The sequence below is a fragment of the Hirundo rustica genome, chromosome Z, assembly GCF_015227805.2.
Source record: "Hirundo rustica isolate bHirRus1 chromosome Z, bHirRus1.pri.v3, whole genome shotgun sequence".
NCBI lineage: Eukaryota > Metazoa > Chordata > Aves > Passeriformes > Hirundinidae > Hirundo > Hirundo rustica.
Window position 1 is genome coordinate 15,601,719 of NC_053488.1, and position 144,179 is coordinate 15,745,897.

Here is a 144,179-nt window from a genome sequence, read left to right on the forward strand (position 1 = left end):
GAAAGAATGTGCTGCACAGATGAAGTAATACATTTAGGTTCTGGAGATTTTGCTCTTGCTTCTGTTACGGGCCTTCTGAGTTGCCTCAGTAAGCACAGCTTGCAGGTCAACCTAATATATTTCATATATTTCCTCTGAGAAGCACTTAGTGATAATTTGGTAATCTGTCATAAATTGCATTTTTAAAATCTTTTACTGTGGTCTTACCCTTTGTAAAGACAAAATATAGTTTGGGCAAGTGAGGACAATTTATCCCCTCCATGCTACCCTTGGGTAAATAAAGTTAAGCCAGGGTTATTTGCAGAATCCAAAGTGGGATTCAAGGCAGACTTAGGCAGACTTGAAAGCCTTTCCTCAAAAATTGTTTAATGCTCCTAGGAGTATCAGGCTTCAACAAAGGTGCATTGGCACTTATAAATTAACTTCTACTGTGTTAAAATGCACCTGAGCACCTAAAACTGGACAAGACTAAGGAACTCTGCACACTAGTACATACATATCATACGTACATACATATCATCGTGTCAGCTCATATCCTGCTGGAGTTCTGAAATTAAATCTCCTTATTTCCATGAGGGATTCAATCCACTAAGTGTTAACAATAAAACAGTCTGATTGAAAATGGACACAGACTTGATTATCAATGCCTATTTGAAGTGCAACTGATTAATTTTTCATTAGGTAGTCATAAAATAGCTAAACATACCATGGAACTATCTCTGGAACCCAGATCTAGAAGAAGGGTTTAGCCTTACGCCACAGCTGGTGTTTTTCTGGATAAAAAGTAGAAAATTACATTAGAATTGATTAAGAAGATAAAGAGAGATTTCACCTAACATGGTTTAAGCCCTTTATTGTACTGTAGATAAGACTGAAATCAGCTTCAGGAAGAAGGATTTAAAACGAGAGGTCCTATCACATTAGGAAGAACTGTGGATGAAATGTGATCACCACTTCTTTCAGATCTGTTTCAAATTATTGGTTCCTACTTCATTTGAACAAAGATTTACCTGAAGTTCTTCTCATTCAAATGAGAAGAAAGTATCTTCCCCATGTATTAAAAGATAGAAGGTTTTCTCTTCGCTATGCAGACAACAAATTAGATGCATCAAGCTGTAGCTTCTTCTAGGAGAACCAAGCATCATACTTAGGGACTGTGATGATGAACATCACAAGTGCTGAAACCCTTTATTGTGAACAGATTCTCATAGCAGATGTGTTGCAGAGAAGTAGAGCTCACTCTTGACGTGAAAATGCTTCCAGATACCCAGTAATTTTTGACAGTTCTTGCAGTTCCAACTTTGTAATTCATATACATTTTCTCATAAAAATGAATGTTTAGGTATCTTACTTTTACCAGTAAGAAGTTACATTCTCCCAGTCAAGTTATAATCCACAACAAATCTGAGTCAAATACTGTATGTGTGTGGTTCAGGTCCTTAGTATCTCAATGTGCTGTCACATTTATTGCAGCAAATTCCTAGAAAATTGTGAAAAGCTACTGGTAGTAGGGGTCAGGAGTGAGGGTGTGTGTATGCACAAACTCTTCTGAAACGTTTGATTTTGTATAAATTACAGCTTCCTGAGTTTTTATTATTGCATTATTTGCTTAAATGCTGGGTATCTGGTGATGTGATTATTGCTGCAATTCCCTGCTTCTCATATCCATTATCTTTAGAGAAAATAGCACAAAATCTGGCTCAATACAATTCACACAATTACATTTTTGATGCAATTCGAAACAGCAGAAGTTATATGAGTAAACTGGCTTCAGAACTGGTCTGGGAACTTACAGAATCTGGATTGGTAACACAGCCTTCAGTAAGAGTGAGCAAATAAACAGCATCATGGTGGAAGAAGCTGCTCTGAGTAAGATAGCATCTTGCGACTAACTAACCCCTTTCTATGAAGGCTGATAATATCACCAGCAAAAGATTCATCCTCTAGCTCAGTACTAGAGGAGTAAAAGGAACCTAGATTACCTGTTATTATCTGTTACCAACATCCCCAACTAAATTCCTTGGTGCATCACACATAGCTCCTACTTATGCTGTCATAGCAGACCCATGCCCAAGACAGCAGAACAAGGGTCTGATGAGGTCCTCTTTTTCTCAGCTCTCAAGATGCATTCTTCAGGCTAATTGGTTACAAATGTTCACTTAACAAGAAAAGTTATTCATATGATACAGTAATGCAATAGTGAGTCTTGAAGACTCTAAATGTTGTTCACTTGTCTTTCTAAATCAAAATCAGACAGAAATTATTATGGAAAAAGAAAATCAGTACTTAAAGAAAATGTCATTTTTAATCTAAGGGAAATTCATATCCCAGAATTTAATGGATTGTTAGCATTCTTCTTTTCTTTTCTTTTCTTTTCTTTTCTTTTCTTTTCTTTTCTTTTCTTTTCTTTTCTTTTCTTTTCTTTTCTTTTCTTTTCTTTTCTTTTCTTTTCTTTTCTTTTCTCTTTTCTTTTCTTTTCTTTTCTTTTCTTTTCTTTTCTTTTCTTTTCTTTTCTTTTCTTTTCTTTTCTTTTCTTTTCTTTTCTTTTCCAAAAAGCCCTTACTTAGCTAGAAAAGAACTCCAAGGATTAGAAATAAAAGTAGAAGCTTTTTCTTGTTGCAGTATTGATCTTTTTCACTAAGATGTGATCAAACACTTCTACTGTCTCACAGGTGTTCAGTGCACTGTGTAAAACAAAATGCTCAATCAAATTCTTAGTGGATGTGCACACATGACACAATTATAAACACTGCCAAAAATATAAATCCAATGAAAAAAAAAATCAGCATACATTGATTGAGCAATAATTGCTGTCTTCCTTAGTTAACACTGGGAATTTCCAGGGAATTTCTAGAATTGCCACACACTGATGTATCTTCTGGAGTTTGGTCAGTGTGGGAAAACCACACAGACTCTGTTGCGGTCATCTGCCCAGAATCAACTGAAATATGAGTCCTGTTTATTCTCCGAGTTTAGCAGAATTAGAATTTTAGAGAGATGATCCCTAAAAGAAGAAATGGAAAATAAATTATTGTAAAAAGATGAGAGCTTGCTCTGTTCTTGCTTGGGTTGTAGTTTTGCAGAAGCTGTCACTTAGTAATGCAAGCGGTTTTTAAAGCTTTTAATTAAAACCTATTTGTTTTCTTCAAAATGAGAAAAACTATAGATAAAGAATCAAGCAATCATTTAAACAGGTCCACACGAGATAAGATCAACTTAGAGCAACCCAACAAATTCCTTTCTAACAGCCTTTTGAAACTTGCTATGAAAATTATCAAACAACTTACTGGTTCTTTGCAATGCTCACCAAAAGAACTGAGCACTCAGTCCACAATAATTAATTTCTCCTGAGAGGAGAGGATGCATAATGGCTACTTTGGTACCATTCATTCCAGTTATGAGAATGTTAGTATTTTTCAGATTTGAAAAAGTGCCTTTTAAAAAAGAATTTTCTGAGTCTTATATTTTGGATAATTTTTACTATCTTAGAAGTCTTTATCATCTCACTCTCGATACACAGACTTCTACAAAAAGGATTCAACATCCAAGAAAGTTTTTACAGGCTACCTGAAAGTATGACTATGAAATGATGAATAAATCTGCCCTAAGAGTACTTAACTGCACCTGTAGCTTTGAACATAGGTGTTGTCATGTGGAAATTTATTGGAATATGCAGCTGCTTAAGCACAGGCATAAGAACCACAAAGAATCACAGAATGAGCGAGGTTGGAAGGGACTGCAGTGGGTCACCTGGTCCAGCCTCCCTCCTGCACCTAGAATATGCTACTCAGAATTTTGTCCAGAGGGTTTTTAAATATCCCCAGTGAGGGAGACTCCAGAACCTGTCTGGGCAACCTGTTCCGGTGCATGGTCACCTGTACAGTAAAGAATTTCTTCTTCATGTTCAGGTGGAACAGTGCATCAGTTTCTGCCCCTTGTCCCTTGTACCCTTGGAAACTGTCAAGCAGGGCCTGGTCCTTCTGACCCCTCCCTGCCGACACAGATAAACATTGATGAGGTCCCCTCTCAGTCACCTTGAAGCTGAACAGGCCAGGTTCCCTCAGCCTTTCCTTGTAAAAGAGATGTTCCAGACCCTTAATTGCCTTTGCAGGTCTCCCCTGGACTCGCTCCAGGAGTTACATGTCTCTCTTGTCCTGAGGAGCCCAGAGTTGGACACAGCACTCCTGACATGGCCTCCTAAGGGCTGACGTGAGGAGCAGGATCGTATTTCTTGAGCGGCTGGCACTGTTCTCCCTAATGCAGCCCAGGCTACCATTGGCCTATTTGGCCACAAGGGCACGCTGCTGGCTCAGGCACTGCTTGTTGTCCGCTAGGACCCCCAAGCCCTTCTCTGCAGACCTTTCCAGAAGGGCAGCTCCTAGCTTGGTGCATGGGGTTATTCTTTGCCCAGGAACAGGACTCTGGATTTGCCTCTGTTGGACTTCAGACTGTTCTCTATCCCTTTCTCCAACTTGTTGAGGTCCCTGTGAAGGGCTGTACAGCTGTCCTGGGCATCAGCCACTCCTCCCAGTTTTGTATTGTCTAAGAAATTTCCTAGAAGGCTGACAAAGGGCTCAAAGTTCTGCAGAGCCATGCCCAGTTTTGCCTGAAGATTTCTAAAAGATTAGAGGAAATTATTTATGGATAGTGTTTTCTATGTCATGATTTCATGAGCTGACTTGCATTTTACTTCTCTGCCATCAGTCAACTTATATAATTACTCCTATTGTAGAGGATAATACATTTTACACATTAGCTGATATTGTCTGGTTTGCTTTTGTCAGAAGTCCGGTCTGGATGTAGTCATTCCTGGTGCTAGGCCACTCCCTACTCCCAGTTCTATTCAGTATTCAGAAATGATGTCTATATGTGTCACACATCAATCAAAATACTGGGAGACAACATCCTAACCTCTATTTCTCTGCCAGCATTTTATGTCAGGAATAGGTTAGGCTGTTTTCAGGTTCCACAGTACTGTGAGCTTCTGAACAGGTTTTCAAGGACGAGTTTATATTTTGTGGGATTTATGGCTACTCCCTATCTGCCATCTGATGATACTAAACAATTGCAAGACATTTCTTCTGAAGGCCACCAGAGAACAACTTTTCCACTGCAGCTGTGCACAAGCTACCTGGCTTAGACTTCTGGAGGAGCACAATTTCTGCAAACCATAGAGAAACTAAGAGCTTTAGTTCCCTCTTTTTCCTCTCCTCAGAAACCTGACTTCTGGTGGTTTATCTGATGACACGATTTCTTAAAAATATATATATATATGACCATAGAAAAATTGTTCGGTAATCAAATTGTATAGTTTGAATCAATACATCTTCTGTAAATGCTTTGAAAAATTCTTTTAACTGTCATTCAGTAATCATGAATCTAGCTAGCTCTCTGTCCAGTAACCATGAATCTAGCTAGCCCTCTTTCATGCTTAGAGTATTTTGGAGGAAACATTAACTTGCCACTTTACTAGCTAACTAACTAACTAAGTAAATAATAGAAATTTTAATTTGTTGAAATGTTTTCTGCTTTTTGATGTATATCTGACAAAAGCATCAACAAGCAAGCCCAACCTGGGACAGTCTGAAGCAAAGGTCACCACTGTTTTGTTAAATTGTTAGTACAACAGACTCACAGAAGTTCAGAAGACATTGAAAGCCCTGATCTTAGATGCCTCAGAAACTAAGCAAATCTTTTTACCCATATTTAATATGTGGGGTTTGTAGGCTAGCCTACCTATTCTGCCCTTCCTTATGCTCTCCTCTGTTTAGACAGCATTTTGAATGTAAGTAGCATTTTTTGCAGTCAACGGACATTTGCCTCAACTAAATAACTTGCCCTTTCCTTTTTATATCATTTAGATAGATATAAATGGCTCTAAGATGACATTCTCTTCACAATAATTGCATGAATAGAAGAACTTAATGACTCAAAGCCAGAAGGAATAACAGAGGCAGGCAGGATCACAAACAGGGCCAAAGAGAAAGAATGGATGCAATCCCTCCTTCTTTGGCCTTCTCAATTTTCTGGTGCATGAAGTTCTTGCACACTTTTGAAAGCTACTCAGAATGACCTTATACCACATATACAGGGTTCTATTGCTTGTTATGGTCATTAATGTCTCTTGGTATCACAAATCCAAGTCCGCTTTAGGGGGTACATAGGTCTGAGCTCAACAACAACAACAACTACAACAAAGTGACCAAAAAAAAAACCCACCATAAAACACCCCAAACCAAACTAAACCACCAAAACCAAATCAGCCAAAACCAAAAACAAACAAACAAACAAACAAAAAACCCCACAACCAAAAAAACCACCACACAGAAGACAAAAAAAACCCCAAAGAACCAAACGAAAGCACACCAGAAAACAAGACCTGCAGCAGTATTGTTCATATTTAGAAATATCCAGGGAAGGTATTTTAGCAATTATTGGATGGGGGGGGGGGGAGGTGGGGGGAGAGGGGTAAAATGTGTCACTTTCAAAGTGCCTTGCTTTGAACTACATGTGAGATGCATGAAATGTGACATCAATTATAACCAAATCTGGCATTTAGGAGCTAATAATTATCATCAGTAACTAGCAATATGGTAAGGTCTGCAATGATTTGGATCTGTGTGGCCAGTTGTTTCCCACATACCATAAAGAAAAATAATCTCCTTAAGCCTTGCAGAATGGATGACTGCCCTTCAGAGAGTTGCTTAAATCTTTAACATGCTGCAAACATTTTAAATAATGCTGGAAAGAAGATACCATATTGTTATCCTTTTTCTCTGTGTTTGATCTTAATAAAAAGCTAAACAGTCTGCTAATAAACATAGAACTAATTAAACTGCATTTTCAAAACCATAATCCACAGCTGGAGAGTACCCTACAACAGACGAAAATCATCTTTTAGAAGATTGCAACTCAGCAATAAGCTGACTTTGGGGGACCCATTCTTTGACACAGAAATTAGAAAACCGCAGAGTTTGGTTATTCTTTTTGAAATCCAAGACTAAATAACAAGAGTGTATCTATCTGGGCAGTTATATTTGAGTCATCTTGTTCTTATGTATGGTATTAAGTGTACTAGCATGTTCTAAGTGCAAAGCACTTAGGAATAAATCCTCTATGTTAGAGCTAACTCCACTTTTGGTTCTTGCATACATGCCTATCTTCATGCCTATCTTTGATGGTGGATGGAGGAAGGGCTGTGGATGTTGACTGTCTGGACTTGAGCAAGGCCTTTGACACTGTCTCCCACAGCATACACCTGGAAAAGCTGGCAGCCCATGGCTTGGACAGGAACACTTTTTGCTGGGTTAAGAACTGGCTGGATGGCCGGGCCCAGAGAGTGGTGAGGAATGCTGCTGCATCCAGCTGGCGACCAGTCACCAGTGGTGTCCCTCAGGGGTCTGTAGTATGGCTCTGTAGAGAGATCTGGACTAGTTGGATGGATGGGCAGAGTCTAAGATGATGAAGTTTAATAAATGTTGAGTCCTGCACTTTGGCCACAATAACCCCCTGTTATGGCATGGGTTGGACCCGATGAACTTGAAGGTCTCTTCCAATGTACACATTCTGTGATTTGGTGAGACATGTTTGTCATATATATGTGAAATAGTATAGTCTTCGAAAAGGTGGTGTCCAACCCTGTGCAGCAGTTACGTGGCAATGCAGGTGGAATGAACCTTATGAGAGACACCGTGCTGCACATCTCCTGGGTGATGCCACGCTAGGGAAGACTGACACCTGCCCAGTCTGGCTTAGCAAGCAGCTCCAGCCCTGCCTGCGCAGCAGGAGACGTGGGGAGCTGTCCCCTACTTCTTGCCCATGCCACAGGCTTCCCTGCTAGCCAAGGGCTCACTTCCATCTCCCTTCTTCACTCTGAGAGGTACTTACTCACAGAAGTCATCCCAGTGACTGCTACAAATTAACTGACAAAGAAGAGGCAATATGTGAGCTCCCCCTGCAATGTGTGAGCTATTAACCAACTCAGAGGGAGCCCAGCTGGCTACCCTGGTCGCCTGTGGTGAGGCAAGCGTGTTCAGCTGTTGGGCCAATGTTCCTAGCTGTCAGCTCTGTTTCAAATAGTTCTACGATTAAAGCCTGGAAGTGACTTATTCACTCCCTTTCAGTAGCACTCAAGAAGGATGGAGCTGTGGAGTTTTAGTAAGGCTTTGTTGCCTTTCTAAAAGGGATTGTGATTGGATCCAGGTAGAGTACTGGATAATTAGCACCTTTCAGGGTATGTACCCCTGTGAAAAAGTACCTATAATTTTTTGTTTTATCTGTTATATCCTCCACAAAATAAAACCCTTTTCTAGCATACAGACACCATATAAAGACCCAAAGATGATATTTGAGTACCGTATTATCTCCAGTTCAGGAAAGTTTCTTCCAGGGAATGAAAGCTTCAGTGTCACCAATAAGGCTGCACCTTGTTCCAGCTGAAGGTTTGGATCCTGGACTAGGGAAAATATTTACAGTGTATCTTGAGAAAAAGGTTGTTCGAATAGTTAGATAAAACAGTAGCAGGGAAGGGGAGGAGGGGAAGCATTACTGTCGCCAATACACATTACATAGACTATTCACAGGTGTATAGGCTCATGTGGAACTTTTGTCAGAATGCCTGAAGTATTTCCTCAAAGCTTTAGTAGGATTCTCCATGGAAAATGTAGGCTTAGATGACATTGAGTGGGAGGAGAAAATAATTTACAAAGGCCTAATGGACATTTATCTCTTCTTGGCTTTTTCTTATGGGTTTGTTTCGCAATTGCTCTTATTTATAGGAAAATCTAAGTGGTCTTCATTCATGGTAGTATGAAAAAAAGCAAAACAAATCCTCTAAGATTAAGGTACCTCCTTGAAAATACTGCCTTTCTGATTATATTTGTGCCACAGAGTAGGGGAAACTAGCTGCTAACAGACCATTACTAAACACAGTCACTGTCCAACCCACACACATAGCTACATATGGCACTGCAACTCAGTGTCTGGGAGTCTATGTAGTCTCCTCTTGCTGACCTTTACAGAATGCATTTTTTTACCTATTTCTTATTCTTCTCTTAATAGCTGTATTTACCAAGCTAAATTAATATTCAAATATTTTCAAATGTCATACATCTCTTGGTATTTTTTTTTTATTATTTTAATAGACACAACATAACTATAAATGTATTTTGAGGAAATTATTATAATTAACACTAGAATAAACCACTTTCTTTATTGTTTGCTTGAAGCGTAGAATTTGGACAGTTTTGCTAATGCATCCATGAGAGAGACACGCATACTATTAATCTATGTAATGCAGCAAATCCCTCCTGGTCCCACAATTTATATGTCTATTCACAAGATGATGACCTGTGCAGTCCTAAGGGCTGCTACCTTTTGTTTGTGTTTCTCAAAAGAAAAACATTAAACAGCATATATTTGCGTTAATCATTACTTATCACCTGTGGTAGTGCTAGCCCAACCCAATCACTCATCTGGTTCTTCCACCAGATCTCAGAGAGTGAGTGGTATCTCACTCCTCTGGGCGGCTCAGCCTCAGCCTGGGCAGGGCCTTTGGCCATTTTCACCCCTGACTCTCTGCTGGTGGAACCAGCTCTGGCTGAACTCCATTCTGGTTATCTCAGACTCATTTCCATGTCCTGTTAGGTCTGACCTAGAAATTCAAGTGGTTTTGAAATAAAAAAGAAATGATAAAACATGCATTTTATTAACCTTTGCTAAACTCTGCTTCAGTTCTCCAGTTTTGGATACTTGGTTGGAAAGGAGTGTTCGTAGAGGAGCCAAGGAGTATACTCTCACTACTAAGTCCTGCTATAGGCAGCTAAAATAGTGTTCTGATTTTATACGTCTTATTCCAGCTACAAACACACAGATGAGTTACGCCACCTGCAGTCTTGATCTTGGGCAACCTAAGAGTTTATATGATACCTTGTTCTGTACATAATATTGGAATTTTATTAGTATTTTGACACTTTTTAAATGTCATGGAAGTACAAGAAATGGTAACAAATAGAGATTAAATTGTGATTTTGCAGACTTTTCAGAAGAAAAAACTGTTTGGTTTTTTTTTTCCTCAAGCTTTAAGACATATTTTGTTAAATAAAATGCAAAGGCCTTCAGTCGCTGTTTGTTGTTAAGGGGCATGAGTTACACAGTGTAAATATTTCAGCAAGCAACACTGTATCTCAGATCAACTTGTCTCATTGATGGCTGCTGCTGTGCACCACTGCCTTTTCTTTGTAATTCCAAGATTCAGTGCCACAGGCTGGGGCAGAGTGGCTGGAAAGGACCTGGGGGTGCTGGTGCCAGCAGCTGAACGTGATCCAGGGTGTGCCCAGGGGCCAAGAAGGGCAATGGCACCCTGGCCTGGATCAGCAATGGTGTGGCCAGCAGGAGCAGGGCAGGGATTGTCCCCTGTGCTGGGCACTGGTGAGGCCACACCTCGAGCGCTGTGTCCAGGTCTGGGCCCTCAGTGCAAGAAAGACACTGAGGTGCTGGAGCAAGGCCAGAGAAGGACAAGGGAGCTGGGGAAGCTGACACAAGTCGTGTGGGGAGCAGCTGAGGAAGCTGGGGAAGCTGACACAAGTCGTGTGGGGAGCAGCTGAGGAAGCTGGGGGTGTTTATCCTGGAGAAAAGGAGGCTCAGGGGAGACCTTATCACTCTTCACCGCTGCCTGAAAGGACATCGTGGCCAGGTGGGGGTCAGCTTCTTCTCCAGGCAATCAGCAATGGGAAGAGAATACAGGGCCTCAATATGCACCAGGGGAGCTTTGGCTTGGACATGAGGAAGAATTCCTTCACAGAAAGGGTGATTAAACATTGGAATGAGCTCCAGGGATGTGGTGGAGTCACCTGGAAGTGTTTAAGAAAAGACGGGAAGTGGCATGCAGTGCCATGGCCTGGTTGACAAGGCCGTGCTCAGTCACAGGTTGGACTTGATGATCTCAGAGTTCTTTTCCAACTTACTTGAACCTGCAATTCTGTGATTCGGTGTTTTACAATAATACTAAGTTCTGCAGTTTGGAATTGACATACAGAGGGAGGCATCTGAGCCATTGATGGCATTTGGCACTCTACACCTCGTTCCTGGCAGAGTTGTCTCTCTGGCAGTGACAATCTTGGCCGAAATTTCTCTCAATGAAATCACTGGCAAATTTCCCAACACCTTGAATGAGAACAGAATTGAGTCTCATGACCAGAACATGCATGTCCACCTCTCATCATACTGTAAGCAGCGAAGGTTCATGATCAAAATCTAGCAATCCAAACTGAGGAGCTAGTGACATCTGGAAGTAAGTTGATTATATTAACACCCAAAGACATGAACAGAACTTATTCACATCACAAAAAAACAAAACAAAACAAAACAAAACAAAAAAACCCAACCACCTTGACTAAGGGAAATCATTCAAGGCAAAATTTATTCCAACTACGCTAAAATAATTCTTGTCTGATCTAAGTCACCTACTTAGCCAGGGAAAAAAACCAAACAAAACCCAAACCAAAAAGCCCCAAATATCCCTCCTTGCTGATCAAAAGACAAAGACGTAGCATAAGCTATTGCTATAAGTAATTTTAAAAATGTTAGCCTATTTTTCAGTAAAATTCACCTGTGCAACTCATTTCCCTGAACATTCTTTAGAGAGAAAACATCTGAAAAATAAAATTCTTAAAATATATTTTCTACCTTTTACAATTTATTTTTTTTTAAGTGTTTGCTTTATTTCTTTCTGGGTGGGTCAATGCAATTCATCATTTATAGAACAGCAGTGCAGGAGATACTTCACAGAATTTTACAGTGGCAAAATGAAAAACAGGAGCACTGTTTTTGAGTAGCGGGTACCATTTCTAGTCTAGGACTTGTACTGAAGGTAGCTGCTTTTCAAGCTTAGCAATGGAACAATTAATAAAGAAACCCATTAAGGTCTGATTGTTGCTGCTAAAAAGGAAGGTTGAATTTCAGGCCTTTGAAGTAACTGAGAATGATTCAGGCCTCATTACAGAGATATAATCTACATTCATACATTTATGTTAGTGATTCAAATCTATTGGGACAGATTGAATTCCGTTAAATAGTGCATCTTTCCTGTGGAACTTTTCTCAGGCTTTCTCAGGCTAACCTAAGAGGTGACCTGACAATACAAAGTAGTGGGGTATTTAGGAATTCAACTGTGATATAAAAGAAAGGCTATACAGAAAGTAGAAAAAAGAATGAGATATAATCTAAAAAGCTATGTCAGCTTTTCATTTGGACTCTGTTTTGTAAATGCCCTCCTTGTCATCACACAGGATAGAAAAGGACTCTATGCGTTGCAGTAGTTTAAAGTACTGCCCTGAATACTGCACCTGCCAGAAGTAGATCTTATGAGAAATTCTGCACATGTTGAATTTTCTGTTCTTACGCACAAAATCTTACACCAAATACATAGATAGTCATGAGCTAAAAATAGGTTTAAGCAGAACTCTTCTTAAGTAAATCCAACACATTACCTATTTTTCAGAGTTAATTATAGCTGTTTAACCCCCAAATTATTTCTAACTCCCTCCAGAGATCCTAAAATGCCAATTCACTTTATTTTCCAGCATTTGACAGGAAAAAGAGAAAAACAAAAAAAGAAGGATATCTTCAAATCTAAAATTGTAAGATATTGTAGAAATAGTTCATAATTTAAGCTGTTGGATTCAGAATAACTTTGATTTTAGAAATAATGTGTTGTATCCTTTATGACCCAGGCAGCATCAAACATTTACATAAGCTTTGTAGACACACATGTAACCTGTCAGGCATTCACAGAAAGGAGGGGGTTGCTTTACATTTGGGGTTTGTTTCTTTACTTTTTAAAAATTAATTACCAAAAGGAAAAGCCTTTGGCAAAAAGAAAGCCTAAATCAGATTTGCAAAAAGAAAATTTTCTGAAATGCTTTGCACTAAGTGCAAATACATGCAGGAGTAATACTATGAAGTACCATAAACAACATCGTAAAACATATTGATTCTAACATTAAATGGTTTCATTTTTAAGGCTGTTTAAATGTCACCCCCAGCAGCTGAACACATAAATTTAGGAACCAACTCTCTCCAGAATAAACACCATAATTGGAGAAAATAATTTCTAATTTTCTGTTGTGAAGTTAACAATATATTTAACATCCTAATCTAATGAATCTGTCTAATTTTAGAACTGTTTGTTCTTTCTGCATTTTCTGTTGTTTAAACTAAGATTTACTCCAAATGTCAAATGGAATCACATAGGAGGATTTCCATTGCATTCCACTGATCTGCATTATTTAACTGCTTTTATTTAAAAGAGGTTTTGGGTTTACTTATTGAGATACTCACTGTGTTTCTGTACCTATTTCCCTGATATTCCACCCACTTGTGTTCCAAAGCAGATATTTAACAACACTAAATACTGATTAATATATAATAGCTTGCACGCTGCCCATACCCTGTCAGTTTCTGATGCTTTATTCTGGTGTTTAAAAATAGTACATCATATGGAAGATGCTTATTAATTACTGGGAAAGGTGACAGTTCAGAGATGGGCTAGAAATACTACTCTGTCATAACATTCAGTATGTGAAATGATAAATCCACTAGAAGACATGGAATCATAGGAAAAACCAACAACATATGCCCCTCCAGGAAAATAATAGCTTGAAAAATCTCTTAAAATAGCTTTGAAAATGGAAAAATTGTTTCTTCCTGGCAAGGGAAACTGCATTAGTTTAAAAAAAAAATTAAAAAGACAGCAAAGTATTCAGACAGATTTTATGGGGAAACCTTTGCAGTGCCAATAAAATCCCTTTCGCTTTGAAGTCAGACGCGTGATTCAGTAAACGACTCATGTTAGCAATTAGAAAATGGTCATTTAGGGCCCTGATTTCTTTTGAGACAAGGAGAGTGAGGGTGGGGAAAGGGACACAATAAATCTTGAGAGGCTTAAAAGGAAGAGCAGGCTAAAGTGTGAACTTTTTATTTCAGCAACGGAAGCGAGAAATCAGTGATTCATTGAAGGAGGGAGAAAGACCTCCATGGATGCTGGCAAAGAAGGAAAAGGAGCTAATTATGTCTCTTCCCTTTTTACTCTCTCCGACCAGCATATAGTCTGCTTTTCCAGGGTCTGCCTGTAGTATATACTCCTTTCCAATCTCTCCACCCAACCCCTCCTCCAGCGGGGGGGAGGGGGAGATCTAGCAGGCAACAAGCTCCAGGTGGCTTTCTCAATCACTTCACTGCCAAAAAAAATAAAATAAAACCCTCCACTAGAAAACAAGTTGGGGTTTGGGGGATTGGTTTTTGTTAGTTTGGGGGGACTTCTAGGGGAGGAGGTTGGTTGGGTGAGGTTTTTTTGGTTGGTTTTTTTTGGTTGGTTGGTTGGTCTGGGTTTTTTTGGGTTGTTTTTTTTTGGGGGGGGGGGGGAGGGAGAGTGGGGGAAGAATGAAGGGGGAGGGAAGCCTCCCTGGAGGGGGTTGGTTCAGCTTGGAAGACAGGGAAATTAGTAAAGCATGAGTCTCTAAGCCTTGCTGGTGGCCGGCGCTCCACGGAGAAGGACGCTTTAGGAGCAATTAGCAGCGAGTCGAAGGCGGCGGCTGCCGCGGCTGCCGCAGCCCGGGAGGAAGCGAGGGCAGCTCCTGGGGCTGCCTCCGCAGCAGGCACCGCTTGCTCCAGCTGCAAAAAGGTTTCAGATGTCCCACCACTGCCTGACCCCCTGCAAATAAGGGCTGACCATCAGAGGCACATCCCACCTCTGACTTGTAATCGCTGACATTTAGGCTACAGCTTCCAACCTGTTTACAACCAAAGGGGGAGGGAAAGGAAAAGAAGGGCGGGGGGACAAGTTGGGATTTCTCCCTCTCTTTCTCTCGTTGTTTTTGGGTTTGGTTTTTTTTGTTTGTGTTTTTTTGTTTGGTTGGTTGGTTTTTGTTTTTTGGTGGGTTTTTTTGTTTGTTTGTTTGTTTTTAAATACTGTTCTGGAGAATTCAAAGCAAAACAAAGAAACTTCCTCCTCTAGAGCTGTCACTGAGAAAAGGACGAGTTGTGCAACTGGTTTGGGATTTGCAAAAAGGCAAGAGGGTGGGGATCAGAAGAAGGTGCAAAGACACAAAGTGTGAGTGCGCGTGTGTGTGTAAAGGTGTACGTGTGAAAAATCCATTCCGGCACCCCTCTCTTCTGGCTATTATTTATCTTAGTCTTTGTTTTTGTTGTTGTCATTGACTTTGCTGTCATCTATTTTTCAGACCTTTCTGCATCTAAGATGGTGAAGAAAGGAGTGAGGAAGAGAACAAAATAACTACTGGAAAGTCTCAAACAAGGTTGGGGAGTGTGTGTGCATGTGGGGGGGTGGGGAAGGGAAAAAGGAAAGAGGATTAACCACAGCAAACCCCCCCACCCCCAAAAAAAAAACCAAACAAAAACAAAAAAACAACAAAAACAAACCCAACCAAAACCAAAAAACAAAACCAACAACCAACAGCTCTTTTTTTCTGAGGGAGGACTCGAAGGATTAAAAGGCAGCAACTTCTGAGGCGATTTGTCCCCTGAGTTATGGATGTTGGTGCACTTACTTCAGGCCAGATCAGAGCTCAGAGGAATCTAACCAGAAGCAGCAACCACCGTCTCTCCACTTGCCTTTTACCAGGTTTTACCCTTCCAGTATGTTTCATTTGATAAGACATTTTCCAGCGCCCAGAGTTTCAGTACAATGTGCAAATGGATACTGACAAATGGTGCCTCAGCCTTTTCCCACCTGCCTTGTTGCTGCTTGCTGCTGCTCTTCTTGGTGTCTTCTGTGCCTGTCACCTGCCATGACCTCGGCCAGGACATGCTGTCCCCGGAGGCCACCAACTCCTCTTCTTCATCATCCTCCTCCTTCCCCTCGTCCTTCTCCTCTCCTTCCAGTGCGGGGAGACACGTGCGGAGCTACAATCACCTCCAAGGAGACGTGCGCAAGAGGAAGCTCTATTCTTACAACAAGTACTTTCTCAAGATCGAGAAGAACGGCAAGGTCAGCGGCACCAAGAAGGAGAACTGCCCGTTCAGTAAGTACGGCTCTGCCGCCGCGCTGCCGGGCGGGGGCCGCTGCGCCCCCGGGCCCGAGCGCCCGAGCCCCCGGCCGGGGAGGGAAGGGAAGGGAGAGGAGGCGCCGCGGAGGGGAGGGGGCGCCGGGCAGGGTTGGGTGGGCTCGGCTCGGCTCCTCAGGGACGCCGCTCCCCGCCAGCCCGTATCCGAGAATCTCTCCGGTTGCATTTGTTTCGCAAATGGCCTCGCTGAGCACCGTTTGTTTCTTCGCATGGCAGAAGAGCAAATTAGAAAGATTTGCAAGGATGTGGCGGGGAGTGTGTGGGGGACATTGTCTCCTGAATCTGAAAATCATTATCCCCTGTCATTAGAGGGCCTTGACGAGAGCGCTGCATTGGAACAATTAATCGATTGCCCGCACGCTCCTCTCTCCGAACCGCCAGCCCCGCGCTCCCTCCTCCCCGCTTCTGGAGCAGGGGTGTTTATTCCTGGGGGCCGAGGTCTTGCCCGGGTGCGCTCTCCGCAGCGGGGGTGCCCGGCGGCGCTGGGAGCCGGTGCGCGGTCGCGCTGCCGCCCGCGGTGCGGCGGAGGCGGTGCCGTGCTGCGCCCCGCCGGTCCCGGGCTGCAGAGCCGCTATACCGCTACTCGCTCCATTGTAAACATCTGGGGCTGCCTTCCCACAGACCTCACACGCGTTTCATTGTCCTTTTCTTTCTTTCGCTCTTTCTTTCTTTCTTTCTTTTTCTTATTAAATATATATATATTCAGAGCAAAAGTCATATAGCAGTCTCCATCCATAGCTGAAGTTTCGAGCTTTTCTCTAGAACTCATTAGATCCTTAGTGATAGCATGCTTCTGGTAATGTATTTTTTGGCTGTTAGTGCGAGAAATGTACCCTTTACTTGGCTTCCCTGCCTGCATAATCTCAAATTGAACTGTACTAAATCACAATTACTGCTTTCTCTTGCAAATATTAAGTGACTATGCCCCACTATAGGAACATGCTGAGAAAATAAGCTCTGTTATGCAACCCGAGGAAACTCTAAGACTTTCTTCACTGGTAAAGAACCATAGTTTGGATCTTGTGTTGTTTTACATAAATCCAGATAAACCCAGGAATAAATCTGCTGTTAAATTAAAACAACTGAAAGTGAATTAAGTAGATCCCTTGTTAGCTAATGCGTAAAATATGGAGTACTTCAGCAGGTTGCCATGATGTATGATAGACACTGCTGTTAATTCAGCTGTATTTCTGGTAAATACCCATAATATAACCTTACAAAGAGCAAGAAAAAAGCTGGAGTATCATGTGTTGCTGCTTCACTTGCTCTACCTTGCAACTTCATGCTTTATCATGCACTCTAAGGTTTGTAAATGCTTTAAATCTCAAAGAAGCTGAATCTTACCACCTCCCTTTCTGTATTTCAAGAAAAGGCAAATTCTTAAAAAACAGAGCTGTGAGGGAGGCTTAACTTTGATGAATTTGTGTGGAATGAGGTCCTAGAATGGTGTTTCTTAGATTACCTTTGGATTTGGAGGAGAACACCACCCCTGAAATAGGATTCTGAAAGCTTTGCATGCATCTCTGGGAACATCAAACTGTTCTCTATAGCACATTGCTGCCAAAAAGGGCTGTAAGGTGCCCACACTGACAGCAGTGTACTCAAGGAAGTAACTACACGTCTGAGCAGTCCCACTTAGCCAGCAGAATTGCTCAATGAGTAGACTTATCTGCATGCCAAGTAGAGGTAGACTACACCGAAATGCGGATATACATCTTCCTACCTTTTCAGGTTACATGTAAGAACAGCCCCCTACAACTATGGGAGGTGATGTGCGTGGTGTGTCCTGGTTTTCCAGTCAGTGCATCAGAAAGAGAATTGGCCTTCTCAGTGATGTCACTGTTACTGTCACATCTGCAGAGTATCTGCTGAAAGAGAGGAGAATGAAATTTGTTTCATATAAAAGCAAAACAGTGCCTTTATTATATATAATTGCATCCTATCACTGAAGATTATGTGCAGTGAAGAAAGGACTGCTGTCATCTTAGAACTTGTAGCTTCCCCACTGTACTTAAATCACAAAGGCAGACCTAGTGTACATCCTTCATTTCAAAACTATTACCACCCAGTTGACAGAAGTCAGAGTTCTATGTTGTTGATTAATAGTCATTATAATATGCAGTGTGAAATTTTGTTTTCTGTAAAAACATAGTCTGAGACCATTTAAAAATATATTTATTATGTCTTTATTCAAGGTTGTTTGTGTAGCAAAATGCTGCAAGTGAATTCACTAAATCTGCGTCTTTCCCAGCATCATGTGTAGCAGTGCTATCATAATACTGCTAAAATCCCCAGCTGGACTGATTCCATGCAAAGATATGGTATCTTTCATATGGTCTGAAAGAAGTAATTACATGTGAATGGATTTCTGCCATGCATAGAGTTAGCCAGAGAGGCCACTGATTGTAGCCTGTTGAACATTGCAGGCTACAATTACTATTGACATTACTATTTAATCTCTAAAACTAGTTTCTCCCTCTGAAACCACGTTTTCCTTAACAAATAAGAGTGACTTGACACACAAGACTGAAATATTCTAATTTGGAGGCTAAGTTTCTCACATGCTAATGTTTAAAATCCATTTATGCTGCAGTAAAGCCTTATCAGTAGGTCTGTAAGATTGTGATGAGCTGCATAATTAGACAACAGCTTTCATGGCTCACTGCCAATTAAGCACTGTCAAGTAAGAGGAACGGTTGGAGAATGTCAGAATAAACATTCAGAAAACAGAATTTAGACTCCAGCCTTTAAACGGCTCAAGCAGCATTCATGGCTTTGCTCTATAAATATTGTGTTGAGTGCACTAAATTAAAGTTTACTCTGGCAGCTGTATTCCAACTTGATTGCTTGGAACTATTCCATCATTCTTTCTCTACCTGTGGGGTACCAGGTGGTTCCTGACTGTTCTGTCACAAGACTGACAGAACTGGCAGCACTTGGCGTGGTTGGAGGTGTCTGTCACTAGATAGATGTAGGACAATTTATTTTATTGTTCCTTACAACTGGAAGTTGGTCTTAAAAATACAACTGTTACCTTCTGCGGCAGCACAGCTGTGAAGTCCCTGGCCCCTGTTCTTGATGGAGCCCTTCACAAGCATAGATAAAGAGAGCTGTAGTGTTTTCTGGAGGTTTACACACTAGATGAGAGACAAACAAATCCAAAAATCCTTCAAAAAGCAATTACAAAAGATTTCACTATAGCTTGAGCTTTGGGATCACCAAGAGAAGCTTAAGACATATATTAAAATTGAGGGAACTCCATGTGTGCAGATTCCGACTTTACTCTCACATGGACAGTTCTCTTGATTAAGATAGTGAAACTCTGGGACTAATGGTTGGCATGCGTGAAAGCTACATGATATGTGATAAGTTGGTTCAAGAACACTTGAATGGATGTCTCAGTGATACGCAATTTTCAACTGACTTCTAAGCTTGCTGTTCACAGTACTATAACAGCACACAAACTTGAAATTTCCAGGACAGACTTTATTACTTGAAGAACAATAACAAAACACACAATAGTTTGTTAGCAGCAGCTGACCTGCTGTCTGTGGAGGAAGTTCTGCCTGAGAAAAGACTGCAGGATCAGGCTCTTACTTAGGTACATATTCAGGGAGTGCAGCCTGCGTCACTAAGCCTGGAGATGAGTGGGAAGAATTGCTGGAGGGATTCCTGCAGGCTTTGGACCAAGCAGTGCTATGCAAAACCTACAGTAGATGGCGGCACAGCCACTGCCTGGTGTGTCACCTCTGCTCGAAGAGAAGGGTCTGCAACCTCAACTCTGTGCAGTAATTTAGTTCAAGCAAAGCCCAAAGGGCTTGCACCAGCAGATATTCTATTAATTTGCCTTCTGACCACGCCAAGTGGACTATTTCAAGAAACAGGCCTTGTGTGGCAGAATGAAAGTGCATGTCAGGGGAGCTAGCAAGAAATAATTAGCCACTTCCCACAAGCTAACCTATTCTGGGTTTTTCTCCTGAGTATCCAATTATCTTTTATACTAAGCTTTAGGAATTCTTGAAGTCCCTGATAGTCTTTGGTTTTGCTTTGGTTAGCGTGGAATAAGCTTAATAACATTGTGAGTGAAAGCAAGAAAGTTTTGAGCCTCATTCTTTAGCCCAAAAGATTGTAAACAACCACTCAACTACTAGAAGTGCTGAACACTACTAATGAGGATTTCAATTGTGTGCATATATACATGACATATAAATAGGTATTTGTATTATAGATTGGCTTCTATGCAGAAAAATAGCATTAAATATGTTCTGATTAAGTATACTTCATTTGGTACTCATTTTTTTCACCATACCTCTAGTGCAGAAAAATAATAAAGTGCCATAGGTACCTTAACATAAGTTATGAAGCTCCAAGCAGATTAGAATCATTGGTAAAATACACCCTTTTTCTATTGAACCTTTTGTAAACTTACAGTTTGGGATTGTTGACGTCTTATCATATGTGTTTGTAAATTAATGTGAGAACTTTTCACTGTTTTTCTAAAGACTGATTTGTGTTTAGCTGGTTTACTCTCCAAATAGTTCTGTTTTATGGCTTTACCAGTTAAAATAGGAAATAATAATGAGTGAAGAGATTTGAAACATAGGCTCCTTACTGTGAAATGTGTATGTTCTTAAGGACACGATTTCTCACTTTCAGTTTTTTGTTGTTGTGGGTTTGTTTTGGGGGATTTTTTTGTTGGTTTGTTTTTGTCTGTAGAACTCAATTATATAATTTATAACCAGCAGTACAAAACCGTAGGCACTTAGGATTTATGAATGTGGAAAGAATTGTACTATTTAATGCCTACATGACACTCTCCTGTTGCCCTTACTGCATTCCTGTCTTGTGGACCCTCCATGCTGATACTGTAGCCTTGCCATAAATCTTTTCAAAATACACAGTTGTAAGAAGTCTTTTTGTCTTCATAAATCTAACTTATAGGCACTTGGGAAAAAAAAAGTCCCAAGAGTTAGGAGCAAATGGAAGTTTGTTCCTAAAATCCCGGAAGAAAGAAAGCAAGGGACATACAGGTTTATATATGACATGTTTCTGTTTTAATGGGAGGGTTCACAGGTAGTAGCTCATTCAAAACTTCCCTTGGAGATGGCATTAGCTGAGTGAGCAGTATAGAATGTGCTTACACTTCTGAAACATCTTGGATGCATTCACTCATAGGATAAAATCCTCTGTTTTGAAATAAGGCATTTTAAGATGACTTTCAGATGCCTTTGAACTGTGTGTGTAAATAGGGGCCTTTTCACTTCAAATGAAAGTCAGATCAGATCCTGCAGTAGGGGAGTTCTCATTTATTGCAGAGATCTTTTCATGTAAAAAAAAAAAGAAAAAAAAAAAAAAAAAACCAAAAAAAACAAACAAAAAACCCCACACCCACAACCTTTCTATGGGTAAATCTTGTTAACCTGTGTCTTAAGTTAAAAATTGCAGGTACCTGTATGAACATGAGCAACAACCCATGTGATGTAGATTGCTGACTTTTCCTCTGAGAAAGTAGTATGATTGTACAAGAAAGATTCTAAAGAGGAAAAAGTGTGAATGTAAATAATGTATTTCTATTTTTAGGCTTAGCATTTGGGTTGATAGCGTCAAGTAGAGAAATTACTTGGTCAGCTTGGGATTTCTTATATACTCCCTTCTTGACAATGATATGCAATGAAAAAACATTGTTTTTTTACTTTGTGGAGAGCTTTTTGAATCAAGCTCTTACAGTCTCCTTTCCCCCAAAGCAGCACCAGGTTGAAGTTTCAGCTCGCTCATTTCAACACTTGCTACTGCTTCTTGCAGTTGTATACATTACTGAACTACTTTATCCTAAAATTCTGGGGTATATCATCTAATGACCTCTTTGTCACTTGGAACAGCACAAATATTTTGTTTATCAGCATTGCCAACTAGTGTCAGCTTGATGAGGCTGCATGGAAAAGTAAGCCTTGTTCGCTTTGGGCTGTGAGTACCAAACTAAGATAAAAAATGGAGGACAGATTTAGTTAATCTTAGCACATTTGTTTCTCAGTTCTTTGTGTAGCTATCAAGTTTTCTTTCTTTTGCTTTGACAATGTATTTTTATGTGATATTTGGCTATCTTGCATCCTTTCATTGCTGAGATGCTTTAACACGGAAAATAGTCTAGGGTGCTTGCAACATTAGCTGTTAACTGGAGGGATCCTTCCCTAGCTCCCCTAATTGCTTGGTTCTTGTGCCTATTTGTTGTAAAACATCTCTGTTGGTTACAACATAGTAAAAAGGAGAGAGGAAACAGTGTTTCATGAAGTTTTGAAAAGTCAGCCTGGGAAAGCTCTCTGTGTTTATGAAGAGGATTAAAATCTTCTAGGGTAGGAGTCAGGAGGAAGTGTCTAAATCCTTAATCACTGAATTGATATTAAAACTAAATTCATTAATTGTGCAGTTTATTAAAATTGATTTTGGTGCTTCATGAGTACAGTGCAACAAATGGAAGTTTCAGGGGAAAGAAATGGTTACGACTAACCCAAGTCTCATACTAAATAGTGGCTTTAGAGGCACTGTTTTTAAATTAGGTCACTTGTGTTCTTTCTTTGAACATTCAGTTCTAATTGCAACAGTAAATCAAAGAATATGCTCAAAGTAGATTCCCATGTAAGGTGGACAACTGGACAGTGCCTTTTTACTGCTACTAACACGTGCATCCAATTATTGGGTTGATATATTCACAATGTCAGCTGTAAAGCATTCCCCTATTTTATAGTTAGCCTAAAGAATTATTAGCCTGTCCCCTTTCACATTTACCTCTAAATAATCTGTCAGTAATGTATATCTTCTCCAGTTAAAGAGGAATTTTCACACACATTGAAGCAGACTTTCAGGAAAAAATGAAATGTTGAGGCTACACTGAATAGTTTTACTCCTTTTCTCTTTCCCCTCTTCCATAATTTTTGGTGGTGTCAAAGAGAGGAAAAGGTTACAGAGAGTAGGAACATAATAATTGTGAATGTTTTATAAAAATAAAGATCAGATCTTTCATAAACCTTGATTTAAGAAAGCAATATGATGCCTGCTCCTTTCATGGTGGGAAACATATGTGAAGGACAATTAGTTGGGTTTTGCCCTTCCTGACTTTTCTTCCTATGTGGGGAGCAGAAGTGAAAATGAGGGTGTTGCAGGGGGGGGCAGAATTGTGAGGAGTATCTGCTCTTCTTTCTTCTGCCCCTGATATTAGAGGTTCAAACATCGCATAGAAATAAATGAAATGGAAGTTTTCTTTTAGGTTCCTGACACAGAGTTGTGCAGCTGTAGTCAGCATGTGTGGGAGTAGGGGAGGGAATGCTGAAGCATTTTGGAATCATTCAGGATGTTATTTAATTGGAATTAAGGCACAGTGCTAAGTGGAGACTGGGTATAAATCAAAGATATTGTGCCCGCATTAGAGGAAGTGGGTGGGATGTGTGACAAGTACCAGATCAGTACTAGAAAGGATGACAAGAAAGAAATAGGGGCAGCATGTGTCATGAGTGGGAGAGAAATGGGGAGAGGGGGAGCATAGCTTACCCCTTTTGGCAGCTGTGAACTGCCAGTGATGTTGAGTTGTCCTGTCTGATCACACTATAACATCTGTTTGCTCACAGACTGAAACTATGAAGACATTTTGAATTTGTATAAAAGTATGTCCTTGGTGTTGGGGTACAAATTTTCCACTCCAAATTTAATTGTGTCTTCTCAGACCCTATTCTGTAGATATTAGACACTATTTGGTACCTGCTCTAGGGTTTTCTTCTTCATTTTATCTCCTCCAAGGGTATTAATAACCTGCTTTATTCCTGATATCAAATTCAGTATAGGCTACTTGCAAGAAGAAAGATTCAGTATAGACTACTTGCAAGAAGAAAGGCAGGTGAATTGGCCCTTGAAAGTAATAAACCATTTGAAAGAGCTACAAGCTCTCTATTAATGGGGGAAAAAAATAAAATAAAAACACCACAACCTGGGGTTTTATTTGGTCATTTGTTCTTAAAATTTTCAGTATACTGATACTATGCACTATATTTGTTAAGAGAAACATATACCTGAAAGACATCAAGGTACTCTAGAATTCCAAGTGGTTTGACTTTTGGAGCATGGAGTAGCGTGGAATAGAGCATTTTGGTTGCTGGCATGTTTTGAGTTATCAAATATGTCATATTTTGCAATCTTATAATTATAATTTGAAATAGATACATAGTTGCAAGTTTGTTGCTACAGTGAGTAAGGGAAAATATGTGCTCTAGAATGGAAGAGGAGATGACTGCATTTAACAATTCATGTTTTATAAGACTACAATTTTATTGTCTTCTTTTCACAATTTTATTACATTTTAGGAGATGCTAAAGCTTCCAATGTTCTCTGAAGCAGTCTTTTAACCTCAACAGGACAAAATTTTTTCTCATTTATTTCCAGACACTTATTTTTTCTCTATGGTTTTTCCTGAATATAAACACCTAAAGCATAAACCATGTCATAAAGCCATAGAACTGTATATCCCAAGTAAGAAGGGTCTCACAATGACTATTGTGTCCAACTTCTGATCTTACACAGGGAAATCTGGAAGTTGATCTGGAATTACCTCTCTTATCCTCATGAATTATCTTAGTACCTGTGGCATGTTTCCCTTGGAGACAAGCTAATGAAAACCTTCCCCTGAACTGTAACCTGGGCTCATGACTCGGCCCCTCTGCCCTGTCTCAGTGGAAGAACAGTGGTGTATGTGGTTCACATTCTGATGACAGGACACCTTTCCCTTGTCAAAACACTAGTGCTAATAACTGCAACACAGAAATTCTGTGCTCACTGAGGATCTGTAAGTGCAGAACTAATGGTAACACGAAAAGATGAAGAAGAGTCTAGTGCTAACCTCATCATTCAAGGTGGGGTTACTTTCTGTTAGTCTGCTTCTGTGTCTAGGCCTGGTTACTCTGTCTCTTCAGATGATGAAAATATAACCTCCCATACAAGATACATGCATGGTTTTGGTGCTACCATTAAGAGTAGCTGGGCCAACAGTTCACACTCTGGCTGAAGAGCTGAGTTAAGGCACCACCATGTGTAAACCTGAGCAAAAAATTATTACAAACTAAGTTTCACCAGGCATTCCGACATGCAAACAATTGCAAGCTCTTTAAATTTTCCCTTCATGTAGTTCTGACAGAAATAGCTTGGAAAGTGGGTAGAATGTAGGAAATGGAAGGAAATTGTGATTGTTTCAGCTTCTTAGAGGTGAAGATGCTGGTGAAAGCACATGTGCAAGTCCAATTCTTATGAACAGTGACATTTAATGTCATGTTTGATAGCTTTTATTCATAAAGCAGCATGACTTCTTCTTCTAGATACCCATGAGTACACATAAGCTTCTTAGTCCAGTGAGTACAATTAGACCACTTAAGCAGCTAATAGAAAATTCCGTGAGGTACAAGTTATGCCTTTTCTGAGGCTTAAAGATAGATTCAACATAAACAAACAGTTTTGCTGCTTTTCTTGGATTTTGCTTTGTTGGCAACCCTACTCCTAGGCCAAGAATGATGGGGGGAGATGCTGAGATCATGAAGACTGGTAATTCCATCCACACCAGGAATGATGATGTTTCCTATTCCCACCACACAGTAGGAAATACTGCAGGACAAGGAAAAGGGGACAAAGCTAAAAAGAAATTTGTGCTCCAGGTGCTATGAACAGACCATTTAATTCACAGCTTTCTGTGCCTGGGTAACCTGAGGAGTGGCAGTTGAAACCCAGCCTGTACATGCCATTTCATATAAACTATGTAACAACTCTACATTAGTTATTCCTTGGTACTTCCTTTTCTCATATGACATAAACCAGTCAAGAACAGTGGCTGCTGATTTCTTAAATAGTGGTGATTATTGTATATTAAGGAACTACAAGACTGAATGCACCGATATACTAAAAACGTATTAAGAAGATTTTCTATGGAAGACAGAAAGATTGCTGGCAGTAAATGCAACATATAAAATGCCTTGCTATAGGGCTTTGGATGAGAAAATACTTTTCATCTGAATGAAATACCTCACAGAGCAGTTATTCAGTTGAGTTTGTCCGGGAAAGAAAATATCCAACACCAGCTTTCTTTATAGAAGACATTGCGGGGTATTTGAGCTTTAGAAAGACTCTTAATGAGTATGGTAGATTTTTGTCTCAAAACTAGACTGAAACAGATACAAACTGGAGTAGGTTTGCAGGAATTATTGTCCTTCACCATGTGCTGTGAGAATGCTGAGGGGGATAAAGGAAGCTGAGGGAATCCTCAGAGTTACTCATGGTCCTCATGGTGATTGTCAAGTAGCACAAAGTAGGAATCTGCTTTAAGGGAGAGTGTAGAAGACTGGACAATTTGGCACAAGGATAATCTGCAGGAATTAAACTTTGAGTATAAGGACTTTGATAAAGTATTAGGAAATAATAGGTCTTATATGTTGGTTATCCATTCTGCCTCAAAATTTCTGAGAGTATTTGAGTCTAATTTCTCCTTATCTCTTTGCTGCTTATAAAATGAAGTTAGCAATACTTCCTACATAAACAAGGGTGTTATGAAAGGTAATTATTTCTGAAACACAACATGATGAGTGCCAGGAAAAAAAAAAAAAAAACAACAAAACAAAACAATCATCCTCTTCACTGAAAGGTTTGGATATAAGGAATAGTTAGGGCAGTTTTGTCTTCCTATAGAGCTGGGAAAAATAGGCTACTTAATTCTGTCAGACTAAGGTATTTTTGTCTTTGAACAGGAAAAACTCTTTAAGTTTCAAAATATATATATTACATTATTACCACTCTTGCAAGCATTTTGCCAAAATTACCCAACAGATTTTTTTTGTGTAGCATAAAACAAAAAATTAATGTCAAAATAACTCTTAACCAAATAGCATGAGTGAAGGCACATATTTAACATGTACTGTAAAACTGGATCAAGTTCTGCTATAATGAACATTATAATCACAAGCAATGTTAAAATTTCTTTTGCTTTGAAGGTATGAACCTTAACGTGTTTCAGCTCAAGAATCTGTATAATTTCCATGACTAAACAGTTAAAATATCATTGTTATTTTACTGTCTTTACTGCCAGACCTATCAGTAAAAGAAATTTGAGCATGAGATCTCCTAATATTTATTGTATTAAAGTAATATGTAGTTTTGGAAATGCCTTTATTTCCCTGAAATGTTTTCAAGCTATTGGAGTTAACCTACTGAAATTATTTGTTTGGGGTTTATTTATTTTCTACCATTTTTAAAATTATTGATACTTCCCCTTTAGTGTCACAGACATTATTCTTTCAGTCTAATTTATTACAATTACTTCTACATGTCACAACTTTGCTTTGAAATGACAGCCATCCAAGTTAAAGTCTTTTCAGCTTTAGTGAAAACACTTATAATGAGGCTGACACTTGGCTCATGTGGAATTAATCTGGTCTCTTGGTCATTTCTTCAGTTTCTCCTGCTGCAGTCAGCTCTCAAAAAGACATATCTGCAGCTGGGGAGTACATAAGATTAACTTCCGCCTCTTTGTGGCTTCTTGCCTCAGACCACACACCAAATAATTCCTCAAAGCATTATCCAGATTTGCTCAAAATTCACCATGCTTGCTTTATTCCTTTAGTTCTGCCACACATGCATTTGCGGACTCTGCTTACAGCTGAATCTTCTTATGAAACAGGAAATATTTTGCAATGATGAGTATTTAGAGACAAACACTCTTGTAAAATAGCTATATTAATTTTTCTGTATCTCTCTTCTTTTTCCTGGTTTTGTTAATTTTATACATGTACACAGTAGGCCATAAAGGTCACCAAGACATAACCTTTTCTTTTCCAACTATTCTAAGTGCATAATAAAAACTGATACAGCTTTTCTATACTAACTGAATTACAGTAACTCCTTCACACAAAATTAATTTTTCAAATAAAAATAAAAACCCAGTGCTTATATTAATGAAGAGCTTTAGTTCTGTCTGAACTATTAAGTTCAATAATGCTATTAAAAAATTGCCACTGGAGGAAGTGGAGTCAGGTCTCTTATCCAGGGACCTCTAAACATTAATCACAGTTCAAAATCTTTTAAACAGGAATCACAGATGTGAGGTACACATACATGTGCTTACTCTGCAATGCAGACTCAAAAAGTATCTAATGATTAGCAAAAAAACCAAGTAGATAAAAACATTAATTCTTTCTATTACCTTGTACTTTATGCAAGAAGTTATAGATGAGATTTCATTAAAGCCATAATGGAGAATTTAACATAATTTTGGTGTTTGAGTCAACTGCAGACTGGCATTTTCTGATACTCTTAATGCTGGGTTTTCAACTAAACTTTTTTTCATGGAGGTTTCGGAATGTTTCTTCTTTCCAAAGAGCCAATATGTGTATATATAAGCTCTTCATTTATAGATGTATTTTGTGCTAAGTTATCAAAATTCTATGTGCAAAACTCCCTTTTCACATGTACTGACAATGAAAGGGTAGATTGCAGGACAGTGCAGCTAATGTAGGAGTTAAAATTAAGTTTCCAAAGAATGTGTAGAGGCCTAACTGAAAAGCACACTTACATTTTCCCCCAGCACAAGAAAAATATTTAGTTCTTTGAATGAGTCCAGAGGACAACCTCTAAGCTGATCCCAGGCCCAAAACATCTCCTGAGAATAAGTGGAAATATGTGCAATTGTTGCAATATTTGAACACATGAATACTTTCAGAAGGACTGTAACATATTTTTTACCTAGAAAAAGATGACAAATGTTGAGACTTCTAGACACCCAAAAGCAATTTCAGAGTTTAGTTAACTTATCTGTTCTCCAGCTCTCTTGTTCCACTGGTAATGAGTTCTAGTAAGCACGACCTTGTAGCAGGATTTGTTGCTGTTGTGGGTGGTTTTTTTGTTTGTTTTTCATGGGGTTTTGTTTTGTTTTGTTTGGGGGTTTGTTTGTTTGTTTGTGTTTTGGGGAGCTTTTTTTTGTTTGGGTTTTTTGGTTTGGTTTTTTTGTTGTTGTTGTTGTTTTGTTTTTGTTTGTTTGGGGGGTTTTTTTGTTTTGTTTTTGTTTTGTTTTGTTGGGGTTTTTTTTCCTTTTTGCATTCCTTATCCAAATGGTAGATTTGTTTTCTGATTCTGAAGGAAAGCTAATACTCACTAGTCATTTGTCACAAGCCACTAAAAGTGTCAAAGTCTTACAGCAGGTCCTTGGTGGCTTGTTAATCTCTCCTCTCTACCCCCCTTCTTTTTTTTAAAGGAAACAGACTAATTCACTTAAGCATAATGAGAGCCATGCTTGCTGTAGCCTAATATGTCCTACCAGCCCAAGGAAAATCTGTCTTGTTTCTTCACCTCCTTTTCTTGGCTCCAACAATTAAACACAAAGCTGAAAAACACAGGCTTTTATTGCACAGCTATTTCATATGTCAAATGAAAAATGGAGGCTGCTGTTTTCATAACAGAAAAATAAACAAATGTTCTTTTCCTCTGTGCCCCCCTCCCTTCTAAATTATCATCAGCAACATGCAAAAGACAAACCTCTATGTTAAATAGGGAGACCAGATGTATGTTTAACCTCTCACCCCCATTTTTCTAACTGGCTTCCATTAGGAACAAAAAGTTAATATATTCTAAACAAAAATAACTGATATGGTAAGGTGAACTTTTCAACTGGGTAAAAGTTCTTTAGAAAGAGACAGTATTACTGAGTCCAGTGTTAGGCTAACAGACGGTTTTACTGTAGTAATACTCAGAACAATAACTCCTGGGTGACTTTTGATAAGTAGTAGCTGAAAGTTTGTTGAGTTGCAGCATAACCAATTGTAACAAGTATTTAAATTCTCTTGTGTTAGAGAAAACCTAGTAATGCGTAGTAGATCCCAGATTCACTATCCATTGTTAGAATTTTTCATCTCCACAGTCATCCCCTAATCCAAACTTGAAATACGGCTGTGTTATTTTCGTCTTCTTTGGAGACAGGCACAGAGGCAGAGTTTAAAGACCAGGACCTTCCCTATCCTGATCTAGAGTAAAGATCCCTTATCTTTACTCAGACTTATTCCACTGTAAAGCCATAGACTGATGATTCTACTCTGTTCATTATTTTGTGTTCACAATACAATGATGATGTTCTCATTCTTAATAGATAGGCAAATTGAAGGATAAAGGGTCTTGTTCTATATCGTTTAATTTTTATAGCAGAATATTTCTCCAACCTAGATGTATATGTATGACAGACTTGATGACAAATTTAACAATAATTAAAGTTATAGAAAAGAGAAGAGAAGTCTACAAAAGTGATTAAATAGAGGCAATAGACAATTCTATCTAAATACAGTTGTATTGTGTCTTGGTAAAAATGCCCATCAGACAGTAAAGAAAGTTGGCAATGTTTGATAATGAGGTATTCTTAATGAGCAAAGTTGGGGGCTGCATGTAACCCATAAGGTTTTTTTATCAGGGAAGATAAATGTTTAAAGCACTAATGTATCCACTACAGATATCATCTACAGAGAGACTTTCTTTCTGAAATTACACAGTTGGAAAACCAGCAGATTTCGTATACAGAACCTAAATTAATATTTTTAATTGCTTCTTTTTCGTACTGTTAAGCTTGTATGGATAAGTTAATGTTTAGGAGAGATTTAATAGAAGAGAAGATACTCACCCAGGAATCAAGGAGAATTGCTTACTGAACAACAGGAGAAACAAGCCCGAAAAGAAACTACTGCAATCAGGGAATCATTACCAGAAGTGAGTAGAGGAAATGTCCTCTAGGAACTTGCTCTGGTTCCTCTGCTGGTTGTTACTAAATCTCACCAGCTCATGTTAGCATTTCAAATCTTCCCACAAGCAAAATCACAGAACTTATCTCTACTGGCATAAATACAAGATTTTGAATTATTTTACCTAAGTCAAGAATGCATTTGAGTGTTTGGAGAACAGCTAAGCTCCATCTGGGGAAATAGCATAGAGTCGCTGGTATAGATTTTTTTTTTTCCTTTAGGTATGATTCATAAAGGAGATGCATGATGTTTTAAAAGGGGGGAGGGGGGGAAGTAAAGGGAGTGTTAAAAATTAGGTGCCATTTGAAATAAAATTATCAAAATCATTTACACTCTGAACAGAGAGAATGGTATTTTGACTCAGTCTAGAATCTCAGGATTTCACTTATAAATTTCTAGTATTTCTCTGAAGTTGGCAATGTAAAGTAGTCAATTTATTCCCACTGTGATTTCAATTTCGATTGAGTGTAATTTCAAGACCTTATAATACCACCTTAGAACCTAGTCCAGGAGTAAATACCAGTTGATTTCATAAGTTGTGCCAGTCCTGTATAAAGTACAGATGACAGCTTTAGAGAAGGCTGAAATAGACAAAGGAAAAGGTCAGCTGTGGGATAAAAAGGAAAAGGAAATTAAAAAATAATTCTTTGTGCTGCAAGGGGCAGGAGGTAGGAACACTCTGAATTCCTACAATAAACTCCTCATTTTTTTTTCCTTCCAACTACTGTACAAACTCTGTCTTCCCATTATCTGCATCAGTTTCAAAGGTAAAACCATATTGGAACCATTCTTACTGGAGAGTTCCAGCAAGCAGTTTCTGTGGAACAGCAGCCTATACACAGCAGTAATGATATCTACCACATCTCCAGAACATGTCATCCACAAGATGGGCAGCCCCAGATGGCGTCTACCACTGACAAACCACTTTCTGTGGCAGTCTAGGAGCTGTGGGTAGGTGGGAAGTGGTTTGTGGCTCTTGGTCTAGAATATGGAAGTTCTGTAGAGCTATGCAATAGGTAACTAGTGAACTTACCGTGTGAAAAACCAATAAACGTGACTTCAGCCTTTGGTGGATCACTTCAAAGTAGTCAGGCAGGCCTTGTGGCCCAGGATCAGGAAGGAAACAACATTGATCTGTGATTTATTATGACTGGGGAGCTCTGTTGCAGGAACAGCCTTGACATAGGCACTTGTTATACTCAATAAGTGTGTTTCTGTTAATTAAAGATGTGTCAAATCACAGAACAGGAGGACCAAAAAAAACCTCCTGGAAACCCTAATAACAACTCCTGTTACCACCAGGTAACAGGAGTTGTTGTTCAGAATTAACAAATTCAGTCAACACCGGATAGGTTTGCTCACCATACTCCTCGGCTATAACCACAATAGAAGTGCTACAAATAATTCTAACTTTCAACCAAAATACTGTCAACAGGACAAGAGGAAATGGCCTCAAGCCGCACTGGGGAAGGGTGGTTCAGGCAGGACATCAGGAGGAATTTCTTCTCTGAAATGTTGATTAAACATTGAAATGGGCCGCCCGAGGAGGTGGTGGATTCACCATCCCTGAAGCACGCAAGAAATTACTGGACACAGCTCTTTGTACTACAGCTTGGTTGACAAGATGTTCAGCCAAATGTTGACCTTGGAGGTCTTTCCCAACCTTAATGATTCTATGATAATGTGATAATCAAAGCTGCTCTTTCAGTTATTTCGCCCAAGTAGTAGAAGATTTTATTCTGTACCATTTACTACGCAGTGTACATGTAGGAGGCAGTTGTATTCTCTCCTTTTTCTTTTCCTCTGCTAAATTTAATATGCTTGGTTCAATGCTAAACAGAGAACAGTGTGCAAAGACACAGCCCGCTATCTTGACCGTTAGATTAAGTCAGTGGTCAGAGCGTGGTGTTAATAACACTCAGGTCATGGGTTCAATCCTTGTATGGGCCACTTATTTAAGTTAGACTTGATGATTCTTGTGGATCCCTTCCAACTCACAATATTCTATTATTCTGTGATCATACTGTTAGTTCTGAATGCAAAGCAAACTAGCTACATTCACATAGGTTAAGGAGCTATGCGTCTTTTTGGAGATTTTAATTATAACTATGTCACACCCTGAAAACAGATTTCTTGTTTTCTAGTCCCAGGTTTAATACCTTTTCTGGGGCAGTTTAATTTGGAGTATTTCTTGGTGATCTTCTGGTTGGATCTGTCTGGACATGTTCTTTTCTTGTGAGGTAATGCTTTCATTTCCTGTCTTTCAAAAACTGCTTCTATGTGCCTAGCCTTAAACCAGAACTGTGCACCATGTCCAAGACCTAAAAAAAGAATACCAAGACTGCCGAAACTAGCAAGCCTTGAAACAGACCTCATTTCTGCCACCTGGCAACAGATACTTTGTCCCCTATTAGTAAATTGGTATGATCTAGGCCTGGTTTAGAGTGTATTTGACGGGGCAAAGTGTTGAAAGGGTTGAAGAACTCTGTCAAGCATGATGGTCAGAATGCAGTGGTGCAGACAAATGAGTGATGTAGACAAAAGTGAATCTAAGAAGTTGTGTCATGTCAAAAATGTAAATCACATTGATTTGCATATAAGACCACTTGAAATTTGAAAAGATAATGTTAGTTCTGGGGAAAGAACTTATTTTCCCTACTTTCTTAAATATGTCGAAATGCCAAAGCATTTTCCAAATAAAGTGAAAAATAAATATTGAGAAAGATTTTCTTACAAAATCAAAGTCCAAAATAATGTCAGTTTAGATGAAGCATGACATTTTCTGGGAATTAGTTAGAAACAGATCATGAAAACTGTCCAATTTAATTTTCTTTTTCACTATCATAAGTTTGACAAGATGTTTCTCTGTTTCTTTTAGAAATACAAAAATTAATTTTATCATAATATTTAGAAAGTTGAATGGCAAATTAATTTGAAGCCCATTATTTCTTTGGGGAAATGAAATTAATATAGTGATATTTTCAAAATAAATAATATTTGGTTATAAAAGTTCCATGTATAGCTTGCTAATTCAAAAAAGGAAAAGGATTGAAAGAAAAAATAAATGCTCAGAAGACAGTTGTAGTATTCTTTGCCAAAATAATCAAGTTCTTCGCTGACATGATGCTAAAGACAGAGAATGACTATGTTGTGTTTTGCACAGGCCTGTGTCCAAGTTCTTGGTTCAGGCAAAAAGTTTCACAGTTTACAAAATGTCTGTCAGTACTTGAGGTTCAAGTTCATATTTTGATGCCTGTATTACTGAAGAAGAAGGCATTTCCAGCCAGTGCTTAGGTAGCTTCTGTCACTAGGGCTTATTGAATTAGAAATACTAGAGAATTGCAGCTCACACCCATTATGGCTCAACACTGTACATAGAACTGTTGATTTTCTTGCAGAAATCTCCCCATGGGTCATTCTCTCTCTGTTCCACATGTAGAAGGGAACAAGCAGGGCTCCACCTTTACTTCCTTGGCTTCATTCCTCCTACTAAGTGAATAGAATAGTATCAACATTAGGAAATACGCTTACTTTCTCCTCCCCAAGCAAAGCATTGCTTTCCTTTACATTTATTCAGGAGAAGCAAGACAACTGCCTTTTGTTCTAGATATAGTGCAAGCTGAGCAACCAGGATGATTTTTCTTTTTTTTTTTTTAATTGTAAAAACACATTTGTATTTATGACAGTACAAATAAGAACATAATACAGGTCTCTTGCTTGTGTTTTGATGAGGAGAAAGAAGAAAACATTGACTATTGTGTTTTTATCCATATTGTGATAAAAAATAGTATTTCCTGAAGTCTTCAGGCATAATTTCACCTGTTACTGTCATTCTAAGATGGATATATCAGCCAAAGCTATTCCTATCTGTCCCCCGATGCATTGGGATGTCACAGAAGAAGTGTGGACTGTTGCAATTGATACATGGAGATAATGCGCACCACATGACTTTTTTTTCCTTTTTTTCTTTTACTGTCCGTATGTCTGGCTTTAATCAGTCACTTCTCTGTGAAATGTTTCAATTGGGCCTGAACAAACTCTTTGCTCTTCTCTGATATGGACCTGTGGATTATAGGTGAAACTACATTAAGAGGCTGCAGAGGTTAATTACGCCTGAAAGTTTCCAGTACTCTCCACATCAGTTGACAGTCTCAGCACCCTATGTAAACAATATGGGAGAAGCTATCATTAGTAAAGCATGAGTGCTGCACTTGCCCAGTCCCTGCACTTGCATTTTGAAGCTTTCATGCATGCTTCTGCATTTTGCATGACCCATTTATGTATAGAAATAAATTGTTAGGTCAGTTGCATAGCCTCTGCATGGTATTTCCTTCATATATATAAGCAAAAAGATTTCTGCCTGTCCTACAAACATTCAACAGCCAAACAGTCCTTTTCAAACCTTCACTTTTATTTTGAAGTACTCAATCTTTTTAATAAAAATTCATAGTAAAATTGGTAGAACACCTTGTATATGTACTTGTCAGAAATTTTTGAGGTTCTGTAGGCACGTTTTTCAAGTTCAAGAAGGTGGTTTTTTTTTTTTCTCTGTTTACCTGAATGCTGTTTTTTTGGAGAAATATTAAAACTGTTTAAACAGAAGTGTTATCAAGAGTGCGGTGTAAACATCCTGATAAATCATTCCTCTCTTTTTAATTAATTCCTGTAGATGTTAAGTTAAAAAAAACAGAAAGCATAAGGTTTTCAAACAAATGCAGTCCTCAGGACAATCGTGTCTCATTTAAGATTATATCAGACCAAACTCCACTTTAAATCTGTTATCTCCTATACAAAACAAAGAAATGAAAGGGCAAGTAGCCGCTTCCCTTTATCTCTTGTTATAATGTTTTCTTACATTCCAACACCATTTTCTTTACTGTTTTTGAAGAGAGGAGGCAGTTTTATGTTTTGGAGTGTGCAGGAACAAGTTGAGGAAAGGCTGGAAGGTCAGCCAGTGAGCTCAAAGTGTGGCAATTCACTTCTGTCTCACCTCATTCCTGCTTCTTCAGAGCAGCAGCACAATAATCTTTTAAATCTGTTTGATATGGCTCGTATGCTTGAAGCAACTTGGACACTGCTTACATAGGAGCTGTCTTGAATTTGCCTATATGAGATCACAGAAAAAATCCTGGGACACTCAAGGAATTCTTCAGGTTGCTATATTTAATTACCAGAATTTCTAAGGCATTCTTTTGTACCAAAAATAATTGGATCATCATTTTTTAAAGTGGATTAGATACAAAAATATAATGTAAAACAGCCATTATGGTGAGGTATGATGTGGGACATTTTTAGCTGTCAAAATGTGCTTAGAAATGTATAACAAATGCCAACATGATTCTGTGAATTGTGAAAAGAAAAAGACGTGAGTTCTGCTGTTTGCTGTTGCCAGTAAATATCTACTTTTGTTTGGATACTATTACTACAAAAGCCAAGATAAGATTGTGATTTGCCAATTGTTGCATTGTGCTGTCCAACTATGGTTTTGAATTAAAATATACATATGCCAAAAAATATGTTTATATAATATAGTATGTTGTGTAATAAAAGAGTGTTAGGTCCAGCTAATGAAATTGTTAAATTTTGGCAGAGTATTGTTAAATTAAGTTTGTATTTAATGTCTTTTAGAACACTGGGTGGAAAGACAGTTGAATTCTATTTCATATTAATTGAAACAGACTAAGTTGTTGATATAATAATGCCTGTAAATAGCAATTAACTGCATTGTGACAGTAGTTGTTTCTAAGAGGACAACTCAGAAAGTGTTTGCTTTGAAATAAAACAGTCTAAAGTGGAGTTTTCATTCCCCCTAAGCAAGAGCGTGTGTAGCCATCGTCCCCTTTGGAAGTGTTACATGTTGATAGTCCCAGGGGAACCACATACCGAGGAAAATGTCTTATAACTCATAGTGCAAGCCAAAATAGGAGAATTAAATTTTCAGTGCTAGAAGCCGGCCCATGGGATGCTTCACACCTTATTATTTTATGTCAGAGGTCTTGATTCTCAAAGTGAGTGAGGCCTTTTCCATTTTTTTGAGTACGTGTACAATTTTAAGGATGTCATTCTTTATATCAAAACCCTAATGCAGTCACTTGGATAGTTTTCTTGAGTTTAAATATCACTTGGATGGAGGAGTTTGCTGGATCAGCTTTGGTTCCTTTGTGAGCTGCCCAAGCACTTTCAGTTGAACAAAATCTGCACACCACAACTTTCTGAGCTGTTTGTTGTTTATTTTTCCATTATCACGATGACCAGTTATATGTTTCATAAGTAGGTTTAAGAGTGTGGCAAACAGGCTCTGGTCATCCCTTGTTTGGTTTGACACACTTCATGGACACTAACACTTAATTAGTCACTGTCTAAGCCAAAGAATTTTAGTCGCTTGTTGGTTTTATTTGTTTATTCCATTCCACCCCATCAGCAAGTAGAGAAGTGTAAAACATATCTGGAAACAAAATTATGTGAAATGTCCATGTTGAAAAATTTCTCATCATAGGTAACAAGTTTTACCGTTGCACCATTTTTAAATTCATGTTCATTTCACAATGAGAGATGACACTCTTGTAAAATACATATCAGAAAAGGCTAGGAAAAGTTTGAAATTTTAGTTAGGAATATAACAGAAAACTGAAAGTGAATTTAGACACTTTCTGAGGCAAGATAAAAGTCAGTCAAAATTTGAAAATATAATCTACTTAAGCTCAATTGTAATAATGTTGTCTGGAAATCAATATTAGCACTTTTAGTTTGTGCTTTTAGTCAAGACATATACTACTCTTTCCTCTTAGCATTTCTTTTCTACTTTGGGTTTTACTGAATAAAAATGTTAAAAAGATTTCCATGCAGACAGAAATACCAGCCCCATTCCTTTTTGAATGACTTATATAAACACTTGTAACAGCTCAGTCCCAGGATGTTCACTAAAGTCAACGTCTGCTAAGCCTCAAAATTTCTGGCTTTGCTGTGAATATTTCCAGTTGTTGCAAACGAGGTAATTAGGTTTTTTGCCTTTTACACAGCATGTTTTGCTGCAGCAATAATCAAAGAGGCTGGTAAAAAAATTCTAAAGTATCAATTTTTTGGTCCATCCAAGCCAAAACTTGACAGTTTGTATTAAACCCTTCCCTTCATATTTATTTTAAATTGAAAGAAATTTAAAATGTTTGATGCTAGAAACTAACCCTTTGGATAGCTATGTATTATCTTTGATAATGCCATGACCAAATGTGCATACCTTAATACCTTAAACAAAATATTATCACTGACAAACAGATCGTGAACATTTGCTTAGCAGAAGTATTTGTGTAGGTGACTAGGTCTTACTGCCCAGCTGTAGGAGGACATTAGGTGCCTTGTAGTGTTACCAGTGTACAGAAACCAAAAGAATTTGAAAGAGTAGAGTGGGGTGTAAGATATCTTACACAAGGTGGTTGCTGCGAAATAAGGAGGTTTTTTTGATTTTTCTGGGTTGGGTGAAGGGGTTTTTTGGTTGGTTTGATTTTCATTTCAGTTTGGTGGGTTTTTGTTTGGTTTTCTTTAAGTCATTTGGGCTGTTATCTAGCAGCCTGGTTTTGTTCTCCTGGCTGCAGTTGTTTTGCCCAGATACACTCATGCACAAACATATATTGCAGGAAATTTGGAGGAAGGATTTACTATAATTTAGAGAAGTTAGCCACATAAAATAAAAGCAGGGGCATTTCTGTTAGAAATCTGGCTTCAGCTAGTGTCTACCTAGCCAGTGTTGAGTCTAATGAATAGCAATGGAGCCTGGTATTACGAAGTGCAGGGAATCATCAAAGGTAATAAAACTAAGATCAGACCAAAGCAGCATCTGGGAGTGAAGTTTAAAGTAGCAGACAGGAATGTGTACTAATTATTGCATTGTTAATAAGTTGCATGTGTTGGTTGAATAGAGATGGTGTGACTAAGGGCAGTCAGTAGCACAGCCAGTAGCCCTGGATTTTATCCATCACAGATTCTGTATTAAATCTCCAGCTGCTTTATAACTTTCCTAATGTGACATATTCCCATGCCAAACCTGTCTATCCAACTGAGCACACCAGTTTTTTCAGATGTCACCAAATTTATGTAGCAGCCTAGGACCACTTGGCTTCCTGCTAAAATGGATTGAAAGCTTAGAAGAGACAGCTGGACAGTGTTTCACTGCTACTAAAATATTTGCATTGTGTGCATCAGACACTCAAGTTCATCAAAGTGCTTCGATGGCTCTTTTCCTATATATACAGGAGGAATATTTAGTCGAGATGATGCTGCAGCACTGCATTCAAACAAGCATTCCGAAATGTCTTTTATTCTTAGAGAAGACTGTTCTTTCTCTATTCAAATCATTAGGCTTTTCACCAGGGGAAAACATTGTTTTTTCCTGGTATAAAATGAGCAAGAAAAGTACAAAACAGGCACACTACACCAGTCAAAAACCCTCTTTATCCTGAATTTACATGTCTATTATTTGAAATATCAAAACTGTGAAATTGAATTTAATATTCATCAACCTGTTGAAGAGAGTAATATATATCAATTGTACTTCAAATTTTCAAAACCACAGCAGCATAACCTAATTAATGTTCTGGACACACAGGAAGCAATAAAAATCCTGTAGTGCTTTGAATTTGATGTCACAGGATAACATAATCAGCTTTCTCATGTCTGCATGAGAAATAGTCTTGAATACCAGCTGAAGTAATAGTGGTAAGTGTGCTCATCATTTACCTCCATTTAGTCTTCCAAATTTCAGGCTTTTACCATTTTGCTGTTTAAAATGCAGAAAATTCACCTGTTTATAAATAATATGAAATGGAGTTTGTTTATCAAGGGCCTTTGTAAAACAAAGTGTTGAATACTTCACTGACACCCTACCGATCTAATTGGCAATCTGTGATGAAAACTTTTGGCTAGTGAAAAGTAGAGAGGCACTGAAGGTACAGTGATAGTGAGTGTACTCAGTGTTCTGAGCTACATCAGAACAGTTATTTTTTGTTGTGGCTCCAGTCACAGAGCCATCAGAAAATAAGGCAAGGGCAGGAGCCTCTGGCTTGATTATGGTGCTCTGGACTTGTTCAGTGATGTTCAGTCTCAAACAATCCAGTGACCAGATCCTGAAGACACTAAAGAACTTATATTTGCAAAGAGAAAGGGGGTGTTGTAGTTCTTCTGGGCTTTGTTCATTCTCTTGTATGCTATTTTTGCCAGTCAAGACTGCAATAAGGTGTTCCCTATTCAAGTTTTGTTCTCTGACTCTAGGAATGAAAAAGTCTGATAATTAATTCTTTTTAACCCAACTCTCTAGATTTTGAAACCTATCTTCTTAGTGTGTGTTTTGCTCTATAACATATTTTTCTTTGGACAAAAATGCCCACTTATCTGATTTCAGTGCTAGTAGTAGCTTGGTGAGCCTCCGTGGTGCAGAATGGGAACATTTTTGAAATCTGGAAATGTTTCCTGGGCTAGAGAGATGGTTTCCCACCCAGCTCTAACTAGCAGTCACATATTTATCCATGGAATCCCCATATGGCTTTGTGGGTGGTAATGTGCAGAGGGCAGATTTCCCACCACAGCAGTTTCCCTCAATACAGATTTATTTCTTTTTTGCTCTGCAGAGTTTTCAGTCTTAATCACTGCTAAACTTAGGCCTGATGTTTGTATTAACTGTATGATGAAATAGTCTATATTGAACCTTACAGCTCTTTGGATACCCATTTGTTACTTTTGTCTTTAAAACTGGATAATTATTTTGAAAGTTTCCTCATCCTGACTAGAGGCAGAATAGAATGTACAAAATCCTGGCACCAAGACTTTAATTACAAGGTCCAGCCTGGAGGCAAATTGGTGACTCTGAGGGATGAAAACTTCAGCCATGCAGAAAGCAAAGAACCAACAAAACCAGAGTCCTCTGGCTGACTCCTGCAGATGAGAGTGCTGAACTGCTCTGTGTACATAGTGGGGGGCAGAGAGCAGTCAGCTTTTGGCATCTTTGTCAGCTCTGAAGTCAGCACTCCTCAGAAATTCATGGCACAGAAATATTAGAGCAAAGGGGTCATCCTGAAATTGATAAATACCAGCTTGAAAGTGTCTTGCATTGTATAATGATTGGCCAGAGCCAGTCTGAGTGAGACATATTTTGCAGTGTTAACTTGTGAGCTGAATCCAGGAATTTTAAATGTGTACCTGACTTTTGCTATTAATATGCTCCATGGGCTGAGATGTTTTTTGGCTCTAGTCCAGTACAAACAGATCTTAGCTCAGTTAGAAGATAACTTTCTGGCAAATGTTGCTCATTCTCTTATTTTGAGGAAATACTGTTTTTATATCATGGTGGAAAAGCAAAAGAATAAGGAAGGTATGGTTCAGTTGAGACCTGGGATGCAAGAAGTCCTTTAATACACACTGTGACCTTCAACTGTGGCTTCGTGCAAAGGCAGATGCCCTGGCTGGAGACAGTAGGTCTAGGACCTCCTCTTCCCTATCAGGGTGCATGGTGGACTACTGTTATTCCAGTCCTACCACACTCATGGGGCCCAAGTAAACTATTAGTGTGGCTTTGCTAAGAGGTTTTCTTTATTTCATGGAGGTTTCATTGGAGGTTTCATTTCAAACCTCCATTTCATTGAAGGTTTCACACCCACAGGACAAAATGTTTCTTAAACCAGTAGCTTTTGACAACATTGCATGATGATTTAATATAAAATATAGAAGGTGTCTGTGCAGTATTGGTGTCTGTGCAGAAACCTCACAATGGTACAACAATGTTTATCATCTGGCTCAAGTCTGAGTTTCTGTTTTTAACACTGTTTTCAAAGTATTCTTCTCCCCTAAATGCTTAAAATTTCATGAACGTCATCATCATCTCATAGTGTTCTATTACTTCACAAGTGCTACTACAGGTCAAAAAACTTGTTGAGTATCTCAGCCTTCTCTTCATCCATTCTTATCAGTTTTCCAGCATTGTTTATCAGAGGGGGTTACACCTTCTTTCACTTTCCTTTAATGAGTCACATATCTGTATTCTGTTATTCCTTGCTGGATAAGCCCTGTTATTCCTTGCATCTCTTGTTGGGTTCAGTTCCAGCTAGTTCTTGGCTTTCCTTACTCCATCCTTATGTAACCAAATTTTGTTTCTATATCCTCCCTGCATCCCTATCCTGGTTTCAGCTGCCTATGCATTCACTTCTTTTTTCTAGTCTGACTACCAGTTCTCTACTCAGTCATGTCAATCTCCTGTCTTCCTTGGCCAATTCCTTGTCCATGGGGTTGTTAGTTCTTGCACTCTATAGAAGGTATTTTCACTTGAGACATGGCAGAGGAGACCAATCCTCCTCTGGCCGCAACCTCTTTTTAGGCAGCTGTAGAGAGAGAGAGATTAGGTCCTCTGAGAACATCCACTTTTCCAAAGTAAACTGCCTCAATTCCATCAGCTGCTCCTCAGAGGACGTGTTTTCTAGACTCTTCACCAAGTCTGTTGGCCTCTTTGGACATTCTGCAGCACCTGAGTGCCCTTCACTGTAATGAAGGCCCCAGACCTGGACACAGCACTCGAGGTGCGCTCTCACTAGTGCCCAGCACAGGGGGACAATCCCTGCCCTGCTCCTGCTGGCCACACCACGGCTGATCCAGGCCAGGGTGCCATTGACCTTCTTGGTAACCTGGGTTTACCCCTAAGTCCCTTTCTGCTGGGTAAACAGACTCACCACTCTTCCCCAAGCCTGTGGCACTGCCTGGGGTTGTTGTGAACCAAGTACAGGACTCAGCACTTCACCTTGTTGAACCTCACACCGCTGGCCTTGGTCCATCAACGCAACCTGTCCAGATCCCTTTGCAGAGCCTTCCTGTCCTCCCACCTAATATGTAATTAAGCACCTAAGGCCTGCAACTTCCTTCTTCCTAAGAAAAACAACTTGTAAAAGAATCTGATTTTCTGCTTCTGCAATTAAAGGAAAGATCGCCCTGAATTTTGTATGGTGTGTAATTTAAAGACATGGGGTATGTTCTCCTCTATAGTAGCATTTTCCTGATTCAGTCTTCTCATTAAAAGAAATACTGAATATCCTTGAATGTACATTTAAAAGAGAACAGATGGCTTTTACATGGTTTCTAGTTTTTAATGATTTGAGTCAATTTTCTTCATATGAAGAAGCTGGATTTCTGGGACCCCAAGGGCTGGGTTTTGAGGTGCTTTACAAGCACTAAGAAAGCACATTTTCAGTACAAGTGAAGTCTTTCACCTGTGTCTTTAGAAGCAGCAAGGACAACAAGAGCAGGAGGAGGACATAGCATGAACTCTAACCAGACTGGGGATTTCAGGATTTGTCATCATAATTGTAGGACCTAAACCTTACAAAATGAGGCATTTGCTTCTCCTTTAGGAACAAAAGCTTTCCTTCCCTAGTTGCAAGTTTAGTGTAAGAGAAGATTGAGTAGAACAACTGCAACAGGCTCTGGAATAAGCTGAGCCCCAAACACATTTGCCAGGTTGTTTTAAAGGTATAAGATGAGGCTGGTTCTTGATAAATACTCAGAGAATTAGATCGAACAAAGGGAGCTGAGCACTGAAAAGCCACAGAAAGAGCCCTTGACCATCTGTTTGCTTGAGTAACTTAATGGCAGTATATTAAATACTGCAAATGACTGCAAGGGAAGCAAAAAGTTCAGCAGCTCACGCATTTTAATGCCTCTTATTTAGAAAAAAAAAAATCAGAATAAACCTTAAAAGAGAAAGCAATAGCATAATTCTGAGTGTTTCTTTGGTGGAAAGCACTAGAGAACTCTTTCTTAAATCCAAGACAAAGTTTTCTTTGTAATGTAATTCAAAGGTATCTTTCCCTGAGACTGTGATGCAATGTCTTATCAGTGACAGAGTACCAAAATATACTCTTTTCATTTTCTTTCCTAAGTTGGCAGAAGTTAGTTTTTTGACAGAGATAAAGTCAATATCATGTCCTCAGCAAATTTTATGCATCTGTTGCTGTATTACACCACAGTAAGAAAGTAGCAGCTGGAATTGCAGGACCCGATAATGTTCTCTGTCAAACAAGCTGTAGTTTTGCCATTGACTTCATTGGGATTGAGACCAGTTTATGTTACATTAGCGTAAACTGCTGATTTCTGAAGAAGAATGACACTTCTAAAGCAACACGAACTACCGTTCACAACCTTCAAGTCTTAAGAGTGTCATGCTTATTTTATCTCATACAAAATAATCAGTTGAGAAAATAGTGCTCTTAGTAGTCACTGACAGAGGCATTCCCAAGGGTGGTCTGTGTGCATAGCAGATCTCAGTAGAGATTACTTCATTAGCAGCAAGGAAAACCTTCACTTTTTCATCTTAGAATGATATTTTATTTTAAGCAGCTACCTAATGTAGTAATGCTCCAATAATGTAGCAATGTGCAAACTGACAAATCTAAGACTGGTTAGTGCATGCCTTAGTTTCAGTCTTATTTACCTCTGTTGAATTTGGTGAGGCCGTTTGTGTATGTGTGTTTTTAAGTAGCCTCTAAATTTGGTGCCACGGAAATAAAAAAGAAAAACATTTTCTGGCATTAGTTCTTTATGGGTTACTAGCAATATTCAAAAAGTGACAGAAGCTCTAAGCATCCCCATTTGAAAGTCACTAGATCACTGATATTCTAGAAATGAAATATTTCATTAGGCTGCTATGTGCCACCAATGCGTTTACACGTCATCGTGCTCACAAAATGCAAACAACTTCATATTCAACAAACTTTTTATACTACCCACATAACATTAATATATGGTGAAATACCTCATAGTGACATAGAAGAGGATCTCCACTGATTCCAAGGGAGCAGCTTTGATATCAAGTACATGAGGGTTTGATGCCTTTGATTTACTAAGTTACTTAAGATTTTGCTTGTCTTTGTTAGTGGGAAGTATTTTGCTGTTTTGATTTTGGTATTCAAATAATTCCCTCTTAGAGGTCAAATAGGAAAGGTCTTCTCATATATGTTTGCTGAGAGTTGTTGATAGAGTGATTACAATTTTTTTCTTTGAAGAAAAATATGTCCTTCACTGTAGATTGATTAAAAACAACTGTTGACTGTATTTGGCACAGACAGAATTGATCATCAACATACATTAATACATAATGTTGTTATGTTTTATCTTACAGAAATTTTTTGTGTTGTGTGTATATTTTCAGACTGTGATATAGTAATATATATAATAGAGAGCTGAGTTTGAGTTGCAAGGAAATGGACTTCACTGAGATATGTGCCACTAAAGGATCCAGTCTGAAGTTCGTGAAAACTTTTCCACTGGCTCAAATTAACTTTCAGTCTGATTCCTAATGAATTTCCAATTAAAGTTGCCTTATTTTCTTAGAATACTCAGAAATACTGTTGTGTAGTTTTGATTCACAATTAGACAGTAACAACATTTAGCTTAAACACTTGAGTTCCAATTCTCTGGTTGTAATGGTCTTAATTCAATATAACCAGGCAGAAACACCAATTAATGTACGGGGTTTAGTATTTATTATCTTTCTGTGGGAGGGAGAGGTTAGGAGAAAAAAACAAAGCAGGCTTAAGCTTAAAAATGAACAAAAATCGTTTTAATAACACACACTGAAAGAATGAAAAAAATCTGAGAAAAAGAAAACTTAACTACAACAGAATGACACTTTAAAACACGCTTCTCTCCTCTTACAAATTATTAAATTTCTTATTAAACAACATAGAAAGATACAACTTGAGATTTTCAGTCAGTTTCACTATGATACAACTTGAGATTTTCAGTTTCACTATTTAGACATAATCACTCATTTCTTTAAGAGAAGAGTCTCTCTAAGATTTTTTATGAAGGCGTTTGCCACAAGTCAAAATAGCCCAATGCTCCTAATGTCACGCATCTGCTGCCACCCAGAGTTTTCACAGACTGTGATGTTCTATCAGCAAAGCTTCTCAGTGTATCTGGGGTACTATTTACAAATACTTCTTCTAGTCTAAAATAATTTTTGTCTCAAAGGCTGAGATCTCCTTTTGACCCAGGAGCGGGGGCTTTAAAGTTCCCAAATAAATCTCAATTACATCAGTCCTCAATTTTGATTAAAATTAGCATTCTCCCCAACAACACTAAGATGCTGCAAAGAACAGTCCATTTCTCCATAGTGTACCTTAGAGAAGTCCGGTTAAAAATGTCCACTTCTTCAATTGTATTCCAATGTTATTAGTTCTTTCACTTTTAATCTAACTGACTTAATTCGGTGTCTGTTCTATGTACCTTCTGCTTTCTTTCTTCTTTCTCTCAAGGAAGGGTTGTGCTTTAAAAGTTCCATATTGTTAGGAAAGGGTTAAATCCTCCTGGGCCTGCAAGGGCTACGTGCACACCCCTGGCTGCTGGGCTGAAGGAAATGCAAAGCTGTGCTGGTGGAGGAAGCTGGTAGATGTCCATTTTCCCACCCCTCGGTCTCATCCAGGGCGGCTCAGCTCAGAGTTGTTACGGAGCTGCAGGCTTGCTTTCTCCGCTGCCAGCGGTGATTACGCTGGGCCATGTTCTGGCCCCTTGTGCCGCGGTCTGAGCTCACGGCCCCGCACTGCCCAGCTGCAGCCGCCTCTCTCCTCTGCCGCAGCAGGGAAAGGGGCTCAGCCGGCCCCGGCTCTCTCCGTGCGGGCAGCGGCCCCCAGAGCCCCGGCCAGGCCCGGCCCCGGCCGCACAGAGGGGGAGCAGGGCCCCGACCTGGGCCCAGCCCAGCCACCCACGATGTTACTTCATGGCTGATTCTAAAGTGAGAGAGCAACCAATCTCCTGCAGATTAGTTTTAAATATCCTTTGCAAAGTCGCATTGACATTCCTTATTGCTCAACCTAGCTGCCAACATCCGGGCCAGATTTTTGATAGGTCCCTGTCCTCCCCCCCCCACAAAACCACTCTACGGTCATGGCAGGGAAAAACATTTCACATTTCTCTAAAACCAGAAAACAAAATTGTGCCAACCCATGACACCTGTGTAAAACATTACTTTATATGAGAGAGGTTTGTTCCTACACTGATAATGTGATATTACAAAGCAGGCATTTCTTTGTGAATTGAGGAGATGGAAAATATTTCATAGAACTGACTTCTATTTTGTTTGATCTTTGAGCCTTTTGTCTTCAAGAGCTGCTCTTTACCTTAGCTTTTAGATGGGAACTTTAAAATTATGTTTAAATGTGGCACCAGAAAAATCAACTTCTAGTATGGTTGTCTGGGCAGAATACCTGCTTTAAGTACAGTTTCTTAGAGTACCCCAAGTGTGTAAGTGTGTATCCTCTTTAAATGATCAAATTACATCCCACCTCTCCACTCACCAGTCTCATAAAATGTTTCCTACATAGTACATCTACTTGATATGCCTGAGACTTTTCAATGTCTCATAACCTATTTAATTTGCATTGTTGCATTTTTGTCCAAGTTACTAGTGAAAACGTGGAAAAGATATCAACTTTCCTTAGGTCCAGCCAGATAGATCCCCTTTATCTTCCTTCTCCAAAAAAACCCCACAAAACCCCAGCCAACCAGTTATCAAAGAAAGCTATCAGATTACATTGACATTATACTCTTTTGGAAAAAGCATGTTACCCTTTTATGCCATTTTCCATTTATTTCCATGCATTTTAAGTGAATGTAGAAGAAGAGATTAACTTTATACTATGATTTTTGTAATGTGTCAGAATTACTAAGAGTAGTCTTTTTTCTCCCAAATCAGAAGTAAATCCCAACATTGCTGGGGTCCTTTTTTCTTGACAATATCCAGTGGTAAAGTGTTCCATTTATTTTTTTTATTCCACTTGGTAAAGACTATGTAATGGACAGGTGTGGCCAGCTACTACAGAAGAGAAGTTTCAAGATTCCACTTTTTTACGAAAACCTGCCTCTAAGGCCCTGCATCTATGGAGCACCTCGCCAGGTGACATTTTTCTGAAAAAAATTCTCAAATTCATCTTGTGGAAAAAAGAGAATTATGTCCTACACAAGCACATGGGCACTGTAAAGAGTCACAGTCTGTCTTTGTTTATCTGCAGATGGAAGTCAAATTGCAACCTTGCTGTCTTCATGTAATCCAAAAGGTGAATGTAAATGCATGAGTAGGAGATGAATATGTGAACAAAACAAAAAGAGACAAAATGATTCCCCTTATCTTGTAATTATGCGTCATCTGAACTTAATATACACAAGGATTTCTGCAATTCCTCCAGATGTCAGAGACTAAAGTCTTTGAGGACAGCCATTTGTCCAGCAGGACCCTTTGAAAGAAAACTGTGTTCAGATTAAGATGCTGGCAAGGAGGAGTTCAAAGTCATGTCGGAATTGCTGTCTAAGATCATTTTTCAGGAGGATCCATGCAAGGCAAAGCAAGGAATTTGATGCTTTGTCATCTATCCCAAGCATGAAATAATTTTTATGGTTCATTATAACTTGGAAACATAGAATGGTTTCACACAAGTAACTTAACTCAGCTTTACTGCCATTAGTCCTTTATACTATATATATTAGTTCTTTATACTACTATGATTAAGCATCCAACAGGACTGTGTAATTTAAAAATAAAAATTTTGCTTTTGTTGATTTTAGTAATTTGATTGATTCTTTGTGTTTAGTACTGTTTAACACTCTTTTTACTAACCACAAAGTATCTGCAGATTTGAATATACGTAGTAATATGACTTCATGAAGAGCTACTCAGATTCATAATTTTTCTTGTTTGGTTTTGCTAGCAAATGGTGGATGATAAGTTAGTTATTTGCAAGGTAATAATTTACAAGTGGCTTTTGTCAAGCTACAGTTAGAAAGAAATCAGCGTGTAACTAAAAATTCAAACTGAACAATTTAGCATTGGTTTGTTTGTTAAACTATGTTGGAAGCATAAAAATTTATCAAAAATTGCTTTTCATTTAATTTTATCTAATTTATTGAGCAAAAAAGGAGTAACCAGTTCGTTACTAAAATAGCTGCTTCTAGTTACTGTGGTTTTGGGGGGTTTTGGGGTTTTTGGTTTTTGTTGTTGTTGTTGTTGGTTTGTTTCCATTGTTGTTGTGGTGGTTGTTTTGTTTTGTTTTTCTTTAGTAGAACGCATCTTCTGACACCTTATTTCTTATTGGAAGTTACTGATTTCTTTCCTGTAACAAATTCCACTATTTTTCAAAATCCAAATCACCTCTTAACTTTGAATGGAATAAACCATAATGAAATTATTTTCATCACGGCTAAAACTCTGATGCAAGGTGTTTCATCCACATCCTTTACTAGTTAAGTATTTGACACCTAACTTTATTAGCAAGTACACTACATTTAATATCATAATTTTAGTTTCAGTTTTAATATGTTGTCATACAACAAAACTTATTAAATAATAGAATCATAGGACCACTCGAGCAACTTCCATGAAATACTTTATAGATTTACTTAAGCAACTTCGATGATTCAAAAGCTCCACACAGCTAGTCAATCACTCCCTCCTCCAGCGAGATGGGAGAGAGAATCAGAAGGGTAAAACCAACTAACTTATGCCCAGCAAGTCCCTGAGCAATGAATGGCAGCCCTGGCTAAACACCCTCCCCAATCCAGCTTTATTGTTGTGCATGACACTGTAATATCTCTGTCATCAGCTGGAGTCTGCTGTCCCAGCTGTGTCACCTTCAAATTTCCCGTGCTCCCATTTCCTCCCTGGTGAGGGCCAGAAAAGGTCTTGGCTCTGTAAGCTCGCTCAGCAGTAGCAAAAACGTCTCTGTGTTATCAGCACTGTTTTCACTGCTTACCCAAAATGCAGTATCATGAGAGCTATGAAGAAATGTAACTCTATGTCAGCCAAAAATGAATAAGTTTATAACATAAAAGGCCAGTGTTGCATTTAGACTTGTACACCCTACTACAATCATAGTATCTCTTGATGGACCTAAGAGACAAAAGCTCCATCCATAGATACCCAGGAGGCATAATATTCTAAAGAGACAGAGGGATGCAGTGTTGAAATGAATACCAGAGTGATTTTAGTGGAGCACATTTATCAATGAATGAGCTTGATTTAGGCCAATCTTAAAAGTAATTCTGCGTTTATCTTATATGCCCACTCTAGTGGCACTAATAAAATATTACTGCAATAAAGAAGGAAAAATAACGTCGCCTTGGAAATTGTATGATGAACTGTGTTTTTTGTTTACTATAATATGCAATAATTCTGCAATATTCACTAAGCTTTTAATTATTCATTATGTTTTCAGGGCCCTCATGCTTTTTTCAAGTAGATTTTTCCCAGGGTTAGCAAGACTTCCAGGCAAGTGAAAATACCTTATGTGGTTAGATCAGAGAGGAGATTTGACTATAGCTGACACATCTCTACTGAAACTGCTGTCACCACTGTATTTGTCAGCTCTCTTTATGTCTCATAGGAAGAAAATCAATAAATCCAGCCATTTTGTGCACCTGTTTTCAGATACTGCACTTCATAATTACATTTAACAATTCCCTTTAAGTGAAGCCAGCCCAAGGTTTTTGTCGTTTCTTTATTAACAAAATGTCTGTTGTCCAAACATATTTTTTGATGGTACTTTGGTGATGAAATTGCAGTTAGAGCGTGAGCATCTTGTGTGAATACACTTCAGCCCTGTGCTTTAGTGCACACTGGAATACAGTCCAACACTTTCAGTTTTCATCATGTATTCACTTTTATTTCGCTTAATGATGTTTCTTATAATATACAGAAAAATCATGCATTAGGACATCTGGAAGACAAATTCTGTGGTATGCAGAAAGGTGCAAACACCTACATTAATGAGCTTAATATTCATAAACTAAATTATCAATAGTGGGTATTAATATCTTAGTAATATGTCTGTGTAATCATATATGATATCTGATGTCACAAAAACAAAGTCTGGTCTTCATAGATGCTTGGTAAAAGTTAGCTAAACACAACTCAGCTGAAAAGATGCCCATAATTAGTGAAAAGCTTGGAATATTTTCCAAAAGATATCATTCTCTCATTCTAGCTATTATTGCTTTTTTTTGGCCTGCTTCCAGATGGGAAATAACTTAGACAAGATCTATCCATTAGACAACATTGACATCTGTCTTGTGGTTAGAAATATGAGAAGATAAATGCCTGTTCTGAAATATATCAAATTTTAAGGGAAACAAATTCACCCTGTGCCCTTGGATTACATAAAATATTTACAGTATGTCACTATCATTTTGCCTGCATGTAAAATCCCTTAACTATTCCTTTTCTATGTCATTTTTTGTATCAAAAATATTAATTACTGGCTAGTTCATTTTATACAGGTTCAATCCAATTTGAGAGTTATGTAGCAGTGTGGCTTCAGATGGGAAATATACCAGGGATTTTGCATCTGGGTAAATGTACTTCAAAGCTAAGGAGTATATTTAAATAAAATGTGAAATGCTCAATAAGCGTGTGTAAATATATGTGTATATATATGTCTTCATAAACAGTATATCAGTAACTACCATTCATATTGTTGGATCTATGTTTTAACATCAGCAATGTAATAAAGTACATTTATGTACAATGTTTAATACGTTTAGTACATATGCAAAAATACACATATGAAAAAAATCCCTTTTCCCGCATGCAGTTTAGTGCTGTGAATATTGAATGTAGACACTTGCAGGTGCATAGCTGAAGCTATTACCTCTGTCAATTCAGTATTATTGCTTAATTTAATTTTTTTTTCTGATGTCTTTTAAGTAAAGAGTAATGTAAAACTTTCTGTGGCAACTTAGCCCTCACAGCCAAATGCCAGTCTACAGATGCTACCATTTGGTCACATAGGAACAGAAATGGAAGCATCATTATTCAGCTGGACCAGTGGCCCAGAAACACAGAGAATCAGATTCACTCAGACAGAAAGGTTGAACTTTAGTCTTGAGAAGAGACCATTTCTTCACTACAGTATTACAAAGCTTTTAAAATCAGCTTTAAGCAAGCTGTCCTGAGAATAAACAGCAATCAAGCCACTGGAGTCAATCCCTCTGCAGCGCTAACACAGTGGCAGAGTGAGCACTTAGAAATAATTGAATGGTCAGGGTTGGGAGGGACTTTAAAGACCATCTAGTTCCAATGCTTCAAGGTGCTCATTCCTTTATGTTAACAGTACAAGTACAAAATAGGGAACAGTTATTCTGGGGAAAAAAAAAAAAAAAGAGTACTATATATATACAAAATAGACATTAATTTATGTAATAAATATATTTATTTATGTAAATAAATATGCACATATTTATGTAAATAAGCATGCACATATTTATACAACATATGAAATTGAATGTATTATGTGCTTGTTTGGGGGAAGGGGTATTTATCAGATACAGTGTAATGCCCCTAAAGGCATTACATTCATATTGAATTATTTAAATTAAGTAGTGCAGGCTCCTAGCCTGCACAGGAGTATGTCACACAGGTAGGTTTGCTTTCTCAGGTACTGAGATGCCTTAACAAACAGACAAAGCCTGTTTGTTTGGTTGGGGTTTTTTTAATATTCTCTTTACTGCCTCAACTGTTACAAAATCTTTGTAGTTCTAATTGTCCTGGTAAGTGATGTTACCCAAGTTTCTCTAGTCACAAATACTAATGAATTCCGAGGGTTTCAGAAGATCTGTATTCAGTTTGCACTGTGGTATTTTAATTTCTCTCTTGAGGCAAACTCCTGCCTCAAAACTGTATATATATTTCTACCATTTCTCGAGAGCTACCTATATTTAGTAGTTCCCTCATATATATGCTATGTGTATCACTTTCATGAGGGGCAATGATATTCAAATTTGGTTACAGATAAAATAGATATTTTTGTCTTGAACAATTTTTTTTTCATACTTGAGGTTTTCTGCTTTCTTCTGCCTGAAGTTTTTATTACAATTTTTTTTTAGAACAGGATTTTTTACAATGAATCTATAGACAGTATACAGCCTGTATATTCCTGGTAGCCCTAAGGATCTACAGTCTCTTTCCACCACAGTGTGGAAAATAAATTAACACAAATTAATAAAACAATCATTTAATAAACTTACATATTGTGGCATTTCTTTTAATTGCTAAACTGTATGTGGCAGTTAAAAGGTACTAGAAAGCTTTTGTTACAATTCAGCTTTTTTATAAAGTTTTCTTTGAACATGCACTGCAATGGGGAAGATGAGGAAAAGGCTCTACTGATATTTGAAACACATCAAAGTCTTAAGAAACTAAACATGCAAGCCAGAGGATTTGTTAATGTATCTCATTTCACAACCTTTAGCAGCACATACAGCTTCATGATTTCACACAATCACTGTTTGCTCACTATTAAAGTGAAAATTTGAGAGTAAAAAACAGTTTTTGTTTCAGTATGAAATTCTGATTTTTACTAGAATTATAGCTTAAACATGTAATGTTAGAAAAAAAGAAAAAAAGCAATAAGTAGATAAAAAATTGTTAGTATACACTAGCTTCAGGTTCTTTATTGTATGGAAAGATCAATAACATCTTGTCTGACAATTCATGTATTGCAACCTATTGCATTTAACACTATGAAAAAGAATAGTAACTTCCACACTTAGTGTGTGTAATAGATGGCTAATCATATAGCCAGCTAGGCATTAATCTTGGGTTAGACATTAATATTTAGAAAAACTTAATTTTTTGTTTGCTAGGTGGTACCAAATTGCAATCCAAATTTTTAACTTAAGTAATTTCTTTTTTGATGAGTTACCCTGACTTCAACTTCTACAATTTGATCTCTGCTGAGCCTTTAAATATTTTACATTAGGCAGTCATCTTTTTTTTTTTTTTTTTTTTAGTTAACAGAAACCTCAGCACAGAAATAATTCTAGAAATGGACAGAGTTAAACACTATGATTATTAGGGCAAATACTGCCTAACATAGGCCCAACTCTAGACTTCGGTTCTGTTGTATTGGAAACTGTGGAGAAACGGAAGTTTGAGACACCCCATTCCTGCATGTGGAAAGATGTCCCAGATATTCTTCCCCTTGAACTCCTATGTTATTAGCTTCTGATTGCTGATACCTTTTTTTGAAATTCAGTGATAGTTATGGTCAAGATATTCTAATAAATCAACTAATTAATATGAACAAAATTGGCAAATGAATGGTGCCCTCTACTGCAACCATTCTAAGGATGTGCATAGGTCCTGTTTACAATTATAAGTTCAAGTGGTCTCTTAACAGCAGAAAGAGCTGGGTACTATCCTCACTTCTGCTTTGTAACCACAAATTTGTTACAGTACTTCACACATACTGCTTTCCATTTGTAGACCTCATTGCAAATACTCATCTGTAAATATTCCCAGCTTTTCTCCTCATTCAGAATATGATATACCAGTGGGATTTCCTTATCTTATTTAAATTGAAAATGAGCATGGACTAAGACTGTCAGTTTTGGTTTATTCCATTATAGTTAAAGTAGCAGCCTTTAATCATTACCAGCAATATTAGTGCCACAACAGTGTTTACATCTCAAATATGCTTCTAATTTTCCCAGTCAAAGGCAAATTGTTGGTGATATCTTAATGTTTTTTAAGGTAGCTAATGCCAAAATGCAAGGTTATGATCTTGATCTGAATATTTCCCAGATGTGTGGTAAGGTGAAAGGTGGAACAGCTAACAGAACTTGACTTCCTATCTGTGTTAGACTAAGTTAAGTGAATTCTAAGTCAGGCATAATTAGAGAATGAGACCCCCAGAAACCTTCACCCTCACAACTGTTTGAGATGAAAGCTTAGTGCTTGGGTGAGTGTAACATAATCCACATGTTGGAAAAGAAATCAGGTTCAGATGTCACTGTCTTCTGCATATGTTTTACAGTGCCCCATTAGCCACCTTCTTGTCAAAAGTCAGTGATCTTCTCTGAGCTTAATGCTTCTAATTCATTTACAGTGGAATCAGGACCAGATTCTAAATCTGATGCAACACAGTGCCTTCCACTGAGGTTTTAGTTTGTGTACGGCAGATCCAGTTTGGAAAGGTGTAGTTTATCGATAGAGATGGATTCCAGTGGTCCTCAGTCACAGGAGTCACTTAATTCTTTTTCAAGAGAGGCGCGTCAGATATAACATAGATAATAAAAACAAGAAATAGGACAACATATGAAAATTTTGAATTTGGCCCCTGGGGTTTTGGCCAGCAGACTTTTTCAAGGCTTTTTCAACCTTGAGTATTGTCTGAAATGAAAAGGCATATAGAAATCTCTGCTATGTCCAAGAACATATTAATTGTTAAGCTGAGAATGAGACACTGATATTCAAATCATTTGAGATAATTAAGAAAATTTGGGGTTTTAATTATTGTAGTATCACCAGATAAAAAACTGACCTAGATCTCAGATAGAAGAGTCCTCTTCCAAGTTTTGCTGTTATTCTGAAAGATCACTTCAGCAAATCAATGAAGCCTCTGAATCAACTCTTTGCTGGCTTTCCAAATAGATCTTACTGGCTCTGATTACTAATAATACTGCAATGAAGGTCCCACGTCCACCACACATGTGGTAATATGTATGCTAATATGTAAAAAATAAGTGGAATGGCATTCCAGGGCATGTCTGTTAACACTTACAGAGGTAATGGCCTGTTTTTAATGTACATGATGAAAATTTTTTCATGAGGATACAGTGGGAAGACATTTTAAAGACTGGTCCCATAACAAATCCATCAGTGATTTGCTTTAGCCCCTTGTTACTGAGACATAAGCCAGGTTTCCTGAAGAAGTGAAGTTTAAGTATTAGTTGGCTTCTCCTAATAACTTTCACTTATGCTGGAAATTCTCATACACTTTTGTTAATGAATAACTCAGAGTTTTCATGTAAATGAAAATGTAGTTCCAATGAGAAACTCGTGAAGAAATCCAAGAAGTTACAAATTTTTAGTTCTGCACTAAGAAAAATGGTAATTTTTGATCCACCACAGGCTACAGATTTGCAAGAACGTATTTTGGAGACTTTTCCAAGCTATGTATGTTTTATTAGAAGTAGCACAGAAATTAGAAATTGCTGAAGTATCAGCTGCAAATTATATTGCAGTATCATTTGTGATAGTACTGATTTCTGGGTTTATGTGTTACATCTTTAAGAATAGAGAAGGCTTCTCTGAAACCTCTCTAAACAGAGCATACTTCCCATTAAAATCTTTCTATTTATGAGCATTGGACTTAAAATGTTTTTGAGCAAACAATGGTGAAATAGCCAAGAATAGTGACAGCCTGCTCACTTACCCGTTTGTCTGGGATGCCCTGTTGAAATGGAATTTGAGGAGGAAGGGTAAATATGGCATAAACTTACATCACTCTTTAGAAATTCACCGTCTTTTCAACAGTGTGCAGCTTGCCTTTCTTTGGGAATGTGGCCACACTTCTCCCTTTCCTGTGCCCCATTAGCACAAGAATTAGAATTGCTGTTTTGACATGAGAGATTGAGATTTAAAGTCATCAGATCAATTAGAAGGGATTTCTGAGGTCAGTGAGCACTGGATCTCATCAGCTGATATTTTGGTACTGGAAGCTTTGGAATACTTAATGCAACATGCTAGATCCCTTTGTACCAGAACTGTTCTGTTTTGATACCAGAGAGCTGAAAAGGTAGTTTGCCAATAAGAATTTCATCATTTCTGTACTGTTAAAGATTTTACAAAGCGTTTGCTCCTGCTCACTAAGTAAAACATATGAGACCCGGAAATTAAAAATCACCACAAATAGTTTCAAATTATGTTACTCTATTGTTATAAAAAAGAAAATATTTGGAATATAATTTTTACCCTGCTATTAAAATTTCTTCTGTCTTTCCATCCAGGTTTTTATTTTCAGCTATCTCTGAAGGCTTTTGTGTGTTCATAGGCAGCCGAGAATGTAACTGGTGGGACTGAGTGGGGTCAGGCGGTTCAGTTGCTCTGTAGTTGCTTGGAAGTGAATTATGATTGAGCAGATGCATGAAAATAGATTCATCAGTGTTGTAACTGTTGTTATTGTGTTAGTTTAAAACCAGCAAGGAGCTCCCAAAGCGTGGTCTTGGCACAAATTTTTGCAAAATATGTAAAGTAAATAAATAGACTGAGATTAAAGGAAGTCACTGTGATCCTTAGTCATATGTTTCAACTTACTCTTTTTCTATCAAGTTATTTTGTTTGTGTCTACAGGGAAAGAGGAGGAGATTACAGTGTGGGCTTGAGGATAAAAAAGGGGACTGGAAAGTAAAGAATAGGGGGGGAAAAAAGTAATTCAATAGGGGTGGGCAGAAAAATATGGCCATTAAGAATCAGATTTTCATATGTGGTGTCTTCATGCTTTGCCTTGTAGGATACTTGCTGTCTGATTTGTGAAAGGAGACCAACAAATTAGTAAATGTTGTTGGAACTGCAGATGGGAGTCCAGTTTTCATGTACTGAATCACGGGTTCTGTAGGATTTACCAGGTTTAAAACAAATTTTTTATTTTGTTTTTAAGTAAAAGTCCCTTCACATTTCAGTCTCAAAGGACTAGTACAGTTGTCAATTACTACTTATTTACAGAAATCAATGCCTCATGTATAAACAGCACTGACTGCAGTGTTTGAGTGGTTTTTAATAAAGCAAAAAGGAAATATGGTTAATGTTGTATTTGATCAGCTCATAAGCACAAAATAAGCAAATTGAGAACACGGGGATGAGGGACATAAGTCTCACAATTTAGGCAAGTATCCAAAGTATATGTAATCTATAAAGACAATGCAATGCAAAACAATTATGGTCTTGAATTTGTTGTGAGCATAATGTAAATGATCAAACTCCTGCTATTGCCAAGGACTACTATCTGAACTGTCTTCTGCTGCTGCCTGGGCCTTTTAATGGTTGTTTTTTGGTTTTTTTTTGCATTTCTGGAGTTCCAGCGCACTAATCAGAAATACCATATAGTTTTGACTGCTTCCTTTGTAGCCAAAAGTCAACAGCACACCATGCAGACTGTAAGTATATTGAAGTGCAAATACTGTAAAAAAATACTGCTCTGAAATGTAGTAAGTCCAACATATTCAGGAATAATTGATTGACTTCCTGTGTGGGAAAACACAGTTTTATGAGCTTGGAAGCATTCTCAAGAGACCATGCGGTACATCCCCTCGTCTCACAACATATCTATCATCAACTCAGCTGGACACTTTTATCACCTGCTCTTAAAGTCTGCACACACTCCAAAGCATCTTTAATGAATAAAGAGAGTTTTTATCATCCTTATTAAAATCTTATTACTCTTAACATCCTCCATTTTTAACATCCTTACTCTTCTGTCTAATTTAGCCTATTATTTCTGTTGTCTCTTGCATGGAATTTTCCCTTCTCTCCCAGAAATTTTTAAGTATTTGAAAGTTACTGTTACACTTTTTCCTCCCATCTCTCCTTAAGATAAACAGGATAACTTTAATTAACTTTCAATTACAAATCTTGTTTTTCTATGCCTTTCACTATGCTGGTTGCCCTCCTTAGACATACCTTGAAACTGGCATAGAAGTCAGCTAAATCCTTCCAAATGCTGGATTATAAGGAAATATTCTCTTTTGCATTTTCAACATGTTTAGATATATTGGGAAGCTATTTACTTTTCATGTTACTCCCTCAAGGCCACTTTGTACAACAGTAGCCACTCAGAAACTTTTCTGCAAAATAATTATTTAGTTCTTCTTCATTCTTTATTTGTGTTTCCTCAACACTTCATCCCATTTTTGCAGTGAATCATTGGCAACAATTGTCTAATACAGTTTTCTAGCCTGTTTTTCATCCTACTTAAAAAAAAATTACATTAAACTAAGATATTTATGATAATATGATGTGGTTGTGTCAAAATCCTAACTTCATAACCCTTTTCATTACATGATCTGTTACGCTGTTATAAAATCAGATTAGATTTAATGGAATTTGCTCTTGACAGGTCTTTGCTGCCTGCTTCTCTGCTTTTTTTTTTCATTTCTCTGTATGGGGGGATGTATATGTAAGAGTTAAAGGGTGCCTCCACTGCTTCAGACTAAAGGTCAGTCTGGTTTCCTGTCTCTGACAGTGGCAGTAGGAGAAGCCCCAAGGGGAGAAGAACAAGCATACAGTGCTAATTGCCTGCTGGACTTTCCTAGGGTTCATCAGTATGCAACTCAGAGACTAATGATGGTATTGATTTACTTGTCTTAGTAACATATTTTCAAAATTAATTGCTCTGATTGTTTCTCAGTTCAGGTAAACTGACATCCTAACAATGGCTGCTCTAATCTAATAAGTTTGAAAAATCACTTCCTTTGTTTTAAACATTAAATTGTTGTTTTCCAGCTAGGCATTTCATTTAAGATTCAGTGCATAGTAGTTCCTTAAGCATTTTGTCAAAGTTACCTGGAATTTTACAGATTTTCAATACTGATACCAGCCTGTAAAGCCTGGTTGTTTAGTTATTCCTCAAATATTAGTTTTATCGTTATTTCAGATCATGCACTTTGCTCTTTCCTGTAGCTTTTCCAGTTCTGGTCCATCTTTAATGGGGCAAAGAGTCATGGATGAATTTACACTTTGTGGATGTATTTTTCACTTCCTAAGCATTCCTTACTCTTTTCTAGTAAATTCTTAATTTTTTAGTACCTATTATAAGACCAAGAACTAGCAGCTGGGCCCTAAGCCATTCTGTAACACATTCCATGTTTACAAACCTAAAGTTATTTTTCCTGTATGCATCCCTTTTTACAACACTCACCTACACTGAATTTTTTCTGGTATTTTAGTGCTTTATCAGCTTGGGTTCTGACAGTCTTGTAATTATTCCCATTTCCTTCAGATTTAGTACTTTAAATAATTTAGTATAATTAGTAGGGTTTTTCATGGCATTACTGTAAAACATTAATGAATACACTGAGGACAGAAAATACCAGAATTTTGTTGATTACCTTCCTGAGAAAAATTATTACTTTTTTCACTATTTTTAACCCATAACTTGTTTATTTATTGTCTTCTATACACGAGATAAGCATCATGCAGAAAAATAGAAAAATTTATGGAACCTGGAATACAATCATTGAGTTGGTCATGCACAAGCAATTGTAGATAGTTTTACATTTCATGTCTGTTCACAGGCTGTACAAAGAGCAAGCTCACCATTGATCTGATATTTTCAGGTGTTTCTGCATTCACATCCAAAATCCCATCATATGGCAGCTCTGTTCTCCAGCTGCTCATCTCCAAACCTGTTTGCAGGTTTACACTGTCAAATAACATATTTCCCAAGATTACTGTTGGATCCAGAACTCCTGTTCTACACTGCATGTGTTAGTTCACAGTTAGCTTTATTTGGCGTAATTGATTTTCTACTGGGATCAGCCTCCATAAAATTTTCAGTATAATTCACTGCAAGGACTATATAAGCAAGACCAAGCCAGTCTTAATTCTTTGGTTTTTTGAGTTTGACGCCAGGCCTTGCAAAGCAGCCCTTGATGACCTTGCCATCAGACTACACAAAGAGCAGACTGGTGGGCTGCCACACAGTCTTCACAATATGTTAGAACAGAAAATCCACCGGTGTGTCTGACATACACGTAAACCATCTAGAGGTAATATTCTGAGGAAAATTGACCTAAGCCCTCTCAGGGACACACCAGACCAACCCTAGAAGGTGTGATTATGACTGTCAGACAGTTTTCATCAAATGGCCTAGGGACAGGTTCTCTTTGCAGTATTAGACAATAGTGTAAGCAAAGGTATCGCTAAACATGACACAGAAATATATAGAGATGAGACATTCCTTGCCTGTCCTCTGCACGTTTCCTGGCGTGGATTCTGCTGGCATGATGGCACAAATCACATTCACTGTCAGCTGAGTGGTTGATTGTGGTTGGTTGGCACAGCGTGATTTGTGCCGCTAAACGACAGAATGTTGAGCAGAAAAACTGGCAATAATGTATCAAACCTTGTGGATTGTCTTTTAAGTGTCCTAATCATATCTTTGTGAGCATTTATGCTCACACTTACAAAGCTCAAGGAAAAGGAACCCTAAAATATTTCAGCAATTCAGGCTAGAGAACCATAGTTTTTGTAAAAGAACATGACATCAGTTGCAAGCACATACAATTAGGTCACATAATCCTGTGTGCAAAACAGGTTTGTTAGCTGCTATCTGAGGATGTCACCAGGGAAGTTGGAAACAATATAGAAGGAGACTTGAAGATAATGAAAGCAGAAGGGTGTGAAGTGATTGTGCTCTTCTGATCAGCCTTTTAAGTTTCTGGGCAAGATTGATGATTTTGTAATCCTGCTTTTTTATGAGGTGTTGAATGAATGCTTAAGAAGACAGCACTTATCAGTGCTCATCAAAGTTTAAAAAGAACTGTTTGTACTAACAGTCTGAAGATACCAGGTCTAACCAGGTTAGAGACAGGCAAGTATTAAAGATGAAAACACTGCGAAAGACATACATCAGGTGCTTGCACTGTAGCAGGCCATAGTTTACATATGTGTGCTAGAGTACAGATCCTGTTACATGCTTTTAATGCATACCTTTGATGAAGAAGGAAATGTACAGAATAGGTAAGACAAAATATAAATCTAACATTAAATATTGAGAAGCTGGTCACATAGCATTGTAACAAGAATAATATTGAATGTTGTCTTTTTGATTGGTTGTCATTTAGGATGAATTAGGTACACAAAATTAATTATGTCAGAGAAAGCAAAGGAATTAATGGATAAAACATTAAACTGGTGATCAGAGGTCATCAAGTTCTTTTCAACTATTAAACTGCTGCCCTTAATATCTTCTCATTTAGTAAAAACATGCAATTAATTTATCTTTTTTTACTCCGAGACTGTTGAACAACAATTTTTATAACAATTGCATCTTTCAATAAATATTTTGTCTGAAAAAGTTTAGACAGAAATTTGTTTGCAAAGTACCAATCAGGTTATGAGCTACTAAAAATCACCCATCAAATCATATATAACAGTCCCAAACTATCTAAATATAAGCATCAAGGTCAGAGGCCTGCCTTTTATTTGATCATATCCAGGCTGACTAAGAAAAAAAAATCTGGGGGAAAAAAAAAAAAACAGAGGGGACAAAAAACAGATGTGAATTTTAAGGAATTTTTAGATACAGTGAAATACTGTTTGCATTGATTTTCTTAATACTGATTACCCATAGTGTACAGCTGCTCTAATCTATACTTCTCAGATGTTAATTCTGTTCCCAGAGTTCTTATAAAGCCTTCTTGTGAAAGTGATTATTATGAACAAGTAACATTAGGAATACTTGGCATTGCAGAAGAAAACTGTTGAAAGTGTTGATGAATAACTACCACCAAATATAATCATGAGAAAAAAAATAATCATTATAGCTGTCCAGGGGTAATCTTTCACTATAAACATGTGGATCCCATATTTTAAAATGCCATGGGTTCCTTTTTCCCATGTGAGGCAAAGACAGACATAAAGCATTAGAACCAACAACTAATTGGTGGTGTGTATTAGTGTGTTTGGCAACTTTCTGATTTGCAGGGAAAATGCTAAAACATCCTTTTTTTTCCCAGAGAAACATAGCACTAGCAGTATGTTGCTAGAAATTGTTCTTAATCATGGTATTTTAAAGAGGAGCCTGTGGAATTTTGTGATTTTTTTTTCTATTTTACCCCATTACTAAGTCATTATGCCCACAGAGATTCAAGAGAAGATCCTACCTGCCCTAGGCAGCGCAGCACACACTGCCAAGTTTTTTGATAGCTAGGCAGGTAGTTATGCTTCTGTCTCCTATGCTTCCACAATAAGGTAAGTGTTTGAGATGAGGAAATAACAGACTATATTTTTCCAGTCCTGTTTTCTTGCACAAAGGGGAATGAAGATCCATCATAAGAACAAATGAGGTCCAAAATGAAACAAAACTGATTAAAGAGAACTGTTGTCTGACTTAGCTGTTGTTCTAGCAGCCTTAGCTGCCACAACAGCCACAGTATGTGTCAGACAGTCTCAGCCCCAGACAGCAAACTTGTCATTTGGATAAAGACTGTTGGTAGACAAACTGCAGAGGACATCTGCAGCACATTGGGTTTTCCTGTCCCACAACATCTATACAATGTGTCATAAGAGGTTTTTTCATCTGTTTGTACATACTCTGACTGCTTTAGCACCCTGGCTCACTTCCTTCTGCTGCTACTTGTCAGTGTCTAAATACTGTTTGTCTCCATTTAGTTATAATTTGCACCCCGTTTGCAAATATAGTTATTGTATCTGCTAGCTAATTTCCACCTATTAGTTCTTTTGCCAGTACATTCCACCCAGCTAGAAGCTCCTCCCTTCCTGAGGAGGGAAAGGAGAGATTGCAAGTGATGTACGGATACTTCTGTCAGCCATTGGGACTGTTTCTCCCGCAGTGCAACTGTCCGTCCTGAGTATGTTAAGATGGACCTTAAATGGAATAACCTTACCTCTATCCAGTTTCTTCCAGTTAAAGTTATTCACTTTGAATCTTATACAAGTGGTAAAATGCAGGAGGTGAACATAATAATCATGACTGTGAAAGATAACTTGGGATTTCATCCAGGTTGAAATAGGCAGATTCACACAGCTCTCAGAAAATGTACTGAGCTGTACTACTCACTTATAAGCTTCTATGTTCCCGCATGTTTCTGTGGAGACATGGAAATATAGGATTTGGCAGAAATCCTGAGTGCCTGGTCCTGTCTACAAAATGGAAACATACATGGACTGCCAAGTTTCGATTAGGATTTGGATTAGGATCCAAGTTTCCTTATAAACACATGAAGTAGTCATTCTGCTCAAGTCAGTACCCATCAGGCCTTAGTTAGAACACTAGTCCAGTCTTGGGCACCTCAGTTCAAAAAAATTAGCCAACTGGAAAGAGACCAAAAAGAGAACACTAGAAGGTCTAGAAAATATATACTACTAAAACTGACTGCAAAAACTTGGATTGTTTAGTCCTTAGGGTTTTAGGTTGATTTGTTTTCTATTGAGAGTTTTTTCCAAGTCAGATCATTCCAATGATCTTGTTTATAGTACTGCTCCACAAGCAGTTACATTTGAAGGGTTGGTAAACTTCAGCACAGAGGCAGGAAAAAGAAGCTGGGGGAAAGAAGGGCTGAAACTCTTTAAGCCAACTTTGTCAAGAGATCTAACCAGATAACTGCAACCCTGCATCTAATCATACATACTGTACTGTGGTGGTGGTGTTTTGTTTTCCACTTTTTCTCTTGGTATATGAATCACTACTTTTCCTTGGTTAGTATGAGTTGTCACTTAGAGATTCTCTGTCCCAAAACCAGATCAGATAATGTATCCCTGCACTGTCTGTGTCTAATCTAAAAGTTACCAAATCTTGCAGTGTTGGGGTCAAGCAGGCTGAGATCCTCAGACATCAACATTTTCCATCAACATTCATGCAGCTGTTTATATGCCTTTCCATCTTGGCTCAAAACACAGAGCTCAAGAAATCTGAGCTCTGGTTAACAGAACCAGGTACAGTTGGCTCTGTGTGTAGCCATTGCATCTCAGCAGCATGAATTAAATCCATCTGAAGGAAGCAAATGTTTATATTCCCTAGCACTTCAGCTAAATCTGATTACATGCTTGTGTGTTAGTGATGAAGGTGACAGACATCGTGTCCTTGAGGGAACATCTGAATTCATCACAACTGACAACACAGATGAATCCTCAAAGTCACTTCCAGCACTTCCTTTGCTTCAGTTTAACCCATCTAGCTTTGGAAATTTAATAAAGGGAATGGTGGTGTTTAGTACTGTCCTTTGAAGTTGCCTGTCTTCACTGACCAGAGGGAAAAACGTAGGTTGTGATCCTGAATTAATTGTCACTCTTACATGTCAGAATGTACACTAGTGAAATTGATTCCTGCCAATTTTGTAGCTAAACCTGATCTCCTCCTTTACTAAGCAACACTTCTCACTATTGATCGCTAAGAGGTTCTCTCATCCCAGGTGCCACCCTTCAATTTGCTTGGTCTACAGGGAACCATTGATTGAGTCATCAGTGCCCTGCTCTGAAATTACATCCAAAAAAGAAGTAGAAGATGAAAAGGAAGTTGGTACAGACTTGTGTGGGTCTGAGAACAGGCTCTAATAACTAGTCTTTTGTGTGATTTTTATGCACTGTGGAGATGTCGCATCTTATGCTGATATATGCTGATATACGCTGATGTGCGAAGGCTCAGAGGTTTGGTTACCATAATCTTCCAGAAGTTTGGATGCATATCTTAGGCTTATCCAAATGCATTATGAAATACATGATATAAATAAATTCATGTTAAAACTAAAGTAATCTCATCTGAAAAAAGAAAACCAACATGAATACTCATCTGGAAGATACATATTCCAGAGGATTTTCATCCAGCAAGATTACATCAAAACTAGCATGAATATTCATCTGGGAGATGTGTATTCCAGGGGGGTTTTACCAAACCAATATGAATATTAGTCTGAAAGAAGTGTATTCCAAAATATTTGTCAGGAGCTATGATAAAGAGAGAAACATGTCCCAACATGTAAGAAAGGGTAAGACCAACAGAAGAAGAGGACCCCCAAAAAGCCTGAGAGCATATAAAAGGAACTTTATGATATTCGCATTTTGTGAAATACAGTGAAGCAATGCCAGAGAACCCCTCCCTGTCTCACCTGGTACTGTTCACCTGGCACAGTGCTGAATTGGTTTTTGCTTGTGGCTTTTTACGAATGTATTTTTACTAAAAAATACGTTCTTTATATTAATCAAATTGGATATCCATTTATAACAATTAGATGTGGGCACTGGACAGAAAAGTTCATGGGACATTAATACTGGCTACAACTGGCTACAGTTGATCCAAGTATGACACATTAGCAGATTTCTTTGTAGTCTTTCAGTACATTAACTTCTGAATTAGAGTAGGGATGATGGCACTCTCAAAAAATGTCAGGTGTTAATAAAAAACACAGAACTGGTTTAACTTCAAATAAACTTTTTTGTTTTTTAAGTCAAAGTTTAGGTTATGGTTCAGGTTGGTTATTATTTAAGATTTCTGCCGATACTGTGGCACTAAGGGTTGTGCAGTTATCTTGAGCTCCCTTCCAAAGTCAAGCACAAGGTCTGTAAGATTGTCTTTAAGTGCGCTTTGGTTCATTGAAAAAGCTTTCAAAGGCAAGATTTCTTTGCCATCTTCAGTTTCTTGTGGTTTGGGGGGGGTTGTTTGTTTGTTTGTTTGTTTTTAATCTATTAATCCATCTTCTTCCTTATTCTGTTATCACTAAGTATAGGTCAATATAGGAATATCAGTAGAACTTGTCATTTGGGGATATTTTCAACTTGCTTTGCTCAGGTGTAATTGATGAAACAAAGTGGAAACAGAGTCAGTAGCCTCATATACCTTAGCACTTCACTCTTCCATGACTATATCCAACAAATCTATCTGCTCCAAAACACTTTTTTTTCAACATATCTACTGAGAACAGTATTTTGAACTACTGTGTCTTCAACATTATGCCTGAACACCAACTTGTCTTTACTCAAGCCTGTGACAGTCGAAGACACCCCTTCAGAGAAACTCTGTAGGGCACAAAAGCCAAAGTTCTGAGAAGTCAGTTTAGTCTCACCCGCAGTCACACCAAGCCCTGTCTTCTCCAGTTACCTACCAAGAGCTGCAACTTCCTTCATGGACCCAGCAACTTCTTGTCATCTGGGAAACTAAAAGGTTTCACAAGCTCTCAACCATCATCACATTCTATCCAGCTGAACTCACTCTTCATCTACAGTATTTTTGCAAACAGAAGAAAACTCAAAGGAGGGAGGGATTGTTTGTGGATTGCTACATATATGAGGTAATCTCTGAAAGGTGTAGGAAGATGCATAGTGGTTCTGTTCTTCTACACAGAGAGGACTGCAACTAGTGTTGGAGATGTTTTAAATGTGTTTATAATAGCTCCTTACGCAAATGATACAACTACAGGAAAATGACCACTGCCTCACACTGCAAAGAAGTTGAACTTGGTCCCAGAACCAAGTTGCATCCACTGTACATCTGCCTTGACAACAGATTTAATATTGTCAAATTTTCTTTGCTAAGATGTGTGACATAATTTTTGACATAACTTTATCCATTTTCTAGGATATTTTCTAATTTTGTTGCTTCATATTATCAGCATTTTTATAAAACATAGGACATTTTAAATTAACATAGCTAATCAAGGAAGTGCAATTTTCCCTTCTAGCTTTTGTAGACCCTCTGTGCAAAGCAAGAAGACAAACACTCAAGTTTCTGTTGCTTTGTAATATGTATAATGATCACTTTTATAAACTATAAAAATACAGTTTATTTAAGGTAAATACATTTGAGTCCTGTTGGGAATAAATTTAAAGCCTTTGGGACCTATAAAGAGAGTGCATGCATAGCTACAAGGAACATCTCAAGATGATATTTGAAATCTTTCTAATTATAAAGAGTGGATGTGGTCAATTACACTTGTAATTGTTGGGATTTGCAGAGTTACGGCTGTAAAATAATAGTGTGTTATCTGGTTTAAAACCATAATAGAGGCCAGAGTGCTTTTTTTTTTTTTTTTTTTTTTTTTTTTTTTAATATATTTTCATTTCCAAGTTCCTAAGAAGCATGAAACCAGAATAAATAACTCCTAAGACTTTTACCCCAATAATATTATTTTTTTTGTACTGCTTATTATCAAGAATAATTTCAAGTCACATTATATCATGGAAATTATTTCTCTTACACATGTTCTTGGAGCTAAGTCTTAAGGCACGGAAATACCTTAAGCCCAAGAAATGGTATAAAATCAGATACAAGAAGCATTCGAGGAAGACTGTTGAAATGCCTTTTTTGTTTTAGTCATAGAAAAAAAGAAAAAAGAGCTCCAATGAAAAGTTGACATTGATGGGACTAGAATAAGAAATTGAAAAAAAAAGGGGGGGAAGGGGAAAACACCATAGTTTTAAGCTTCATACTGTATCTCAATTTCCTTTTTTAATAGATTCCTCCTGAATTTAATATTGCCTCAAGAATAATCAAATACATATTTTCACCCTTACATCAAGTGCATTTTACCTATTTTTATTGAAATTAAGTTATTTCAAAGTTCCAGAAAATTCTTAGGCATTCTTCCTGATTCATGTCAGATGAGTAGATTATCTTCTGCTGACCTTTGAAATTTGTCTGCATCACTGAAACCAATGAAAGATTATTTTGCCTTCAAAATATTTTTATCAAATTAGAGACTCTTCTCCTGGGAAAATCTGTAAGTAGGTGCAAATAATTTACAATCTAGACAAAATCTAGATTGTAAATGTGTTTGTTACTAGCAGGTAATTCTTGGAGGACTACAGAGAGTAGCAAAATATCAAAGTATCAAATTAGGTCCCTATTACCCTAGGGCTAACAGATGAATATTAAATTCATTTGAAAGAAAAATATCCATTAAAATATCACTTCTCCCAAAAGAAATACTGTAGAGAATATCATATACAAAATTGGCAAAGAAGATTATACATTTTTCACCTTTCAGGTACACAGAACATATTCACTGAGAAAAAAATCCATGATGACTAGTGATGATATTATCAACCTGATAATAATTTGGAACAAATCTGCTGTATTTGGTTACAATGAAATAGCTTAACCAGCTATAATCAAGCTAGTTGTTGCAGATATAATGTAAATGGAGTAATATTTCTCCTCATGACCTCCTTACAGTTGCTCCACCAGAAGTATAATGGAGTGTGAAATCGCAAATAAACTTTACCAGAAAAACCAGAGTATATTTTCATTAATTATGAGAATACCTCTGTTGCTTTTATTTAAGTATTTTACTGAGAAGCAGTGATGTCCGTCATTCAAGTGCAAGACATTTAAAATGGGCTAATTCTGTACAAGTTTCTTATTTAGGCACTGCTCTCCTTCAGCTCTTAGTGAAATAGTTAATTGAAATAGCCTAATAGGATGTTCTTGTTACAAGGATGGTATGGAAAAATCTAAATCAGATTAATCCATTTCGACATAAAAAATTATAATGGCATATGTTATGCCAGTATTTTCCTTGCTTCTTTGTTTGTGTTTTGGTTTGTTTTGATTTTTTGTCATGTTACGGGTGTTAGAAACGGACGCAGTTCAGAATACAATTCTGTAGAAAGAATTAACTGAATTATTCTCATCGCTTTTTGGCTTGGAGGATACAAAAAAAAAAAAGTGTCACTCATGGTGTTGTAGCAGAATTTGCATCACATTTTTGCCCTCTAATAGTTTTTCATCCACAAGTTAGTCCACTTTACTCTGATTTTGAGCACAATTACTTTAGCAGCTGTCCAATGGGAGAGCTGCTCAGTCCTGTATAACAATGCTCTCTCAGAAGATCAATAAAACAACTTTGGCTTTTCTTTTCTGTGAAAACGAGCAACATTTTAAGAAAAATACAGATTAGAGCCCTGCAAATACAGACTCACTGATCTGCCCCTATCAACAGCATGGCCCTGGTATATGTACAATATCACAACCTAATCAAGAAAGACACCCTTAGTGTACCACACTGAGTTAGCCAGGCTGTTGGTCCAACTATTGCTACATAAATGTCAGGAAAATAGGAGAAACTTTGGAGCCAGGTATGCAGTCTCCTGCTCCCAAATCAGTATGCTCCTGGGCAGAAAACAGAGTTGAAAAGGTGTATCTCCCATTACAGGTCCTTTGAGCCATCCAGTGTCCCAGAAAGAGAGTGTTTTAAAGGGGGGCGGGGGGGGAGGGGGGGGCGGGGGGGGAAGAATTTATATTTATTACAAACAGAGCAAAATGTTTCTGATATCTAGAAGACAAAGATAGTGTGGCTATTAGTGTTGGTCTTACTATTTCCCACTTTGTCAACACACTTACCAAAAGTAAGTTTAACAGCTCAGTGCAACCAAGAGATTAAATTTATCTAAATGTTCTACAAGGGTTTTAAAGATTCGGGAAATCCAATATTCTATTGACGTATGCTATATATTTGATTTGATGTTGGGGTTTCAATGTCTCTTCTGACAAATTTTAGTAAAATCTACGCTAAGAAGAAGAGTGGATTCAGTATCTATGGGGATTAAAATGCAGGGTTACAAAACATTTTAATTGAAAAAATGTGTATATTCTTGCAGTGGTTTAAAGAATAGTTCTGCTGAATTTTTTGGTCAGTTGATCCTAAATATTACAGTGTTTAGTATTTTTCAGGTTTATTGTCTTTTCTATTGTAAAAAAAATCCTGTATCAAATGATTAAATAGCTGAACTTTTATTTTTTAGGCATATTGGAGATAACATCTGTAGAAATTGGAGTTGTGGCAGTTAAGTCTATTAAGAGTAACTACTATTTAGCCATGAACAAAAAAGGAAAAGTCTACGGCTCTGTAAGTACCTTTTTACATTCCAAATGGATTTCAGGAGTCAGCAGAGTTCCCTGTCTTGCCTATTGAAAAAACTGCTTGTCTGTGTATTGCTACTAATTAGGGCTGAAATGAATTACTCATCAAAATTTCATCCTCTGATAAACCAGAATCACTCCTCTCCAAAAGCTTCCTCTTTGCTAAGCGCACGTCATATCAGCATAGCTGCTGGGATTTATCATGCTTAGTGCCTCAGTCACACTGCTTATTAAGGAGTGTTCAGTAGAGAGGATCTCACAAAATGTGATCTTTAAGGCTTGTTTTCCATGTTTTTTTACAGTGCAATCACACTTATCAGCAATTTGAGGGTGGGGGAGAGAGGGATAAATCATGGAATCTTGAGCTGATGGAGTAAACATACAAAATCATTAAATTAAAACTTTGAAGAAGATTCCTAGAGTAGCAAGTTTTAATTGACTATATTGATTAAAGATTAAGATTATGGACAGTACAGAGAGTCATGAACTTAAATATTAGTAGATAAAAGTTTCCTGAGCAGAATTCAGGTAGCACTTGAAAGTTGTCCATATATATTTAGTTTGTATTTGTGTAAGTTTGGGGTTACTGATACTTTCAGAGGAAAAAAAAAATCCAAACACCAAAACTCAAAAGTATTCAACTAAACAGAAAGAAACTAACACAAGAAAACTCAGAAACTATCCAAATATTTTAATAGAAGGGGATATGATCCATAAATCTAACAACTCAAATATATCATCACATATCCCCATGATTACACAAACACCAGATTGTTGTGGTATTACATCTAGTTTGGTATGCAATTTTGCAACGTTGTTCCAGGTCCTGGAAAGGTTATGAACCAATCTGCAGGTTGCTTAATGTTCAGATCATCCATATGCTTTATAAAATGAGGTCACATATAGCGACTGAGTTTATCATTGAGAAATGTATCTAGGCAGGCCTCCTATTTCTGCTGAAAACAATCAAGTAATGATAATCTCAAGTGAGAATCAAGGAGCCTCTAGTAATTTGGCCCTCTTTTTTATAGAAACATTTCTACTGAGTGTGTTTAGCTCATACAAACTATATAAACTGTCCTCCCTCACCTGCATTGTGGCTAGTCACCCCTGGTTCAACAAAATACCTCTGATTTTCTAAACTCTGTGACAGTGTCAAAGAATTACACTAAGGAAAGACCAGAACAAAGAAATTTTTCTTATATTCCTGTAAATGTAGATTTAATTTCTAGATTTATACTGGTCAGAAATACAGGATGATCAGTGCTTATTGAGAGAGAAAACTGTGTACTGAGGTACTCAGTACAGTAATTGATCAAGGAGTGTGCTTCTATACATAGGTGAAGGTTCTAGCATAAATCACCACCTTCAATTCACACATCTCATTTGTGCACTTCAGTCATTTGCGATGGTCCATCCCAAAGCCCAGGACAGGCTTTCTTACCCCACTTGTTAGCCTTGTCTGGTGTGGTTAGAGTCTATTTAGAGTCTATCTCAACACTATATATGTACAAAAGACATCGAAGTATGGTATTACTTTCACGTACCATAGATGGAAATTGCTGCCATAAGATTCAGTAATTCATAGTGTATTAGAAATCGTGTTGACAGGAAGATACGAATGTGGGAAGCCTTTTTTTTTAAAATTCCAGCTGAGATAATTTTTCAATATTCACATCATAAAATCACAACATAATGATTTATCAAAACCTATTCCATAACACTTTAGCGATTTCAGGAATGCTTCTGTTATTATTTTTCCCATAAACTCAGGACTTGCAGTTAGCTTCATATTACTACAATGTGGCAGCTTGCAGATGGATATTAATACCAGAACCAATAAAAATTGTAAAAACACCCTTGAGCACGTGCACAATAGACATTGGTGCAGGCTTATGCTGAAATTTGTTTGAAATGAACAAAGCAATCCTGTGTAGCACTCAGATCCCTTCCAGTAAAACTTCTTAAGCACATCACAACATCATCTTTTCTTGGTTATCTAAGAATAGAAGTAAAAGGTGGATTTGAGTTGAAATCTGCATCTAGGAAAGCAAGAAAAGCTCTTTCTAAGTTAATCAAATACTTTTCCATTTGACTGATTTTGGTTAAAATGAGGGGAAGAAAGACTCACTGTTAGGTTTCTTCAACAAAATTAGCTTCTTTAAGCTTTTTTAAAAAATTGGCAGATAGGAGAGGTTACTGTGGTTTAGGTGATTGACGAGCACCTGCCTTTTTCATACATTTGCACCAGAGGTGACATATTACAGAAAATAATTGGTAAATTATCTATATGGTAGCTTTGTGAATGTAGGCAATGTCAGTTGTGGTCTTTTAAAGAGTCTTGCCTTGAAAGTGTCTTCCCCACTGATCATAACTACCAATCCCAAAATTAAAGAACACTTTGGGAGCCAAATTGAATTTGAATATATATAATTCCATCAAGCAGGTCTTCCATGGTCATGGAAGCAACCAAGGGAAATATACAGTGTAGGCACAAAATTCTCACTGTATCAAAGTACTTAACATTAACTAGTTTAAAAGTTCTAATTGAAATTAATAGGTATGGAAAATATATTTTAACTTGATTTTATTAACATGAAACCTGATTTATTATTCAAACTTATTTTGTCTTGTTCATGATGACATTAAAAATAGCACATGTAGTTAGTATATCATAGTTTGAGATTCTGACCTGTTTCTCCCTGAGCTGTGAAACTACATCTTATTTTCTGAAATGCAGAAACAACAAAACGCTGCTTTTTCATTTTCGTTGAATTATGTTTCAAACACCCCAATTTGAAAAGCCTTCTAAATGTAATAAAAGTAGTTTGCTAAAATTAGATGGGTTTATACACAGGAATTACTTGTTTATGAAAAGAACTGCTCTTGGCTTCAGTATAGAAAAGTGTATCTATGTAAAATTACATCTAATAGTACAGGAAAAAAATAATCTCCACTACCTGTTTCCACAGGCTGGTATTTTTGATTTCTTTTACAGCCTGATGACTGATTCTCCTTTATAAATAGAAAACCTTAATCCCTGGTCCCATACATAAAATTATTTACACCATTTTTAGTCAATAAGACATGGGATCCTTGATTGATCCCATCATACAGGATCAATGATACACGATTCCTCTTCAGGCTAAACCTTGTTTCAGGTCAGCCAAGTGAACAGGCCTCACATCAATTGTGATAGCAGCTTAACAGTGCTGTGCACCTATCCAAAAAAAGCCCTTTTTCATTACCAGTGTGGTCCAAAGTCTTACTTTAAATAAAAAATAGTCCTATTTCATCAATCTTTGTTTAATGTATGGTATCAATAGTCTCATTCAAGATATTCAAGACTTATATTTATCAGAACTGAAATGTGATTAATGATTCCAAGATTGCTTCCTCATACTCTTGAGTTTATGACTGAGAATTTGATTTAATATGCTTGTCATAATCCAACACAGAGAAATTGATTTTCAGTTCTTAATGAATTATATAATTTAACTGCTATATCTATGCTTTGAATAATTAGGTATATCTTTTGTTAATTTCACTTTTTGCAGTCTAACTGATGTTGCTTTATATGCTGTGGACACAGTGAAACTTTTATGTAAATACGCTGTCGAATCCTAAAAGAGTGTCACATACAAAAGACTACAATCGTTTTGAAACATTTTTTTAAAGTATTTGCCTTCAGTATGGTGAAATTTTATGTTTGTTCTGAATTTGTGGGGTTTTTTTCTTCCTTTAACAGAAGGAGTTTAATAGCGACTGCAAATTGAAGGAAAGAATAGAAGAAAATGGATATAACACATATGCGTCCTTAAATTGGAAGCACAATGGAAGGCAAATGTTTGTGGCTCTGAATGGGAGGGGAACCACGAAGAGAGGACAGAAAACAAGAAGAAAAAACACTTCAGCTCACTTTCTTCCTATGGTAGTCATGTCGTAGATGAACAAACTATTTTTTTGGTGCAGCTGAACCAAAGGCTGTTATGTCAAGAATATTTGGTAATTCTCTTAAAAGGTAGATGTGGAGAAGTAGCACAGACATCTGCATGTTTGAAACGAGAGCAGGTGAAGCCTTTGAAGGTTTTGTACTTATTGCTGGCACATGAAATACCTTTATTTAGTTTGTTGTCGTATCTTATAATCAAAATGAAGCTGGATCAAAGGGGATGGAATTTATTGCCAGTGTGAACTTCTTTTTTTTTTTTTTTTTTTTTTTTTTTTTTTTTTTTTTTTTTTTTTAAATCACTGCAACAGACCTTGATGGACATAAGAAAATCTGTTGCGTGATATTCATGGGGAATGCTATTTATGGAATACTAACTCATATCAAATTCCTTAATTGCTCATTCAAGCCTAATGATTCAATGAACAGTTAGACACACAAACATTTACTGGAAGCACTTGGGTCATATGCACAAATAATGACATTTCTGGAGAAGCCTTGTGGACGAATGGATAGGATAAGCAAAGTAGTGCATAACTGTTCTAACAAAATGAATAGTATGGTTTGCTTGTATGTCCTAAATTCATTTCTTTTTATTTCTCTCTAAGTTATTTATTTAATAGGATGTTAAATATCTTTTTTTATTTTAAATGTTTCCTTATTTGCTTCTTTCTTATTTTCCCTTTTTCTTAGTGCTTCACAGAGAGGTTAATAGATTAAAATGTCAGAACCTCAGAAGTACTCAGAGAATAGGTATTAGACAAGGCTTTAAAGGCAGAATTTAGAGTGTATACTCCATTTTTTCCTAAACTGTCTTGCACTTAAGCATAAGACCAAACAAGCAGTGCTTGGGTTTATGGTATTGGGTGTCTTTATATTGGAGAAAATTTTATACTTATCAGCACTCAAGAAAAGCCTTCAAGAAATATTTTGTTCAAAGGGTCTTTCTGCTATTTTGAAATTGAGAGGAGGGGCCACATCTGTACTTGGGTGTCAATGCATTGGTGTGTATATCCATCTGACTTTGATGTCAGTTTGGAGCTACAATCTAATACGCTGCTATCAGTGTGATATTCTGCAGCACATATTGGGCTGGAACCCTGATGTGGTCAGCCCTGTTAAAATCGCTGAGACTTCAAACGTTAAAATAAAATAGTAGTGCGTAATTTCTAAGTGTAACGTTTGGCTGCTGAAAGGTGAGCAAGAAGGCAACACAGTCCTGCACACCTTATTCAATTGATCCTCTCATTCCACCCATTTGCCTTTGGTACCAACTTAAAGAATCGCAAGCATGTAGCGGGAGTGATATCTAACTAAGGGCTGCAAGACAGGAGATTAAAAATCATGCTCATGCATTTTTCAGAGATTATTACTCATGTGTATATTATAAATGAGAGCCAACTGAAAAGCTGTGCTGGTTTCCAGCTTTAGCATGCCTTTCATAACCATCAAAATACATAATATCCAGCACATTTTTATGAAGTGTTACTCATCCAGTGGCTTAACTTGAGCAACTGCAGTATAATAAAGTTAAGCATAATATGAAGTCTGTTTGATTAAAGGTACATAAGGTTTGTTTTGTATTTTGCTTTACTCTAATTTTAGAGAGCTCTGGATAGCTCACCAGTGTAACCATATTGAGATTCATTTTGTTAGAGCAGATAAATAGAAAACAGTACATCAGAAAATTTGTACCACTCTCTTCACATTGTATTCCACTAAATAAATAAATAAGCCTTTGCAGTGTCTTTAGTAAGAAACAAAAGTAGTATAATATTATTTTGTTTTAAATACTTTAACTGATAACTATAAGATTATATTGATGCTGCAGTTTATCTTCAATATTTCTCATTGTGAAAAAGTTGGTTTTATTTTTATTGTTTGGAGACTGTATTTTGGTACAAAGGAGAGCCTTGCTTAATGTGTCTTTTTGAGAATGTTTAACCTCTATAAAGGCTGGTGTTGTTGGAATCTTCTATAACTTATTTAAATCAATGTTTAACCAGCACTTCAATCTTAATCTGTTATTTAAATATTAGCTGTTTGTTTTGTTTTGTTTTAAATTTAAAAAAAAAAAAAAAAAAAAAAAAAAAAAAAAGCTTTCCCATAAAATACAAAATGGTCAGATTATATTTCCTGTCCTTAGACAAAGTCAGCTGTTTTAAAACTAGGAATTCATTGAGAGACAACATATTTTTAATAGATGATGTTGTATTTCATGGTACTTTATATCCAGTTTTCTCTTCACAAATGACATTTTTCTAGAAAGAGAAATAAGAATTTCAGATTTTAAATGTAATTGCAGCTCACAGCAAAACTTAACTACCATGATAAAAAGCAAGTTTCCCTTGTTTAAATTTGTAATCAGTAATTAAAACTGACAAGACATAATGGACCACCCATACTGAACCTTCAGTATGAGTTTGGATGAATGCAGTATTGAATGACAACTTAAAGAACATTTAGGGTACAAATGAAATTCTCTTCTTACAGAATTACTAGATGACTTGGTCAGGGGAGGATTATGCATAAATATTATCACAGTACTCAAAACACCATGCTGCTCAAATGACAAGATCAGGAAATATCACTTTCCCAAAGCAAGCCAAGAGCCATTTGTGGCATGAAGAGTGGTTTCTGAAAATTAACCAAAATAAAATTTAAAAAACCCTTGAAGTAATCAATTATTCCTGTGTGTTTGGTATACTGTAACGCCCACTATAGTGGGAGAAACTGCAGATATTAGAGTATCCCAGATCCTCAGCCATAAGCTCTGTTTTCTGTCACCCTGAGCATAAAAGTCTCCCGAGTAAAAGGAAAACAGGGGGGAGGGGTTTGGAAAATAAAAGGGATACAAAAATCACTGAACAACAATGTATAGTATGTTATATTTAAATAAAAATAATAAAATGTGGGGATTAGAGAATAAAAGTATTGTCTTTGTTTGTTTTATTAACCTGAAATTGTACTGCACAATAAAAATGAAAAAGAAAAATATCTGTTGTATTTTGGGCTGTGATTTCATGCTGTATAGCCCCCAAACAAGAATCACTTGAACATTTCTAAGTATTTTTAATATTTTGTTTATGTGAGACCACTATCTCCACGCTAATAACAACCAAATGCTTCAGAGTCTTCCTGTATTTAATCCACCTAGATTTATATAGTGGAATAAAACAATAAATTTAGAGGAAGCATATTTGATGAAAGATTGAAGAGGTTTAGGAAGAAGAGCATGTAGTAATATTTTTAAAGTAAACTTTAGATATGGAAAAGTAGTTACATTTTGTATAAGACTTTATTCAAGACATTTCAGGTTATGAAGTTCACCTAAGGTTGGCAAGCTTTAGAAGTAGGAGCACAACTTTGCATTTCATGCCCGGCCTGAAACTGGTTGTCTCTAATCAGACAAACAGTAACTGTTTCAAGTAGTGACCTTGAAACAAACATATTAAAACAACCCTTCTTTTGAAGTATCAAGTATCATTATTTGTCCGTTAAGTTAGGCTGTGGGACCAAATTCATCTTCCTAATTTCCTATAAATTGGAGAAAGAAAAGAGTAACATGCAGCAAATGCTTTCTGCTCCAGCTAGTCAATGTGTCAGTACTGATGGTATTTTCAGAAAAAGATTCTTGACTGAAACAATTTTGGTACAACTTCAAGTAACAGAAGCAAAGAAAAGTTGTTTCCCATGGCATTGCTAGCAAAAAATAGAATACAAAAAATTAATTTGCTTTCAACCTGTTAATTATGATTCATAGTTATCCTTACCTCCCAAACTTTTTGAATCTGATGTTCAACTAAATGGAACCTTTTTGTAATGAGTTTGGGATTTTCTAATGAAGCACAGTGCATCTCATACCTGATCTATGTATTTTCACTTGTTTATCCCAGAAAAAAAAAAATAAAGTTATATGTCCTTTATCTACTGTAACTGCTTATAAAAACATGCCCCTGTGTGAGACAAAATAAACAAACCTTGACTAAACCTCAAGAAACTGATAAGGGACCAGTGATTTCTGAGTTAACTGCAGTACAAATGAAAAGTATTTCCACTCCTGAAATTCCTCACCAGGACCATTAGTGATGTCACTGTATGCTATTTCATTAATGCAGAATAGAAACATAGAATGTTAAGGGAATGGAATGCAAAGATCATCTGGTCCCAAGCACCCCTGCCAAGGGCAGGGACACTCCCACTAGGCCAGGCTGAACAAGGCTCTACCTAGCCTGGCCTTGAACTCTTCCACTACTGGGGCAATCCACAGCCTCCCTGGGCAACTTGTTCCACCACACTCAGAGCTTGGAATTTCTCCCGTACATGTAACCTAAATTTGCTGACTTTAAGTTTGTATGCATTGTTTCTTGCTCTATCATTGTAGTTCATGTCAAAGAGTCCCTCTCCAGCTTCCCTGTAGGCTTCTTCAGATACTGGCAGGTTGCCATAAGGTTTCCACACAATCTTCTCCAGGCTGAACAGCTCCAACTTTCTCAGTCTGTTGTTGGAAGAGGGAACTCCAGTCCTCTTATCAGTTTTGTGGACTCCTCTGGACTAGCTCCATCAATTCCATATCTTTCTTATGGGAACCCTGTTGCTGGACACAGTGCTCCAGATGAATTTTCAAAAGAGCAGAGCGGCAGAATCCACTCTCTCAACCTGCTGGCCACACTGCCCTGGATACAGCCCAGGATTGCATTGCTCTGTGGGCTGTGAGTACACACTGCTAGGTGATCTAGTGAGTGGAACGAAAATTTGATATCTTTTCTCCACTGTTTACATGATGCCCAGATAATTTTCATACTATCCTGCATTAGAAATATTCTTGAAGTTTCACTTGCCCATGTTTTCAAGAATCATCATCATTCTAGTACTGTCATGTGCATTGCATTTCTTGTCCAGTTATGGTCATTTCCTATGTTTTCATCCTTCTTTTGCATGTAACGGCAAGTTTCATAAATAGTTCACTGAGGGAAATTACAGCACTGATGTCTGCAGTACATTGTTATCAAAATCACAAACAGAAGACTCATTTCTGGTTCCATGTAGAACAAGACACAGAGAGCCTGTGATCCCATAGTGTTATGATATCCCTTGTCTCCCCTGAAACTGCACACACTCTTAATTGTGAATGTACTAATTAGGCTCAAAAGTATGCATTGAGGATAACTTGGTAACTTTAACAACAACTATGCCTGAGATATGTTGCAAATGAATTATTTGCCACCTTCCTTCCTTTTCTATGGTTCACTCAAGGATATCATGTCATTAGTGTTATAGTTGTTCTTGTTGTTGTTATTATTACTACAACTATTACTACCAGTCCTACTACTACTACTACTACTACAATCTTCATTGTTCTTATTAATTGGTAGCCAATACATGGCCTATCCTGGTCTGTGACTGAATCTTGCTTCAGTGATTAAATAGGATAGAGTATCAGCAATCTTGTAAAAAAAAGGTTCCGTTTCTTCCTCTTCATTATGGTCACCCAATTCAACTCACTGAGTGCTACTGATTTAGCACACAGCTTGTGCTCGCTTAAATATAGCTCCATCTATAAGATTCCAGCTTTGGAAAAAGAGATACGGCTCTGTTTATCATGTTAAATGAGTACTGTATCCTTTGCCTGACAGAGACAGATAAGATTTAATCCATTTATTTAACAGATTGCTTCTTAAATGTTATTTAGTGAACAATATAGTGTGAGAGAAAAGTCTTGCTGATAGCCATAATTATTACATTTCTGTGGTAATTGGGAGATGCAGTGGGAAAGAACAGTGTCAGAATTGTTAAAGTGCTTTGATACAAAATCTTGCAGCAAGGTTCAGTCTGTGTTCACATTGAAAACCACCATCAAGTTGCAGGTGAATGCCTGGGCCTCAAGATCGAGGAGGTCATTTATACAGAAGCTCTGGTTGGCCATTTAACTCCCCTGACAGGTCTAGTGTCTCAACAATTCTTCACATCAAAGTAATAACAAATTTGAACCAGATTACATATACAGATGTAGAACGTGAAGCCAATTCTATTGACGGTCAGAAAGTGACAGTGACTGAGTTTAAGTCACCTGCAGCAATCATTTGTTTCCTCCCCTCCACTGTGTAACATTTAATATTTTCCTGGGACTTTTGTCAGAGGCCTGACAGTTTTTTCCTTATTGCATATCAAATGCAATACAGCATGAGGTTTCTAACAACACCTCCAACATACACCAACTAAGGATGAAAATTCATTTGTGAAGAAAATCAAATTAAGGCCTTCTGGTAGAACCTTGCTAAACACAGCTGAAAACTGCCTAGTCCTCAGCACTCGTGACGGGCATTATAAGACTTGTATTAGATTTTCCTCAAGTTTGTCATCTATTTTGTTATAAAGGATGTCATTAAAATTCAGACAGTCATATGAGCATGTCCACTGAGGATGGTTAATACACAGTTTTGGCCCAAAAAGTACTTGAGTTTCTTAGTTCTGGACTTTGGAAGCGTACTTTAAGGAAATACTATAAAATTTCTCCATTCTTCTGCTAATCCCTCTGGCTACAATTCTGTGCTCTCTGTTGGAGACAAAACATTTTAGAAAAGAAGGGGATTTTTTTGTCAGTAAACCGATGGGACATAGATTTGAGAGATGGTCTGCTCAGCAGAAAAAATAATTGTGTGACAGTTACATTTAATAGTTAATTAATATTACTTAATAATTAATATTAAGTTAATATTACACTTAATGTTGTGGAGAGATGTTGTCTATATCACGACCACCGCATTTTTACACCTCTGCCAGTGACATGGACAGCGGGATCGAGGGTACCCTCAGCAAGTTTCTGCTGACACTGAGCTGGTGGGGCAGTCGATACAGGGGAGGGAAGGGATGGCATCCACAGGGACCTGGACAGGCTTGAGAGGTGGGACCATGCAAACCTCAGGGAGTTCAGCAAGGCCAAGTGCAAGATCCTTCACATGGGTCTGGGCACTTCCAAGCACAAGTACAGAGAGAGCAGAGAATGTATCAAGACAAGCCCAGGAGAAAAATACTTGGGCATGTTTGTGGTGAAAAAGCTTAACATGACAGGACAACATCTGCTTGCAGACCAGAAAGCCAGTCACACCCCGGACTTCATCAAGAATCTTGACTAGCAGGTCAAGGGAGGTCATTCTACCCATTTACACTGTTCTCATGAGACCCCACCTGGAGCACTCTGTCAAAATCTGGAGTCTACTATAAAAGAAATAGGTAGTCATGTTGAAACAAATCCAGAGGATAGCCACTAAACTGACCACAAAGATGAAACACCTCTTCTATGATGACAGGATGAGAGAGTTGGAGTTGTTCAGCCTGGGGAAGAGGAGGCTCCAGGGTAACTTTTTTGCTGCTTTTCAGTACATGAAGTGGGCTTGCAAGAAGGTTGGAGAGAAACTTCTCACAAGGAGCAATTGTGAAAAGCTGAATTAAGTTGAAGGAGGATCCATTTAGTTAAGTTATTAGAAAGAAATTTATAATCCTAATGAATGAGATCTCAAAACCACAATGTGTAAGATCATCATATGAGAGCATTTCTGTATCACCATGCACATGTAGCATCATCTGATTTTGAGGTAGAACTTCAAAACTACTTATAAAACATTAAATTACTTCTTCAAATATGTTGAGACCAGTCATAACTGGTTGCATTGATTTTTGATACAAGTTGAGCTGGCAGTTTTGGTAGGTAGATAAGTAAAATATCCTTATTTTAACCATAGGTAACTTAAGAATAAAATTATCAAACTGAATTAAGGGAAATTCAAGTTAAATTATTTGGAAAAACCTTATTAACACTAAGACCTCTGAAGTAAACTGATTTGGATAATTGTACAACTTACTGAGTTTTAGGCATTTAAGAGTTATTAAGAATGGCTTACATTGCTGATTCTGCCACAGAGGAGCATGGAGCAGATCTCCTCCAAAGTTCCTCATAGCGATATTTTGTATGATGCAACTAACCATCTACTGAATCTATATAAAACACAAGACAAATAGCTGCAGGCATAACATTCAGTTACTAACAAGTTCAAACTCAAGGAAGTAATGTGTAGAAATCCTCTTAAAATTATCCAGAGCCATACAGTTGCCCAATTACTTCACACAACTGTGTTGCAACAGGAAAGAAACATTAGTATTTAAAATCTTTCTAAGTAAAAGAAATCAGAGTGAATAAAAGTAGCCAAAGAACAAGTTTTTTCAACTTCCAAGAAATGTCTGCAAGCTTTTAGGTCCCATCTTACCAACCTTTGTAGAGACATACAATCTGGGTCTGACTCAAGCTTCCATTGCATGCTGATTGCAGAAGGCAATACTGACACAAGCAGTTACAACATGAAAAGGTCAGTTCCCACCTCCATTCAACACTCACTAACTTGGATGAAAAGCAAAAGATGATTTTTGTAGATAATTATTATATGTTTCAGTGGTTCTTGCAAGAATAATGCCACAATGAATAAAATCTTTCATTAAACCACTCCTCAAAAATGCACGTCGTCTTAGTATGAGTTGACTTATGGATATTGTTCAAGAAAATTGACTTATTTGAGCTTTAACTAACAGTACTATAAATTAACCTGTAAAGAGAATCAGAATCTTAAATGATTTAAAGGGATCTTGAAGATCAGCTAGTTCCCATCCTCCCTGTTATGAGAAATGAGAATGAATACCTCCCACTAGACCATATTGCTCAATGCCCTATTCATCTTGGCCTCATCACTACCAGAGATGGGTCATCCACAACTTCTCTGGGTAACATGCTCCACTGCCTCACTGCACTAACAATAAAAAATTTCTTCCACAATTTTTTCTTATTTAATATAAGTTTTTGATCTGATGGCAGCTTAATAATTTATAGAGTTTATTTCACATTTGTTTTCTCCTATTAATTTTAAACAAGGTGTGGTAGTTGAGCAAATAAAAGACTGACCCTTCATTATATAGAGTCCTCTATTTATACTGGGAACAGCTCAGCCACTTACAGTTTCTTCTTCTGACACTCTATCTTACCATTTTAATATACACAGTGAAAAGGGGAAAATATACAATGTTCATGACTATTGTGTGACTATCTGCAAACATGGCAAAGACTCAGCATAATTAAAATACGGAGAGAAGAGGACAAAATTATTCTTCCAGTTAATTGTAGCACTAACAGATATGGATACATCATTAAGTATGCTGCATATTCTAAATGCCATTTTCCTAAATTAATTTTATATTTACATATATAACATATATACATGTATTAATATTTACATCCAACAATTAAAAATAACACACAACCACAGAGGCTTGCACCATTAGTAGTTTCCTGCTACTCTCATTCTACTGTTCTCATTTCTTTAGCCCTGGAGGAGCACCCATATTATTCCCAGCTCTTGCTTCCACAACTCTTATAACTCCATCTGACAAAGTCTTGGACCTCAAAGTCATTAAGGCAGGTGTTCTCATTTCTCTGTATATTTGGCAGCTATCAGTTTGCTGTTCTTAGCCAAAATACAGTTGTTAGCTACAGCTACTCCTGTTATCAAAACTCTCATTTCCCAAAAAAATAAAAGGCAATATAGATTAATGATCCAGTATGATTACTTATATCTTTTGATATGGTGGAAAATGACAGAGAATAACTACATGAGAGTCATCATTAAAATAGTATTACGCATACTTCTAGGATGTATCATAAGGAGGTTAGGCTTATCTCTTTACTGAAGAGATAGAATTGAAGGAGTGATTTATTAAAAAAATAAAGCAAAGATTATACAGGTTTCAAGATTATACTGGTTTCCATTTGGAGGATTTTTGTTTTCTTCAGTCCAAAGGAAGGAACATATGAAAACCACCCTACAGATATACTGAAGGCAGAAGCAAAAATCACAGTTAATATCTCAAGGCCTGTAAGTCATGTAAGACCTATCATGGAAAGTCCCAATGGATTTTTATTTATGGGTGGGCAAAGATAGAAAGAAAATTATTGAGTGCCAAGCCCTGTGACAGAAGATTTGAGCTACTGTGTCCTTAATACTCATGGGGACTCAGTTTAACTGGCATCTGAGCCAAATAGCAACAGGGCATAATCCTTGAAGTATGCCACCATGATGGTATTTCAGAACATAGCACTACTTACTCAAAACATTAAGGAAGGAATTTGAAGTAAATTGATACTTACCCATTTGGAATATAGTATCTAAACAAGACTTTATTACTGTAATTTAGTAAACAAAGTTAGTGAGAAAAACATAATAATTGTCTATTGTGGTTTGGAAGAAAATACTACAATGTATTCCAGAGAAGCATAACATGAATACACCTTGGCAATACACTGTAATGACCAACATAAATGCTCAGTGTTGTTGAGAAGTGGCAGGATCACCTATGTCACCAAAGAGTTGCAGAAAAGGGGGAGTGGGTACACCTAGAGACACATAAAACTTTCACTGAAAATGTATTACCTCAAGTTACTTCTTATTTAAGCAAAAATTTATCTCAGACCTATAATACATGAGAAAAAAAGGGATTGTAACAACACTCTAGAGCAGTGTTTCTTAACTTAGAAGGTATGCCCTGAGTGCAGCAAGATGATATATGGAGTTTTATGAATAGGAGATCACTGCAAAAAACAGCTATGCCAGGACAGGAATCATATCAGGAAAGCAACATAAAAATTTAAATGTGACGAAATGAGGAACACAACAGGATGACACAAGTATTGGGAAGAATGAGTTAAACTAACATGCAGAATCTCACTGCAGAGTTTCTGTTTAAGTTTTGGGCAGGGTCTGTGCTTTAGGGAGAAGTTGAAATTTTCTTCAAAATCAATCCTAGAAGTAAGCTGATATTGGCTTCTCAATATTAAATTAAGAGTGATTTTATTTGTTTCAAATCTTCACAGACTGTCCACGTTGTAAACATTTTCCTGGTAACATTATTGTGTTTTATGTAAATATGGAGAATTTTCTTAACTTGAGCCAGATTACATTTTAAACAAGCACCATGTAACAAGGATGGCCCTAATTAAACAGAGGACTGATGGCAGTACTATTGCAATCCATAGGAATCTTGTGCCATTTCCTGCATTCTTTAAATTGAGCATGAAATCCACAACAGATTTCCTGCCACCTAGGTAGAACTGAACAAAACACTCTCACTCTTACTCTGCCATGCAAAGGCATAAGCCAGTACTGTACGAAGTCACAGCATTGGCTGTAGGTCCCTGCAGCAATCTGTGCTTATCTGGGTATGTGACAGAGCCTGGGCAACCCAGGAGCTTCTACAGGTAACAATGAGACAGTTTAGCATGCATCTTGCCATTGAACGTGATTAGAAAATCCAGACACTTTCTGAGGGAGGGGGTACTTCACTTTGGCAGCTGTGGCCACTCAACATCCGACTTCACTTTTTGGAAAAATGGCAACTTTAACCAATAGGGGAAACAGCTAATGAGGTTCGAACAGGGAAATAGAACTGATGCAGTCGGTGTTTTGTATGACATGTTCAAGTAAGGCTCTCACTCTGCTCTACATATTGCTTCCTAGAAAGACTCATAAGAGCTAGAGAGCATAAAAATCTGAAACAAGTAATGACATCAAGACAAAAGTGAAAGGTTTAAGCAGAAAATATTAGAAGCTGGCTGCACAGTGGGCTGGCAGACCTGGTTTTGTGCAATTATCTGCTGTGATTGTGAGAACTCCATCAGTACAATCACTCTCTGGACACACTTCACACTGCTTTCATTGCTCAAATGAACCACTGTTTCCACATTCCCACAACTGTTGTGCCTTTGATCAGAAGTATTTAAAAAATAGTTTTCTTTAGATATTCAGTCATGAGATTTTTCAGTAATTACACTTGCAAACGACAATTATTTTCTTATCTTTCTTCACACATCCAAAAAACATGAAACTAGAATGGAATATCACTTCATCTTCACAAATCTATTTGTCATGGCTATAGTTTCTCAACCAGATTGTAAGACACTATGGCCTAAATCGTGCTTGACTGAAGTATATCCACTTGAAAATGATCTTATCTTGACACGAATATTTAAAGAGAGACAAAGCCCAATTTTGTCCCAGTTGCATGCTTTATTGAAATTGTGTTTTTCCAGTTTATTGCAAATCTTAGTTTCAGCTTTTTTTTTTTTTTTTTTTTTTTTTTTTTTTTTTTTTTTTTTTTTTCACTGTAGCTAAAAGGTGGAGATAGCTAGTGTTTTACTCTCTGTGAAGGACCAAAATCAAGCCACTCCTTATGTTTCTGAATAGTAAAAATTCTTTCAGCTCAGCATATGGCATGTGGTTTCTCATCTGATAAAGTTTAATTCCCTTAATTCTCCTCTCTCTCTCTCTCTCTCTCTCTCTCTTTTTTTTTTTTTTTCCTTCTTCTTCTTGTTACAGCATCTCCAATGTGTACAGTATTCTACCACAAAGATACAAAACAAAAGCTCTGTTTTTTTCACCCCTACTTACAGTCAGAATGTGGCATTAGTTCACCATTTGCCACAGAATATTTTTCATTATATTAGTTTGTACAGATACGTAAGAAATTGATATTTATGTCCAGGGCAGTGATTAAAATACTGAATAGCATCAGGCCTAATGTGGAATTCCTGTATGTTCAGTTGAGGGGGTTTTTTTTTCGATTATTACTTTTCGTCAATGGGTTTTACTGCTACTTCATAATTTTGATGGTTTATTTAACTGCAATAAGATACAGTGACTAATGGAAAGTTTATAAAATGTAGTATATACACACACATTATTTTTATCTGTCAAACTTACTATCTTTTTAAGGAAAATCTAGTTTATTTAATAAGGTCTAAATTTCCTTTGAGGTCTATTAGCTATTACAATACTTTCATTCTCTGGCTCACAAATCTTGTTGCAGAAATTATATAATATGGGCTGGTTTATATACCACAGAGCTTTCCCACGTCTTTCAAATGATAATTGCAATTTTTTATGCTTTGTATTAAGGATATGATTTAATTCAATAATTTTGAATATAGTCTTTGTAGATAATCCCCAAAGAAGGCAAAGGATTAAGAAAAACAAGCCTAGCATCAATATGCTTAATTTGCTCATTATAAATTCACATCCTCATTTGCAAATGAATTGAAAATTATTACTCTTAGCATTAAGACAATATTTTGCTACAGAAACATAGCAAATGAGAAAATTCATGCTAGTTTTCTGACTTATGAATCACTTACTAATGAATCACACACAAAATTTGGCATTATCAAGTAAATCAACCAAGAAATTCATTACTGAATCTCTCTGGGAATTTACAGTTAATCTTCTATTTGCCTAGGACTTACTACTACTACTACTATTATTTTATCGGTGAGTTGGAGATACAAACCTGATAATTCTCTGTTCCTGAAATTTTGTCCAAAGTATAATCTATACCTAATGTCTGACAAAAGTTCATCCAACACCTTTAAGTATCTACTTATGGAAATTCTGCTGCTTTTTCAAATATCTTGCTGGTGTGTTAAACTGGTCTTTTGATGTGAAAGTTTTCCTTAAAATGCAATATAAATGGTCCTTGCTACCAATCAATCTAACTAGTTAACATTCTGTCTATTACAGAGATGAAAACATTTGATCACCGTCCTCTTTGCAATAACATTTTATGTGTTTGAAGCCTGTTATCATAGCCCGTCTTCATTTTTCTCTTTACCAGACTAAACAAATTAAATTCTTTCATACCTGCATTGGAAGTCATGTTTTCTAAACTTCTTATCATCTGTATTATTTATGACAAGTTATCTCTTATTTCTATGTCTTTGACCGAAAGTGTCCCCTCCCCTAAAAGTGCTCACAGTGTAAGGTAGCACAAAATAAACACGCTTTGACTCTAATGAGAGACATGCTTATAATACCTTTCTGAAATGTCATTTGCCTCTTTTATAAATTACATTCCATTGCATATGTGTCCCCAACCTCTCTCCTGCATTTTCCAAGCCAGTCCTTGCACATTTCCTGTTTGTGTAGTCAGTGAACAATAAGCAAGAAAATTTTCAACCATGAGTGACCTCACTCAGGTTCACTGACAGCCATTAGTCCATAACTTGCTTATTCATGGATCAGAAGACTGCTGGGAAAGCATCTAACCAGTGCAGATAAAATTTAACCCAGACTAAGAGCCAAAATTTATATGAACTAACAATTTCCTCTCTCTACCCTCCAACATTACTCACTACAGGCTTGTAGCTATGTCCTATCCTTTTCCTGATCTAACAGTTTAGTTAATACATTTGTTTCTTGAGAGCCAGAAAGTAAGTCAAGCTAAATTGGCTCCATTTTCATATAAACCTCATATAGACAACTGTTTAATTTAGTTTATTTACTCTAACATGTAACACATGTAACATGTTTATGTTACTTTAACACTTGCCAAGCCTTAGTGTCTAGCAGACAGCTAACTACATCTATAATAATCTAGAGCTATTTTACAAATCCCAGATATTGTTTTAGATATCTCTAAATAAGCAGTTAGCTTTTCTGTTGTAACAGGCCATTTTCTGAACATTACTCCTAATATATAATTTAAAAAAAACCAGGAATATTTTTTATAGTTACGAGCAGATAGTTAAATGAGTTCAGCTTTAGAAAGCCTTTAAGGTTTTTGTTTCTCTGCCTTAGGAGAGGAGTGATTGAGTACACCCCTGAAATGCTACCTATTCAGTTGGGTAATAGTGACAATTTCTTCACTGAAAGGGTTTTCAAGATTTGAACAGGATGTGCAGGGAACTGGTTGAGTCATCACCTTGCACAAGATTGAAAGATGTGTATCTGTGGCACTAAGGGACATAGTTTAGTGGTAGATATGGCAGTGCTGGGTTTATGGTTGGTCTAGGTGACCTAAAAGTACTTTCCAAGCTAAATGATTATATAAGTTTAGAATATTTTAGGGAAAATCAGTGTCACATTTTGGGATATTTATCTTGAACTCAAAAAAGGAGAAAAATGAAAATAATTTTTTATAATTACATGCCACCCAGAAGTTTTCTGCTAATTATTCTTCAAATGGCAAATTAACTTTCAGTGAACTTAGTGAACAAAAAAGGAAAATTTCAGAAGTGAAAAATAATATTGTTCAAACAATAGTCATCATCAAAAACATGTGATTGTTAAATAATATTATAGTGGCTTATTCTGAACAACACTAGAACCATTATGCTTTGATAAAGGGATGTGACAGTTGACAAGTTTGAATTTCATTTTTTATTTTCCTTGTGATAATACATCCAACTTCAGATATATAAAGCGATTCTAATGCCTACATCAAGCTGCTTTTTAATGTAGAGGATGTCCTGAATCCAAGGAAGAGAGCCTAGAAACAACCTCTATCCCTGACTACATTCCCGTCACATTGATGTGCAGACCATCAAGAATACCAGGCCACTTCAATTCTTCCCCTTAATTTTGAGGGAACTTATATTCTTTAATCAGGTTTTTAACCGTACTTGCAAGACTAAGTACCAAGAAAATGCCTTAATTGCCTGTCACTTTTTTAGCTGCCACTATGCATTCAGTAGGTGGTTTTAAAAATAATTATTTATTTAGCTTTCTTTTCTTTACCATCACATACCATGCACTTCTACACCTTCACCCTGCAGTGTTAATTCCACATATGCAGACTGAAACCGTCTGTATCCAAAAAAACCACAAACAAACAAACAAAAAATAACAACAACAACAACAAAAAAAAAAAAACCAACAAAAAAACCTTTTTTTTTCCCCTTCATATGCTATGTTTAATAAAGTACTCAGGAGATTCCATTAACCTGTTAAAAAAAAAAAAAAAGAAAAAAAAAAGAAAAAAAAAAAAAAAAGGCAGCAAGACTTCAGCTGCAAGGTCTGAAACTATTTGCAAAATTTACAGCTAAAAAGAAGGCATTCTTCAATTTTGCAAGACATGTTTTAGAAAACATTGTAAATACACCTGCTAACACTTCTGCTGTGTGCAGTCTGGGATGCTCTCCCTGTGACTGTTTCAGTGAAACAAAAGGTAAAAATACTCCTCATACTGGTCAGAAGGGAAGTGAGAAAGAACTTACAAAACACATTGGGTTGCGGTTTAGGTGATAAATGAGCAGTATGAAGATTAGCTTATCTTTAGACCAAAAATCTGCAGAGGCTCTGATGTTATGGTACATGCTGAGAGCAACCTGCTGAGTATAAACATTGTCTCACTGAAACCTGCTTCATGCTGAAACTTAAGAGGTCAAGACTAGTGCCTTGATGTGATTTAAATCTCTGTCTTTAATTACAAAACTACCTGTTCTGAACTTAGAGCTTCAAAATACCTTGTTTTTCAAACTCCATTTCAGCATTGTCTTTGATTGGTGTGGGTACTGAAATATTGAGGAACCTCAAATGATGAAAGCAGCTAAAAAAATATAAAAGTGCTATTTTGTTTGGCTTTTACAGAATGAGACTTTTTCTAGCTGAAGCTAAGTAGAATGGGGGAAACCCATATTAAATGCATTATTGCAGCCTTATGCTCCACTTCTGAAGGGCAACTGTTGAGTGCTAGATCCTCCTGTCACCTCAAACCAAAAACTATCCCTCTAAAGTGTTTACTGTAGAAGACAGGAAATTTGTTTGCAATCTTATACACAGACCAAGCTATTCAAAATATGTCTCTAGTGTGCAAGCATGAAGGTAATCTTGTGGGTGGACAGCGGCTGCATAGGACCTTGGCAAGACATGTAGAGAAAAATATAAATAAAAATGCCTATGAAAAAGATTCAAAACTGTGTCTTTGGCACATATGGTGACTGCATCAAAATTTGTAATTTTATTTGCCTGTTTTTCAGAAACACTGTGTAGTTAGTAGGTAAGTTTTATAAGAAATGTATTACTCTTTCCTTAAAGGTCACACACCAAGCACTTCTACCCTTTTAATCTGACAACATTTATTTTGTTACTGCTTAAATTCCACAGACACTTCTTTCTTTTTTGTCAGGATTCCCAACAAGCAATGTGTTGTACCTCTTACTGTGATCCACTATCTAAGCTTCAAGCTGCCTCCTAAAAACGCTTTTCTTCTGTGTGATGTGCTCACAGAAGCTGAGGATTTCGACACCTAATCTTACCTCAGCAAAAACAAACCAACAAAGTATATATGGCAATTGTGATATGACATGGAGTGGAAATTTCTCCCACAGGGGTGGATGAATCCCTGAAAATTTCATGCTTGCCAGAGTTCTGAGAACACACTTCTGAGTGATAGATAAGGAAAAAAACTCTATCAGTCACTATGTTATGGAATATGTTGTGGAAGACAGCACACATAAATGACAATAAGGTGTTGTCATTAAAAATTAGGACTTCCCTAAGTTTATGCATTATTTTAAGCAATCGATTTTAACATCAAAGAGCAATAACTGGTATTTTCCACTCTTTTCCCTCTACAGAAAGAGAGTAATTGCTAGTTTGTTATTTCTTTGGTCAAACTAGACTCACAGGTATGAATTAAGATCTCAGATCAAGATGAGATTAATCCGTCTAAAGGCAGTAAAGCATATTTCATGAATCTCATACTGAAGCTCTATAGTGCAGCTTCTCCATTCGGACACCAAGGAGGTCTGTATGGGGTTTATAAGTTCTTGTGTTTCACAAGCCCATCTTTAAATGCTCTGATGCTGTTGTTCAATGCTTAGGATCATAGCACTGTTCCTGGATGTTCATCCCAAATCAAAATACCATGGCATTAAACATTTTCAGCCAAATAGAGCAACCAGAGAATGTTCCACATGTTTGGCCAACATAGAACAGCTTATAACACTATTGCAATTACATCCTCTACAGATGGCACATGCTGTATGGATTACAATGTTGCTTGTTCTGTTGCTTTGGACTCAGTTTGAATTGTCTCTGAAACATTTGAACCATAAATCAAATTTTCTCCCTCTCAAATTAAAATAAAATATATTTCAAAGGGAATTTTGTGCAAAATGGCAAGAGTCAGGGGTTTAGTGTAACCTTTCAATTTTTACCAAGGACAAGGGGCCTGCTGAATAAAACAAATAGGAAGTTGCCCCTTTTTATTTAACAATTTTTTTCTCCTGACCTCATACATCAGAAAGAAAGTCTTCATTGGAACAAACTATAATGGAAGGCAGATCACGTTCAACCATGTCTTGTACAGATCTCCAGGGCTGGCAATTGTTCTCAAGAACAACTTTTCCATCAGTGGAAAACTGAGCCGAAGTCCTAGTCTTAAAGCCAAAGTTTTCATGGCTAGAGGAACTGTAAAATATTATAATAAAATGGTTTTAAAACTGAATGGTGAATGAGATGACAAGGTAATGTCATGGCTTGGTCGAGCCTTATATAACTGTTTAGGTATGTGGCAACATTAACTACCAGTTTTTCTCACTCATATTTACCTTTATCCATGAACTGATCATCAGAATTACTGTATTTAGAGAAACCCTTTAAGTAAAAATATCAAGTGATTTTTGAAAAAAATCTTTCTTTTAATCTTGATCTTGTATTGCAATTACTCCCAGACCTTATTGTGGTTTCCTGCTCAGAATTATATCCTTAAGCATACCAGTCCACCATTTAATACAGACACAGGACAATAAAAAATCAGCAGCAGGAGACAATATGTTTTATATGTGCAGTTAACTTTACACAGTGCTGGAAAATATTGGCAAGTGGCACTTAATTATGTTACCCCTGGATTCTTAAAATGTATCACAAAGAACACAAAGGCACAAAGCACTTATTTACTGTAGTTTGGTTTAGGAATGTTTTACAGACATATAGTCTTTACATACTAGAATACAATTACAATATGTTAGAATTTTGCAAATAAAATTATACTTTCTCACTTGTGTTCTTTGTTTACTCTTAAATAATTTCCAATTAAAAATTCTATTAAAAGTTGTTTCATTTGAGACATCTGAGAAATTATTCCAGACATTAATTCCAATATTTTTACCATGTTGGCTCTGGGTCTGGGAGGTAGAGGAGGGCAGAGGATTTTCTGTTCCATTGCACAATGCCTAGACCTGGAAATAGTATCAGTAATGGAAAGAACCCTATAAAACAAAAGGCTGTCTACAGATATATATCACCAGGAAGATATTTTACTTTGCAGTCTATTAAGTCTATATCCTAACATGAAATTACTGGAAATGTTGAAATTATCTGATAGTCAAACCTTAGTATTTTCTACTTAGCAATACACTCAGATTCCAGTGATTTATTGCCATCTAGGTGATATTGACCAAATTTGTACGCAGAAACAATGTCTCATTTATTTTATATCTTGATAAATGTTCCAACAAGAAATTAAGCTGGCTTAGCACAGGCATATCTCAAACTTAATGCAACAACAGCAAAACTTACCACCTGACAGTAATTGATTTAGTATCTTCTGCAAGAATAATTTTATATATTAACATTAAGAAAAATACTCAGGATGATAAAAACCATCTAAAAAATGTAACTACTACTTACATTGTGCAATCCCTCCTCTCTGAAAAATACTAGCTCCCGATCTGACTAAAGGCAGTCTGAAGGAAATTCTGAAAATATTTGATCAAAAATTTTCAGTTTAAGGTGAAAATGGTAAAAAAGGGATAGCTGTGAAATACCTTATTTTAATTTATTAAAAATGCCTGCCACTTACAAAAAAATTTCCACAGGTATTTACTTACTTTTTCATAATGGTGGACTGACATTTACTTAGTTTTTTGATTGCATTTTATTAGGAAAGTAAATCTGTAACATGTTAATTCCATGTGAATTCCACAGAACTCAACAATGCTGTATTTTCAATACTGTGAATATATCTTAAAATATACTGCTTTTGCTTTCACTTACTGCAGCATACAGTATAACTTTGCTCCATTAAAACAAAAACAAACAAACAAAATATTGTTGCTACTCTGGCAGAAGTGCTTTTGAGTTATTATTGGATTCAATACTGTTAACTTTTGAGTCACACATTTTTTCTTACACGCCCCATGTTTTGACTTTATTGACAACATTCTAGTTTTGCTAGCTTGATTTTAAAATACCGACAATTGTCTCATTGCAAAATCTTCAGAAAAACAGCCATTCCTGCCATTCTTTTTCCAATTTTCTTATTACTACCAGGACTGCACATAGCCACAAAATTGCTGTTGGCAAGTTGTAAACACATGTGGAGAAGTGGAGTGTGCATGACACAAGGCTCTGTTCAAGTGTCTACAGTTCTCTTAAATCCTCCTGTTGAATCCATTCTGACTAGCAGAATAGAAAATTCTGGGATTATTGTTGTGGTCAGATTTTTAAAAAATATTTTCCTTTGGTCCCCATTCTAAAGAAAACCACAGCGGATCCTTTGACTGGACCCCTCTCTGACATGAGATACTGTTGCACTTGCATCTGCGGCACCTCTGCCGCCTTATACCTCTTTAGGGTCTGTTTCAGCATGTCTGTGTTAACTCCAAGGTAGAACCTGAATCTGTGTTGAGCTCTCCTGTAAGTTGAAATCTGTAAAATGAGCTAAACAAAAAAGACATTGCAATGTGATAAACTAGTATGTGTTTTCCCTCCAAGCCTTACTCAAGGAAAAATGGCTGTTGTCTCTGAAAACCTGAAGGTGTTTTTAAAGTTCAAAATGTAATTCACAGAAAATGAAAAGAGCACAGATTCAAAGTCACATAAACCAAACAACTTTTATTTGAGAAATCCTGTCTGAATAGTTTGCACTAAAAATTTGGAAGAAAATGAAGGAATTCTCTATATCAGCCTGCTCAAAACCTCTGTGTGTACCTGTACTAGGAGATCTGTATGGCTAAAAGAAAAGCCACCTTTTCATATTTTCAGTCTCCCTCATTTAAAAAAAAAAAAGCAAAACACCACAGTGGGCATTCCCAGTAGTCATACAGTAATAGTACATACAGATGCAGGTATTTTACAAAGAACTTGCAATTAGAGTGGCAGCCCAGGGCATGAAACCTTGTTTTCCATTTATTAATTTACTAGATTATGACACATCAAAAAAATTTCCTTATTTTGTTTATACTCTCTTAAGAATAAATTTCAATTTGAGAACACAAACATACATTTCTTCAGACACTTAAGAGTATTGTTACAATACAACAATTTAGTGTAATTTCACACCACTGGAAAAGCAGGAGGCAAATGCTGATCCTTACCATATAAATTGATATTAGACTGACTATGATTTGTTCATGACATCTGGAAGAATGTTATCTCTCTTTGTAGGAATGATACTGTTATCCTGTAGGTTTATCTCACTTTAATTACAATGAACAGTCTGTCAAACCACAAAGATGTAAATAATTAAACTTGACTTTGATCCTTTAGCATCACTCTATCTCATTAAACAGATATACTTGCAGTTTCCACTGCCTTTTCAGAGATGCTATATCTTTGTTTTCTATATATTTTACTTAAACAAAAAGTGTGCTAGGTAGGAAACTCCTTCCTGATGTAAATTTTTTAAACCTGTTGGTTCAGATGTTACAGATGTTATAACTAACTATAACTATAACTATAACTATAACTATAACTATAACTATAACTATAACTATAACTATAACTATAACTATTATATATATATATATCTCCAGCCATATAAATGGCAACAGGGACTATTCTTTATTCAGTGTATAAAGACAGACATTTTAGGATGGTATAAGTCAATCTCAAAGGATAACATCTTGCTACATTGATCATTTGGGGTAGTCACTCTGACTAAGATAATAGGTGAGAAAAATCTCACCTTTATTTTTCAATTGTATTAAATACATACTTTCAGATATACCAACAGACATTCTTTGGACACATGACACTTTGTAGCCATGGAGAAGGGGAAAAAAAAAAAAAAAAAACACCACCACGAAAATCAAGCGATGTGTAATATACACATCCACAAAATTTATGGGGTTTTTGACTGAGCATAAACAGAATGGATAAGGGATATTACAAAATACCTTTGATATGCTTACACTATGGCTGTCCCTGTTTTCACATTTCTAAGCATATATCTATTCTGAAAACTAAAATCTTGCTCCTACTACATAGTATATCAAGAACTGGAGACCTTGAGAGGAGTTATATTCTACCCATGAAAAGGCATATAGCATTTTAACAAACCACATAATTTCAATGAGTCAAATCAACTGAAATATTTGAAACCCCTTACAAGATTTTTCAGGTGTACCGTTTCAAATCTCTATCATCTACTGACATGCAATATCAAGCCCATAATAGGAGTGAGCATTAAGAGATGGTTAAATTTACATTACAAGCAAAAGCTAAAGCAGGTAGCTTCAATATTCCATATTAGTAGCTACTTTTCAAAATTTCCTTTTTATAATAGCTGTTACATCTTTAACTACTTAAACGGCTAGGAAACCTATATAACTTTTTATATATTATGTATATTTTTAGTTATTCTTTTCCTGATCTTCATTGTTCAAAGTGAAGATACAATACAGGAAACTCCAAACAGTACAATGAAATATACTGAATTGCAAGCTACCTATAAGACAAATTAATAATGACATACAGGAATGTTCCAATGTGCTGATTTGATCTAGAAAAATTTTCTTCAAAGTAGCCAGTACAGGTCTGTGTTTTGTATTTGTGCTGAGAACAGTGTTGACTATAAAGGCATGTTTTAGTCACACAGGGTCAAGGGCTTTTTTGTGTCTCACTCCACCTTACCAGTGAGGATGCTGGTGGGTTCACAGCAGGGCTGGGAGGAGATGCATCCAGGGCACTTGCCCTCAGCTGACCACAGGGATATTCCATCCCATAGGGCATCAAGCTCAACATATAAAGCTGGTGGAAGAAGGACAAAGGAGGGGACATTTGGAGGGATGGCATTTGTCTTCTCAAGTCACTGATATTTGTGAGGGATGCTGATTTCGGGGGATGGCTGTACACCTGCCTGCCCATGGGAAGTGGTGAATGAATTTTGTTTAGATTTGCTTGTGTGTGCAGTTTTGCTTTCCCTATTAAACTGTCTCTGTCTCAACCTACAATTTTTCTCACTTTTAGTCTTCCAGTGCTCTCCCCTATTGCCCTGTGTGGGAGAGTGAGTGGCTGTGTAGGGCTTAGTTTCCAGCTGGAGTTAAATCATGAAGGCTATTAATTCACTTCTGAAGACTCTGAAGTCTCTCAGACATTGGTCTTCAGACTAACATCACAACCAAGTATACCAGCAGTCTGCTAATGTGCATCCATATTGTGGCATATTATTGTACATCTCAATGCAATTTCCACATGTTCCAGTTTTAAAACTGTCTGACATTTCTCAATGAGTGTGTTGTGGCTAAACACATGCAGAAGCAGTTTCTCCAAAATTATGCATTTAGTTATTTTAAAATGTTTGTTTCTCTGAGTATACAGAAGTACCAGTCCACAACCACTATAGACTAGATTGGAAGGGCTTCCAAAATTACATTTAAAAAAACAATGTAATGCTTGAGTTAAGAGAGTATGGAAGAACATCTGAAAGCAGTAACTTCCTTTTTCTTTCTTTTTAGTGTTTTTTCCATTTATTCATTTGCACTACTATAATTTGAAAAAGAACCATACAGGTTTTTCAAATATTATGAAAAAAATGTGTTGCTGGATTGAATATCTAAGTGTCAGACTGGGAAAATATTTTTACAACCACATTATAACTCCCTGAAAGATATCAAGTGTCTTATTACTGAGTAGGCAATAACTCCGGTTTTAAAGCAGTTTTATTCTGGTTTGCATTGTTGTATTCATGCCTAGAACTTCTGCACTTTGTGTGTGCAAGAGGACAAATATATTAAAATGTCATCATTGCTTGTAGAACTCTTGTGATCTGAATGGAAAAGAGTCATTCGCTTTGGGGCAATTTTCTTTAGTACTCCTCTCATATTTAAAGACAGCTTTGTTCAGGACTTTGAGAAGGGAATGTTCAGTTTGTCATATTTTCTTTTGTGGTTTGTCATATTTTTCTTTTTGTCATATTTTTCTTTTCTTTTTGTACCTTTTTCCATTTTTTATTAGGCCACTCCTATTGGAAGGTTCTCCTTCCATTAGGAATCAAGCAGAACTGCCCTGTTGTAGATCAAGACTGCATCAGATCATTGTGGCACTTGTTTGCCACAAAAAAGAAAGCATGCATCCAGAGATAACTCATTAGCCTTTCTTTTCATTTTATTTAAAAATGAAGTATCTTTTTTCCTCCTAATTCTTAGACATGGTCTGCATATCACCTCCCAGCAGATGTGAGAGCTGATCCACAAGAGATGTGTATGAATGAAGACTGGAATCCATATATTTCTTACTATTCCTCAGTCCATAAAATCTAAAAAGAACACCATTCACTTCAGTGCACATTGGATGTTCTACACGGTTTGGCCTGTCCACACAGGTATGGGGGGAAAAAAAAAAAAAAATCAAACATAGTTGATTTTTGTGCAATAAACAAACATTAAATTTCTGAGGAAATTATTTAAATTTGTACTTAACTTTCCTAAAAATAGAAGCAAAAAATTATAGTAATAGAAAAATCTCTTACCTGTAGAATTAATAACTCTTGGTTATGGTTCATTGTTTTAAATAAGGCATTGATAATACTTCAATTTCATTATGATCTATTAAAATTACAAAATTTGCCTATGGTCTTAAAAATTAGGTCAATATTAAAAGGCAGGCATGATACTGACACTGAACATTGTTCAAACCAGACAACATGTAACCCAAAATCAGATTACAACATGCACTGCAGAACATCCTAATTCATTTCCTGAAATTGTGCAGCGTAAAAGAGAAAAATTCTCAAAGAATGGTAAGATGTGAGCAGTGTTTACATCTGTGTATGAAATTATATTTGCATGAAGTATCTATGATTTGAGATACAAACCCTGGGACACAACTCTTAACTTTGTTATAGAAGCCTTCAGGTACGATCTGAAAGTCCTGGTGGAGACTTCTGGTCTATGCCATTGCTGAACTCAGTTTTTTCCCTTTATCATTCCTGAATGATTCACTTTGGACACAATTTTTAAGGTGTTCAGTAATGGAGATCCCAGGTTAATCTCAAAAAATAATCTTCTCTAGAATTAACCCATCTTTATAGACTGCAGGATTTCTTTTTCTTGTACATCTTAAATTTCCCATACTGTTGCACAAATGCATCAATTTAAGAAAAGAGCTAATGTTTTTTTAATTTCAATATCCTTCCCATTTGCAGAGAACAAATACTTTTACTTCTGAATTCTCTTCTAAGTAAGACTAATTAACATTGACTACTAAATCCTTTCTTATGGAGCATTCCTAGCCTTGGGTCAACACATACACTGTGATCTATTACCTAAAGCTAACCATCCATACACTGAATAGCGGGGAACAACTCAATAATATTGAATACTAATCCATTTTATACTGAGTTCAGCAGCTCTTATCAAAGCTTCCATCTATTCTTATCACAGTTTACAATATTCTTGAGGTACTCTGCACAGGATCAGTAATACTTTCAGCATAATATTTTTAATAAAAATATAAATTCAGTATATCTTTTGGTTTTCAAAACACAGTAAACTGTGAAAATGTATTTAACAGAATGCATGTAAATACAGACTGTAGCTCATCACATTAAAACTTCTAAATATTTTCATCTTGACTTATTTCCTCATCTTGTAAAATTGCTTAGCCGAATTCAGTTATCATGTATCTCCAGAGACTATATACTAACTTGTGAGGAGAAAAACTTTACAGTCTGGTATGCTGTTGATCCACCAAAAACTGCACAACAGATGTTCTAAAAAATTATCTGCCAGAGACTAAAGCTATAGAAGCAAAGCATGGTGTCATTGCTTTTGGAATGGCAAGGCAGATTTTTGCCTAAGTTAAATTGCTGGATGACTCACTGCTGGTTTTACATCACATGGAATAATTTAATCCCTCAGGTGTGGCTAAATTAAAAGCTAAATGTCATGAAGTGACTTTAATAGGTCTTCACTTGCACAGAAGTTTTACATTAAAGGAATAAATTTATTTCAATTTCCTAAGAATCAACACCCAGTATTTAATGGTTTAGCTATGAGGAAATTACTAACTTTAGAGTATATGAAAGGATAAGCTTATGATTTCCATGACTCTGTTTCTTGTACTGAAAACATCATTATCTTTAACATGTAATTAAGTAATTTTTTTATCACTTTATGTTCTATCTCCCACTGTAGAAGGAATAATAAAAGCCAAGAGCCCTAAATAAATAAATAAATAAATAAATAAATAAATAAATAAATAAATAAGATTATATGCCAAAACAATGGGGCCTGGATGGGAACGGAATAGGTTATGATGCAAAAAATTAGGTTGCTAATCATTATTGTATCTGAAGACAGGCAGTGTTCAGTACACCTGGCAAGTCTGAATGTTTCAAATAGTACAACAAAGACCAGACAGTCCAGTACTTTTTGTTTAGTGAAAGGATGGAAGGACTCTTATTTAAGTGTGTGTCCACCCAAACATTGTGGTTGTCATGTTTGTTTTCTTTCTAGGGGAATGAGAAATGAAGACAATCCTGCTATGAAAGTGAATTTAAAATGACGCAGAGAAAATTACACACAGAACAAGAAAACAAATATAAAAAGACATAGAGCGGAGAAAGAACAAATAAAATTCATATGGAAAACCAACAGGTGGAAGAAAATCAGCTAGTGACAACAATCTGCTTATGCTATCCCTGGAATGTCACTCACACCTTTAAACAAGCCCAAGATTATTTTTACTTTAGCTAAAAACATCATACAGTTTTAACAATAAGGTTTTCATGCACCTTCTAACATCCCTAAATTTTCAGTGTTTACTGTCTCAACTGATTTAAGATACAAGCTATACAAGTGTAGCTCTTCCTTTCATTTGCCAGAGCTTTATTTATCTGAACAATGGGTCTATAGAACTGAAGTAATTTTACAGCTTGATTTGAAAATCTTTTCTTTGTTTTGGCATGTCATCCAGAAGCTGAATTTATGTGCCAGTGTAAGGCTGTGCCTGAGCCACCTGTTTCCCACTGTCATAACCCAAACTGACAAATACTGGAAAATAGTCTGTTCACAACTAGCAGTGCTGAATGTGAGCATCTTTTAGACATGGCTGAGCCTGCCATAATCATGCTTGGTAGGTGTGTGTATATATATATATATATATAAAAAATGTGTCTTTGTATATACCATCTCAAAAGCTATTAATATTCAACATGTACATTACTTCTCAGGCACTTTAAAAATTTGCATCTCAGAAAAAAATTTATGGGATTTACATTTAAATGACCTTAGACCTCAACTGGGATAAGCCAGCATTTAATTGATAGGTCAGTAAGTCAGTTCTGTTGAATTCTATTGGCCAAGTGCGACTGTAAATGTTTGTAAAACATAATAGAACCATAAAACCATAGAATTGTTACAGTTGGAATATGCCTCTAAGATCCAATCCAATATCCAACTTAGCAACACCATGGTGACACCAATAAAATATGTCCCAAAGTGCCATAACTACTTTTTTTTTTGTTAATGCTTCCAAGGATGGTAACTCCACAACTTCTCTGGCAAACATATTCCAAAGTTTGACCTTGTTTTCCATCAAAATAATTTTCTAATATCTAATATAATCTTCACCCCGAGCAACTTGAGGCCATTATCTCTTCCTGTCACTGGTTGCCTGGGACAAGACACCAACCTCCATCTCACTACAGCCTTCTTTCGGGGAGTTTTCTCCCCTGAGCCTTCTTTTCTCCAGGATAAACAACCTTAAGTCCCTCCTCATAAGTATTTCTACTCCTGCAGACCTTCCCCAGCTCTGTTGCCCTTCTGTCCACACCTCAGTATCTTTCTTGCACTGAGGGTCCAGACCTGGACACAGCGCTCGAGGTGTGGCCTCACCAGTGCCCAGCACAGGGGGACAATCCCTGCCCTGCTCCTGCTGGCCACACCATTGCTGATCCAGGCCAGGATGCCATTGCCCTTCTTGGCCCCCTGGGCACACCCTGGCTCACGTTCAGCTGCTGGCACCAGCACCCCCAAGTCCTTTCCAGCCACTCTGTCCCAGCCTGTGGCACTGACTGGGATTGTTGTGACCCAAGAACAGGACTTAGTACCTTGTTTTGATGAATCTCATATCCTTGGCCCATTGATCTAGCCTATCCTGATCCCTATGCAATGCTTTCCTATCCTTCAACAGATCAACATATTTCAGCAATGACCCTTACAGTAACTTCTACTGCAAGAAATCTTTCTACTGTAAGAAAAAACAATAAAGAGGCATTATACTTATGGTCCAGATTTTAGACCTAAAAAGGATATACTGTCAATAGCCCACAGGTCAATTAACACAAATTAAGTCTGCAAACAGGGGCAGCTCTGATAGCCCCAAATGTCACACAATGCGTCTGAGAGCACTGCCCAAAAGCTTCTCTGGCAAGCTTGTTGATATTACCACTGCCCAGCAGACCCTGTTCCAGTGACCAACCACCCCCTGGTTGAAAAATCTTTCCGTTACGTCTGACGTAAACCTCCCCCAACAGAGCTTCACACTATTCCCTTGAGTCCTGTCACTGGTCAGAGAGAAGAGATCAGTGCCTGCCTTTCCACTTTCTCCTCATGAGGAAGTGTAACTGCAGTGGTCTCCCCTCAGTCTCCTCTACTGCAGGCAGAATGGATCAAGTGGCCACAGCTGCTCCTCATATGACTTACTTTCCAAGCCCTTCACAATCTCGGTTGCTCTCCTTTGAATGTTCTCTAATATTTTCTTTATTGTGGCACCAAAAATTGCCCCCAGCACTGGAGGTGAGGCCACCCCAATGCAGAGCAGAGGGGACAAACCCCTCCCTTGCCTGGCTGCCCAGGCTGTCCCTGCTGCCCCCAGGACACGCTTGGCCCTCCTGGCTGCCAGGGCACCGCTGGCTCGTCTTCAACTTGCCACAGACCAGGACCCCAGGGCCCTTTCCATGGCACTGCTCTCCAGCATTCCGCAATCTGTCCATACATCCACAGTTGCTGGGGAATCCCAGGTGCAGAATCCAGCATTTTCCCTTGTTAAATTTCATACAGTTGGTGGTTAGCCAGCCCTCTATTATTAACTGAGGTCTCTCTCTCCTTGTCATAAAAGGAAATCAGGTTTGCTAAAGCAGGATGTGCCTTTCACAAAGTGGGGCTGGCTGTGACCAATGATTGCACTGTCTTTCAGGTGTTTTTCAAAACCTGCCAGAATAATCCTCTCCATAACTTCACAAGGTGCTGAAGAGAGACTGATAGGCCTGTAGTTTCCAAGGTCATCCCTCTTGCCTTTTTTGAAAACTGGGACAATATTCATCAGCTTCCAGTCCAGTGAGACCTTTCCAGATTCCCAAGACCATTTAAAATCTTTGAGAGAGCTTGGAGACAACATCAGCCAGATCTATTAATCCTTTAATTAGTCTCATGAGGTCCCATAGATTTATAGGGATCCAGTTCAAGCAGCTTGCAGGAAATTACAAAACTAGAAAGAATAAAAACCATAAGAAAGTAGATTTCCTTGCATTCTGGCACTTTCCACTTGTGATCTGAACACAATTTCTAATTTAGACTTTCTAGGTAACCAGAGGTAATTATCTTGCAACAGTTTTTGCTTCAGTTTTCACAAAAAATATGCAGCAATACCTCCAAATTTAATATACACTTCTGAGGAGAAAATTTGTTCATGTGGAACATTCTGTTCTTAAAAAATGAACAGTGGTGTACCTTGCTTGTCATTACAGTGGAAGGATGCAAAGGTAACTTTTTTGCAACAGGCTGAAACAGTGATTATGAATAGTACACTGGTATGTCACAATGACAGATAATTTTTTGCTTATCACTATTTTAAAACAGAAGTGACTAAAATAAGTGCCTCTAAAGTCACTCCTATGACTTCAGTCCTAAAAACATTTCATAAAGAATTCGGAACCAGTATGATCTTGAGCATAGCAGAGACTCTTAAGAGCTTGAATCTTCTCTGAGCCTTACCTTACTTAGGTACTCCAGTAAGAAAGATCTGGTCTTATTGAAATGTTCAGAGAAGGATCATAATACTTTTGTTTAATGCTTTGCATCATTTTGTCTAGAATATCTTGACTAAGTGACTTAGGATGAATAAAGTTTTGTCTTTCTAACTTGCTAGTCAATTGCCAAAATGTACAACCTATTCTAAATCAAAATTAAATATGTAAAATCTGCATGGGTTTAGAGCTATTCACTATTTAGTTGATTAGGTCACTTCCTCTGCCTTGTTCTTTTTCAGTATCAAAAGATAAAATGAGCTTTGCAAAATTCAAGACTTCCACGTGTCAGAGAGTCTACAAAACCAGCAGGAATCTACCCTGTGTCTGTGTCAGCTGGCATGGGATTGGAAAGACAAATGTTGTCATAACCTCCACCCACTGGAATCTGGTTGTTGGTTTAGTTAACACATCCTCTGGCTATTTGAACTGGTCACCCAAGAAGTCAACAGTAAGTCAAGTTGTCATGCATTCCTTATTAGTCATTTCCTCCCGCAGCTGGATTTTCTGCATTCATGTTTACAAATCAGCTGAAATCTTGTTTGTGCTTCGAGGATGAACTGAAGACATTAGAAGAGTATCTACAACTCTGCAAACTAAGATTTAGGTTCTCTCAAACAAGAAAACTCCACCAACTTTCCGTTTACCAGCTGTCTTGCTGCTCCTGAATTGTACAGGTTTTACAGTATCTGGATTTTTTTTTTTCTTTTGGTTTGTTTGTTTGTTTGTTTCTCTGAGGACTTTTTTGGAGGGGGAAGAGGAATAGAGGGGAATATAAACAACACATCCTCTGAGCCCTTCTGTGTAAGTACCCAGGGAGGAATTTCAGCTATTTTCAGTGAAGGAAATGCTTGAACTGGTTTTCACTTAATGTGGTAGTACTGAGCAGTTGTGTTTGTACACATGAAGAAAGATGTGCATATAATTACCTTTTTTTTACTTAATTAAACAGCTGAAAATTATTTCTGAAAATTTTTTCCACCTAACTGGGCAACATTGAGACCTTGAGTCAACACAACTGCTTACTCTTGCTTATTTTTACAGAACAGAATAAATATTCTACCTTTAGGAATTTCTTCACTTTATTGAATGCAGAACAGGCAGGATATAAGAGACAAGAGAAAAGGGCATGATACAAAGGAGGACTCTGTAAAAGTTCTAACCAAATCTGGCTCATTGTGAATGAAACTTCTCTTGACTTACTGCATTTCTTGGCAAAATTATTCTTTCTCTGCCCTCTAAAGAGTTACCTACCCTCATCCTGCCACATCTGACTTGTGTGAAAGCCTTTTCTATGATGCTTAAACAGAAAAGACTTCATCTTTCCTTATTTTTCCCCTCAATTATTCTCACTGAACCTATCTAGGTAGTGACATAAAAAAACCAAAATTAGCAGTATTAAGAATTGCCTGGAAAGAGCATAGAATTGGCTGCAGAAATGCAGATTAGATTTGCATTTAAACAAAAGCAGAAATAAACAAATACGTCCAACCAGTGAATTTTGTTATTCTTTTCTGAAAGGCACATTCCTTATACCCTTATACCCTTATACCCTTATAACAATTTTATAAATACATTGTTTACACATTTAAAATTGTTCTCTCTGATTAACTAATATCTAATCACTATCTTTTTAGAGAAGTGATTGTATTCTATGTTTATTTTTTATGACATCTAATTTGTGACAAATTAATAAATAGAAAACATTAACTGTGAAGGTCAAATACATCTACCGAGATGGAACAACAGAATCTAAGGTTCAGAATCTTCTCTCTACAGTCCCCCACCCCAACCCCATAATTCACTTGGAACAGATTTACCATTAACAGGTTCTATAAGCAAAATGACGATTCTATAAGCAAAGAGCCACACACAAGCTCCTACCACTGCCCCATTCTCCATGGCCCAGAGCCAATCACCAACAAATTGAAGATAAGGTTTCTCTAACTATCATTGGAAAATTTCATGGAATTCCAGTCATTTAGCAGAAAAGTGACGTTTCAAGACATTACTTTATGCTAAAGCTCCAGAAAAGAGTCTTCCACAAGGCTCTAATGCAATTTTAACTTTACAAGAGAGGCAATATACTGTTATGGGCCACAGAGATGAAAAGTTAAATGACTGGAAGTTTTCTAAAATGGTGAAAATTCTTATATAATGTTTAATGGTTTTACTACCAGTCCTCTTAAGTTGTTTTTTTTTTTTTTTAATTAATAAGAAGTTAAATGTGAAATAATCCCATTGATTGTATAAACAGAGCTGCAGCAAAATAAATGCCAGTTTCATTTACGCATATTATGAAATAAGTACATTTTGCAAAAATGCCTATTTGCTTTGACAGGATGAGAACTATTTTCTAAGAGGCCATCTCACAGCAGCCATTTTCTTAAGCCAGATAAAACTTGTCTTGAACCAATCAAATATATATTATACAGTTATTACACCACTTATATGAAGACAAATTAATTGCTTGCCACTGAATATTTTCTTATGTGCTTGTCGGTAATTAAATATCACAACAGAAAAATGTGTCTATTTGCACTAAAAAAAATTACCTTGACAATAGAGGGTTGCATCCACACACAGGACTTTGTAAAAATTCACACTCATGCTAATATTTTGCAGCTAATATTTTGCTGCTGCTTCTTATGATGTCCTCAAACAGTTACCTTTCTTGTCGTCCATTGTAGTGTTGGGCTTATTTCCAAGAACTGATACAAACTAAGTCGTGGGATGATCTACTTAGCCTGCAGATGAAAACAAGCAGAAGGAGGAGGGATATGTGGATTCCAATCTCTGTTTATGAGAACATCCTTCCTGTCATCAATATCCACATACCATTAGCGTATGGTTTCAATTCTGCCTTTGCGGTGTGGTTCAAGCACAATAGTCAAAGCATATATGTTCCAGTCAAGCACATTTCACTTTATATTAAATCAAGTAAGAAGGGATACCATAGCAGTTTCTGTGAAAGCTCTAGCTGTTTAGTAACCTGCTGCTCCTAATAATTTTCAATGGTACAGCGAAGCTTTTCCATTACGTAAGAGCAAATGAAACCTCTGATAAAATATTATGGATAATATCCATGAAAAATAAGATGTACTCCAAAATGCTTATGGTTTTCATTATTTATCTGGTTGTTTAAAAATTACATTAGTTAAAATATTACTCTGTCAAAAACTTGTTTGAAAGAGCACAAAATGAGAAAACAAACCTCAAAGAGAACAATTAATCATTAATAAATCAAAATCTTTATAATTTCCTTTATTTCCATAGCATGTATACTGTATCCAGGTTCATGGCCTGCAAATAGCCTTAGGAAAATGTTTGGAATGTGAAGTGATACTGCAAAGGCACTGAGGAATCTATTAAAAAGGTATTTGAAGATATATAAGCTTTACTCTAGTTTGAATTGTTGGGGTCAGTTCTAGGGTATGCACTAGAGCATCAGTGTCTGTGATAGAAGTAAGTCTGAGTACAATGTACATGCAGAAACCTATAAATAATCACCTAAATCTAGGTGTCTCAATCTGAAAGACAAACTCCACATAAAAGGTCTCACGGGGCAGCTTTAATTAACACGGAGATGAATCAAATAGATGGCTTTATTTATGTCAGAAAACTGCTGCTCTATAATCTAGAAACATTTGCATAGGCAGTCAGGAATACTGGAAGGTAAGTTTACTGCTTATATTAATTTTCCAAAATCAAGAAATCAGATATTTTTGAAGAGCATTGCATCACCACATGTGTATAACTGTCACCAAGCATGAGCTGAATCAGACCCAGGGACAGGATCTGTTTGATTTTTTTTCATTGGCACAACCTGTGTTCAAGAATATAAAATCACATCCATCTGCAGCTCTAGCATCTTTTCTAAGAATTAAACATTGTTGACTAATGTGTATACTTTCAGTAGAAATTTGACCAGAATCAGTATTATAACTGAATGAGCGATTCCTGAACTTTGAACCAAATTTGTAACTGTGTGAATCCACTAGACCACCACACAACAGGCTCTACTTTCAGACAACATACATTCCACTGTGAAAACAGGATTGATATGGTTTGAATAGCACACAATGTCTCTTATGATATCGGGAATTACTGAAGACAAGACAATGTTAATGTTGGGAAAGAATAGTAGCATGTCACCTGTACCAGTGATCCATCTCTGTTATCTTTTCTGAATCTTCCCATGACTTCTGGAAAATTTGTTTCTTGCTCTATAGAGGGATATAATGGAGGATCAGACTACTGGTATTGCAGAAACAGTATTTACAAGACTGCACCTGGACGCTGAAGTAGCACTTTTCTTGCTTACACTAGGTGCTGTATCTAACTTAAATCTGCTTGGCCAAATCATATAGTCATAAAATATCTTACATGCTTAAAACGCTTTCTCTAGCTGTCATGTATGTTAGATCAATTTATCTTCTAGGACCAAGATAAAATACTTGGTTTCAGTAGCTTTACTTTTGCTTCACAAAGCTGACCTGCTCCTTAGCCCAGAATTTAAACAGTGTTATTATGGGTGCTGTCCAAATGCCTCTTAAACACTGACAGGCAAGGGCATTGACCACATCACTAAGAAGCCTGTTCCAAAATTTGACTACTGTCTCAGTAAAGAAATGTTTCATAACGTCCAGTCTAAATGTCCTCCTCCCGCACAGCTTTGAATCATTCCCTCACATCCTGTCACTGCATGCCGGGGAGAGGTGCTCGGCACCTCCCTGTGTCCTTCCTCTCCTCAGGAAGCTGCAGAGCGGGGTGAGGTCAGCCTCCTTCTCGCAAAACTAGACAAGCCAAATCCCTCCATTAGTCTCCAGGACACGTTTTCCAGCCCTCCCACCAGCTCCGTTTCCCTCCTCAGGATGCACTGACGGCCCTTCCCGCCCCTCACCCGCGGGCCCGGCAGGGCCCAGGTGGAGGCCGCTGCGGGCTGAGCCCGGCGGTGCCGTGCCCTGTGCGGGCCGGCGGTGCCGTGCTCGGAGCTCTGGGATGGGCTTTGTCCTCGGGGCTGCCCGGGCCCTGCTGACCCACACTGAGCCCAGCACCGGCCAGCCCCATCTCCCTCTGCACCTGTCCAGCCGCTCCTCTCCCATTTTATCCCTGTGCCCGGTGTTACTCCATCCCAAGGTGAGGAATTAGCATTCGGACTTGTAAAATCCCCCCCATATAAGATCCCTCTGCAAAGGCCTCCTGTCCTTCAAAAGAATCCATAGCACCTCCCAGTCTGGACCAGCAGACTTACTACTGGTGCATTCACCTGCTGCATCCCGATGGTGGATAAATCCCCAGAACAGAACTGGCCCTGGAATGGAGCCCCGAGGAACACCACTGGTGTGACCAGTCACCAACCAGGTGTTGCTCCATTCACCACAACCCTTTGGGTTCAGTCCCTCAGGCAGTTCTTCACCCGCCACACCATGACCCTGCTCATCCCACAGCTCAGCAGCTTGTCCAGAAGGATGTTGTGAGGGACAGTATTATTGAGAAATAGATTCAGTGCAGGTAGCCCTGGGTCCACTGGAGGCTGAGCTCTGGGTGACAGGAACTCCAGGCGAGAAGGCCCCACATTACTGACTTTTCCTTAACAAAGATCATAGGGACCTGCAGCCAGGGGACCAACACTCAGAGAAACAACAGGAGCTAAGGACCCTGGTCTCTTGCAAGTTTTTACTCATGATGGTGTAAAAGTCCAGGGTTTCCTTTGTTTGAAGTCCCTCCTTGAGGTCCCTTTGAGCTGTGATTTTGTTACTTAGTTATTGCACCAAGATTAAGTTATTTTAAGGACCAAGATGTCTGAGATTCTACTATGGAAAATATGTTGAGTCAGTGTTGAGTCAGTGAGGAAGTCCTGTCTGATGGTGTGTGTAGGGAGTTAGTAGGGCACTTAGCAGCTCTGGAGCTGCCCACTGAAATGGGTTTCTGTCCCAGACCAGGTGGTGCAAGTGTGACTGCTAAGGTGGCTACTGGGTGGCAGGACAGGAAAATTTCCTTAACAGTATCTAAAGCCTAACTAAAATCCAGGGAAACTACATCCCCTGACTTTCCTTCCTCCACTAGATGGACCTTATAATAGAAGGATAGGAAATTAATTAAACAGGACTTTCCTTTTGTAAAACCATACTGAATGCACGTGATAATTGCATTGTTTATTACATGCTTTTCAACAGTACCTAGTACAACCTTCTACCTAATTTTTCTAGGAACTCAAATTATTTCTGTCTTGGTTCCAATCAGGACAGAGTTAATTTTTTCAGTAGTCTGGAGGGGACATGCCTAGGAGCCAGAGGTTATTCTATACCAGCTTATTGCCAGAGGCAGGGTGAAAGGAGTCACTTTCCAGAAGGAAGGGCTCTTTTCTCCTTGGGGTGACATGGGTGCAGTCAGGCGGTAGGCTCCACAATGTATATTTTGACACGTGAATTACTCTCTCTTTTGTACACCTTTGTTATTAATTTTGTTGCTGTTATTTATTCTTTTATTTCAATGCTGTTTTCAGTAAATTGTTCTTAACCTGTGAGCTTCAGCTCTTGTGCCTTCAATTCTCCACTCCACCCCACCACAACTGGGAGTGGGAGGGAAAGCAGAGGAGTAAGAGAGTGCCCTGTGATTTAGAGAGCCTCAATGGGAGCACTGAAGTTGGGAGTACCATTCTTAAACCATGACAAGTACCCTGGGTCTTTCCTCACCCCTTTTTTTGTAAATTGGAATACCACTGGCTCATTTCCAATCAGCAGGAACCTCCAAGGTCTTTAACAGATGATAAAGAAGAGTCCTGCTGCAATATTCAGTAGTTCTCGCTGTATTCCGGAACAAATCCCACCAAGCTCCATGTACTTCAGAACATTCAGCTGATACAGCCTTACAACTTCAGTGTCCACAAATGGAAATTCACAGTTCCTGCACTTGTGGTCCATAGACTCAGGGCATTGGTAAGACCCAGACCTATTATTAGAGGCAAAAGCCACATGGAATTCCTTCACTTTTTCTTCATCCCTAGCAGTCAGCTAATTATCTTCAACAAGTATTGGTCCAATGTTTTCTTTAGATGTCCTCTTGTTATTAACATACGTAAAAAAGCAATTCTTGTTGTTTAACAGACTACTGGCCAGTCTCAGCTCTAACTGAACTTCGGCCTTCTGTGTTTCCTTCCTGCATATATGTAACTTTCCTGAAAATCTTGACTTACTTTCACAGGTCATATAGTTTTCTTTCCTCTTGAGCTCTATGAGGAGTTCCCTGTTCAGCCAAGGCGTCTTTTACCGCTCTTTCTTCACTTACACTGCAATTGGAGTCTCTGCTCCTGTGTTTCTTAGAGACAGGCCTGTCCCCATGGACTTGTAAGCTCTCAAAGGTAAGTCCCAGGATAGTCCGCTAAATGGTTTCTTGAATATCTTAAAGTTAGGTCAGGGTGGCAGCTCTACTCTTTTTTTTTCTCCTTACACTAAACATATTGAGCCAAGTAATTTCACAATCCCTGTGGCCAAGACACCCACCTGCCATCACAGCCCCCATGAGTTCTTCTCTATTCACAAACAGCATGTCTAGGAGAGCAATCTTCCTAGTTTGCTCACTTACCATCTATGACAATAAGCTATCTGCTAGAACCTTTAAGAATGTGAATAAACAGACATAAAAAGAGGAGGGGAAAATTATGTTTCCATTTACTAGGTTCATTTGTTGAAGAGAATCAATCATTCTGGAATATAAACAAAATTGTTTTAAATAAGTATGTAATCTGAAAGTTTCTTATGGGCAAAATATCTATCATTTCCTGGAATGGAGCCTAACTTTACTCTAATAAAAGTGACTCTAATCTATGGGAAAGAACTGGAGACTGGAAATCTAGGGAAAAAAAATCAAAAACACTTGACCTCACTTCAATGTTGTGATGCAGAAAGTGATGGGGAGACATAAAATTACCTGAAATCCTGCCAAAGCTTGCAGAGAAGCTGTCTTAAGCAGAGAAGTTCCTTAAGAACAGGATGTGCCTCAAAACCATTGTGTGGTTCTTGTAGGAACCAAACAATGAAATTAGTTTTTATTAACTAGTTATTCAGGGGCAGGGGGTGCTATTTCGACAGTTCAGTGTCTTGGGATTGTAGCAACTGACCCCTAAAGAAAATGTTCCTGCAACCTGTAACACAACTAAGAGTTTTTAATTTGTACTGTATTTGAGGTTGTATCATTTTCTATTAATTCTTAGGCTTCTCTCTGCATGCAGGTAGAAGCACATATTTATTTTCTTGCAGGAATTCAGATGTTGTGACTATATTTGTTTCAAATACCAAAGACAACACAAAGTAACCACATTCTCAAATTATTTCTATTACTTTGAATATTGATTATGTTCCTAGTGGTAGCAGCAGTTACAGTGCCTCAAAATAGGTCTTTGTTTATATTCATAAGTAAAAGAAAAAGTGAATTTCAACAAACTCATATTACTTCCACTGGATCAAATCTTGCTTCTGACTCTGTGAAATCTCCCTGACAGCACTTGAGTTGATGTAAGTTCATTTCATGGGAGCAGAGTGTTATGGGCACCAGGATACAGATGTCAGGACACAGAAATTAGGAGTGCATGGACCAGAGTTTGTGGAGGACTGGGCAGTGAGTCACAGGGTTATGAATAAAACCGATCATCAAAACTAGGGCAGCAAAAACAGCTGTTAGAACTTCTACAGCTTCAGGGTTTCTTTTCACAGAGCCTATTAGCTGGAAAGAATTAATTTGAGGTAATGGAGTACAACTGGCCTCTGAGGGATTTTGTAGGTTTGTAAATTATTGCAGTTTCATATCCATAACTAAAGCTCTTATTGCTTGTAGTACAGCAAGCTAGCTAAGAAAATCATACAGTAAGCAAGGCAAATTAAAGTGGACATGACCTTTGTTCCATTTCTTGCACTACAAGAGAAATGTGGAATGAAAGGCTGAACCTGAACAAATGCTTAATCCCACAGAAGTCCTTCCTATTTTTCTGGAATTGTAAGTAATAAAGAAAAGATAAATGCTGAAAGGCACTGGTATAAGGAATATGGTAAAAATATTACCGTGAGAGAAAATGCAACAATTACCAGAGAAAAATGCAACAATTCTCAAGAAACTCTCAGCTATGTGAAACCCTAGCAGGCAAGTCGAGTATGTCACTCTAGCACCCATAAGAGTAGACCAAAGAATCCACAACTGGATGATGTGTGGATAGGAGTTCAACTAACAACCCTCTTAATATTTCTAGAACTGATAGTGGAAGTACCAAAGGGGAACACTGATAAATTATTCTTCATTAATTCTTTCAGTCCTCCTACTGAAAAAAGAAGCCTGCTCAAACAATACAGTAGACACAATAGCTCCAGACAGAGATTTATAAACAAGTACATAATAGAGTTAAAGAACATTACATAATCAAGGAGAGATTCAAACCAGAATCTAGAACTATAAAATATCTGTTTTCTAGAACTAACTGATTAACATCTCATAACTAACAGTGAGAAAAGAACTGAATAGAATTACTGTCAGTCTTCACCCAAAATTTCTTTCATTTGCAGGGACACAGATATAGTCATAGTCAGACAGGCCTATTGACACTGACCAGTGAACTGATTTTCACAAACATCTTTGCTAGCAGTAATGTTCTTCTCTGCCACAGGCTATGCTGGTGATGATTCTTACTCCTCTCAACATTTTCTGCCCTTCCTTGTGTAATATACTAATGGGCAAAGTATCTTTCAAAGAGACTCAGTGGTGTACCCTGGAGGCTAGTCACGCACAAAGCCGTCCTCCAGCACATATGAAAAAAACCAACAATATTAGCAGCTGGACAAATGGCTTGATCCAATGGGTACTGAACTAAGAATCTGAAATTTTGAATAGAATTCACAAATCAGTATGGGAATTATGAGGATATTAATTAATTGTGTACTGGGGTTTATATCCTAAAGAGAAATAAATATAAAATAGGTGCTTATTCCTCCAAGAAGCAACTGTAAAGTCATTATTTGGAACTCCTATTATGCCAATGTTTTGTGGAGTCCTCACCAGGTACCTTATTTCAATTTTGATAATTTTTTTAAAAATAAATAAATAATAAACACACCAAAGCCCAAAACTAAAACTTAACTGGTCTATATTTATAAGAGCAACCTAAAAATTAAATAATTGTATAACAGTCAAGACTGTTTATATCCTCAAAGTCTTCGGAACTTCCTTTTGATCAATTTCCATGCAAATTTTACCTACTACAGGAAAACCTCTTAGCCAAGCAGAAACTGTTATTCAGAAGGGTAACTAAACGAAAAAGCTCATTGGTTTTGCCTTGTCAGATACAGCAAATAGTGCAATGTGCAGTGATGTTATGTTTATGGTTATTCCATTATATAGGTGATTTATAAGAAGCCTCTGTGAAGAACATATTGTTCATAATTTCCTAGGAAAGGAACCCAAGAGGATAACTTCATCTGAAACCCACAGCTGCAACTAACAGCCCTTAGAAAAGGAAAAATCGGCTCTATAAAAACTTCTATAATCTTAGAAAGAACAATGCTATTGAAAATGACTTAACTTTTTTCTAGGGTCTGTAGAGGTATAGAAAAGTACATTGTCAGACTCTTACCACATCTATTAACTAGATTAGGAATATACTTATCCCTAATTATTGACTTCTAAGTCATAGAAAACCAACATTTAAATTCTTCCTCCAGTCAATGAAGAATAATTAATTATTCACAGTGATGAGCATTAACAGATACATGAGCCTAAGTTGCACTCATTTACTTCAGTGCAATTTGTTTCCTTCTGAGAGCATTCAAAAATCATCTTCTCCAGGCAAAACCATGGCACTTTACCAACCCTGAAGGAAGTCTTGGTATTTCTATCTGTTAGATACCATTAAATGGAACACATTAATCCATCCCTAAACACCATTAGTACTTCAAAGCTCATTAGATATTTGTAAGATTTTATGCTCAATTTTATTTAAACTTTGACTTTTAAAGCCTGGGTTTCATGCTAGTTGCTTCCTTCTTTCAAGTACAAGATTTTCCCTACTGTGCAGTCTTCGACAATCTTAAATCTAATCCCTAATGTTCTGAGTGAAAACTGGGGTCCTCTGAGAAAAGGTGATTAACCTAGTTTATTAGATTTTGGACTTGTTTTTTCCTTTAACAGATGGTGACCTTCTCTAACTGCCAGGAATACTCATGCACGTGCTGACCTGTAACTAGTCATTTATTCCAGGGAAAGTGTGCAATAGTTTGACTCTACACTTTATCCTGGCTGACCTACAAGGTTTTTCCTAATGTTCCTACTCACAGCAAACTGAGCTTTTCACCATATGACAGTGACCTCAGAAGCCAACCACATACTCTGTTAGATAAACAATATGTTTTCAAGATAAACATAATGGTGGATCAAAGCATGAGTTGTTCCAAAAAGGGGCAAGTTAGCTTTATTATTTGTTATGCAATCATGCTCAGTTTGTTGCATTGCTGATTTTCTTTCCCTTGTGTATTAGTTTTCATCTGTATTTTTCATATCCATTAAAAACCAGCATATACTCACTCCAGCAGAGATTAAATGTCTAAAAGATGGATTTAAGTTCATGATCTCTCCTATTTCTATGTAATTACATTGCCTTCCATATTGCAGTACAGGTCTCAAAATAACTCCTCAGTTCCCTGCAATCAAAACTCTCAAGCTAGTTCAAGTTCCAGGAATTCAGCCTACAGAGAGCTCAAACTAAACAGACTCTGGCCCGATGAAAATCAGGCACTTTTCCAAAAGGTGATAATGGATAGACACCAGATGGCCGATGGAGGGGAAAACAAATCTCCTGGTATGTGCCAAAAAAAAAAAAAAAAAAAAAAAAAAAAAAAAAAAAAAAAGAGAGAGAGAGAGAAAACAACAATAAAAAAGCAAAATGAAAAGTGGATTAAAAGATTGGCATCAAAGGGAAATAGTAAAATATAGCAAAATTTAAGGCAGATGGAACAAACAAGAAACAAGAGATGAAGGACAACAGGATGTAGGAGTTCTGGAGGACAGGGTCAGGTTTCAGTGGCATGAACTGCCTCAGAGCTTTACTTGACAGGGAATTTCATCAAGGAAGAGAGGTGGCATCTCTTGGGGACAACTCTACTAATAGCTCTACTGCAATAAACAAGGTTGTTGGAAATATTACCCTTCAATTAATTCTAAAACACACTGTCAATATCATTTGGGAAGAAAAGCATAAGATACATGGGCTGAGCTCACTCCCAGTGCAACTACAGGTAAATTTCTTGGATTCAGTTGCATGTTTACAAAGGCAAATAATGTCCATTCCCACTTTAAATGTTCAAGAAAGTAAACAGAGCATTGTCAGAGCTGGGATAAATTATTATTCCAGAAAATAACTGACTTTACCATGTTAGAAACTCTGAAGTAGATATACAGTTGCAGATATACAGTTGCAGATATCTGTGCTGATTCGAAAATCAAATTCTGCGAATAAATAGAAGACCAAGAAAGGCCACAGATAGCACAAGTCATTGCATATTGCAGAGGATCTTCCTATTTTCATTAAGATTAAATAAATTTAATAGAGTTAGTGGATTTTTTAAAGAAAAGGCAAATTTTCCCTATATTTCGTCTGCTGTTAGTGGTTCTAAAATTTTGAGCTTAGAAGCTGTACATTCTATGTACCTTGGCTACCACCTTAAACAAAAAAGACTGTAAGTTCTCATACTTCAAACTACCCTAAAAACACATATGTATAAAGACCTGTTCATTTAAATCAGTCAGCTTAAAATCTAAATATGGTTAGACTTCAGAATTGAAAGGTGCCAAAGTACGAAATTTCCACAGCTGTAAACAGTAAATACCTGAAGTGGGGAGAGTAAAAATGCATGAAACTTCCAGTTGAATGTGTTTTGCATTAATGTACACAAATCAAAAGTTTTGTGAACGATTTAAGTAAGTGGATGAAACATCAGGAATGAAGCAATATAATCCAGTAAAGTAAAGCATGCATACCCTGAGGCAGAAGTGGTTTTAGTTTTCTTGTCATAGTGCAGAATTTTGTTGTGTGTTTGTAATGAGGTAGGGGACCCTAGAAACAAGGAGCTGAGAAAAATTCTAGAAAGTCTTTGTAGATATTTCTGTTGCTAAAAAACAGGTCTCTTTTTAGAGTCAAAATCTATACACTTTGAAAAAGTTGTATTTTTCCTCACATAGGTTTTCACTTTTCTCTCTGTTCTAACCAGCAAAATATTTCCCTGCCTTTTCCTGTATGCAAATATAATGCAGATTGCAGACAATGTATACTTGTAGCACTGCTTGTTTATTTTTTACTGCCACACTCAAGAATCCATTTTCTTTTGAAACCACATTTTCTTAAATTCTTTTTTTCCTTAGCTCTGAGCTAAAGAATTTAGAAATGAGGCTGCAGCGTTCCCAGGGCTGGGAGTTATCCACAGATCCAGTCTTGTCCTTCCCAAACAAGGAGTCCAAGAAGAATCCAAACACCCGAGATTTTTTTTTAACCCATTGCAAGATCATGCCTCATACTTAAACAGATACAAAAATGCCTCTGTAGGCAACCTGCCACCCACTGACCTAGCTTTGCAGAGTTCAGACCTCTGCTATAAAGTGTTATCTTCAGAAGAACTCCTTTTAATTAAATGTTTGGTTCCTATCTTTGCCCTTTGGGTTATATATCCATGTCTTCACTCTTCTCACAAATCATCTCTGTGTTTCATTTCATGTTCATACTTTGTTGATCACCTAATTAGCAGTAGTAAAATACGCAGCTTGAACTATAGCTTTTTGAGGGAATTTTTGAGGGAATTTAAAGTCTTTAGAATTAGGGTAAGACTGTCCCTTTCCAAAAACTGGCTTGGGATGAGCACGTCTGTACTAAAAACTTGAACTTCAAGTGTTGTGCCTTACTGCACAAACCAAAAACCAAAGAAGCAAAAACCAGTGGGTTCCATCAGATTTCTTGTAACTTCTTTTCCAATTGTTCTGAGAATATATATCAGGAGCTAGAAGCTGGATAATTATCAGGCCCTCCAATATATTTCTGCATAGTTAATTTTCACTAAGTTGAAAATGAAGTGTTCTTCATTAGCAGCCCACTTGGGTGAAGAGGTAAATCACAAAAACCTCTGTTTATGCAGTGATTTTTTATAAGGAAAAGGCTTGTTCCTCTTATATTTTACTTTTCCCAAATCACACCATTTAATCATGACATTTTCATACCTGTCAGCTTACTGTGTCCTCCTGTCTTACAGGCTAACAAGAGATTGTGGACCTGGAAACAGTTTTTCCACATTTTGCAGGGGGTTGGGCAGCACCTCCTGTGAATCTTCTGGCAGGATCACTTTGAGCGGCACTACCCAGCACTGAGCTGCCCAGAATGACACCCAGGTGTTATGACACATGCTTTGCTGGTCAGTATGGAAAGTAGTACTTTCCATGCCATCTTGGTGCTTTTCACAGCTCAGGGTGACTCTGCTGAAAGCTTATTGTCTTTGATCTCTCACAGCTCTGCTTTTCAATGTATTTTTAGACACAGTGGAAGTTAGCCACTGATTTTTTTCTCCTTTTTTGAAGAGGGCTTCTCACATGTTGTTTACACTTTCTGTGAGCTTTAGTGGAGTGTTTCTTCTCCACTGAGAGGAACATACTGTTCACGTGCACTCTTTCTCCTGCTCATGTTTGTGTTGCCTGGAAAAGACCAATTTTCCCTAACTGCATCATGCCATGCACTATAAATCACATTTGTGTCCCATTTAAAATATAAACCACAATAGACACAGAAGAACAAAAGGAACCACACGCCCAGCTTTTTTTGTCAAAACTCCCACACATTGATAATTAGAAGCACATAAAACCATACACAAGCTAGGAGAGTTTGAGCGGCTGTCATGCCTCATGCTGTCTGTCTCAGTCTCCTCCACTTTCAATTCTGCCACAAAATTGCCTGGAACAGTAAAAAGGGCAGGAGAAGATTGACATAAACAATCTGTGAAACAATGGAGATTAAAATAATAGTAAAGATTGCCTGACAAGTGTGCATTCATGAGACTCTGGGAAATCTTTGTTTTAATTAATTATCTGCACTTGTCCAAGGGATATCTGAAGCACTTAAACACTAAAAGGAGAACAATGTGTTTGAAAAGCTCTCTGTAACACAAATAATTGTTGAAAATGTTTTAAGTAACTTAGTGCATAGGCAATGTGGATAGAGGATTCTGGCTGCATATTTGTTTTATATTTTGCAATCGGCCTTATTGGTGCCACAGACTTGAACCATCATCTTGTAAACACACATGTATAAGTATTCCCTTATACATGAACTTATAGGCTGAACAGAACTTTTTAAGGGACTGGATCGTGCAGTTTGTTATATATATTACCAAATTAATAGCACTCACTACATATTGTTGCTGCTGTTGCAAGGCTCCATACATTGTACATGGGCTGTGTAAGACATGGTGAATCCACATGCCTCATACCTCCCACTGCCCTGTTAGCTGCTGAAACTCCTAAGAAGCCAAACATGTTAGACAAATGCTGAAAGAGAAATTGTGGTTTAAGGGCTAAAGGATTTTACCCAGGGATGTTTAACAGGTAAAAGACAAAGTTCAGTAGAAAATTAGAGCTCTTCATTCCCCACACAGTATCTCATGCTAGATGGCAGTCCCTACTCCACACTAGAACTTTACACAATGTGTGTATTACAGCAATGTGGCACATAGCAAAGAGGTGAAGAAGAACCTTACTGATCTCTGTTATGTAGTTATGAACATTTTGTTAGTCTAAAAATTACCAGCACTGAGCAGTGCCATTTATCAACTTAGATAATTTTGGCACCAATATTTTCACAGTGAAATATACTTATCTTCCATTAGTTTTACCCTCTAAATCAGGTGAATAACAATTGATAGGACATAACCATCCTTAAAATAAAAGGTGTCATTCTGTAAAATCTAATTTTTAATATTTTTTCACATATTTTTAGTTTTGTTGTTAACAAATCTAAAAATAGGTACTCATCAGTTTCAGTGTGTTATAGGTGTTTCACACAAAGCAGTGGGGATGCACTTGAGGAACTTACGCAAATCACATGAACTTTGCACCTCCATATCATCCTGCCACATATTCTATCACACTTGCTCACTTTGAGCAGTGTCATCTTTCAGGAGACCACCATTTCCCCAGAATTACCAAGAATACCTACTGAATATAAATGAATGACCCTGTAAATGACTCTTATAAATAAGAGTCATTACTCTCACAACAAATTTACTTCTCTTATATGTACAGTCAGAAAAAATCAACAAGAAAAAATATTTTGTTTAAGACCCTATATTAGTGCCTAGGTTAATGTGGATTGCCAGTAAGACAGTTGAAAGTTAATTAGATAAATCTGCTAATTTCTCAAATGCTAGCAGAAAAGACCCTCTCATCCTGAGATAAGTGGCCTTTTGGCCATTTAAGCTGTTCATGATTGCAAGCGTAAAATGTCTTGCGATGTCCCAAGAAAACAACAGCCACATAAAACCCTGAAACATCCTACCACTAAAACATAAGAAAATTCAAACAGCTATTTGTTCATAATTCAAAGAAACAGATAAGAACACCAGAGGAAAAAAAGCAAAAAAGAACCTTTTTAAACATAGAATTCTATGAAAGAAGTTCTTGACTTCAAATATCAAGTAAAAAGGAAGAAGAAATTATTTTTCTCTTCAGTTGTCTAAAAGCTGAACAATGACTTATACTTTAGCTCCAGTAAAATTGAAGTCATCATGAGTTCTACCTCTTCTTTCAATAATACATTTTCTTTTCCAGCTATTATTTTCTTTTCCTCCTGTTTTCTTCCAAATCTTAAGAGTTAGAGTTTGTGAAGAGATTTATATAAAATGTTGCCCAATATTTAAAATATTTTAAAGCATAAATAAAATATTTGTTGTATCTGAATTTATTCAGGTGCCTTCCAACAAGAGATTCTATGTTATAAATTTTCCAGTTGACAGTTATCTTATATTATTAATCTAGAAACTGATCACAAAACAGTGGTGTTCTATTAACATCAGTCTGTAACTTTTCAATTAAACTTATTTCAAAAAATTAAACTGAGATAGGATGTGCCTGAATTTTTCCCTAAGAAATCTTTTTAAAATAGAAAGAATTATCTAAAAAGAAAAGACAACTATTCTGCTTTCTGTCTGGAATAAAGATGAAATCTGTAACCAATATTTTCAGATTTTTGGAGTGGTGTTTGGAAATGCAACTTTTGAACTTAATACCAAAAACTACTTTCAAACAATTTTCAATGTTTTTAAAAGAGAAGCAACAAACAAAACCCAAAACATATATGTGTATAACCCAGTTTTGCAGTTTTTAATGATGAGTTTTCCTGTTGTTTTTACTACCTGTTTATTTCAGCCTTTCTATAAAAAGCATTTTTTAATGGATTTAACTGTATCTTTTTTCCCCAATTTATTGTTACAATATAAAATAATTACAACTATACTGAATTAGTCTAGTAGGTAAACATTGTATGTGTTATCTATTTTCACTTCTTCACACTTTCTAACACATTTCAGGGTGGTACCTAAGATAGAATTGTCACAAATCAAAACTGCTTCATATAAGCAATATTCAAAGCTCTGCAATGTTTGCATATTTTATTCTACAGTTTCTTAAAATTTCCCTGTAGTTAAGTAGATACTGATGAAGGTAGCTGACTTGAAAATCACTGCAAATGACATAAGTCTTCTGTTTCTTGAAAAAATTATTTCACTTGCAACTGATAAAAGCCACCCAATTCAGACCATTACAATTTCTGCATATTCTCAGCTGAGAAAATTGTAAATGGTTTTTCTGGGGGAGCTCAATCTGAGTTCTCAAAACTCACATTTGAGGTCTTCCCATATGCCAAAAAGGAAACTTGATGCAGCCTTTCAGTAATTCTCCATCTTTCAGTAATTCCTATTCATGAAACTTTATTTGAATCAATTATTTAATGGAATTTTTTCCTTAATGGTAAACCCAGCTGGCCATTTCTATGTTTTTCTTAACACAAGGTGAGACACATAGTCCTGACCCAAGAAATGGTAGCTTAGATGTCCCTCATTATGTGATCAGTCATTCATTTATGGAAATAAAATTGAAAGAATATCTTAATTACCTATATGGTAGACTTCCACCCGCTGAAACTGTTCACCGAGGACACACATGTGCACATGATATTCTACATTTTGCTGCATTCAACCTACATGTTCAATCTTGCATGAAAATAATGATGTTATGTTGATTGTAACTTTCTTTTTAAATTTGATATGAATCTATGATATTTTGGACTGTAGCTTTTTTACGTTTTCTGTGACAGAAGGGAGAGGAAGATTTTTGTTCTATTTAAAAGTGTTGAGAAAGGAGGGAATCAGAAAGCCAAAGAAGTAGAGGTTATATACAATTAAAAACTGAAGCGTTCATGTGGTGAGTTTGGGAATAGACGTACACTGCTACTATACTGCACGGGTAGAAAGTGTCTTTCACAAGGCCTTTTATTAACAGAAACAACATTTGAACTTTAGAAGACATTTTGAATGTTTGTTGGTTTGGTTTTTTGTTGTTGTTGTTGTTTGGTGGGGGTTTTTGTGTTTTTGTTTGTTTGTTTGCTTTGTTTTTTGTTTTGTTTTAAATTTGTAACACTCTGCTTATGAAAGTTTTCATTATCCCTTCTTTGTTTGCTCTCCTTTGTAAGCCAAGAAGCCCTGTTGGCTAGGAATTAATTACCGTAACTTCCCAGCTCAAGAGTAATTGAGCCTTGGAAACAAAATTAAAAATGTTGGTCCAGCAGAGAACCCATACATCAGGACTGTTTCAGTTTAAGTGTTTCTCACCCTTCACGAGCACAAGGACCACATGAGATGATGGAAACCCTCTGCACATGTTTCATAAGCTTGCCAAATTATTCAACTGAAAACTTGGTAATTACATCTAGCTATTTCTGCCCATTTAAGCAGAGCCCTCATGCAAACAGATTTCATAGGTCTTCAGCCTTGATGATTGCTAATGACACTCTGTCAGAACTTTCCTTCTTCTCTATTATACTGTGCTTCTGTCTATTATCCTCTTGGCAATATAGAGTATCCTTCTCATGATCTCTGTTGATCAGAGCTTCTGCAGCACTATAGAAAAATCAGCATGATTACCTGGCATGGCTGCTTCTGCCCAAATATTCATCTTGGAGCTTCATTCTGCTGCCCACCTACACTTTCTGTAAGTTTTGCTAACCACAGTTAGAACCAGATTGATTAGAGCCCTGCAGCTGATGAATGGATTAGGAAAAGCTTTAACAACTGCTCATTTCAAGTGCCATGTTTTTTGAAAGAAGTTCTTTCGTTCCATGTAGGCAGGATTAAAAGCCAATCACAAGTAAGCCAAGCAAATGGTAGCCAAAGCATAAATCATCGTTACATGCTGGCAGCTGGCTGCAACTACATGACAACTATTCACAAACAGGATGCTTGGTGCCCTTTTATGTGGATCTTGTGTTCTTTGCACAAGTTTGTTCCAAATGAATTGTTCCCTTGGAAATTAAGGGAGAGAACTAAGGTGATGAGAGAATAATAAAATAGCTCGTTGTCTCCTGCTGCCTTTTTCCTTGGAAAAAGGACCCTTTTATTCATGCATAAATTAAGATTTGCCAAACTGATACAAAGATAAGCAAAACCAGCAATATGTCCTTCAGACATGATGCACAAAGCATGTATGTTCTTGAGTCTTCTCCACTAACGTAAACGAACTTACAAAAGTGTGGGAACTGCAGCACATTCACCAAGGTTTCCACCCACAGCATTAGTACCTCTCCATAGTTACCTGCTGTTCTCTAGCTGTGTGGTATTTCTGCCCTACATTATGGTCTTTTTAGTCAGAGAAAATTAAAAATAATAGCAAAAAGTTCCTTTGAGGGAAGATCATCTCTCCTTCAGGAGATGTTTAAATTAGTGTGCTTATATTGCTGCATTTTTAAAAGTCATATTTTGGCATTAAATATGATTTATTGACTTGAGTGACTGGGAGTTTTTCTAATTTTTTTTTAACTGTCTTTTCACTACTTCTAATTGCCTTTCATAAAGAAGTAAAGGATAAATGGATTTCAGTGACATGCTACATAATTTTGTAGTTACACCTAAAAAAACATAAGGAAAACCTACTAACTTGCAGAATATATTTTTTCCCCTCATAACTAAAACAAATCTTTCTGGTATGATTTCATGCTAAATGTTATTCTTTATGTTATAATGTCATTAGTAGAATACAGAGACTCAATATCTGTAATGAATACCCCTTATAAAAAGTGCTAGACCAATCTCCAAAATTAACAGATTAACCATGTAGCACACTCTTTTCTCTAGATGTACATTCAAATATATTCATATCTCCTAGCACAGAAAATATTTTAGGAAAACTATAAACTATCTGAAAGTATTGCCAATATCTGCTATTCTGTTGTCCTGCCACTAAGTTCAATACCTTATCTATGATGGTTGTAAATACCAGATGCAAATACCAAAGAAAGGTGTATGAATTTCAGCGTAAGCATGTGTTGGGTAATCATCTGTCTTGTTAGATTTCATCTTGAGTCCTAACTTGACAATGACTTATGCATCAAAACATTTCACTTAGTTCTTTCAAAATGTGTTAGCTTTAGCAGGTGTAAATCTGAAATGTAAAAATGTAAATGTAAATGTAAATGTAAATGTAAATGTAAATGTAAATGCAAATGCAAATGCAAATGCAAATGCAAATGTCCTGGAATGTTTTCAGAGGTTGCGGAGTGCTCCATCTCATTGTCTAGAATAGTGCTGCATGGATGTTTCATGGAATCATGGAATCATTAAGACATCCAAGATCATCAGGTTCAACTGTCAACAGCCAGTGTGTTCACCAAAAATTCATGTTTTCAAGTGCCATATCCACACATTTTTAAAAAACTTTCTGTAATGATGACTCCACCACTGCCCTGGCCAGCCTGTTCCAATGCATGACAACTCTTTCCATGAAGAAATTTTTCCTAATGTCCAATCCAAATCTCCCCTGGTGTGACTTGAGGCTGCTTCCTCTTGTCTTACTATTTCTTTTCTGGGCAAAGAAACTCACATGCCCTTGGTTATAATTTTCTTCTAGGTAGTTGTAGAGACCAACAAGGTCTCCCATGACTCTGCTTCTCCTCAGGCTAAACCCTAGTTCCCTCACCTACTCCTTATAAGACTAATGTTCAAGACTCTCCACCAGCTTTGTTACCATTCTTTGGATATGCTCCAGCACCATTTGCAGCTCTCTTCCAGTTCAGTAGACCTCTTTGTTACTGCTGAAATCTGGGAGGGCTTACTAAAATGTATTTCTGTGCTTCTGTTTTGTATGTAATCCTCATTTAGTTAGATCAAGAAATATTTACAGATATCTCAGATTTTTAATTTCACAAATCTTGCAGTTAGAAGAGACACATTCATCTCACAGAATAAATTTATATGCACAAGGAAAACCAGAACCCGAGTAAAGTCCATTTATAAACAGTGCTATGAAAAGAGTTTGACATATTATGAAATCTCTTCCAAAAGTTAATGTGACTTTTCTGACTAAGACATATCCTATGTGACTTCGTGAAACAGTGATTGCCTTTATGCACAGGAATACTTCATGAAAATAACAAATTCCATCCAAATAGCCTTAATTATTAAATGTGGTACTGGCATGTTTAATCCACATTGATACATTAAAGGCACATTAATCCACTGATGTCTTCCTTCCCAATATTTTATTTTATCTTAATATCTAACTGTACAAATTTAAGTACCTGAAGGCTTGATTACTCTTATATATTGTAAGAATTGTCAGTAGTTTCATACTCTGATAATAGATTAAGTACTATGAATGTTGTTAATTCTTCTAGAGCTGGAACCTATTAAAAGTACCTGAAAGCTGAGCCAGAGAACAGTGCCTTCTATTAAATCCCCAGCAAGAGTGACAAGTCTATGAATCTGATTAAATTACCTCATAATTTCTGGTTGAAACCAAGGCTTTGTTGGTCTACATGCACATTTTGTCCTGAAACAGCTTTTTGGATTAACGGGATTATTTTAAGCAAAAGCTGTATAGATAATTAGCTAATAGGGATCATTTTTTTTCAGTAAGCCTGTTTGTAGTCCTAAAGTAGGTAAACCAAAAGTACCACATTTACATTTAAATACTTGAAAACACAGTAGTAACTTTTAAGTCACTACTGAAGTGTCAGTAAGACAAAAAAATTTAAGCATCTCTGAAATGCTAGCAGAGGGTCACATAAGCTTTGTAAAATTCTTCATGGAAAGATGATGTCTACTGGCTTAGACCTTAGCTCTTATCTTATGAGTGTGTCTAAAAGCCACTGAAGTCAAAAGGCTTTAAAACACGTGCTAACTGTTAAAATACACATAAGAACCATTTCTGAATAAAAAAGTTTTCCTGAATAAGGGCCACAGACAGGCTCACAGCTTGTCTCTGTGACCTGGTATTCCTTGTGGGCTGCTTCTATGTGTTGCCCGGAGGAACTGGAACTGGATATGCCACACGATGATTCAACGGCCAACATTTTTCCAATTTGTGCTGGTCCTTTATATTTCCAAGAATGGGTGGTCCCAGCTGGCATTGCCCCAGTGCTAAATAAGGTAAAGGTGTGTCAAACAGCAAGTCTCAGGAAGATATTACTAGTATGCTTAGTTGTATGGCTTGTAAAAGTAATTTTCTTGCCAGCAGCAACAACAGTAGCAAGTAACTGGAATTGTTTCATTTCAGACTAATAGCAAATAAAAATAAAGACTTCTATGCTCGGAAAACAGAATAACTGGTAGCTTACCCTCTAAGTAACAAATCCAGTTCAAAAAACAACCTACATGTATGTCTCAGAGGAATCTTTCTGCTAAATATTTCTCCCTAGCTCAGTTACTGTCTACAGGGTTACTACCTTAGGTTTGCTATTTTGAGCTGTTCCAGAAGCTTACACTAAAAATATATATATTACAGAGAAGAACTAAGTTAGCAAGTCTACTGAATCTGTACTTAATTGTTTCCTTCAGTTGTAACTGCAATGTTTTATAACACGGCCAGCTTTGATCAAAGCCCTTCCTGTACCATAGAATAAGCAATAAGACTTAGCTCTTGATGAACTTTTTCTGTGGCTGATGAACAGGCCAAGAAACTATTGCAAAATGGGATTTAAAGTAAGATTTGAAACCTCCTTCAAGCTAAAATCCTCCTTTTGGTGCACCACTTTTTGATGTCTACCCTCCTTCCTACTGGGAAAAGCTTTTGTGATGCTTTCACTCTAAAGTAAAATTAATTTATTTTCTTCATGATTCCTGTCATAAGACTGTAGTAAGCAAACATTTCCATCTGTTTTGGGAGACAAATGATTAAAGATGTGCCAAAAATGGAAGTGAGTATGGATACAACACAACCCGGCTCAGTCCCCAGACTTAATACCCATAATCAGAGAGGCAATGGACAGAAAAGAGGACAGAACACAAAGCAAAAGCTTGGATATAAATGATCCAGAACCAAGGAACAGATGAACTGAAATATTATTCCAAACTTAGTGACTTGATCTCATCCCAACATGGACTGAGACTGGGTCCATGACTGCATTGCCTTGTTAAGTGGGAACAGAGCTGTGCCACAGCCCTATGTCTGCTTTGAGAATAAGATAATTCATTATTGCAGCCTCGATATTAAATATTAAATGCAGATTGAGCTAGCAAATTCAGACTCTCAGTTTTGAGCAATATGGGAGGTATATGGATCCAACACTGAATCAGGCCTCAGGCTCTCTGGCTGTTTAGCCAAAGCTGTATGTCTGCCTAGTATGCATTTGCAAATTCTGTACATTGTGGTTCTCTCTCTCCATATACTGCTAGTTCTGAAAAATCTTCTCCTCACCAGTTTCTTATTCTTTCTATCCTCTTATTATTCCTTGGATTGGTTTTCTTTTTCTCTTGTTGTTTTGGATTTCTTTTTTTTCGGCACTTTGACTTACACTTTTTCTGTATGGCCCCTCTATTGCTCATTCTTTTTTATTCTCTTTATTATTTTATTCTTCCTTTACACAGATTGGTTGCCATAACTGTGTGAGAATTGACTGGAAATATCCAGCAACCTAGTAAATGGCATAAAATGACTGAGTCTTTTTTATCTGAAACACAAAGAATCCCTGCAATTCCTTTTATATCCAGTGCAAAAGAGATGCTCACCATCTTTAGGAACCAGCCAAAGGTTTCTCCTTTCTGTACCCTTGTCATAGTTTTAATTTTAAACTGGGTGGAAACACTAATTAATGTAGTGGTTTCACGTTCACTAAATTTTGGTCTTGGTACTTACTCCTTCTGTGGGAGAGAGACTAGGAGAAAAACAAAGCAGGCTTAACCTTTAAATTAACAAATAGTTTTATTAACATACACTAAAAGAATAGAAACAAAGAAAGTTGGGAAAAAAATAAAACAGAATGAAACTTCAAAAACACTCTTCCCTCCCCTTACAAACGGTTCACTTTTTTACAGAACAACATAAAAAGACAAAACGTGTAATTTTCAGTCAGTTTCACTATCTGACAATAGTCTTTCATTAATTCATTAGGGGAAGAGTATCTCTTAGAGTCATGGATCCCACTGACAACTTCAAACAGTTCTCTTTGTGTGGGGATTAAACAGTCAGTAGCCATGTTGCTTCCTAATGTCTCTTAGAATGGAGTCTTTTCCGTGTTTCTGTTCCCTAGGCTTTTTTGAGGTTTTAATACCTTTCTGCTCCCTAGGTTTGTTTTCTTACCCAGAAATAGCTCCAACATTGTCCCTAACATACAGCTTTTACACTAGGGATGTACAAATTAGAATAGCTATTTTGCTGGACTTAGTGTTTATGGTTTACAGGAGGCTTCTGATTTTGTACCAGTTGTTTCGGCTTCTGATTGTGCACCAGCGGTTGCTGCAGTAAAGAAAGGAAAGAAGCACACACACAAAACCGATCCACCGGTAGACGATGATTCCGGTGAAGGATCCTCAATGCCTCCTGACATCCAATCGGGAGCCGAACCAACTGACACACAATCAGAAGCTGAAGCAGCTGATGATACACAGTCAGAAGCCAAAACAACTGGTACAAAATCAGAAAGAAAAAAAGAAAGTTGGAAAAAACCCAAAACTGGGCAGAAACTGGGTTTTCTGTCTAGAGCAGGTTTAAACAGTTCTAAGGAAAAGGGAAAAAAAAAAAAAAAAAACCTAAAAAACCAGTCTAGGAAACTTCTTTGCCCTAGCTAGCTGAAACTAACTGAAAGAAAAAAAAATCCATGTCTTGCAGTCTCTCCAAGCCTCTGCTGAACACCCTGTCCAGAGAAGAATGTGGAGGAGTCACGCAGTTTTCTCAAAACAAACTCCGCGCTTCTCCTTGCTCTTAGAACCAGTCTTAAAGGCACAGGACTCAATATACAGCACAAACAGAACAGACGATTGGGGATACAAGCATCATGAAGTTACCCTAGGACATTCCACCCCTTATCCCCATATCAATTTACTAAAACTAATATATATATATTCTAGCTCTATACACACATACATCCATATAAAAACAATATGCAATATATAGCTACATACAGTGGCAGTACCATTCAGCACGCAGTGATAGTTATACACAGTTCTCACCCAAAGGACAATCAAAAAATGCAGTTAATAATCAATACAAGTTTTTTCCACTCTCTTGAGCCCCATGTTAGGCGTTAATAAAAGTATTGTCCTGGTTTAGGGACAAATTTGGGAGAAAACCCCTGAATAGGATCCCTCCGGGAAGCAAACCCAAGTGGCCTCTCCCTCCAACTGGTCCTGTAAAAAAACTTCTTTGGAGAAAAATGGAAAAAACTATTTTACTTAACAAAAGAAGTGCATACAAGTATAAAGAATGAATAATATGAAACAATAAAACCTCTCATTCTGGAGTGAGATGGCAAATTGAGAAAGTTCTTGCCATGGGTGTAGCTCGGCTCTCTCTCAGTCTCTCCTCAGTCTCAGTCCCTCTGGAGCTGCTGGAAAATGCCGAGGTTCAGGCCACGGCGGGCCGCAGGTGCAAGCTCCCAGTGCTCCCCTGGGTTTTTTCTGATTTTGTACCAGTTGTTTTGGCTTCTGACTGTGTATCATCAGCTGCTTCAGCTTCTGATTGTGTGTCAGTTGGTTCGGCTCCCGATTGGATGTCAGGAGGCATTGAGGATCCTTCACCGGAATCATCGTCTACCGGTGGATCGGTTTTGTGTGTGTGCTTCTTTCCTTTCTTTACTGCAGCAACCGCTGGTGCACAATCAGAAGCCGAAACAACTGGTACAAAATCAGAAGCCTCCTGTAAACCATAAACACTAAGTCCAGCAAAATAGCTATTCTAATTTGTACATCCCTAGTGTAAAAGCTGTATGTTAGGGACAATGTTGGAGCTATTTCTGGGTAAGAAAACAAACCTAGGGAGCAGAAAGGTATTAAAACCTCAAAAAAGCCTAGGGAACAGAAACACGGAAAAGACATTAGGAATTCAAGAAGCAACATGGCTACTGACTGTTTAATCCCCACACAAAGAGAACTGTTTGAAGTTGTCAGTGGGATCCATGACTCTAAGAGATACTCTTCCCCTAATGAATTAATGAAAGACTATTGTCAGATAGTGAAACTGACTGAAAATTACACGTTTTGTCTTTTTATGTTGTTCTGTAAAAAAGTGAACCGTTTGTAAGGGGAGGGAAGAGTGTTTTTGAAGTTTCATTCTGTTTTATTTTTTTCCCAACTTTCTTTGTTTCTATTCTTTTAGTGTATGTTAATAAAACTATTTGTTAATTTAAAGGTTAAGCCTGCTTTGTTTTTCTCCTAGTCTCTCTCCCACAGAAGGAGTAAGTACCAAGACCAAAATTTAGTGAACGTGAAACCACTACAACGCTGAACTCCACTGAGCTCACAAGTGTACTAGTAATGAAAGTAAGAATAGAAAAGACAAACAAAAAACAAATTCTGGATGAAACTTAAAGCAAAAAAAGCAGGCTCCACATCTTAGACAGTGAACTTACGGATGCAGGAATTTATGGATTGAAGAGACATCTGTCAAAGCCATTAGAAATAAGGAATGTGATGCTCTGAATATCTCTTTCACAGTTGCAGAACTAAAGATGGAAACAACAAAACTTTTTTATTAGATTTTTTAGGAGTAAATTCCAGGAAAAATAACACTGAAAATGACATTATTCTCTTAATCCAGAAGTTATTTTCCATAAATTTCTATTCTATATTACAGGAAAAAATATTCCAGACATTTCATCTGAAGTCTTTTGTCCTTAATACAATATTCAGATGTGGTTCTACTTTGAAAAGGAAATCCATATGACATTCCATTTTCACATGCTGATTTTTGCATAAATTATCACTTTACAAGTACAATGAATCAGGTATTTGAAGCATCCTGAGCCATCAATGAGGTTTTTTATCCCTAACGGCCTCTTGGAGACAATGAGGCTAAGAGTATCTCACTATTTTTTATTCTCATTATCCATGAAAGTGTTCTATGATGTCTTGCTTTCTACAGCATCCACTTACACATTTTCTTGCTTATGTACACTTTCAATAGACTTTACTTATTAGCTTTAGGATTGTTGGCATATTTTCTGAGTCAGGTAGGCCAAGTTGTATTCTCAACAGGTGTAGATGGATATGTGTCATATGCATGTATATTGTATTATAGATAAACTATAGCAAGGTTTGAAGGATGGAATTGATAACTAAAGATCACTGAGATATTACTTTTTCCCTTTGACCTCAAGACAGTTCTATCAGGCACATGAATTTCCTTGTCAGCTTAAGGATCTCCCAGATTCTCTAGTGCTGCAAAGCACAGTCACATCACAGCAGGTTCTTGATTCTAAATTCCATCCTAGCATGCCTGTCAGAAGAGGACTTGCAAGAAGATCATCAATGACATCTTTATAGCAGACTACCACAGTGTTTGCATGATGAGAAATTAGTCTCCCAAGGGCACTTTTAAAGGAGCTGGAACACCAGCAAGATCCTGAGCCATAGCTTGATGCACAATATCTAAAACATTAAATCATACATGCAATTTTTCCACCCAAAGCTTTTAATTAGGCTGTATCTAAAGCTGTTCTGAAAAACTCCAAGGTTGCATCTTCCCACTGACTTGCTATTGTGTACACTAACCCCTTTTTTTCCTTTCGTTTTTCTAAAGAAAACATAAGCCGTACTGTGCTTTTCATACTGTGATTGTTAAAGTTGCTGAAAGTGATATGTCATCTCCATCTACCAAGTGAAGCTCTAGTTAGCTAAAAATGTCAAAGTGGGAGAAGGCTTGGCTGCTAACCTAGACAGTATGAAAGGGCTCTGAGAATGCCCATTCTGGATGTTTCACTGGAAAACTGTAAAAAGCGCATTCCATACGGCTTCCAAAAAATCCCACAGTCACTACCAATGGGAAAATTGGGAGGCTTTTAGAAATCAACCTCAAAATTCTTCCGTTGTCTGTCTCCCTGGACACTGTGTTCAAGATTAGCTCTAGAAATTGAAAAAAACAAACTTTAAATAGCTTGACACAAATAAAATTAACATATAAATTATTACCATTCAACAAGATTTTTTAATCATATTTTTTAATAGATTTATGAAAAGCACAATGTGTTAGTGCATGTGCTTTCACATCAGAGAAAAGGTTGTGTAACTAAGAATGGTGAAATTGCGGACTTGCAAATTTGACCTTCAGAAAGGCCAGGACACCACAGCTGTAAAAAGGCCTCAAGGACAGAGTGTTTTCACCGAGAAGCGTGTTTCACAGACTGGTCCCCTCTTTTTCAAGATAGTCAATAACCTAACAAGAATAAGTTATATTGGAAAGGCGCTTTCAGCAGAAGAGTGAGGCTATGTCCACGTGAACATGCTGTGATTCCTTCTGTGATTCCTTCTGTGATTCCTTCTGTGATTCCTTCTGTCACTGATTCCTCCTGTGATTCCTGTGTGTCTGGGTTGCTATCCTGTGCAATACAGTACAGAAGAGAAAAAAGTCTGCTTGGGCCTCAGGCTGAGGGCAAGCTACCTACATCGAACAATATGGATGGAAGGTGTTAGTCTCTGGGACATTCTGAAATCCATTGTGCTGAAGAGAATACCTTAGCAAGCATCCCTTTCTGAGGATTTTAGTCTTATTGGTTGTCATTGTCTAAACTTCCACTGCTAACTTTGACTTTTACATGTCATGTATGTGCATATATATATTCTACATTATCTAGAATATAAGGAGAAAGAGAACTTTTATTTATTCTGTATCATGAACAATGTGCTTAATTCTAGTTATTGTTCACGATAATTGCGCGTACACAGTACTGTACCATAAAGGAAATGTAATTCTTCTTCACTGATTAAAAAATAGTGAGGGTATACCACAGAATATGATTTGCGCATACTGGAAATCATAAAGCTATGGTATCTCAAATAAGCACAAAGAAAACATATTCACTGAACAGCCAGCTGCACTTAAGTGCACTTTTAAAAACATCCTGTCATTGCAAAAGTTCTCACAATTATTAGCAGTAGAAAATTTAACCAAATACCTAAAACATGACAACCTGACAAGTACTGCAGTGTATCTATGTACCTATGCTTAGGAAAACATTAAAAGATCAAAATCAAACCACATTTATCCTGAAGAGAACACATTCCAGACACAAACGCTAACAGAGCCACAAGATCTTCTAATTCAAATAAACTAGCACCTTTTGTAATCTATAAATCATTGGTATGAACACGTGTTAAAACTAAATACAGATTAACACACTAAATAATTTTTTCCAAGTGCAACTATTGGAATTATATAAGTCACTGTGGTTTCCAAGAAGACAAATGGTCTGGAAAATGAAAAATAAATTAGTCCTGTGACTAATTGGAGTCAGAGATTGAAGGTCAGACTTGGTTCTGCAGTTGACCTTGGTGACCAGTAAAAGTCCAGCTTTGGCTCACCGTACAACTTTCTGTATTTAAGAGTTGTTTATAGTAGAGAAACACTGAAAGTGTACATTAGAAAACTTCCTCTTACAAATCTAAAACACATGCCAGTTCATAGGCAAGTAATAAACTTATAGAGGGCCATGTTGACAATTTCAAAGTCTTTGGTAGGATCCTGAGACTTAAAATTGGAAACATTCTAATAAACATCTCTTCTTTTAAATTTTGCTGCTTGTCCTAAGATACCTGACAAAATGTATCAGATTCTTAAAGAGTTTCATGTTCTCTATTATTTCCCACCACACAATGAAAAGTATCATTCAACTTTGAGCATATTTTGCTCATTTATGAATCTCATTTTTGGATCTCATCCAATTCTCTTAAGGTCAAGAGAGTTAAACTAGTGAAATATTGAAACAAGTTACTTCAGAATCATGCCTCTTCTTTTTCACACAAGAATCATGCTTCTTCTTTTTCATATGATATTAATTTAGTGCTTTGGCTTGGGCTTATAATGGTTGATAGTTTTATTGCAATGCTTAAAGTATTTTGCTCCCTTCAAAAGCATTAGAATGGTTTGTTTATAAAATGCATCTGCTGCTTTGCATCATGTAATCAATGATGATAAACTCTGTTTATGAAGCATCACACATATAACATGTTATAGAATTTCTCAAAGCCCAGATGAGCCTGAGACTCCTTAATTCAAGAAAAGTCTAGCTCTTTATGCACAAGCATTATTATTATTATTATTATTATTATTATTATTATTATTATTATTTTATTACACTTGCAGCCATAAAAGAACAAAGCATTACCCAGTGGAAAAAGTTCATCAAGATCAAATCTTCCATTACCCAATGTCCCAAGTAAACTGGTGATATGACAGATGGAGAAACAAACTTTCTAATAGAGCACTCTAACTTTAGAGCTGGGGTAGGAGAAGTTGCATATCTGACTGTATGGCAGGGACGGAGGAAGCTCCAGGGTCACCAAGCTTCCATCACCTACTAAGTGTTAGGATAGACCTGTGCTTGTCTTGACCAGCTGCAATTCCAATTTTAGGTTTCTTCCTACTTTTCTGATCTCATCTGGCCTATTCCATCTACTTACTCTACACCTTATCCAAACTTTCTGCACATTCCTGGTGCTATGTAAAGAAGCAGAGTACTGCCTGTTTTCTTAGCCTGCGGAAAGGAAGACAACCACAGTAGCTTCCAAGTAGCAGCATATTTCAGAAAATTTTGGAAGTGCTATTTGCTATATTCCTTTTCCCAGTACTGATCTATGACAGTTTGAATGCATTTGTTGGTCTTGCTTCCAGATAATTCTCAAAGTACTGTGGATTCCATTTTAAAGTCAATCATATCACAAAAATAGCCTTCCAGAAACTGTCTCCTCAAGAGCTGGAAGCTGTGATTTTTCCATGACTAATAAATTCCGTGTCTGTTTAATCTATTTTAATTACAATGATGCATCCATTTTTCCCCTTCCATTGTTAAGCATGCCACTAGTGTGCTTAAATGAGTTACTTCTGTCCTTGTTTGCCTCTGGTTTGGGAATGTCAGGGGTACAGACCCTTTACTTTCACTATTTGCTCACAGGGTAAAGTATTCTCTTTGTATGTCTTAACCAGTGAGCAATCCAGAGGTCATTAAACAAAGAAATATTTTTATCATAAAATATAATTATTTCTTTGACACTATTATAAGCAGATGACTCCTCTTTAAGGTAGTGTCAGTAGATAATGAACTGATAATGGGTAAATAAACTGAATAAACAGAACTGATAATGGGTAAATAAAAATTCCTTATATTGCGTAAGTTAGGCAACTAATTTATCTAAACAAATATTCAGAGAAATAAATGCACCCTGATATTTTGATTTCTTTTTTTTTCAGGCAGTGACATGGAAGATACAGAGGGGCTTGCAAAATAGATACAAACTAAGTACCCATGGATCAGAGATAACCCAGTTCTTTCAACTCAGAAAAGACGCTAAGTCATTCAAGTTTCCAACCAAAACCCAGGGTCTATTTATTTGGGAAGTCTGTGAGGGACCTATCAAAGCCTAGTACTCAGGTAGCCAAATAAATATGAAATTCAATGTTATATTTGCACAGCATCACCTTGTAAGAAATAATACAAATTAACTCTCAATACAAATTTATTCATGTGTTCACCATGTACAAAGAATTTTCCACTTTCAAGGAAGCAAGACAAAAGGACTATGCCAAATGCTAGACTGTATGTCACAGATGAGACAGGCAGGAACTGAGAAGGTACTGAAGTGGTGTCTGCCAATGTTTTGAACCAGCTTTACAATCCTTATTCCATGCCAGCAGATGGAGAGAACATAGAATGAAAATGATGCTGATCTCACGTGTGGTGGATGAGATTCACGTGCCATGGTAGCTGTGTGAATTTCCAGCTTGACTGACCATAACACATGACCGGATGTCTTCAAAATACTATCAAATCCTAAGGCTCCTGACAGTTCTCAAGCCTTTGCACCATCCTGCTCTTGTCCCAGAGCTCCCTCCTCCATGTAGAGTAGAAGAGATGCACATCCCTGTTGAGAACTGAAAGTGAAATTTCCCCACCAACCACGCTGGCTGTTCACTCACCCCAGGAGGAACACAGCAGTTAGACAGCTGTTCTTTTGCTCTTATGAAGGAAAACCAAAATGCTTACAGGATATTCAATAAATGGTTCAGCATTTAGTAGGTCCCTGAAGAAAAATATCTAATAAAAAAGAAAAACTGTTTTTCATTTTCCTAGATCCTTCTTGAATCTCTATTATAAGACTTAATTCTCCCCAGAGATGTTACCACCTCACTGTTGAAAAATGCTGACTTAGAGTAGGTCCCTCAGCTAACTCAGATAAACTCTACTCCTGCAGATTAATAGCTCTCTCAGGAAATTTAAAAAACATAGTACTTCAGATTAAATTAAGCCAGAATCTTACTTTAATAATAAGAAGGAATAGGAAAAATACAGTTTGGCATATAAATGAAAAATGTGTAAGGTATCTTATTGTACCCACCTTAGGTGATAATATTAAAACACTAAGTTTAGTTTACAGTTTAAGAAAAGAATGTTTTTGTCATCAGATATTCTCAACTTACATTTTATTAATGTTATAAAGCACTATTCGACTGGCAGTTGATGAGATGTGAAAGGAAAATCCCCTACAAAATACGCCACATAAAAAGATTTCAGCTTACACACAGTTATTTTTCCTAGTTATTAAAACTAAAATTTCCATGTATAAATATCCCCAGAAAATGGGTTTCCAATATCAATTAATTGTTAATAAAAACAACTAATTAAACTACTTTGCCAATAAATTGTGCAATGTTAATACAAGCATGGAAATTTACAGCAGCTATGAGAAATAGTATAATAGAAGGGAAGTGGGTAAGACTATGTGGATGAGATTTGTGGGTATTCTGCTTTGTATAGTGAACTCATCAGAGGTCATAAACTAAATCCTGGACTTTGGCCAAATGAAAATTTAGATAAGAGAGCCTGGGAGTTACAGGAAGGTGTATTTTCCCCTTTTGGTTAATGTCAACCTATTACCAGAAGTAGAAATACCGGACTGCTGGAAGCACCCACCATATTTCAACTGTCATATAAAGCATACATGATGCTTATTTGTGTACAAAAAATGTTATTTCACCATTTGAACTTAGAATAAACATTAGTCCTGCTGTGTTGGTCAGACTCTCTGCAGAGAGAAACACATTTTGCTTTGATGAAAGATCTCCCTATCCTTCACCAACTAAAATCTTTGTTGGAATTTAATTTTTTTGTCTTTGATTACAATTATCTCTATAACAATTTAAGAAAATATATGTCTCCATGAAAGTAGAAGCAAGTAGCCCCAAAAACATTCCTTAATGTGTAATTCTTTAACCTGAACTAGAAACAAATATTCTTAAGAGTGCTACATAATCAAAAATTTTGGAGGATACTAAACCCATATTCTCATTCCCACAGGGGTGGATATTACCATGCCAAAAGCAGAGTCAAGAGTCAATATTATTGAAAGTCAGGAACTCCATTCTAGTTATGGCTTCCTGTGTTATCTGACCCACTCTCATAAATTCTCCAGATTTTGCTTTCCAGCTCAGTAATGAACCAGCCATGTGGGAAGCTGAAATTTTTAATGCATTTGTGAGTCACTTCTGAAATTTTTAATACATTTGTGAGTCACTTGGTACCACAGAGGAGTCTTTAGAACAACAGGTACAGGCTAAAGTCTTGCAGACAGCAAAGAAATTAAGCTTGCAATTAAATTTAAGCCTTCCAACTTGAATTATCCTATGATCTTCTGCTGAAACCCCACTGAAGTTGGAGAAAAAACTTTTCAGCTGTCAATTAAAACTATTGATATCTCACCACTCACTCCCAGAGAGTTTTCAGTCACAAGTGGCATGTAGGAAAGAATTAGATGAATGGGCAGATGTTGCTGTGAGCTCTGCTGTGCTTATCACTGAAGTTTCTCAAAAATTTAATTTCTGCAAAAGACATTTCAAGACCTGCCAGTGAGAATCAGTTGTCAGGTTGGCTCTAGAATTTTCATCATAGCATCAGCCAGTTAAAATAGGAATGGTGAAAGTCAATCACAACATTGAAATTCCCGGACTGAACTGGAAGGTAAGAAATGAAAAAAAAAAAAAAAAAAAAAAAAAAAAAAAAAAAAAAAAAAAAAAAAAAAAAAAAAAAGAATTTCTAGCCTTCATCTTCCTCACAAGGTTACACATTTAACCTCTGAACCTGACCACGTGTTCTTAGGAATGAACTATTTCCTGGAGTTAGGCAGTTTAAATCAGATACGGCTTTACTGTAAAAAGTAGATAATTCTTCATTTAGACATAATTGCATCAGAGATGCTGAAACATCTGCTCCAAAGTATTTTGCAGTTTCATTTGGGAAGGTATTTCAGTGTTGAGTCCTTGCATCACTACTGTACACAGGCTCATCACCACACTTCTTCTGGCCCAAATAATTCTTATGTAACATCAGAGAAGTAAAACATCTTCACCATAAGAGTTTAACATATTTTTCAACCCTCAGACACAGAATATGTTTTAAAATATGGCAGTCCAGGCTAAAATCCATCTTCCAAGCCAAAGAAAGGATTTGAATCAATATCAACAATATCAAGAATTAGTGGGACATATGAGTTATCTCTCAAGAACTACCGTGGCAGTGACAACAGGAACAGGATTTTCAGTTTCTGTAGCAGTGAATATTCCAATGTAGTACACACTGTTCACTATCTGAATTTTTTTGGTGTTGAAATGAGAATACTTTGGGGATTTACAGCAATTGTTCAACTGAAAAACAGGTTTAAAATTAATTTAAAAGAAAATATTTCATTTTTGAATTATATACTCCTGCAATAGTTTGGTTGCTTTTCTGTGGGGTGTATGTTTGCTTGTTTGTGGGGGGGGGTGTGGTTTGTCGTATTTGCTTGTTTGATTTTTAATTAGAGTTGATACTACATCTCATGCAAGCCTAGGAAATTACTGAATTATACAGTAAATTTTTTAACACTTTACATTTTTCATGTACATAATATGACTGATTATAACTGAAACCATGACTGTATAACTCTCTAAGAGGACAATAAATCCTACTGTCTCCAACAATGTCTTCCCAAATGTATTTCCAGGAGATAGTTATTTCAAACCATAGAATTTTTCTACAGCTTCATATAGCTATCTAAAATCTAGTGAAGGGTTTTTGTAATAGATCAGAAATTACACACTCTCTGCCCACATATCACTCAGACAATTTAGACTGCTAGACGGTTCTAGGTTAACAATTACTGGCGCCATAAGTCCTGTTGTTGAGCACAAATCAGTTTGGCACTTAGCATCCCATGTGATTGCATGAACTCTGCATTTGGAGAGACAGTACATCTTGCTGTTTCCCTCATTCTGGATGGATATTGTTCAAATTTTTAGTATTATTTTCATGGAAAAATGCCTATTTTGTTTATACTGTGAAAATACCTTCAATATGGAAACTATTAGTCCATTAGAATTTGGAATATAAAAATTGCAAAAAAAAAGGCATAAATTGAACAGCGTGTTGAACAATGAGATTAGGATTTATACTCTGAGTATACTTACTCATGAAAACATAGAGCTTCTTGGAAACTCTTATGGCTGGTCACTTGTTTAGTATAATTCTCCTGATATTGACAAACATACATTTCAAATTACAGCTAGCAACCAAAGAGTTAAAATTCTGAATTTCTGTTAAAAGATTGATACTGTCCAGGTGTCCAACTACCTTGGAAAAGGATATTTGAGATATACCCTCTCTGCTGTAAATATCATTAGGAGACAGATTAGGCAGTGTTACAAAACTACAGTAAAACACAGGGATAGTGAAAAAAACATTGCTCAAGTTCAGTGAAATAAATTGTCAAACACATGATGTGCAGAGTGTCACAGTGTCCATGTCAGTGGCAGAAGGCTTGTAACATCTCATACAGAGACAAAGGCAATATTGCATCCTTCTGTCATTGGCACACTTGAAACAGATTAACTGCTACCCTAATGCTATAAAATATTTTGTGTTAAAACTGTATTTCGCTTCCTTCAGCAGGGTACAGAGTCCTTACCTGTAGTTTGCTGATTTATTCAAGTTACAGGATAAATGTGTTAACCCTGACTTGTTACAGGACATAATTCTGATGCAGATTACAGTAGTGATCAGAGCCTCTGGTGGGAACCTCTAAAGTTTTGACCCTTGGGATTAAGCTCTCTAGCATCCCGTTTGGTTTATGTAATAAAACTACTAAGCTGCTTAAAAACAAAACAGAACAAAATGCCACTTTGGGTGAACTATTAGGAGAAAACGTAACCTAAGTGTTAAAGGCTACAATCATTCACAGGTGGGATTATTTGTGGAAGTGTGCATTTTAACAGGGGAATACACATACAGCCAAAAAAAGCCACCACAAAGCAATTTGGGCTGGAGAAGGGAAGATTTTAGCAAAGCAGTAAAATAGCTATGTCTGTTTGTAGTTATTGGGCTGTTGTGTTTTTTGCTTAGTAGGTCAACATAGTGTTGTCTTATTAATTTGTATCTGGGCCTATCACGCAGAGGCTGTTTTCTTCACATGGTTCTGATGGTTTCAATCAGAGCAGTCAGACCAGCAAAGTAGGATATCCTGGTCAGAATTATTTTCTCAACCCCATTTTGAACTGTGGCTTTTTCAATCAGTCTTGGCAGATTTCATTATAAGGTGTTTTTTATAGTTTGCACATTTCACATGACATAACAATTTTATGTAAGAAAAGTGCGTCTTCAGTCATGGTGTAAACCAGGATACAAAATACTCCTAGTTGAAGAAATAACCTTAATTGAGTTGCACATCATGGGACTAAAATATCTGGTGTACTACTACTACAACAGTCTTTTCTTATTGTATTTCTTGTAATGATATTCTACAATAGGAACAATATCCATTCCTGACTTCTTAGAAGCTGAACTGCGTGAAAAACTGAGTTTTCACTTCCCTAGTAAAACCACATGAAGTAATTAAAAGTAAATCTAAAGAAGCTCAAAATAGAAATGACATTTTCATCTCCTTAAAGTAAACTGAGAAAGAGAGAAAAGAACTTTTATTCAGAGTTTTTACCTTTAAAATTTAACAAGCATATTTCAAAGCAATACATCTCAATAAAGAAAGACATTTCATTTGAAGGAGTTTGAAGTGAAACATTTTGCTTTTATAGAAAAAAAATAATGAAAAAGTAACAAACTTTAAACCAAAATGTGGAATGAATTCTTAAGTACTTTTGACTGAAACTACATCTATAGTTTTCAGTCAAGAAATATCCATCAAGGTTTTTTCCCCGGGTCCTTCTTTCAATTTTATGTGCTTTTTCCTCTGGCTATTCCAGGCACACTCTTTTCATCTCAAGAAACTGTAATAGAGATTCACCTTCCCTTGATTTCAGCATTTTATGTAACTAATTTTTCAGACTTAGTCAAAATCATCCCTGCAAAAAGAATTAGATTTCTTTCAACTAAATAATTATTATAACTTAATGATTAATATCATTAACAACGAGCTTTTAAATCTTTAAAAAGGCAAATCTCTGGATGTCTACTCCAGCCTGGAAAAGAAACGGTAACATCGTGGTTGTTGGAGATAAATTTGTTTTCTAATTCTGTTAAATGTTATTTTCAGTTGCTAACTAACTCAGTATTGAATCTTAAAGTCTTAGAAGACCATAGTGATGTGACATGTTTTGGCCTTGTTTGTGACTTTGCATCTCACAAAATTTCATCTTGATGTAGTTCTGTTTGATATCATAGTATATGTATTTTCTACTCAGTATCCATACTGAGAATAAGTCACAAAATGAGTGAATTGTTCTTTGCACCTATGGATCATGGAATGTATTGACTGAATTACCTTTATTTGTCAGGAAAGTAATTATGCTATCCAAATATAAAGGGTGGTGGAGTTCCATGTTTTCTCTTAAACACACTTATTTCAACTTCAGGCACTAAAGCTCAATGTATTGCTACACATATGCAGTCCTGTATTGTACTCCAGGCTACACATGCATCATTCCTTGATAGCTGACGAAGGACATGGGATGACAGCTATACTGTCAATACAGGTAACAGGCTATTTAAGAAATTCCAGATTGGCTTGATTATCTTGTAGCTCATGCCAACAGGCAGTTGAAAGGCACCAGCATAACTGGCGCTACATCATCTCGGCTTTCAGCTACTGTGATTACATGTAGTGACGTTGCCTTGATTGCTACTGTTGGGCTGTGGTGCCCTCTCTATTTACTACAAAGAGTAACTCCTGCTGCACTCTTTCTTTGCTGAGCTATAGGCTGGATCCTGCTGTGGTCTAAATCTTGACATTTCTTCTTACGTGTCACAGAAAGTTTGTTTTCATTTGGAGTTTCAGGTATTTAACCCCACATCACTGCGTCGGATCATTATTAGTGGATTAACTTGAATGTATGTCTAATATGGGATAGACTGTATTTAGTAGTTTCAAAGGTACATAGAGGAGTTAAATACTTTTTTTAAAATTATTTTTTTATTGTTTCCTGAGCAAATGAGCACACTGTAATTCCTGGCTTCTCTAAAATCAAAGTTCTAGTATAACCATTTCTGCTTACAGTAGGAACTGAGCACTCTTCTATGACCTATTTAGCACAAAATTTCCTGAATATGGAGTTTTCATACAAATTTAAGAAGATTTCACAGTTTTTGAATGCTCTTCAGTGATGCTGCCAAATACTCAGTGTTCACATTAGGGTGGAGCATAGAACCGAGAGACAGTTTGAGATAGACATGTCTAAGACCTGAGTTACCACAGGGTGTAATTCACTCGTTACTAACTCAGCTATACTCAGATCATTTTCCTTTGTATGGACTTCAAGAGCTCAAGGGTGACAAAGGTGGCAACCACAGAGGAATGCTTTTCAAAAGCAGAACATTCTGACAGAGCGATAGTCACTCAATTACGTAGTTTCCTCACTTAGTAGATATTTTCCCAATTTAGTAGTTGATTTCATGTTAGAAACGTATACCTTATGAAACAGACTGCAGCTGTGCTTCATTAGACTGTAAATTTAGGAAAGGGCTAGGGGGATGAGAAAAAATATGGTGTTCCTCCAAATTTCTCTGGATTCTCTCAAGGGGACTGGCAAATGCAGAAGGCAAACGACAGAAATGAAAGATTAACAAAGAACATCTCAAAGAAGGAAAGAGAAAAAATGAAGTATGGATCTACTACAGAACACTACCACGGTTCAGCATTACTCCTAAATTTTTGCTTTAGAAAAT

General features: G+C 37.1%; 1 protein-coding gene across 3 annotated transcripts; it reads left to right on the top strand.

Moving 5' to 3' along the window:
• Nucleotides 1-14,597: 14,597 nt before the first annotated feature.
• FGF10 (fibroblast growth factor 10) lies at nt 14,598-74,459 on the top strand. 3 transcript variants are annotated; one of them, XM_040090944.2, is made up of 5 exons: nt 14,598-14,680; nt 15,240-15,314; nt 15,491-16,040; nt 70,146-70,249; nt 74,012-74,459. In XM_040090944.2, exons 3-5 carry the CDS (start codon nt 15,704-15,706, stop codon nt 74,207-74,209), a joined length of 639 nt encoding a protein of 212 aa, XP_039946878.1. In that variant the 5' UTR covers nt 14,598-14,680; nt 15,240-15,314; nt 15,491-15,703; the 3' UTR covers nt 74,210-74,459. The 3 variants fall into 3 exon arrangements, with proteins under 3 accessions (XP_039946878.1, XP_058280207.1, XP_039946877.1); XM_040090943.2 differs by lacking the exon at nt 14,598-14,680 and adding an exon at nt 14,844-15,109; XM_058424224.1 differs by having other exon boundaries at nt 15,240-16,040.
• Nucleotides 74,460-144,179: the final 69,720 nt, after the last annotated feature.

Bases quoted from the DNA above. Each gene is read 5' to 3' on its own strand.
- FGF10 (XM_058424224.1), top strand. From the start codon at position 15,704: ATGTGCAAATGGATACTGACAAATGGTGCCTCAGCCTTTTCCCACCTG. The intron at 16,041-70,145 runs GTAAGTACGGCT...TTTATTTTTTAG, and splicing joins GAAGGAGAACTGCCCGTTCA to GCATATTGGAGATAACATCT. The intron at 70,250-74,011 runs GTAAGTACCTTT...TTCCTTTAACAG, and splicing joins AAGGAAAAGTCTACGGCTCT to AAGGAGTTTAATAGCGACTG.